Source organism: Mesoplodon densirostris, chromosome 2 (genome assembly GCF_025265405.1).
Source record: "Mesoplodon densirostris isolate mMesDen1 chromosome 2, mMesDen1 primary haplotype, whole genome shotgun sequence".
In the NCBI taxonomy this organism is placed as follows: Eukaryota; Metazoa; Chordata; class Mammalia; order Artiodactyla; family Ziphiidae; genus Mesoplodon; species Mesoplodon densirostris.
The window spans coordinates 156962327-157106505 of record NC_082662.1 but is presented as its reverse complement, the minus strand read 5'-3'; the positions used below and the strand labels follow the sequence as shown (position 1 = coordinate 157106505).

Here is a 144179-nt window from a genome sequence, read left to right as displayed (position 1 = left end):
TTGTTGTCTGGGGGACTTGAGAATCCATTTAGACAATTCCCATAAGAAAAAATGCAAATGACTCATAAACATATGAAATAAATGTCCTGCATTACTTGTAATCAAAGAAATGCAAATATAAAACAACAAGATAGCATTTTCACCTATCAAATTAACAGAGATTAAAAGGAATTCTAATACTCAACAGGGGTGGCGAGATGGCCCATCCCTCACTGCTGGAGTGTTAATTGGTACAACCTTTCTCCTGGGCTACTTTGCAATATGTGGCAAATTCCTAAAAATATGCATACTCCTGGGCCCAATAATTCTGCTTCTAGGATCTACTCTAAGAAAATAAGCAGCAATCCAAACAAAGATGGTACAAATCTTTCACTGGAATGTTATTTACAACAAGGAAAAGTACAAAAATAAAATCTTACATTGTTATAAATTATATGATATAATTATAAAATATATAATATATAAATATAAAAAATAGAGTACAACATTCCTTCACCAATTAATATTATTCAGGATATTTATATATTTTAAAGACTATTGGGACTCCGGGAGGGCTCATGCCAAGGAGCACTACCCAGAACCTCCGCTGCCAGTGTTCCTGTCCCTGCGGTGAGCCATAGCCACACCCCGCCTGCTCAGGAGACCCTCCAACACTAGCAGCCATGTAGCAGACAGGTCTTGGTGCTCCGGCCAGGTGCCAGGTCTGTGCCTCTGAGGTGGGAGAGCCGAGTTCAGGACACTGGTCCACCAGAGACCTCCCAGATCCATGTATTATCAAATGGCAAAAGCTCTCCCAGAGATCTCCATTCCAATGCTAAGACCCCACTCAATGACCAGCAAGCTACAGTGATGGACACCCTATGCCAAACAACTAGCAAGACAGGAACACAACCCCACTCATTAGCAGAAAAGCTGCCTATAATCATAAAAAGGTCACAGACACCTCAAAACACACCACTGGCTGCGGTCCTGCCCACCAAAAAGACAAGATCCAGCCTCATCCACCAGAACACAGGCACCAGTCCCCTCCAACAGAAAGCCTACACAACCCACTGAACCAAACTTACCCACTGGGGGCAGACACCAGAAACAATGGGAACTATGAACCTGCAGCCTGCGAAAAGGAGATCCCAAACACAGAAAGTTAAGCAAAATGAGAAGACAGAGAAACACACAGCAGAAGAAGGAGCAAGGTAAAAACCCACCAGACCAAACAAATGAAGAGGAAATAGGCAGTCTACCTGAAAAAGAATTCAGAGTAATGATAGTAAAGATGATCCAAAATCTTGGAAATAGAATGGAGAAAATACAAGAAACATTTAACAAGGACCTAGAAGAACTAAAGAGCACACAAACAATGATGAACAGCACAATAAATGAAATTAAAAATTCTCTAGAAGGAATCAATAGCATACTAACTGAGATAGAAAAACGGATAAGTGGACTGGAAGATAAAATGGTGGAAATAACTACTACAGGGCAAAATAAAGAAAAAAGAATGAAATGAATTGAGGACAGTCTCAGAGACCTCTGGGACAACATTAAATGCACCAACATTGGAATTACAGGGGTCTCAGAAGAAGAAGAGAAAAAGAAAGGGACTGAGAAAATATTTGAAGAGATTATAGTTGAAAACTTCCTTAATATGGGAAAAGAAAGAGTCAATCAAGTCCAGGAAGCGCAGAGAGCCACATACAGGATAAATCCAAGGAGAAACACACCAAGACACATATTAAAAAAACTATCAAAAGTTAAATACAAAGAAAAAATATTAAAAGCAGCAAGGGAAAAACAACAAATAACATACAAGGGAATCCCCATAAGTTTAACAGCTGATCTTTCAGCAAAAACTCTGCAAGCCAGAAAGGAGTGGCAGGACATATTTAAAGTGATGAAAGGGAAAAATCTACAACAAAGATTACTCTACCCAGCAAGGATCTCATTCATATTCGACAGAGAAATTAAAACCTTAACAGACAAGCAAAAGATAAGAGAATTCAGCACCACCAAACCAGCTCTACAACAAATACTAAAGGAACTTCTCTAAGTGGGAAACACAAAAGAAGAAAGGACCTACAAAAACAAATCCAAAACAATTAAGAAAATGGTCATAGGAACACACACATTGATAACTACCTTGAATGTAAATGGATTAAATGATCCAGCCAAAAGACATAGAATGGCTGAATGGATACAAAAACAAGACATGTATATATGCTGACTACAAGAGACCCACATCAGACCTAGGGACACATACAGACTAAAAGTGATATTCCAGGAAAATGGAAATCAAAAGAAAGCTGGAAGAGCAATTCTCATATCAGAAAAAAATTAACTTTAAAATAGAGACAAGAGACAAAGAAGGACATTACATAATGATCAAGAGATAAATCCAAGAAGAAGATATAACAGTTGTAAATATATATGTACACAACATAGGAGCACATCAATACATAAGGCAAATGCTAACAGCTATAAAAGAGGAAATAAACAGTAACACAATAATAGTGGGGGACTTTAACACCTCACTTACACCAGTGGAGAGATCATCCAAACAGAAAATTAATAAGGAAACACAAGCTTTAAATGACACAATAGACAGATAGATTTAATTGATATTTATAAGACATTCCACTCAAAAACAGCTGATTGCACTTTCTTCTCAAGTGCAGCTGGAACATTCTCCAGGACAGATCATATCTTGGGTCACAAATCAAGCCTTGGTAAATTTAAAAAAACTGAAATCATATCAAGCATCTTTTCTGACCACAACGCTATGAGATTAGAAATACATTACAGGAAAAAATGTAAAAAAACACAAACACATGGAGGCTAAACAATATACTACTAAATAACCAAGCTATCATGGAAGAAATCAAAGAGGAAATTTAAAAATACCTAGACACAAATGACAATGAAAACACGATGATCCAAAAACTATGGGATGCAGCAAAACAGTTCTAAAAGAGAAGTTTATAGCAATACAAGCCTACCTCTAGAAACAAGAAAAATCTCAAATAAACTATCTAACCTTACACCTAAAGGAACTAGAGAAAGAACAAACAAAACCTAAAGTTAGTAGAAGGAAAGAAATCATAAAGATCAGAGCAGAAATGAATGAAATAGAAACAAAGAAAACAATAGCAAAGATCAATAAAACTAAAAGCTGGTTCTTTGAGAAGATAAACAAAATAGATAAACCATTAGCCAGACTCATCAATAAAAAGAGGGAGAGGACTAAAATCAATAAAATTAGAAATGAAAATGGACAAGTAACAACAGACACTGCAGAAATACAAGCATCATAAGAGACTACAACAAGCAACTCTATGCCAATAAAATGGACAACCATGAAGAAATGGACAAATTCTTGGAAAGGTACAATCTTCCAAGACTGAACCAGGAAGACTTAGAAAATATAAACAGACCTGTCACAAGTAATGAAATTAAAACCATAACTAAAAATCTTCCAACAAACAAAAGCCCAGGATCAGATGGCTTCACAGGTAAAATGTAGCAAACATTTAGAGAAGAGCTAACACTCATTCTTCTCAAACTCGTCCAAAAAACTGCAGAGGAAGGAACACTCCCAAACTCATCTATGAGGCTGCCATCCCCCTGATACCAAAACCAGACAAACATACTAAAAAAAGAGAAAATTACAGACCAATATCACTGATGAGTATAGATGCAAAAATCCTCAACAAAATACTATCAAGCAGAATCCAACAATACATTAAAAGGATCATACACTATGATCAAGTGGGATTTATCCCAGGGATGCAAGGATTCTTCAATATACTCAAATCAATCAATGTGATACACCATATTAACAAATTGAAGAATAAAAACCATATGATCATCTCAATAGATGCCGAAAAAGCTTTTGACAAATTTCAACACCCATTTATGATAAAATCTTTACAAAAAGTGGGCATAGAGGGAACCTACCTCAACATAATAAAGGCCATATACAACAAACCCACAGCAAACATCATTCTCAATGGTGGAAAACTGAAAGCATATTCTCTAAGATCAGGAACAAGACAAGGATATCCCCTCTCACCACTATTATTCAACATAGTTTTGGAAGTCCTAGCCCCAGCAATCAGAGAAGAAAAAGAAATAAAAGGAATACAAATTAGAAAAGAAGTAAAACTGTCACTGTTTGCAGATGACATGATACTACACATAGAGAATCCTCAAGATGCCACCAGAAAACCACTAGAGCTAATCAATGAACCTGGTAAAGTTGCAGGATACAAAATTAAAGCAAAGAACTCTCTTGCATTCCTATACAATAATGATGAGAAATCTGAAGGAGAAATTAAGGAAACACTCCCATTTACCACTGCAACAAAAAGAATAAAATACCTAGGTATAAACCTACCTAGGGAGAAAAAAGACCTGTATGCAGAAAACTATAAGACACTGATGAAAGAAATTAAAGATGATACAAACAGATGGAGATATATACCATGTTCTTGGATTAGAAGAATCAATACTGTGAAAATGACTATACTACCAAAGGCAATCTACATATTCAATGCAATCCCAATCAAATTACCAATGGCATTTTTTACAGAGCTAGAACAAAAAAATCTTAAAATTTGTATGGAGACACAAAAGACCCTGAATAACCAAAGCAGTCCTGAGGGAAAAAAACGGAGCTAGAGGAAACAAACTTCCTGACTTCAGACTACACTACAAAGTAATCAAGACAGACTTCTGGGGAAGATGGCGGAAGAGTAAGACACGGAGATCACCTTCCTCCCCACAGATACACCAGAAATATAGCTACACGTGGAACAACTCCTACAGAACACCTACTGAACACTGGCAGAAGACCTCAGACCTCCCAAAAGGCAAGAAACTCCCCCACGTACCTGGGAAGGGCAAAGCGGAGAGATTCCCGCACAGAGGATTGGTGCCGACCAGCCCGAGAGGTTTGTCTGCTCCCCCGCCGGGGCGGGCGGCGCTGGAAGCTGAGGCTCGGGCTTTGGTCAGAGCGCAGGGAGAGGACTGGGGCTGGTGGCGAGAACTCAGCCTGAAGGGGGCTAATGCGCCACAGCTAGGCGGGAGGGAGTCCGGGAAAATTCTGGAGCTGCCGAAGAGGCAAGAGACTATTTCTTCCCTCTTGGTTTCCTGGTGCGCGAGGAGAGGGGATTAAGAGCGCTGCTTAAAGGAGCCCCACAGACGGGCGCGAGCTGCGACTGAAAGCGCGGAGCCCAGAGACGGGCGTGGGACGCTGGGGCTGCTGCTGCCGCCGCCAAGAGGCCTGTGTGTGAGCGCAGGTCACTGTCCACACCGCCCTTCCGGGAGCCTGTACAGCCCGTCACTACCGGGGTCCCGGCGTCCAGAGATGGCTTCCCTGGGAGAATGCACGGCGCGCCTCGGGCTGGTGCAACGTCACGCCGGCCTCTGCCGCTGCAGGCTCGCCCCACACTCCGTGCCCCTCCCTCGCCCCCGGCCTGAGTGAGCCAGAGTCCCCGAAGCGGCTGCTCCTTTAACCCTGTCCTGTCTGAGCGAAGAACAGACGCCCTCCGGCGACCTACACGCAGAGGCGGGGCCAAATCCAAAGCTGAGACCCGGGAGCTGTGGGAAAAAAGAAGAGACAGGGCAATCTCTCCGTGCAGCCTCAGAAGCAGCAGATTAACGCTTCACAATCAACTTGATGTACCCTGCATCTGTGGAATACATGAACAGACAACAAATCATCCCAAATTGAGGAGCCAGGAGTCAGTGCTGTGCCTCTGAGGTGGGAGAGCCAACTTCAGGACACTGGTCCACAAGAGACCTCCCAGCTCCACATAATATCAAACAGCGAAAATCTTCCAGAGATCTCCATCTCAACACCAGCACCCAGCTTCACTCAACGACCAGCAAGCTACAGTGCTGGACACCCTATGCCAAACAACTAGCAAGACAGGAACACAACCCCACCCATTAGCAGAGAGGCTGCCTAAAATCATAAAAATTCCACAGACACCCCAAAACACACCACCAGACGTGGACCTGCCCACCAGAAAGACAAGATCCAGCCTCATCCACCAGAACACAGGCACTAGTCCCCTCCACCAGGAAGCCTACACAACCCACTAAACCAACCTTAGCCACTAGGGACAGACACCAAAAATAACGGGAACTACGAACCTGCAGCCTGCAAAAAGGAGACCCCAAACACAGTAACATAAGCAAAATGAGAAGACAGAAAAACACACAGCAGGAGAAGGAGCAAGATAAAAACCCACCAGACCTAACAAATGAAGAGGTAATAGGCAGTCTACCTGAAAAAGAATTCAGAATAATGATAGTAAAGATGATCCAAGATTCTATTTCCATGATCCAAAATCTTGGAAACAGAATAGACAAAATGCAAGAAGCAGTTAACAAGGACCTAGAAGAACTAAAGATGAATCAAGCATCGATTAAAAACACAATAAATGAAATGAAAAATACTCTACATGGGATCAATAGCAGAATAACTGAGGCAGAAGAACGGATAAGTGAGGTGGAAGATAAAATAGTGGAAATAACTGATGCAGAGCAAAATAAAGAAAAAAGAATGAAAAGAACAGAGGACAGTCTCAGAGACCTCTGAGACAACATTAAATGCACCAACATTCGAATTATAAGGGTTCCAGAAGAAGAAGAGAAAAAGAAAGGGACTGAGAAAATATTTGAAGAGATTATAGTTGAAAACTTCCCTAATATGAGAAAGGAAATAGTTAATCAAGTCCAGGAGGTACAGAGAGTCCCATACAGAATAAATCCAAGGAGAAATATGCCAAGACACATATTAATCAAACTGTCAAAAATTAAACACAAAGAAATCATATTAAAAGCAGCAAGGGAAAAACAACAAATAACACACAAGGGAATCCCCATCAGGATAACAGCTGATCTCTCAGCAGAAACTCTACAAGCCAGAAGGGAGTGGCAGGACATAATTAAAATGATGAAGGAGAAAAACCTGCAACCAAGATTACTCTACCCAGCAAGGATCTCATTCAGATTTGATGGAGAAATTAAAATGTTTACAGACAAGCAAAAGCTGAGAGAGTTCAGCACCACTAAACCAGCTTTACAACAAATGCTAAAGGAACTTCTCTAGGCAAGAAACACAACAGAAGGAAAAGACCTACAATAACGAACCCAAAACAATTAAGAAAATGGGAATAGGAACATACATATCGATAATTACCTTCAATGTAAATGGACTAAATGCTCCCACCAAAAGACACAGAGTGGCTGAATGGATACAAAAACAAGACCCACATATATGCTGTCTACAAGAGACCCACTTCAGACCTAGAGACACATACAGACTGAAAGTAAGGGGATGGAAAAAGATATTCCATGCAAATGGAAACTAAAAGAAAGCTGGAGGAGCAATTCTCATATCAGACAAAATAGACTTTAAAATAAAGACTATTAGAAGAGACAAAGAAGGACACTACATAATGATCAAGGGATCGATCCAAGAAGAAGATATAACAATTGTAAATATTTATGCACCCAACATAGGAGCACCTCAATACATAAGGCAAATACTAACAGCCATAAAAGGAGAAATTGACAGTAACACAATCATAGTAGGGGACTTTAACACCCCACTTTCACCAATGGACAGATCATCCAAAATGAAAATAAATAAGGAAACACAAGCTTTAAATGATACATTACACAAGATGGACTTAATTGATATTTATAGGACATTCCATCCAAAAACAACAGAATACACATTTTTCTCAAGTGCTCATGGAACATTCTCCAGGATAGATCATATCTTGGGTCACAAATCAAGCCTTGGTAAATTGAAGAAAATTGAAATTGTATCAAGTATCTTTTCTGACCACAATGCTATGAGACTAGATATCAATTACAGGAAAAGAGCTGTAAAAAATACAAACACATGGAGGCTAAACAATACACTACTTAATAACGAAGTGATCACTGAAGAAATCAAAAAGGAAATTAAAAAATACCTAGAAACAAATGACAATGGAGACACGACGACCCAAAACCTATGGGATGCAGCAAAAGCAGTTCTAAGAGGGAAGTTTATAGCAATACAATCCTACCTTAAGAAACAGGAAACATCTCGAATAAACAACCTAACCTTGCACCTAAAGCAATTAGAGAAAGAAGAACAAAAACATCCCAAAGTTAGCAGAAGGAAAGAAATCATAAAAATCAGATTGGAAATAAATGAAAAAGAAATGAAGGAAACGATAGCAAAGATCAATAAAACTAAAAGCTGGTTCTTTGAGAAGATAAACAAAATTGATAAACCATTAGCCAGACTCATCAAGAAAAAAAGGGAGAAGACTCAAATCAATAGAATTAGAAATGAAAAAGGAGAAGTAACAACTGACACTGCAGAAATACAAAGGATCATGAGAGATTATTACAAGCAACTCTATGCCAATAAAATGGACAACTTGGAAGAAATGGACAAATTCTTAGAAATGCACAACCTGCCAAGACTGAATCAGGAAGAAATAGAAAATATGAACAGACCAATCACAAGCACTGAAATTGAAACTGTGATTAAAAATATTCCAACAAACAAAAGCCCAGGACCAGATGGCTTCACAGGGGAATTCTATCAAGCATTTAGAGAAGAGCTAACACCTATCCTTCTCAAACTCTTCCAAAATATAGCAGAGGGAGGAACACTCCCAAACTCATTCTACAAGGCCACCATCACCTTGATACTGAAACCAGACAAGGATGTCACAAAGAAAGAAAACTACAGGCCAATATCACTGATGAACATAGATGCAAAAATCCTCAACAAAATACTAGCAAACAGAATCCAACAGCACATTAAAAGGATCATACACCATGATCAAGTGGGGTTTATTCCAGGAATGCAAGGATTCTTCAATATATGCAAATCAATCAATGTGATACACCATATTAACAAATTGAAGGAGAAAAACCATATGATCATCTCAATAGATGCAGAGAAAGCTTTCGACAAAATTCAACACCCATTTATGATAAAAACCCTGCAGAAAGTAGGCACAGAGGGAACTTTCCTCAACATAATAAAGGCCATATATGACAAACCCACAGCCAGCATCGTCCTCAATGGTGAAAAACTGAAACCATTTCCACTAAGATCAGGAACAAGACAAGGTTGCCCACTCTCACCACCCTCTTATTCAACATAGTTTTGGAAGTTTTAGCCACAGCAATCAGCGAAGAAAAGGAAATAAAAGGAATCCAAATCGGAAAAGAAGAAGTAAAGCTGTCACTGTTTGCAGATGACAAGATACTATACATAGAGAATCCTAAAGATGCTACCAGAAAACTACTAGAGCTAATCAATGAATTTGGTAAAGTTTCAGGATACAAAATTAATGCACAGAAATCTCTGGCATTCCTATATACTAATGATGAAAAATCTGAAAGTGAAATCAAGGAAACACTCCCATTTACCATTGCAACAAAAAGAATAAAATATCTAGGAATAAACCTACCTAAGGAGACAAAAGACCTGTATGCAGAAAATTATAAGACACTGATGAAAGAAATTAAAGATGATACAAATAGATGGAGAGATGTACCATGTTCTTGGATTGGAAGAATCAACATTGTGGAAATGACTCTACTACCCAAAGCAATCTACAGATTCAATGCAATCCCTATCAAACTACCACTGGCATTTTTCACAGAACTAGAACAAAAAATTTCACAATTTGTATGGAAACACAAAAAACCCCGAATAGCCAAAGCAATCTTGAGAACGAAAAATGGATCTGGAGGAATCAGGCTCCCTGACTTCAGGCTATACTACAAAGCTACAGTAATCAAGACAGTGTGGTACTGGCATAAAAACAGAAAGATAGATCAATGGAACAGGATAGAAAGCCCAGAGATAAACCCACGCACATATGGTCACCTTATCTTTGATAAAGGAGGCAGGAATGTACAGTGGAGAAAGGACAGTCTCTTCAATAAGTGGTGCTGGGAAAACTGGATAGGGACATGTAAAAGTATGAGATTAGATCACTCCCTAACACCATACACAAAAATAAGCTCAAAATGGATTAAAGACCTAAATGTAAGGACAGACACTATCAAACTCCTAGAGGAAAACATAGGCAGAACACTCTATGACATAAATCACAGCAAGATCCTTTTTGACCCACCTCCTAGAGAAATGGAAATAAAGACAAAAATAAACACATGGGACCTAATGAAACTTCAAAGCTTTTGCACAGCAAAGGAAACCATAAACAAGACCAAAAGACAACCCTCAGAATGGGAGAAAATATTTGCAAATGAAGCAACTGACAAAGGATTAATCTCCAAAATTTATAAGCAGCTCATGCAGCTCAATAACAAAAAAACAAACAACCCAATCCAAAAATGGGCAGAAGACCTAAATAGACATTTCTCCACAGAAGATATACAGACTGCCAACAAACACATGAAAGAATGCTCCACTTCTTTACTCATTAGGGAAATGCAAATCAAAACTACAATGAGATATCATCTCACACCAGTCAGAATGGCCATCATCAAAAAATCTAGAAACAATAAATGCTGGAGAGCGTGTGGAAAAAAGGGAACACTCTTGCACTGCTGGTGGGAATGTGAGTTGGTACAGCCACTATGGAGAATGGTATGGAGGTTCCTTAAAAAACTACAAACAGAACTACCATATGACCCAGCAATCCCACTACTGGGCATATACCCTGAGAAAACCATAATTCAAAAAGAGTCATGTACCAAAATGTTCATAGCGGCCCTATTTACAATAGCCCAGAGATGGAAACAACCTAAGTGTCCATCATCGGATGAATGGATAAACAAGATGTGGCACATATATAAAATGGAATATTACTCAGCCATAAAAAGAAACGAAATTGAGCTATTTATAATGAGGTGGATGGACCTAGAGTCTGTCATACAGAGTGAAGTAAGTCAGAAAGAGAAAGACAAATACTGTATGCTGACACATATATATGGAATTTAAGGGAAAAAAATGTCATGAAGAACATAGGGGTAAGACAGGAATAAAGACACAGATCTACTAGAGAATGGACTTGAGGATATGGGGAGGGGGAAGGGTAAGCTGTGACAAAGCGAAAGAGCGGCATGGACATATATACACTACCAAATGTAAGGTAGATAGCTAGTGGGAAGCAGCCGCATAGCACAGGGAGATCAGCTCGGTGCTTTGTGACCGCCTGGAGGGGTGGGATAGGGAGGGTGGGAGGGAGACGCAAAAGGGAGGGGATATGGGAACATATGTATATGTATAACTGATTAAATTTGTTAATTAAAAAAATTTAAAAATAAATAAATAAAAATAAAAATTATGCTAAAAAATTAAAAAAAGGAAATAAAATGGATATTTTGGAACTAGAAAATTAAAAAAAAGTAATCAAGACAATATGGTACTAGGACAAAAACAGAAATATAGATCAATGGAACAGGAACAAAAGCCCAGAGATAAACCCACACACCTATGGTCAACTAATCTATGACAAAGGAGGCAAGGATATACAATGGAGAAAAGACAGTCTCTTCAATAAGTGGTGCTGCAGGGAGATCAGCTCAGTGCTTTGTGACTGACTGGAGGGGTGGAATAGGGAGGGTGGGAGGGAGGAAGACGCAAGAGGGAAGGGATATGGGAACAGATGTATATGTATAACTGATTCACTTTGTTATAAAGCAGAAACTAAAAAAAAAAAAAAAGTGGGCAAACTGGACAGCTACATGTAAAATAATGAAACTAGAACACTCCCTAACACCATACACAAAATAAACTCAAAATGGATTAGAGACCTAAATGTAAGACCAGACACCATAAAACTCTTAGAGGAAAACATAGGAAGAACACTCTTTGACATAAATCACAGCAAGATCTTTTTTGATCCACCTCCTAGAGAAATGGAAATAAAAACAAAAATAAACAAATGGGACCTAATGAAACTTAAAAGCTTTTGCAAATCAAAGGAATCTACAAACAAGACGAAAAGACCACCCTCAGAATGGGAGAAAATATTTGCAAATGAATCAACGGACAAAGGATTAATCTCCAAAACATATAAACAGCTCATACAGCTCAATATTAAAGAAACAAAAAAACGGGCTTCCCTGGTGGCGCAGTGGTTGAGAGTCTGCCTGCCAATGCAGTGGACACAGGTTCAGGCCCTGGTCTGGGAGGATCCCACATGCCACGGAGCGACTAGGCCTGTGAGCCACAACTACTGAGCCTGCGCATCTGGAGCCTGTGCTCCGCAACGAGAGAGGCCGCAATAGTGAGAGGCCCACGCACCATGATGAAGAGCGGCCCCCACTTGCCACAACTGGAGAAAGCCCTCGAACAGAAACGAAGACCCAACACAGCCATAAAAAAAAAAAAAAAAAAAAACCCAGTCAGAAAATGGGCACAAGACCTAAATAGACATTTCTCCAATGTCTATTTGGAGACATACAGATGGCCAAGAAACACATGAAAAGCTGCTCAACATCGCTAATTACCAGAGAAATTCAAATCAAAACAGCAATTAGGTATCACCTCACACCAGTTAGAATGGGCATCATCAGAACATCTACAAACAACAAATGCTGGAGAGGGTGTGGAGAAATGGGAACCCTCTTGCACTGTTGGTGGGAATGTAAATCGATACAGCCACTGTGGAGAACAGTATGGAGGTTCCTTAAAAAACTAAAAATAGAATTACCGTATGACCCAGCAATCCCACTACTGGGCATATACCCTGAAAAAAACATAATTCAAAAAGACACATGCACCCCAATGTTCATTGCAGCACAATTTACAATAGCCAGGTCATGGAAGCAACCTAAATGCCCATTGACAGATGAATGGATAAAGAAGATGTGGTACATACATACAATGGAATGTTACTCAGCCATAAAAAGGAACAAAATTGTGTCATTTGTAGAGATGTGGAGGGACCTAGAGACTGTCACACAGAGTGATATAAGTCAGAAAGAGAAAAACTAATATCTTATATTAATGCATATATGTGGAAACTAGAAAAATGGTACAGATGAACCGGTTTGCAGGGCAGAAATAAAGACACAGATGTAGAGAAAAAGTGTATGGACACCAAGGGGGGAAAGTGGTGGTGGGGGGTGGGGTGGTGGTGGTATGATGAATTGGGAGATTGGGATTGACATGTATACACTAATATGTATAAAACGGATAACTAATAAGAACCTGCTATATAAAAAATAAATAAAATTAAATTTAAAAATTAAAAAAAAAAAAAAAGCTTACATATCCTCTTGGGACTCATCCCTACATTGCCTCTGTCAGGAAGAAAAACTAAGAGCCTCCATCATCTGGAGCATCACTGGGCACCATGACAAGGGAAAGGATATGTAGCAACTTATACACTAGCTCTTACTGACTCTTATCCAGAGGTAATGCACATCATTTCCACTTACATTTCATTGGCTGAAGTCAGTCACATGACCAGTCCTCTATAACACAGATCAGGATATTCAATCCTACAGGTGCCTAGAGGGAAGAAAACCAGAAATATCTGTGAACAGAACCAATATTTACTACCCCCCAAAATCTTCATTTTTTTTCTTAAGAATTAATTATATGTCAAACTGTGCTTCATTAGTAGTCAAGATACGACATCATGCATCATTTGCATAACCCTAAACAACTTGGTTCTGCTTCTCAATTCAGTTTTTAGAACCTAAGCTATTTGGGACATGTCACCACTGCAGGCAAGAGGTTATTTAAAAAGGTAAAAGGCTATCGACATACCATCACTACACTAAAGAAGCATCCCTTCTTTCCAGTGTCCATGGAGTAGCCAGAGGAATGCCGGCATTTCTCAGCCACCGTTCTGAACATAGAACAATCAAAATAAGCAATACTGGAATGTCTCCCACTTTCTATCAGTGTTGGAAAATAGGGCCCAGGCATATATCCAAGGTCCTTAACTTAACCCCTAGGAACGTTTTTCTAGTATGTATAATCTGCTCTCTTTTACAATCTGTATTATGCATACAAAAGATTAGAACACACCAATCTCAAAATATAACTATTAATGTTAAAAAGAAAGTAGCACCATGCTCCCCTGCACATTCAAACAGTTCTTCACACTCACTCTATTAAGTACCATTTTTAAAATGTTTTTGTATTAACGAAAAACTAGTATGACTTTATGAATGACAATAATGGAAGGCAGCATTGTCTGAACATTAAATCAATTCCCATTTTTCATTGTAAAATAAAATATAACTTGAACCATGTTAAAAGTAAAAGTTAATTAAATGAAGTGCTGGTTTGTAGCTTGCATTGATAGACGTCTCCTAAGGGATACAGGTAATTATAGAAAATCCTATCCAAGCCAAAACCCTCAGGATTATCATAGAATCTTTTCATCACCTACTATGTCTCATAGGTCTTCAAATCTTATGGATTCTAAACGTCCTAAATACCCATTTCATCTGATTCTCTCTCTCCATTCCCAATTGCTACATTCAGGGCTTTATCATCTTTCACCTAGGCTATTTCAATCACCTATTCACTTGTCTTCTTCCTTCAGACTCCCCCCCACCCAAAACCACCTTCCACACTGCCACAAAAATATACTATCCTGTTACTTCTCTTAAAACCCGTCAGTGGCCTCCCACCACCTGGGAGATAAAGTCCAAATTCCTTAGCAGAACATGGAAAGTTCCTCCCCTTAGGGCCCTAGGCTATCTCCCAAGGCTAACGTGGCCTTCTCAAAAATGTATTCAATAGAATAGCAATTCCACAGGTACAGGGAAGAAGTGTGCTCCACAGTCAAATAAATTGGGAAAAGAGAGGTTCAACCTCTTTCTTTCCTTCAGGGACTGTCAGAGTTGAGAACTCAAGTGTGACTCTAAATGAATCTCATAGCTCAAGTACTTGGTTCTCTTTTCTTGACCTACAGTTGTACTCTGGGTGACCTCACTTAGTTTCCTAGCTTTAAACACTGTGGACATGTTGACATCTCCTCAGTTTGCATCTCCAGCCCACACCTCCCCCCTGAGCACCAGACCGCCTGCTCACAATCTCCAGTGAGATAGCTAAGAGATATCTGAATTTTAATATTCCCTCAACCTCCTCCCTTGGGCTTCCCCAGCCCAGTTCATGGCAAATTCATTCTTCAAGTTACTCAGGACAAAAATCTTAATGCTGTTCATGATTCCTGTATTTCTCCCACATCCCATATTCAGTCCATCAGCAAATTCAAATCAGCTCTACATCCAAAATATATTCAGAATTTGACCACTTCTCATAACGCCAACCCACCACCATGATCCAGGCCACCATCATCCCTCACCTGAATTATTTACAGGGCCACCTAACTGGTGTCCCTGCTCCTGTCCTTCCCCGATGGTGTCTATTCTCAACCCAACACCTAGGTTGAGTGCTACATTTACTTTAACAGGTCACAGCACCCCTTTCCTCAAAACCCTGCCATGGACTTCCTCTTGTGAGAGCACCAGAATCACAATTAACTGCTGAACAATCATCGACAGGAAGACACTGGAAGTCACTAAAAAAGGTACCCCACATCCAAAGACAAAGGAGAAGCCACAAAGAGATGGTAGGAGGGGTGCAATCACAATAAAAGCAAATCCCATAACTGCTGGGGGGTGACTCACAAACTGGAGAATACTTATACCACAGAAGTCCACGCACTGGAGTGAAGGTTCTGAACCCCATGTCAGGCTTCCACCCTGGGGGTCCAGCAATGGGAGGAGGAATTTCTAGAGAATCAGATTTTGAAAGCTAGCGGGATTTGATTGCAGGACTTCGACAGGACTGGGGGAAACAGACTTCACTCTTGGAGGGCACACACAAAGTAGTGTGAGCATTAGGACCCAGGAGAAGGAGCAGTGGCCCCATGGGAGACTGAACTAGACTTACCTGCTAGTGTTGAAGGGGCTCCTGCAGAGGTGGGGGGTGGCTGTGGCTCACTGTGGGGACAAGGACACTGGCAGCAGAAGTTCTGGGAAGTACCCTCTGACATGAGCCCTCCAAGAGTCCACCATTAACCCCACCAAAGAGCTTGTAGCCTCCAGTGCTGGGCCACTTCAGGCCAAACAACCAACAGGGAGGAAACTCAACCCCACCAATCAGCAGACAAGCAAATTAAAGTTTTACTGAGTTCAGCCCACTAGAGCAACACCCAGTTCTGCCCACCGCCAGTCCCTCCCATCAGGAAGCTTGCACAAGCCTCTTAGCCTCACCACCAGAGGGCAGCCAGCAGAAACAAGAAGAACCAGAATCCTGCAGCCTATGGAAGGAAAAGCACATTAACAGAAATATAGACAAAATGAAAAGGCAGAGGACTATGTACCAGGTGAAGGAACAAGATAAAACCCCAGAAAAACAACTAAATGAAGTGGAAATAGGCAACCTTCCAGAAAAAGAATTCAGAATAAAAATAGAGAAGATGCTCCATGACCTCAGAAAAAGAATGGAGGCAAAGATTGAGAAGATGCAAGAAATCTTTAACAAAGACCTAGAAAATTAAAGAAAAAACACCTAGAAGAATTAAATAACAAAAAAACAGAGATGAACAATACAATGACGGAAATGAAAAATACACTAGAAGGAATCAATAGCAGAATAACTGAGGCAGAAGAACGGATAAGTGACCTGGAAGAGTGAATGGTGGAACTCACTGCCATGGAACAGAATAAAGAAAAGAGAATGAAAAGGAATGAACACAGCCTAAGAGACCTCTGGGACAACAGTAAATGCACCAACATTTGGAGTATACAGGTCCCAGAAGGAGAGGAGAGAGAGAAAGGGCCCGAGAAAATATTTGAAGGGATTATAGTCGAAAACTTCCCTAACATGGGAAATGAAATAGTCACCCAAGTCCAGGAAGCACAGAGTCCCAGGCAGGGTAAACCCAAGGAGAAACACAGCTAGACACATAGTAATCAAATTGACAAAAATTAAAGACAAAGAAAAATTATTAAAAGCAATAAGAGGAAAATGACAAATAACATACAAAGGAGCTCCCATGAGGTTAACAGCTGATTTCTCAGCAGAAATTCTACAAGCCAGAAGGGAGTGGCATGATATATTTAAAGTGATGAAAGGGAAGAACCTACAACGAAGATTACTCTACCTGGCAAGGATATTCAGATTTCACAGATAAATTAAAAACTTTACAGACAAGCAAAAGCTAAGAGAATTCAGCACCACCAAACCAGCTGTACAACAAATGCTAAAGGAACTTCTCTAAGTGGGAGACACAAAAGAAGAAAAAGACCTACAAAACAAACCCATAACAATTAAGAAACTGGTAATAGGAACATACATATTGATAATTACCTTAAACATGAATGGATTAAATACTCCAACCAAAAGACACAGGCTCGCTGAATGGATACAAAAACAAGACCCATATATATGCTGTCTACAAGAGACCCACTTCAGACCTAGGGACACATACAGACTGAAAGTGAAGGGATGGAAAAAGATATTCCAGGCAAATGGAAATCAAAAGAAAGTTGCAGTTGCAATACTCATATCAGATAACATAGACTTTAAAATAAAGAATGTTACAAGAGACAAGGAAGGACACTACATAATGATCAAGGGATCAATCCAAAAAGAAAATATAACAATTATAAATATATATGCACCCAACATAGGATCACCTCAATACATAAGGCAAATGCTAAGATCTATAAAAGAGGAAATTGACAGTAACACAATAATAGTGGGGGACTTTAACACCTCACTTACACCAGTGGACAGATCATCCAGACAGAAAATTAATAAAGAAACACAAGCTTTAAATGACACAATAGACAGATTTAATTGATATTTATAGGACATTCCATCTAAAAACAGATTATACTTTCTTCTCAAGTGCACACGGAACATTCTCCAGGGTAGATCACATCTTCAGTCACAAATCAAGCCTTGGTAAATTTAAGAAAATTGAAATCATATCAAGCATCTTTTCCGACCATAGTGCTATGAGATTAGAAATACATTACAGGGGGAAAAAATGTAAAAAACACAAACACATGGAGGCTAAACAATATATAACTAAATAACCAAGATATCATGGAAGAAATCAAAGAGGAAATCAAAAAATACCTAGGGACAAATGACAATGAAAACACAACAATCCAATACCTATGGGATGCAGCAAAAGCAATTCTAAGAGGGAAGTTTATAGCGATAGAATCCTACCTCAAGAAATAAGAAAAATCTCAAATAAAAAATCTAACCTTACACCTAAAGGAACTAGAGAAAGAAGAACAAACAAAACCCAAAGTTAGTAGAAGGAAAGAAATCATAAAAATCAGAGCAGAAATAAATGAAATAGAAACAAAGAAAATAAGAGCAAAGATCAATAAAACAAAAGACTGGTTCTTTAAGAAGACAAAGAAAATTGATAAACATTTAGCCAGACTCATCAAGAAAAAGAGGGAAAGGACTCAAATCAATAAAATTAGAAATGAAAAAGGAGAATTTAAAACAGACACCACAGAAATACAAAGCATCATAAGAGACTACTACAAGCAACTCTATGCCAATAAAATGGACAACCTGGAAGAAATGGACAAATTCTTAGAATGGTATAACCTTCCAAGACTGAACCAGGAAGAAATAGAAAATATGAACAGACAAATCACAAGTAATGAAATTGAAACTGGGATTAAAATTCCTCCAACAGGGCTTCCCTGGTGGCGCAGTGGTTGAGGGTCCGCCTGCCGATGCAGGGGACACGGGTTCGTGCCCCGATCCCGGAAGATCCCACATGCCGCGGAGCGGCTGGGCCCGCGAGCCATGGCCGCGGAGCCTGTGTGTCCGGAGACTGTGCTCTGCAACGGGAGAGGCCACAGCAGTGAGAGGCCCACGTACAGCAAAAAAAAAAAAAAAAAAAAAAAAAAAAATTCCTCCAACAAACAAAAGCCCAGGACCAGATGGCTTCACATGTGAATTCTATCAGACATTTAGAGAAGAGCTAACACCCATCCTTCTCAAACTCTTCCAAAAAATTGCAAAGGAAGGAACACTCCAAACTCATTCTATGAGGCCACCTTCACCCTGATACCAAAACCAGAAAAACATACTATAAAAAGAGAAAATTACAGACCAATATCACTGATGAACATAGATGCAAAAATCCTCAACAAAATACTAGTAAACAGAATCCAACAACATAGTAAAAGGATCATACACCATGATCAAGTGGGATTTATCTCAGGGATGCAAGTATTCTTCAATATATGCAAATTTATCAATGTGATACACCATATTAAAAAACTGAAAAATAAAAACCATATGATCAGGCTTCCCTGGTGGCGCAGCGGTTGAGAGTCTGCCTGCCGATGCAGGGGACACGGGTTTGTGCCCCGGTCTGGGAAGATCCCGCATGCCGCGGAGCGATTGGGCCCGTGAGCCAAAATTGCTGAGCCTGCGCGTCTGGAGCCTGTGCTCCGCAACAAGAGAGGCCGCGATAGTGAGAGGACCGCGCACTGCGATGAAGAGTGGCCCCCGCTTGCCACAACTAGAGAAAGCCCTCGCACAGAAACGAAGACCCAACACAGCCAAAAATAAATAAATAAAGACATCATATAAAAAAAATGATGATAAAAAAAAAAAACCATATGATCATCTCAACAGATGCGGAAAAAGCTTTTGACAAATTTCAACACCCATTTATGATAAAAACTCTCCAGAAAGTGGGCATAGAGGGAACCTACCTCAACTTAATAAAGGCCTTATATGACAAACCCACAGCGAACTTCATTCTCAATGGTGAAAAACTGAAAGCGTTTCCTCTAAGATCAGAAACAAGACAAGGATGTCCACTTTGGCCACTATTATTCAACATAGTTTTGGAAGTCCTAGCCACGGCAGTCAGAGAAGAAAGAGAAATAAAAGGAATACAAATTGGAAAAGAAGAAATAAAACTGTCACTGTTTGCAGATGACATACTATACATAGAGAATCCTAACGATGCCACCAGAAAACTACTAGAGGTAATCAATGAATTTGGTAAAGTTGCAGGGTACAAAATTAATGCACAGAAATCTCTTGCATTCTTATACATTAACAGCAAAAGATCAGAAAGAGAAATTAAGGAAACAATCCCATTCACCATTGCAACAACAAGAATAAAATACCTAGGAATAAATTTACTTAGGGAGGTAAAAGACCTGTATTCAGAAAACTATAAGACATTGATGAAAGAAATCAAAGATGACACAAACGGATGGAGAGATATACCATGTTCTTGGATTGGAAGAATCAATACTGTGAAAATGACCCTACTACCTAAAGCAATCTACAGATTCAATGCAATCCCGATCAAATTACCAGTGGCATTTTTACAGAACTAGAACAAAAAATCTTAAAATTTGTAGAGACACAAAAGACCCTGAATAGCCAAAGCAATCTTGAGGGAAAAAACGGAGATGGAGGATTCAGACTTCCTGACTTCCGAGTATACTACAAAGCTACAGTAATCAAGACAATATGGTACTGGCACAAAAACAGAAATATAGATCAATGGAACAGGATAGAAAGCCCAGATAAAACCCATGCACCTATGGTCAACTAATCTATGACAAAGGAGGCAAGAATATACAATGGAGAAAAGACATTCTCTTTAATAAATTGTGCTGGGGAAACTGGACAGCTACATGTAAAAGAATGAAATTAGAATACTCCCTAACACCATATACAAAAATAAACTCAAAATGGATTAGAGACCTAAATTTAAGACTGGACACTATAAAACTCTTAGAGGAAAACATAGGAAGAGCACTCTTTGACATAAATCACAGCAAGATCTTTTTTGACCCACCTCCTAGAGAAATGGAAATAAAAACAAAAATAAACAAATGGGACCTAATGAAACTTAAAAGCTTTTGCACAGCAAAGGAAACTATAAACAAGATGAAAAGACAACACTCGGAATGGGAGAAAATATTTGCAGACGATCAATGGACAAAGGATTAATCTCCAAAATATATAAACAGCTCATGCAGCTCAATATTAAAAAAACAAACAACCCAATCAGAAAATGGGCACAAGACCTAAATAGACATCTTTCCAAAGAAGACATACAGATGGACAAGAGGCACATGAAAAGCTGCTCAACATCACTAATTATTAGAGAAATGCAAATCAAAACTACAATGAGATATCACCCCACACCAGTTAGAATGGGCATCATCAAAAATCTACAAACAACAAATGCTGGAAAGGGTGTGGAGAAATGGGAACCCTCTTGCACTGCTGGTGGGAATGTAAATTGATACAGCCATTATGGAGAACAGTATGGAGGTTCCTTAAAAAACTAAAAATAGAACTACCATACGACCCAGCAATCCCACTACTGGCCATATACTCAGACAAAACCATAATTCAAAAACACACATGCACCCCAATGTTCACTGTAGCACTGTTTACAATAGCCAGGTCATGGAAGCAACCTACATGCCCATTGAGAGACAAATGGATAAAGAAGAAGTGGTACATATATACAGTGGAATATTACTCAGGCATAAAAAGGAACGAAATTGGGTCATTTATAGAGACGTGGATGGACCTAGATACTGTCATACAAAGTGAAGTAAGTCAGAAAGAGAAAAACAAATATCATATAGTAATGCATATATGTAGAATCTAGAAAAATGGTACAGACGAACCAGTTTGCAAGGCAGAAATAGAGACACAGATGTAGAGAACAAACGTATGTACATCAAGGGGGGAAAGCAGGGGATTAGGGGGGTAGTGGTGGTGGTATAAATTGGGAGATTGGGATTGACGTATATACAGTAATATGTATAAAATAGATAACTAATAAGAACCTGCTGTATAAAAAAATAAAATTCAAAAAAAAAAAGGAAAACAAAAACCCTGCCATGGCTTCCCATTTTACTTAGAATGAAGCCAGAATCCTTGCAACATCCCAAGCCCTAATGATTGTTCCTCCATGACTTCTCTACCTACATCTCTCACCTTCCCCCCCCACCCCCGCTTTCTGTGCTGCTGGTACAGATGGGTCCCTAGTGCCCACTTTTCATACTCAGCCAGCTGGGCCATCACATATGCATATACAGGCTCACATAGTATTGCTATGTGTGGCACATCAGCCGTCCTGTCTGTTAATGGACATGGTCTTTCTGGACAGTCCATCAGTGTGTTGCTTCTGGTCATACTGCCACCTTACTATGCTGTAGCTGAAGTCACCCACCATAGTTCTAGTAATGCTCAGAGTATGAATAGGAGAGGAAGATGCCAATGAGGTTCTGGCTGCAGCCCTTCCTGTACAGCCCTTCCGGACACCTCCAACCCTGACCATGTTCTAATTACACCACCTTCCACAATCATGCATACCACACGTACGAAACACCATTGTTAAGTCAGGCATTGAGCTTGACTTATAAATACTTTTTTTTTTTTTTTTGGCTGCGTTGGGTTCGTTGCTGCACGCGGGCTCTCTCTAGTTGCGGCAAATGGGGGCTACTTTTTGCTGCGGTTCGCAGGCTTCTCATTGCGGTGGCTTCTTTTGTTGCGGAGCACGGGCTCTAGGCACGCAGGCCTCAGTAGTTGTGGCACGTGGGCTCAGCAGCTGTGGCTCGCAGGGTCTAGAGCGCAGGCTCAGTAGTTGTGGCGCACAGGCTTAGTTGCTCTGCGGCATGTGGGATCTTCCCAGACCAGGGCTCGAACCCATGTCCCCTACATTGATAGGTGGATTCCCAACCGGTCTAGCACTAAGTCCTAATCCTCTTTGGCCACACCACTACCCACATAGCACTTAAAATTCCTTGGATTTGTAGAGCTTCACAGAGTCAGCTTTCCATTCTACTTACTCGTGTATAAGTCTGTCTTCCTCACAAAGTCAGAAGCTTCCTGAAATCAGGAACCATGTTTTAGGCTTCTGTGCATCTATCAGGTACCTTGCATGATGTCTGGCAAACAGTGAATGTTCCATAAACATTTGCTGAATTGAAAGTAATTGGGCAAAGGCGGTCAATCAGAGGTGATGGCTGTTGACAACTGACTTCTCTAAAACTGTTCAATGCACATATAACCCTCACACCTGAGCTGGACTGGGTTCCAAAATGGAGTGCTGAATCCAAAGGAAATTAGGATTCCCAGACTTCCAATAGAGGGCAGCACATTTATTGCATCAAGACATAATCTGATGCCTAATCACTGGTCTATGATTACAGAAAATGTGCCCCAGCCCAGTAGACAGAAGGAAAACTGCAAAGAAAGCATTTATGGGTCTAAACAATTTTTCTTAGTTCCTCATCTGGGTCCTGAGGCCTGTGATTTGGCTCCAATTTTTATTTGTGGTTGTTTGTTTCAGATAATAAAACTGTTCCTTTAAAATAATGGAGACTATATTGAACCTAAAAATAAATATCAAAAGACCAAAGTCCCTGAGTGGGAGCGATTATTGCAAAAGGACCAGCCAAGCTCAAAACAGCTGTGAAGGGATCCAGGCCCAGGCAAGAGGAGCCAGCCTCCTGGCCGATCTGGAATCAATGTGACAAACTGAAAGAGACAAAATTTTAAAATACAGAAAACAAACACACATGCAGCAACAGTAAATATACTATGCTATGAACATTACTCTTATTTGATCATTATTGATCACTACCTCTCTGCAGTATTGTTAGGACACTTCACAAAATGGATAGAAAATGAGCATTTGACATGCGGGGGGAAAAGAGCAGAAGGAAGAGCTAATTGTGAACTTCCAAGAGAAATAACACTAGGGTACAATTTTGCTGTTAGTGTATAATAAGTCCCAGTAAGTAAGCAAATAAGAAGTAAGCCAAGGTGATGTGGTTTGATTTCAATACTGTGTTTGTTTGTTCCCTGATGCATTTAGAGAAAAAAGTGGTAAAATCATTCAGTAAATTCCAAACAATCGTTACCATAAGTCCGTGGCAATTTCAGAACTGCCTTCCTCCACAAGATCCGGGCCTAGACAATTCACAAACACAACCTGTATTTATTTTTCAGAAACCTCTGTGTAAAGACAACTCTCTTAGAAAGTACAACATCCAGATACATACATTTTCCCCTTCTTGAATGGATATTTCAACATTTATGTTGTTCAAGGGATGTGTTCCAACCAGTAATTATTTGACCAATTATTTTTAAGTGTATAATAGATTCTCATTATTTACATATTCAATAAACATTTATTGAGCACCTATTACCAAACACTCTACCAAATGATACCAGTAAAAGCATTAGTTTCTGTCCTCGAAAAGCTCAGAGTCTGGTGGAAGAGTTATAAGGAGAGAACCTTGGAAAATTAAACAAGGTAAGTCCTATGACTCATTAACACAGAGGACTGGCACTGAACCCAGCCTGGTGGGCAAGGGCTGGGATCAGAAAGGCTTTCTGGAGAAAACTGAAGATGGGGAGTAAAGGAGATATCCCTCAGCGAGGTGGATATGCTAGGACTGATGGAGAAGATAAAAGACTTGTTGTCACCTGCTTATCAATAGCAAAAACTGAAACTAATATTTGTCAAGAGCTTCCTATATGCCAGGCATTGAACTAGTATTGTGAATATTAGATCTTGTGGAGGAGACATTTTTAATACATATGAAGCAATAGGATATCAACATAGGGTTGTGGTAAGAAGAAGAATGGCCCCCAAAGATGTCCATGTTCTTATCCCTGGAACTTGTGAATGTGTTAAACTGGCACAAAATGGTTACATAGCAAAAGGGGCCTACTTAAGTTTACTGAACATAAAATAGGGCTGTGGATTATCCTGGATTATCTGGGTGGGCCCAACATAATCACTTGGGCTCTGAAAAGGGAAACAGAGAGGCAGAAGAGGAGGCTAGAATGATCTGATGTAAGAAGGACTCCACTGGCCATTACTGGCTTTGAAGATGGAGGAAGGGGGCCACAAGCCAAGCAATGTGGGCAGCCTCTGGAAGCTGAGAACAACACCCCAGCCACCAACCAGCAAGGATATAGGGACCTCAGTCCTACAACCACATGGAATTCAATTCTGCCAACAGTCTGAACGAGCCTAGAAGCCTGCCAACACACCTTCTTTTCAGTCAGGCAGGCTGAGAAACCAGCCAAGCCCACTGGACTTCTGACCTACAGATCACTGAGATAACAAATTTGTATTGTTCTAAGTCCCTAAATCTGTGACAATTTGTTATGACAGCAATAGAAAACTGATAGAATGGCATTATCTAAGTGACAAAGTAAAACCAATGGGAAAATTATTGCTACTGCACCTACTAAATGCCAAGAGCTTCTCAAATATCATCCCCTTTAGCCCTCATAAATATGCAACATTGATATTATTCTTCCCATTTCACAGATGACAAAACGGAAGCACAGAGATAACTGAAGTCACAGCTAATAAACAGTAGAACTGGGGTTTGAGCCCAAGTCTGTCAGATATCAATGCTCCTGTTCTTTCCACTCTGCCAGGCTGCTTCCAGGATATTACTCTTTTTTTTAAGCCCAGGTAATTACTCTTTACATGTGTATATGCTGGGTCAGAAGCACCTCTCTGTGCATTATCTTAACTGAACCCGGCATCAGTCTGTGAAGCAGGCAGGGTACAAATTATTTACCCCTTTTTCCAAATGAGGACACCCAATCTCAAAATAAATTGTGAGCTACATATGTCCCAGGGTAAGAACAAAGGGCTTTCAACTCCAGTGCCCGCCTCCCCCCAACCCCCGCTCCCCGCTCCACCTCCTCAGGGGTGCAGAATCCATGCATTACTCCCCTTCACATGAACTCAGCCCAGTCAAGTTTGCCTCGAATTTGTAGCCTGTTCCCACAAAGGAGTGGGAGAGGGCTGCTCTTAGGAGAGAAAATGCTGATGGGCCCTGGGTGGGAAATCAATACTTTAAGTGAAATTGAAACCTGTAGCTACACTGTGAGAGCTTTAGTAGGGTTCTTTGCTCCACTTAGGATGATAATTATCAATAAACGCTGTAATAAGATTTCAGTGCAGGGAGTCATATCTTCAGTGTCCTCCACAGCTGTGCTGGGGACTAGCGATGATGCTTTAAGTGTCTCATTTTTACTCAATTATCTAAGATATGAGTTCCTTGAGTCATTTTGTGCCCGGCACTTAAAAAAAAAAAAAAAAAGTCTTATTTTTGAGAAAGCCCCAAAGAAATCTGCTTTATCTGTAGCAGATTCCATTCACCCAAAGGTCTTTCTGGAATGCCTCTGTAGTCCAGGCAGGGTGCTAGGCAGCAGCAACATTGGTCCCTGCCCTCATGGGGCTTACATTCTATTAGCAAGACAAACAGTGAGCAAATGAGTAAGAGAACTATATTTGAAAGATACAGCAAAGGTAATCAGTAGAACATGAGATGGATGGGAGGTGCCTGTTTTAAGGGCACATGGAACAGAGGTTCTGACCATGGGGGAGAAAAGCCTGGAGCAATAGGGCTTCTGCATGCTTGACTCAGAGAGCTTCCTTACATGTTAATCTCTGTGAGCTATGCTCTGTGAGGGGCAGGGTCTAAAACAATAGAGAGATCCCCAATATTAGAGCCCAGTGCTGCATGGAGGTGGGGGATAGAAGGTATAAGTGATTCAGTTCCTACAAAATATACCTGATCTGCTTCTCACCCCTTACCGTGTGAAGCTGGGCTGTTTACTTAACCTCTCTGGGCCTCAGTTTCTTCATAAGATTGTATCAATGCATATAAATCATTTGAGTCCATAGTAAGTGCTCAAGAAATACAAACAGGGCCTTGTAACATAGCTATCACTTGATAAATATTAGCTGTCTTAAGGGTGTGTCTGTCCTGAAAAGTGAAGTGAAGAAAAGAGAACTATTCCCCCACTCACTGGGTCCACAGTAAACATATACATACACCTCTTAGTATCATTATTGCCCCCATAAAATGGTGCCTACTTTATGGGCAAAATTGTGTCCTTGAAAACCAATATGTTGAAGTCTTAAACTCCGCCCCCTCAATATCTCAGAATTTGACCTTATTTGGAAATAGAGTCATTGCAGATGTAATTAGTTAAGATGAGGTCACACTGGAGCAGGGTGGGTCCCAAATCCAACATGACTGATGTCTTTATAAAAAGAGGAAATTCGGACACAGCCATAGACATGCGTAAAGGGAAGACAATGTGAAGACACTGGGAGAAGATGATCTTCAGCAAGCCTAGGAAAGGGGTCTGGAACAGACTCTTCCTCACAACCCTCAGAAAGAATCAATCCTGCCAGTACCTTGATCTGAATCCTGCCAGCACCTTGATCTCAAAGTTTCAGCTTCCAGAACTGTGAGACGATAAATTTCTATTGTTAAGCCACCCAGTTTGTGGTACTTGGTTACAGCAGCCCTGGCAAACGAATACATATTCCTTAAGGGTAAGATGTATATAGTGTCTAACTCTGAGTGCCCAGAATCCAGCAGAGGGCCTGGCACATACTAGGTGCTCAATAAACATGTATTAAGTGAATGAATAAATGAATAAATATCTAGTATTGTGGCTCATATTCCCAACAAGACATGCCAGAAGAGAGATGTTTAAGGCCTATAACCAGATGACTGCTAGGGTGAAGATGTGGCTGACAGCGGGGGGATCAGCCAAATATGGGATTGGCTGTCTCTAAGCAAGACACTAACAAGTGCTTGACACTATGGTGAAAAGGAAGTCCCTGGAGGTGCCAGTGGGCAGGGGACCCAGCTGTTCTCAGAAAGCCTGTGGGGCCACATGCCCAGATCTGTGAGGTGTGTGCCTGGGAGCAGGCCCCCTCCTCACACTGGGCTAGGGGCAGGCCTCAGTCCCTCGTGAGGGAAGCTGGCAAGAACAGGCAGCAGCCACATCAATGAAAGAGTCCAAGGAGCCGAGAGGGTGTGCAAAGAGAGTCTCAGACGGGGGAAGTTCTAGAAACCTGTGCCCACAATCTCAGGGGCCAAGGAGGATGTGGGTACGCACCTGGGAAATGTGAGAATTCAGGAGGCGCTCAATTCTGAGCCCACTCAATTGGGGGAGGATGAAGGTAAGCCTGTCCCGAGAAGCTTGGAGATGAGGGCTAGGCTGGCGTGGGAGCCAAGACCCTAACTGGAGGGGAGGATGAGAAGGAGCTGCAATGCAGGGCAGGTGGAGCAGCGAGCGTCAAGGTGATGGTCTATAGAGCAAAGAAGATGGGAGAGAAAAGGAGTTTCCTAAGTGAACTATTCTAATTGACTGCTGACTCTACGCTGTTCAGATCCACCAGGTAATCGCTCAGTCTTCCTCTGTGTTTCATCTGTGGAGCTGTAGCTGGAGCAGTTCCTTGGTGGGGGGGTGGGGAGGCGGGTTTAAGAACTGATTAGGGGAAATCACTCCTTGCAGGCCTTAGGTTATTCTTGCTAAAAATCATGCCAGGAAAAACCATAATTAAAATAGGAACATGGTGAATAACAAGCACCCCTTTCCTTGAACGTGAAATAAATTTTAACAGTTATCTTAGCTAAAGAACCCAACACATTCGACCTTCCAATAAGGGTAAGCAGTTTTCTATCAGAGTGAAATAGAAACTATAAATCAAACGTATCATATCTGAAGTCCAAGCCGGCTCTAGTGAGTAAAATGCCACTCTCCAACAGTCTTATGTTTTTTTTCTACCAGCTGGCTACCACATTCCTTGACTCTGGAACTATATGGATACTGTTTCTTCATCTTAAATCGGTGAAACTACTTTCAAGAGCTATAGTCTTGACTACTTGTGACATACTATCCAAGATAAAGAAGCTGGTCAGTAATAAATGCGCCTTCGTGCGAGAGTCTATCAAGTGGGTACAGCTGAGATGGAATCGTTGGGGGCGGGTTGCAGAGAGATTCTGGAGAAGGCAGCAGGATGCAGACAGCAATGTGAGCACAAACACATTTTGGAGAAGGGTTGATGTTGATAATCTAATTCTCCTGATTCAAGTACAGTGAAAATTTTCCATCTCTGAGCCTACATTTTGCCTGGTCTCCCCAAACTCAGCAGGGGACCCAACAACATCCTTTGCTGAGGGAAAGCTTAGATCTCAAAGGAGACACACTGCCTCTAAAAACCAGCTATCTTTTCTGGGACGCTGTTTGCTAACTAAAGGGGCTCTCAGAGCTATTTGGCTGACTGACAGCCTGGTCCTGTTGAAAATACAAGTGGGTGGGGCTGTATTTTCGCCCTCAGCGGTTTCATTCAGGGCGAGATGCATATGCTCCCATGGTCACAGACACACCCCACGAGCTCTCCAGAGGCCCCCAGAACGCTCCAGTGACGCTTTGATCATCTGAAAGTCCTGGGGTGCCATGCAGCCAGCATTGCTGTGGGAGCCGGGTCTCCAGAGAACTCTGCAGCCCTCGCAACAGGCCATGGAGCCTTCCGCTGGCCCAGCCCAGCACCTTCAGTGAGACCAGGTCTAGGGCTGCCCTTCCCCACCCTCACATCCTCCCTTTGGTATCTAGCCTCAGGCTGTGGGAAATCTCAAAATTACAGCAGTTGAAAGTTCAGTGCCTGTTCCTATTCTTACAGCTTACCTCCTTTCTGCAGCCATCCTTCCAGTGCCCTCGCTGCCCCTGGGCTGGGATATCTTCAAGTTCAGAGAGGTCTCCTGGAAAATGACCCTCGAAACGTAAAGGTGACTGACGGGCTTCCCTGGTGGCGCAGTGGTTGAGAGTCCACCTGCCAATGCAGGAGACACGGGTTCGTGCCCCGGTCTGGGAGGATCCCACATGCCGCAGAGCGGCTGGGCCCGTGAGCCATGGCCGCTGAGCCTGCGCGTCCGGAGCCTGTGCTCCGCAACGGGAGAGGCCACAACAGCGAGAGGCCCGCGTACCGCAAAAAAAAAAAAGGGTGACTGACACTTCCACACTCCTTCAGGCAAGACTTGTGGTTCACCTCTGGCCAACTACATGCCAAGATTTTGAGCAGATACCACCAGCCCTCCTATCTACAGACACCTTTGTCCGGTGCTTCTCACCCCTGAATCCTATAAAAATCAGCTGGGGAGGATTTGAAAAGATAATTGCCAGCGCCCAGGCTCCGCCCCCAGGGATTCTGATTTGATTGGTCTGGGCTAAGGCCCAGCCTGGCAGGCACATGTTTCAAAATCTCCCCAGGTGATTCTAAGGTACAGCCAGGGTCCGCTAGCAGATCACCCTCCAAGTCCTCTGGGGCGTCGCAAGGATGGGTGACTGCTCCGAGGGAATGCCTGACAAAGGTGATCTCACTTATCACTTTATTTTCTGAATAACTTCTCAGAGAGTAAACTTAAATTTGGAATCTGAAGGTCATAGAAGTCCTCAATGTATGAACTAGACAATAAACCATCTATTTATTCAGATTGAACAAATATTTTTTGGATGCCTACTATGCACCGGACGGGTGCACTGCTGGGAGCTAAAACAGGAGCACTTGCATCAGTTTCTCCGTTTACCTGGTTCTCCCTTCTAACCCTTCATACTTGGAAACCTAGTTTCCTGTTTTGAATTCATTCTCCCTCTCTCATTCTCTCCCTCTCAACCTTTATACATAACATATACATAGACTCATTTACTTATAAATCTTACTGTTCATGCTCATCAATAAATAGCTAACCTCCAACATATTCCTAAGGTTCATGTAATTGGAATATGAGGAAACACCCCCATCGAGGATGAACACACCTCATGCACTCTCCTTTTGTGACTTTCCTCTCCTGATCAAGGTTCTATTATATTAGCCTAAGGATCTACCTAATGGTAAATATTCAGGAAGCCCAAATAAAAGACCTTTTCTACTCTCTCTGCTCTACCCTTTTTTTTACCAAGTTGTCAGGAAAAACGCAATCATGAAATTCCCCACCAGATTTCATAATTCTTACATGTGCCTGGAACCTTGAGGGAAAGGGAGGAAAATTGTGCTGCTGTTAACACTCATACCAGAGCCAAGAAGACGAAAGATCTAGGACCACAGGCGAGAGTGGCCCTCGTGCATCATTAGTCACTCCGCCTCTGTGCCTCCTGCCTGCTCTCACCACTCTCCCCGACTTCAGTTATGTCTACATCTGCCTTCCCCACTAGCCTGTAGCTGAGCCACGAGCTGTGACTAGTTCATTCCTGTCCTCCCATTCCCCAATGGAGACTATATATAATAATAGTTCACCCGTATTGAGCACTTACTATGTGCCAGGCCCAGTCCTAGATGCCTCCTACATATTATATCATTTATCCTCCAACCTTATGTGTTTAGTACTTTTACTATCCCGTTATACAGAGGAAAAACTGGAGTGGAGAGTTTAAGCACCTTGCTCACGTGTACACAGGACCCAGGAAGCAGATGCTGAGTCATAGCCAGGCCATCCAGCTGCTGATCCTCTTCTCTTGGCCACTGCTATACAATGCTGGGACTTAGACAAATCAACACGGTTGTTTCCAAGGTCTTTAGTCAGTAGAGGCATCCGTAGTACTTAATAGATATGTGACCTTGAGAAAATTACTAAGCCTCTCTAAGCCTCAATTTCCTCCTACATAATGAGAATAAAAGCAACACAAAGCTCATGGTGTTCGTGTGAGGATGAAATTAGATAACATAGGTAAGGTGCTTAGCACAGTGCCAGGCATTTAGTAAATACTTTAAAAGCTAGACGCGGGCCTCCCTGGTGGCGCAAGTGGTTAAGAGTCCGCCTGCCGATGCAGGGGATACGGGTTCGTGCCCCGGTCTGGGAGGATCCCATATGCCGCGGAGCGGCTGGGCCCGTGAGCCATGGCCGCTGGGCCTGCGCATCCGGAGCCTGTGCTCCGCAACGGGAGAGGCCACAACAGTGAGAGGCCCACATACCGCAAAAAGAAAAAAAAAAAAAAAAAAAAAAAAGCTAGACGCTGCTGCTGCTTGTTATTTGGTACCTGGGTCTGTGTCATTAGAAACATCTCGGGTTACTTCCCAATCTGAGTGGTATTGCCTCTCCCTATAAGCACAGTGGGCAGTAGTCACTAATTTTTTTAACTTTATTTAGATAGTATTCACATCCATTCACCCATTTAAAGTGTACAATTCGATGGTTTTTAGTATATTCACAGAGTTGTACAACCATCATCACAATCAATTTTAAAGCCAGTTTAGAATTTAGAAGCAAGCAGAATCAATTCCAGGGGTTTTTTTCATCACCCAAAAATGAAACTCTGGGACCATTATCAGTCACTCTCCATTTCCCCCAAGCTCTCTCCCCACAGCCCCTGGCAACCACTAATCTATTTTCTTTACATTCGGGACATTTTGTATAAACAGAATTATGCAATATGTGTTCCTTTGTGACTAACTTATTTTATTTAACATAATGTTTTCAAGGTTCCTCCAGGCTCAGCATGTATCAATACTTCATTTCTCTTTACGGCCAAATAGATTCCATTATATGGATGGACCACATTTTATTTATCCATTCATTAGTTGATGGATATTTGGGTTGTTTCTACTTTTAGGCTATTATGAATAATGCTGCTATGAACATTGTTATACAAGTTTTTGTGTGGACATAACGTTTTCACTTCTCTTAGGTGCATACTTAAGAATGGAATTGCTGAGTCATATGGTAACTTTATGTTTAACCTTTTGAGGAACTACCAGACTGTTTTCTAAAGTAAATAGCCACTAATCTTGCACTTGCTTCTAGGTGACCTGAAATAAGTCACTTAACCTCACTAAGCTTGAATTTCCTTATCTGTAAAATGAGGATATTACAGTATCTCCCGGAGGAGATATTGTAAGTACGGGGCCATCATTGCTTGATACCCAGTAGGTGCTTAGCAAAGGGCAGGTACTCTGTTGTCCTTGGCAAATGGTTCCCTGCCTGTTCCTCCCTCTCCAGTTTGGATTCAAAATGTAAAGCTTGTGCCATGGAAGGTTTGAAGGCAGCCTAATGAAGGTGTTAGGTAGAGAAAATCAGAATACAAAGTCATACCACCTCTCTGGATCATGTCCCAGGTCTCTAAAACAAAGAACAAATAAACAGACAACTAACTCTCAATTCAAGTGTGTGTATGTTCTCTTTGCTTCTACAAACTGGACTTTTGCCCAGAAACCACAATAAGCAAAGAAAAAATCAATAATCCAAGTTTTATATGCTAATGTAATTTGGTGAAAAATGTACTACAGTGAGCTCGGTTAGAACAACATTCACTAGATTGCTAGAGTTTCTTACAGGCCACATCTCCAGAAGGACCTACGAAAACAAGACTCAGCAAAACCGTTGTCCACGTGGGTCTGAGTGAAGTGGAGAAGTTTGACTCCTCGGTCCCATCATTGCTGAAGGCTTGATTAGCATTTCTGTTTCCGGCAGAGAAGACTGACAGTCCATCCGTCCCAAATAACAATAATATAGCTCTGCAAGAAGAAACTTCCGCTCTTAGGGGAGTTATTGTTATTCAGGGTAAAAAATAGCCTTTGGGCAGATTCACTCCACTGAAGAAGTTGGTTTCAGAGTTACTTTGCAAAACCTGGGGAGAGAAAAAAGAAAAAGGAAACCAGAAAAAGCTGTGCATGCAATATTTCACATTGTGGGTAGATTTGCTTTGAGGACAATAGGCAGGCTGTTTGGAGAGACCTTTCCCAGCATATGAGAAAGTAGAAGGATTTCTATCTTTAGCTGCAAAGATAGTAAGAGGACAGACTTGAAGACTGAACACAAGCGAGGCTGCCACATTGTTGCCGGGTCCTGGTGGTGGTGAGGGTCACACACAGGATGAAGTCACCATCCCAGGTTTTCTTCCACTGGCTCTGGCTTCTGGCTCCCTCTGCAGTAATACTAATTATGGGGTAAGAAAAACTAATCTTTTCTTTTTCTAAAGATATTAATCAAACCTATCAAAGAAGACTAAAAAAAGAAGGAAAGACAAATTTTCAACTAGGGATTGCAATGAAAGGTTTAGGAGAAAAAATTATACAGGATTTGCTTACTATTATCCATGGGAAGACTAAGAGGAAACATGATAACTGAGTAAAAGCCACTTGGGATGTTCCTTATGCAGCTTATACACCGAAAAAACCATGTAAACTGAGTATCATAGCCTACTTCTAAGCACATCCTTGTCACTGAGTAAAAATATATGCCAGATAAATACACTGACAGCTCTCAAATGTAATATTACTTGTTTTGAGGCTGAATTTTATATGAAGCAGGTGTGGCACAGAGCCCTTCAGTTACTAAAATGACCTCATATAGGAGTCCTGAGAGGCCTGGAGCCCAGCAAACACCACCACAGGTGGGTAGGGGGAAGGAGATGGCTTGTCTGATTTTGGAGCCAGAGAGTAAGTACCGTGGGCTTACTGCATGAAACTGGGGTATGGTGGAGGGAGGGGGATGAAGTTTTTCCTAAAATATTGCAGCTATGGATCAAAAGAAAATAATGCAAAATTTAGTCTCTAAATGTAAAATGCTCTCTGTAGCCTCCAGGGCTTTGTTTAGGTTGTTTCCTCTGCCCTACCCCAGGCTAGCCTACTACTCATCCTGTGGTCCTTACACAGAGGCCACTTCCTGCAACCTGCGTTCCCCAGCTCCCAAGGCTAAGTTATGTGACCCCGTGTACTTGTGCAGCTCCCTATAATCACCTCCTCATAGAAACTGCCTGTTTACTTCTCCATCACCCCAGCTATACTGTAAGCTCTTAGAAGAAACAGGAACTCCACATCTTGTTCACAGGGTATACTCAGGGCCAATACAACGTGTGGCACGTAAAAGGGCTCAATAATTTCACTGAAGTCTCTAGCTGAGTGGAAGTAAGAGAGCACCTGAACCCAGGAGTGAGGCAAACAGCCCAGCAGCCAAGGTAAATCAAGTTGAGTACTGGGGGAGAGAGGGGCCCCAGAGGGATAGTCCTGGAGAAAAACATTCAAGGACAAGATTTTTTCCCCTTGCCAATTAGTGCCCATTGGATCTTCCTTTTCAGAATCTGTGGCTTCTTCTTACTGTGTCTTAGAGCAAAGAAGCATCTTGACTGTTACATTTAAAACCTCAAAAGCCCTTTGCAATTGTATTGTTATTAAATGTGGAGCATAGGTCCTGAATACAGATTAGTAGAACAAAGGTAGATGGACCTGAGTTCAAATCCTGACTTTGCTACCAACTAGCAAAGAGGTAAATCACATAATCTCTCTCTGCTTCAGGTTTCTTATCTGCAAAATAGTGATAATAGCTATGTTGCAGACTTGTGATGATTAGATTAAGTAATGAAAGGCATGTATTTGGCACTGTATTGAGTGATATTTGCTAGTGATGGATGTGTGTGACAATGTGTTTCAGCAACATTTAAAGGTATGATTCCCAAATGTTTACTAAATTTGTCCATGTTATGTCAAGCACTGTAAAGATACACAAGCTATATTTCCTACCTTCAGGAAGGTCACAGTGTTCTGAATTCAACAGACCCAGGACTGGCTGCAGCACAGAGAGGTTAAGGCTCTCTGTGCCCAAGGCTCCCATGTGGCAGAAGTGGGACAAAAATACAGGTCTAGTAATACCCAGCTCTTGCCAATAGCTCACATTCCATGAAGAGGGGGAAAAGCACATTTCTTTACTGCTGTGCCACCCCACATGCAAGATAAGTAAATGAAAAAATAATACTATAGTCATCAGATGGTGCTTAAGTCCGTTCAGGCTGCCATAACAAAATATCACAGACTGGGCAGCTTGTAAACAACGGAAATTTATTTCTCACAGCTCTGAAAGCTGGGCAGTCCAAGATCAAGTTGCCAACAGATTCAGTATCTGGTGAGGGCCCACTTTCTGGTTCATAGACGGCTGTCTTTTGGCTGTGTCCCCATGTGGCAGAGAGATGAGGGATCACTCTGGGATCCCTTGTAAAGAAGCATTAGTCCCATTGATGAGGGCTCCACCTTCATGACCTAATCACGCCCCTAAGGCCCCACCTCCAAATACCATCACCTTGGGGGTTAGGATTTCAACCTATGGATATTGAGGAGACAAAAATATTCAAATCAGCTGATGGTAAATAGGGTGCTTCCTAGCAAGCATGCATTGAGCATTTTTACCAAAAAGAGCTAAAAAATAAGTTCAAGAATTGTATTTAACTGTGTTGCTCCATGGGTCACTCAGAGCTGAAAGTCTGGACCAATGAAGGCCAAGGAGATATTTTTCAGCAGTAGAAGGAAATGCAGATAGGCTTCCTTTTTTTTTTTTCCTTTATCGCAATGACTCTTCTTGGGAAAAAAAAAAAAAAAAAACTACCTGTTGCAAAAACTCTTCCACACTCTGACAGGGAAAAAATTATGTGTGAAAGGGACAAAATTACTTATTAACATTCCCTCCCTATTCAACCTGCCACCCACTCAAATGACTGATCCTGATAACCACAGGGTCTTCTGTTGAATGGTTAGAGCTGGGGTGCTCAGATATGGGTTTGGGGGGAATAAAGTACTCTGCATAAGAAAGGAAGAACTATTGAGAGGGGTCTTGAGGAAAGTTCCCAGCCCACGATCCTCTTAATAAATACAGAGTATCTACTTCTTCTTAGGCATTGGCTCGATGGTGCCCCTTCCCTGTAGGTCACAATATTCTAGGCGTCATTGCTGTGTTTTGTTTTCTAAATGAGGAAGCATGCTCGGGGGGTGAAACCACCACCTGTAAAGGTAATGGGAGAAATTAGTTTTTAGGGTGACAGAAGGCTTAGCACAAAGCTCAGCAGAAATGGGAAAGGAGACGGATATGTTTTGATGAAGAATGGGGAGAATGCAGTGAAGTCAGGAAGGCCAGGCATCTGGGCAGCTGTATAAGGGCAGGAAGATGAGTTGAGAAAGGGTCCAGAAGAGGAAGAAGGGAGTTTTCTGGAGAGATAATAGGGCAGGCAGGTCTGGGCCTTCATCAGAATTTTACCAGAGGCAAAATGTGGGTGAGAAAGAGCCTGACCAGAATCGGAGGACATGAGCTTTCATCCTAGCTCAATTCCATGCTTGCTGTTGGACCTTAGTTGGAAAAGTCACCAAACCTCCTAGAGTTCTGTCATTTTCTCACCTGCAAAATGGGTAATATTTGCTTCATAGCAATGATGAGTTAATATCACTGAAAGTGGCTCGAACACCATGCAGGGACCTTGCGAGCATGGCCTGGCATGAAGCTTCCCAGTTTTCTCTCAACCACCATCTCCACTTTATCTGAGGCCCCACTCTCTTCAGGGGACATGATCTATATCTCAGGCTTTGTTTGCTCATGGTCCCATTATTTCATCTCTGTATTTAGAATCCTTTCAGAATTTGTACTTGAACACATTTATTGCCTTTCCTAGATAAGAGAGATGCTGGGTAGAGAGGAGACCTGGCACTCACACTGCAGAACTAATTGTCAAATAACCCTTGTTCTAGCCCTGGTTTTGTTAGTCATGGTCTCCTTTTGATTGAGTTTCCTTATCCTTAAATGAGAGGGTTGGAACTGATAATCTTTAAGGTCCCTTCAGGCTCCAAAGTTCAATGGTCCCTTGGAAGACCCCTCCTGAGGCAGTCCTGCCAGCCCAGTGTTCCAGTACTTCCTATTGCCCAATTAGCAGCATTTATCCAACTTTTTTTGTTAGGTATGTGCTTCTATTCCAGGTATTCTGAGCCAATTCTGCAAGTCAGACTTCTTGGAAGACTCAAATGCTTTAACCATCTTCAAACAAATGACATCAAACATGCCATTTTCCCTTCATCCACCAACTTTGTAGTTTTATCCATAAAAAAAAAAGGTACTGCATCCATCTGGCATGATTTGCCTTGAATAAAAGCCCATCTGCTTATTATTTCTAATTTCATTGTCCTCTAGAATGTTTACAGAAGTTTCTTTCAATATTTATTGTGCTGTGTTTCTAATTACTGATCCGGACCATCCACTCAGACTTGGTGGGGTACCATGCTAGGATGTAGGTGTCTTTGTCCGTTTCATCTCCACAATTCTTTACTCTGGAGGTATAATGTGGCCCTCGGCCATCATTACACCACCCTGGTGTAATGCTGCAGAGGCGGATTCTGACAATCAGCCCCTGGGGCTTGCAAAGCCTCCTCTGATGAATTTTTGCCTGCCTCGACACCATTATTGTCATAGGAAGGATGGAGATAATTACCTGGTTTATTATCCTGAGGCTGGCTTCATCCAGCCATGATCACTAGAAGCAGAAGCCTTACCTCTGTCTTCAGGAGTCCTGAAGAGATGGGTAAAAGATTCATATTTCCCAAATTACAATGGCTCTGAAAGGCAAGGATGGTCTCTGCAATGGAAGCATTTCCAACCAGAGCCTTTTCAAAATACTCTTAAAACTCCAAAATGCTAAAACTGTTTAAAATGAATCTTTTTCTCCCAAATGAGCTCCCATTTCTGATTTCCCCAGTTCTGTTAGGATGCTTTACTATTCTCATCTCATGGCACTACCACTCCCCACAATCAAGCAAGTGCTGTTACTCCTTCTTCGCAGCATCATAATGCCTCTCCCATCTGTCCCTGACTTCCCATTCCCACTCCATTGTCTAATTTCGGCCCCATATCCCACCGTCTCCATTCCTACAGGACCTCCTGTCTCTCAGTCTCTCCCCCACCCAATGCACCATGAACCTGACTCCAGAATAATCCACATAAAATATTGATTTCATCACTCTCCAACTCAACAATATGCTATGAGTGCCCTTTGCCTTCAGTATTCCATGCAGTCGAGCCTCACAGCCCCCAGCCAGTTGGCTGTGCATCCCACTGTTGCCCCACGAATCTAGCCTCACAGGGAGTGCTGGGCTCTGCACGCTCAGCTTTTGCTCATACACCGACTTCCCAGGCACGTGAAAAAGTCAAAAAAGGACAAAGACAAAAACTGAGGTGAATTCTGACTGTAGACACCTAGGGATTAAAAAAGAATTTGACAGTGCTTTTTATGGGGCATGTCATGATCCTCCCAGTTCTGATACTGACCCAGATCCAGGGAAAATATTCCAACTGCATAGACAGGCCACAGCTCTCCTTCCATGATCCAGGAGGAAGTTCTGGAATGAAAGAGAGTGGGGGGGGGGGGGGCGGGGGGGGAGAGAAAGAAAGAAGGAAGGAAGGAAAGAAAGAGAGAAAGAAAAGAAGGAAGGAAGGAAGGAAGGAAGAGGAAAAGAAAAGAATAGAAAAAGAGAATGAAAGAAAAGAATGCAGTCATTATTTAAGAAAGGCAGTGAGTATGGGTCAAAAAGATGGGCTTTGGAATCAAGTAGAACTGGATTCAAATCTCAGCTCAGAGACTAATGCTGCAACTTGGGTACATTATTTAACCTTCCTCAGACTGTTTTATCCACCTTGCAGGGTTGGTTTGAGAATTAGAGTCAATGTATGTAGATTCCCAGCCCAGATCTTGGTACTTAGCCCCCCAATTATGGATGAATTACTCCACTACCATCTCCAGCCCCAGCAGGTTCCACTGCAAGGGTGCTCACAGGGTAGGTTCACTCTACCAGCCCCCTGCAGACTTCTAACCAGGACTAGAGGGTGCAGTGGGAGGCTATCATCTGGCCAGTGATTACAGCTCTTCCTCCACAGATCACAGCTCTGCATATGCTCCCGTTGAGACTTCCCCACAGGCTGCAGCTCAGCTGCCCTGGTCCCCAAAAGCCCACCAGGTGGGGCTCCCTGCATCTCCTCAAAGATCAATACCCCCTTGTCATTCCTAGCAACCATCTGCAGACCTGGTCTTTCAGAAGTGAGCAGCACTGGCTCTGGCCCATGACAGCACATGAAAGGCAGGATAAAATAGTTGAGACAGGTTAGCCTGGACCTGGGCTCCTGAGTCGTGCTGCCTAAGATTGCTCCTGCCCTTGACATTTCTTAGCTGATTGATCTTGAACATATCACTTCAATTCTGTGAGCCTTGGTTTCCTCATCTTTAAAATGAAGACAATGAGAGTACCTGCTTCCTGGGCTTGTTGTGAAGATTAAATGAGTTAATGCACATAAAACACTTAGAATATTGCCTGGCACACAGTGGGTGATCGATTAAATATTAGCTGTTAGAAATAATAAAGTCCTCCATCATCAAGGTCTCAAGTGCCTTACAGTCAGGCTGAATGAGAAGGCTCCCTGTTCGCCCTGGGGCTTCTTCCAAACATCCTGCTTGTTGTCATGACCACCATGTGCCCACGTGTGGTACACACATACACACACACACAGAGCCCTCAGCAGTACCTACCCCCAAGGCAAGAGAATATTGATTCCCTGGAGCCTTCAGTAACAAGCACTGCTCTCCACCCTCTTCTGACAAAGCTAAGTCAGCCCTCAGCAGTATCCTAGATCTGTTTCACTCAGCGGCCTGCCTTTAATTCTACCAGGTTAGCAGGGGAGAGGTCAGAGGTCAAATGGAATCATCTGGTCTAATCCTTTGTTGAGAGATCATAAAAATTGGTGTCTTTTGGCCTGAAATGTCTGAATGGTCAGTATCACCTCAACTTACCAGATATTTCTCAACTTCACACTTTTCTTTGGCCTTACTCAGAAAGTTTACAAATTTGAATTCAACCTTTCAGAAAACATTTACTGAACATCAATTTTATGCCACACTGTGCTGGGGGCTGCAGATGTAGGGATGAATCAGAGACAGACTTTAGGTTCCAGGCTCCAGTCAAGAGAGGAAGACAGGCAGCTGGACAGATCACTTCAATGCAGTGTGATATGTGCTAAGAGAGAGAAACGCACAGGCAGCTTACAGAGAACGCAGAAGAGGCATGCAACACAGACAGGTATATCAGGAAAGGCTGCCAGGAAAGGGTGACTCCAGAGATGCCTTTTTTTTTTTTTTTTTTTGCCACACCACGCAGCATGTGAGATCAATCCCAACCAGGGATTGAACCCAAGCCCCCTGCAGTGGAAGCATGGAGTCTTAACCACTGGACCACCAGGGAAGTCCCCAAAGATGTATCATGAAGGATGAGTGGTCATTAACAAAAGAACAGCATTTTTTAAAAAAGCATATAGGCATGAAAAAGTGCAGTATGATTTTTGTAACTATGGTCATTTAGCAGCACTAGAGGGCACAGGGTGAGGAGGAGGAGTAGGAAATGAGACAGGGAAGATGAGCAGGTACTAGACCATGAAAGGACTAAAGTCTTTTACATACTATCCTGGAACAAAAGAGGAAATATTGAAAGGTTCTGGCAGGGCAGTAACATGGTAAAAGTTGAATTTGGGTAGAAGTGAGAGGGTTTTCCCCAGGGTGGGGTGGGGGTGGGTAGGGGGAAGGAAGTGTCTAGAAGCAGAGACCATTTAGTGATTATTTGTAATAAGCCAAGTGAGAGATGGTAAGAATCTGAACTAAGGACCTGTCAGTAGGATTGAAAGGAGTTTCAATTTCATTTCTGAACTATTTATGAGGTTAGGTCATCAGGATATGGGACTGGTTAGGAAGAAAAGGGAGAGGAGACAGAAATGAATGAGTCCCAGATTTCTATCATAAATGAAATGTCAAGTTTCGATTTATGAGTTAGAAATCCTAAGAGTATTTGGATTCATACAACACTTTTTCTGTGCAATATTACAGATATCTTAATGCTAAATAGAAGTTTAATCATACCAACTAGATTGCAAAGAAAACACTTAATTTCTGATCCTGAAGCCTCAAATGGACAATTTTTTCAGGTAGCAGTAGATCTTGTATCTAATTGAAGCATCTACTATTGAGGTTCAGTCCCCTGGAAATGACAGCCCGTACAAAGAAGAAGACCAGATGGAAGAGGTAGGGAAACATACAGAAGCAAAGACGCAGGTACAGGACAAATGTCTGTGGTTCTGATAGAAGGACTGTGATCAGAACAACACTGGAGAGGTGATCTTAAGTTAGGAAACTGCAAAGGGAAAGATAACTCCTGAGGATGCAACCTGAGGATGCTATTGTTAACAAATACCAACATCAGAGCAACAAGAATAAGCCTTGGTGTCAACCCCACTGGAAGCCCTTCATTAAAATCTTCAGCCACTAAAGACTTCAACATTAATTCATTTCCCATCTTGATCATTCTGGATCATTCAAGTTTCTTTTGTTGGGCTCTATTAACTAGAACTGGAAAAGTCCACATAAGAAAATGGAAGATGGGGGTTGGAATTGAGTTTTGAAGGGAAGGCAAATGTCAAGCCTGGGAATGTGGTCTACATTTATAAGCCATAGGGAGTCATTGAAGGCTTCAGAGAAGAGCCATGATGCAAGGAAAGCAAAATTTTTTTTAACATCTTTATTGGAGTATAATTGTTTTACAGTGTTGTGTTAGTTTCGGCTGTATAACAAAGTGAATCAGCTATATGCATATGTATATCCCCATATCCCCTCCCTCTTGTGTCTCCCTTCCAGCCTCCTTAAAGCACCGAGCTGATCTCCCTGTGCTATGCAGCTGCTTCCCACTAGCTATCTATTTTACATTTGGTAGTGTATATATGTCAGTGCTACTCTCTTACTTCATCCCAGCTTACCCTTCCCCTTCCCTGTGTCCTCAAGTCCATTCTCTACATCTGTGTCTTTATTCCTGTTTTAACCCTAGGTTCATCAGAACCTTTTTTTTTTAGATTCCATGTATATGTGTTAGCATATGGTTTTTGTTTTTCTCTTTCTAACTCACATGAATGGATAAAGAAGATGTGGCACATATATACAATGGAATATTACTCAGCCATAAAAAGAAATGAAATTGAGTTATTTGTAGTGAGGTGGATGGACCTAGAGTCTGTCATACAGAGTGAAAGCAAATTTTTAAGGATAGTCTGGGGGAGTTCCCTGGTGGCCTAGTGGTTACGATTTCGGGCTTTCACTGCCATGGCCCTGGGTTCAATCCCTGGTCAGGAATTTGAGATTCCCACAAGCCGCACGGCATGGCCCCAAAAAAAGAAAAAGAAAAAGAAAGAATAGCCTGGAAGCCCTGTGCAAAATTGATTAACTTGACTGAAATCCACTCAAATACTAAAATATTGCTACCATTCTTATTAAATCTTTCCATTTCTTCATTAATTCCATCTTCAAACTCTGCTCCCTCTAAACCCCCTGGCAATATCATTTCCTAAGGGTTCCTAGCTCTCTGTCTCTGTGATGTTCAACCAGAGGAGATGCCAAATATCCTCAAAGAAGTCCTGTACAACAAAGACTTGTCCTGTTCAAAATGCCTGCAGTGCCCCAGATGAGAAGCATGGTCCCTGATTTCTTTTGCTGCTCCTACTTTTGTCTTCTGTAAATTTTCTTCTTCCGTGTGTCACCAGGCATCCCGCCAGTCACCTGAATAGCTGGTTAAATGGTCACTCAACTGTCATCGAACTCCTTCTCTCTTTCAGGAGCAACTGGAGGCAAGCCAACGTCCATATTGACCTAGTTCCACTGCACTTAAGATTTCCACAGTGCTTTGCAATGGTTTCTACTAGCTAATTGTCATGTCAACACATGCTTTGAGCTAGTTTTGTTATTAGTGACTTGTAAGTGGAGAGACTCCAATACAGACGTGGAAACCTGTTCACGTCTCTTCCATTTAATTCAGAGTCAGATTGTGGGAAGCTATTTTCAAAGTCACAATAATTCTTTCAAACCTTTAGAAAATTCACGTAGTAGGGTGTCATTTGTGAAGAAATCTTAATATAAACATCCCTTGCTTTTGGAATTTAAATACTCTGGTGGCCTAGTTATGAAAAGTGAATCTCCCTCTCCACTGGTTTTTATTATATTATTGAAAATATATTCCTTTTTTAAAAATCTCTTTAAAGAGCTGAATGCTTTATTGCCATCTCTTTGGACCTCTCTTTTGGTGTCTCTTACATTTTACCTCGTATTTTTGGCCCTCTTTGGGGGACTGCTATATCTTCCTAATAAACTGAAAGTGTTTTGAGGGCAAACTGTCTTATTCTTTGTACTCCTCCAGCCACTAAGACAGTGCTTGGCCTATGGTAATGACTTAGTAAATATTTGCTGATGAATTGGTGCTCATGTTGATGGTTGTACCTATTGGGAATTTACTCTTTGAAAAAAATCTTCACGAAGCATTACTGTATTTTTCAGTAGTCTGCCCCATGTTGTCCCTGCTGCAATTTAAAAAAATTAAAAGTTTCATTTCACCACACCCATCTCTAAGTCATGGATATTTTTCTCATGACTAAGTAGTCCCTGACTCCCCACCTGTCTTCCAACCAGAAATTTACTATGCTAAATACAGCTTATAACTTATCCAGTGGAAGTGTAGTGGATAGATTGTCACAATAGTCACACTGGACAATACTAGTGACAATTTTCCACTCATCACTATGTCCATGACCTTTGCAATGTAACTTTGCCTCTACTCCTATCAAGATGTGCGGTCTATTTTCCCATCCCCTTGAATCAGAAATAGAAAAAGAAATTTCTTAAGTTGATAAAGGAGGAAAAAGATCTACTAAAAGACCCACAGGAGGGACTTCCCTGGTGGTGCAGTGGTTGGGAGTCCGTCTGCCAATGCAGGGGACATGGGTTCGAGCCCTGGTCCAGGAAGACCCCACATGCCTCGGAGCAGTTAAGCCCAGGCGCCACACCTACTGAGCCTGCACTCTAGAGCCTGTGAGCCACAACTACTGAGCCCACACATCACAACTACTGAAGCCCAAGCCCGCAGGCCTAGAGCCCATGCTCTGCAACAAGAGAAGCCACCGCAATGAGACTCCCGCGTACCACAACGAAGAGTAACCTCCACCCACTGCAACTAGAGAAAGCACGCACGCAGCAACAAAGACCCAACACAGCCAAAAGTAAATAAATAAATTAAATAAATAAATAAATAAAAGACCCCCCCCCAGGAAACGTCACATGTAGTCAGTGCATTTTAAATGCATCCCCTTTTGTGCTAAATAAATAAATAAATAAATAAATAAATGCATCCCCTTTTACACCAGAATAAGACAAAGATGCTCACTATTACTGCAACTGCTTTATATAGCCCTCAATGTCTTGGCCAATGCAATAAGACATGAAGATTGCAAGGGAAGAGCAAAACTGTCATGGTTTGAAAATAACAAAGAATACACAAGAATTTTACAGAGAAAATCTTAAAGCCCACTAAATCATATAAGTTCTGATTAATGGAGAAAAACCCAATGCTCAAGGATGAGATTAATTAACACTGTAAAGATGTAACTCTCCCCCCAAATTAATTTATAAATTTAATGATATTACCCAAAAAAATTTCAGTAGGATTTTTTAACATCTCATCATACTTTCTAAAATGAGGATGGAAGAATAAATGTCCATGAATAAAAGACAATTTAAAAAAATAAGGAACAGAAGCAGTTACTGCATTAGTTTCCTAGGACTGCAGCAACAAAACAGCACAAACTGGATGGCTTAAAACAACAGAAATATATTCTCTCTCCGTTTTGTAAGCTGGAAATCCAAAATCAATGTGTTGTCAGAGCCACATTCTCTCTGGGAACTCTAAGGTAGAATATGTTCCTTGCCTCTTCTCGCTTCTGTTGGTTTCTGGCGGTCCTTGGCTTTCTTGACCTATAGCTGTATCAGTGCAATCTGTCTTTGCCTTTACATCAACCTTCTTTTCTGTATGTCTGTGTCTTTCCTTCTTCTGTCTCTTGCCATTAGATTTAGGACCTAGCCAGGTAATCAGGTTAATTTCATTTCAAATACCTTAATTTAATGACCTATGTAATGACTTTTTTCCCAAATAAAGTGACATTCACAGGTTCTAGGGATTTGGATGTGGACAAATCTTTGTGTAGGCCACCATTCAACCCACAACACTTACCCTACCAGATACGAATGCATACTATAATGCCATAGTATAACTCTATTATGTATTGGCACAATAACAGACTAATAGACCAATGGAACAAAATAGAGCCCAGAAAGAGTTCCCAGTTGGAAATTGGATATATGGCCAGCTGACATAATAAATCAGTGGGGGAAGGATCAGTTCAAGAAAGAGAGTTTAAAAAAAAAATAAGGAGAAAATTTTAATTTAGACCCTACGTCACACCTTATATAAAGGTAAAATCTGGATAGATTAAAAACCTAAAGATTAAAGATGAATATTATATTGGTATATGTGTGTATGTGTGTGTGTATGTGTGAAGAAAGTATAAAAGAATATCTTTGTGGCCTTTGGGATAGGAGACAAGACCTCAAAAGCACAAGCCATATGGTGAAAATTTGGCAATTTTGATCACATTAAAATTAAGGATTTATTCTTCCTTATAGAATTCTAAATAGTATATGTAGATACTCCCTTGTCCAGAAGGTGAAGTTTGATTCTTCTCCCTTGTGGGCTGAACCTAGTGGCTCATTTCCAAGAATAGAATATGGAGAGGAAAATAATTTAACATGACAGTGGAGAAAAGTGACTGATATCACCTTAACCAAGTATTCAAGATTAAATTAACATCACCAGTGATAAGTCATGTTGATATTATGTATCCCTTGATTTGATGTGATAGGAAACATATTTTACCTCTGTGGTCTTCTTACAAAAAATGTATAAAGTGCAGTCTAATCGTAAGAAAACAGCAGTCAAACCCAAATAGAGAGACATTCTACAAAATACTTGACCAGTACTCTTCAATACTGAGAAGGTCATGAAAAATAAGACTAAGAAACTAGCACGGATCAAAAGAGACTAAGGACATGGCAACTAAATGCAATGCAGGATCCTGGAACAGTAAAAGGACCTCAGTGGGAAAAAATGGTGAAATCTGAATAAACCTGTGATTTAGTTAATATTAAGCCAATGTTAATTTTTTTGGTTTTGACAAATGTGCCAAATTATGTAAGATGTTAACATTGGGGAGAAGGTGATATGGGAACAGTCTGTAGTATCTTAACAACATTTCTGTAATCTCAAATTCTTCCAAAATAAAATATTTGTCATATAAAAAATAATTTCTCTTCAACAAAAGGTATCAGAAGAAAACTACATCAACTAAAACTGACAAAAATTAATGTCTAAAATATACATGGAATTCCAACAAATTAATGAGAAAGACAAGAAACCCAATAGTAAAATGGACAAGGGCATGACTAGACAATTCCCAGAAAGGGAAATCCACATGACTAATAAATATATGAAGAGATGTTCTACACCATTAATACCCAGAAATAGGCTAATTTACATGGATGAGAATGTGGGGATATAGGAAGTCTAGTTCACTCCTACAGAAAAGGAAAATGGAACAGTCATCTGGAGAGTAAGTTGGCAGTAATATGTGAGATGAAATGTACAATTACCCTATAACCTATAATCTGACTCTAGGGCTATCATCCCAGGAACACTCACCCAGGACCATACAGGAGCACAGAAAAAGATGGTCTTCATAGCATTGTATGTGGCAGCAAAGCATTGAGCCAACAGTGGCATCTGTAACTGGGACTGTAAGCAAACCATGGTGGACATACACTCTGGAAGGTAATGCAGTGGAAGAATTAACCACATGCACATTCACCAACATGGATAAGTCCTGAAAAATTATGCTGAGTGGAAACAGTAAAAAAGAAAAAAAAAAGACGTATACCGAAATACCATTATATAAATTTAAATGTCATACATTTCAGTAACATATCCTAAATACATGAGTACACATGTTGCATGTTTACTAGATATGAAGGAGATAACAGCCATAGAGATGGGCATGAAGGCAGAAAATACTAAAATAAACTTAATGTGAGCCACAATGAACAGGTAGATGCCATGAGCATCTTAGGATGATGATTTCAACTCTTTGCACCTGAGGTCGAATCTAAATCAAAAAGGGCAGAGGGTAGCTCTGGATGAGGGCTTGAGGAGATCATCTTTGAGCTAAGAGTATGAATTTTAGTGTGGATAGATGTGGGAACATCTATATTGTCTTCTCAGCAGCCCTTTTTCTTTACTTATTGATTACAAAATAAATTATTTCTGAATGTCCAGATAAGTCATCCACAGATGAGAAAAGCATTGCCATACTCGGTTTCATTACAATAAGACAATAAGATATACCGACAGTACAGCCTGACACTCATGAGTAATTCTTTACAATATCTTTATGAATCCCCCCAATTCACAAAGAACCACGATATCACATCATTTTCCTCATAATATGTATATACAATGAGTGAAAAACATTTTTTCTTTGAGTGGCGGAGGGCAGAGTGTTAGACCAGCAATGTAATCCACGGCTATGCCCCAGCATCCCAGCCAGCTAGTGCAATTCTAATTCATGTTTCAATAAGAATACAAATTATAATATATTTAGAACCTGGAGGGTCATTTGCAAATAATGGAAAATGCAAATTCTAAATCAATGGAAGTCCAGGGAGTACTATACCATGATGACTACTCCAGAGCCCTGGAAGAGTTACTGCAGCTTTTTTAAGCATTTAATATAATCTCTGAAACAACAGAGGCCATGAGCAAACCCTGCTCATTGTGACTGACAATTTGACCTGTGGCTCAGACCACTGCAGCATGGACTCTCAGCAAATCACAGAAGACTGAAATCTAAAAGAAGCCATAGATTTCAAAGCTTTTAATGATTCAAATTTTCAATCAGCAGATTTTTTTTCCCAGTTCATTACCCACAGATTCTGTGGATCAACAGAATATGTGTGCAGCCCACCTCCTCCTTAATTCCTCTAGTAATACAATCCTGTCCATCACTTTACCCAGTCCTGGAAAATAAAGCCAAAATATACATGTTCATTTTACCTTCATTTACTTTGGCAAGATTCCAAAAGCATGTGAAACAAAGTAAAAAATCCCAGCGTCTCAGAAAGCTTCTAAACTGAAGCCGATCAAGCCGATGATTCCTTAACACAACTGAACTGATGGGAAATTGAACATGAGCTGGCAGCTCAGGCTGTGATGAACGAGAGATGCATGTGAATGAAGAATGGGAAGAGGAGAGCATCTTCAGCCTCGAGTCAGGACTGTGTCCATCTCACAGCGTCATTCCACCTCGGGGGTCTGGAGATGAAAATAACTTGGCTTTGAAACACACAGCCTATTCAGGGAAGTAGCCGACAATTACCAGTATGGAGGGGGATCTGGGAATAGGTTCCTACTGTGTAAAATTGCGTGTTATTGAATTGATTGAGTTGTCATTCAGCAAAGGTGATTTTAGAAATGAAGTTAGCAGGGAAATAAATAAAGCAGAAATTCAGGTAAAATTCATTCAAGTCTTGCCATCGGTATCTGTGAAACTAAAGGATTGCAGCTTGTGAAGGTAATGTTATTAAACAAAGATGCTGAAGGTCATTCCTTGTCACCCTTTTCTATAAATTACCCCAGTGTGGCTCATTGGCTGTCACTCAGCAGAGCCACTGGCTCCCAGACTCACCTGGAGCCAGGGCCAGCCAGGCCTTATTGATATTAAGAAATTCCCATGCTGTCTTAAAGCTCTCCTAGAACCCATTTCACATGTTCTGACCCCAACCATGACCCAGCCTCACCTCCAGCCTCCTCAGTGCCCATATTAAGCCATCAGTTCTCGTGGTTGACAGTGGATGCTCAGAGATTTAGAAAAAAAAGACCCAGCTTTAAGGCATCTGGTGAGCTAGTCAACAGTAGCACTTACATAGTCTCTAAAGGTACATGTCAAACTCACATTTCATTAGGGTTACCTTGAGAGCCGAGGGGAATTGACTCTGGATTGTGTCTTCCTGTCTGTTGTAGGTGCTCTATTAAAATGTCTTCAATGAATGAAGGAATAATGAACAGCTGGCAATTCCTGCAATAGAGAAAAAACCCCAACAATCAGCATCCAATTCTGGCAGGCCTGTGCAGAGGAATAAAACCCCAGCTGAACCATATGATCCAGCAATCCCACTCCTGGGTATATGTCCGGAGAAAACCATAAATCAAAAAGATACATGCACCCCAGTGTGCACTGCAGCACTATTTACAATAGCCAGGACATGGAAGCAACCTAAATGTCCATTAACGAAGGAATGAATAAAGAAGATGTGGTACATATATATACAGTGGAATATTACTCAGCCATAAAATGAATGAAATAATGCCTTTTGCAGCAACATGGATGGACCTACAGATTGTCATACTGAGTGAAGTAAGTCAGACAGAGAAAGACAAATACCATATGATATCACTTAAAGGTAGAATCTAAAAAAAAAATGGTACAAATGAACTTATTTACAAAACAGAAGTAGAGTTACAGATGTAGAAAACAAACTTATGGTTACCAGTGGGGAAAGAGGGGGGGATAAATTGGGAGATTGGGGTTGACATATACATGCTACTATATATAAAATAGATAACTAATAAGGACCTACCATTTAGCATAGGGAACCCTACTCAATACTCTGTAATGACCTATATGGGAAAAGAATCTTAAAAAGTGTGGGTATATATATAACTGATTCACTTTGCTGTACACCTGAAACTAACACAACATTATCAATCAACTATACTCCAATAAAAATTTTTTAAAAAGGAAAAGAAACCAGCTGAGGGTAGAAGCAAAAGGGACAGAGAATAGCCCCCTGGGACAGAGAACCAGCAAGGAAGTAGCAAGTTCCCAGAACTTCAGCCAAGGAGGCTGGGGATCAGAACAGGGCTCCAATCCCAGCAGGGAACACAAGTGTGGAATGGGATCAACTCGGCAAAGCTTAAAGGAAGTGTGTGCACACTCACCAGTCAGCTTGGGCAGGAACATTCTTGGAGCAGTCAGGGGCCACTGCAGAGAAGGAGATCTCTGGGCCTACCCCAGCTGAGCAGGGCCCAGGAAGACTGCTGACCCAACTCTCTCATCCACATCTCCACCTTTCAAAACTGGCTCTCAGGATGGTATGAATTTAGGTCAAGAACTTCCTCTATAGGGTGTTTAATGAAAGAGCCTGCTCTTGTTGAAAGTGCACTAAGGAGGCATCCTCAGAGGCACCAGATGCCAGTCCAGGCTCTGCCATGACCCACATGTGCCCTTGGACAAGTCACTGAACTTCTCCAAGTCATAGGTCCTTCCTCATAACTGATGGAAATGATTCATCTTACTGGAGTGTTGGAGGACAAAGAAGATTCTACGTGTAGAAGTGCTTGGTAAAGAACATAGCACTATAAATGTTGGCTATTTGTGCATTCCATGATATTTTATGTTGAATCCAATGTTGAACTTGTCAAATTGAATTTTCTTTAATTATAGAAATAAAGCTTTGATTTCAAGAAATTTTAAGCATCAAGCAGGCAAAATGCATTTTGGAGGGAGCCTGAGAGGCTGTCCCCAGGCCCCTGAAATCACATTGCAATTGGTACCTACCCAATGCATCTCCACTTAATGCAGGCTCTGCTTGAAGCTGTGATCAGCAGCCCCATATGAAGTACATTTAAGTGTCTGCCAGAGGGCAAGTAAATAAAACCTTCACCGAGGTAAACAGTTGTTCAGTTTTACAGCCTGTTTGCACGTAACTTTTATGGTCCATTATGATATATGGCTTCTGTGTGTTTCAAAGTACTGGAACATCATTCCATGTGGCATCCTCTAAGTGACTGGCTAATAAACGATTATTTACTCTCTAGTTTTCACGGCCCATGGAAGCCTTTAAACTGGAATGCTGTCCCTAACTACCCATTAGTGATCGTGGTAATTCTTCCTAACAGGATGTGAGCCAGTCATCCTGACAGCCTTAGTGGTGCAGGGAGGAAGGTTGGGTGAGCTAAGGAGGAGCCCACACTCAACCCAGAGGGTTCCACTTGGTTGTCTAAATGAAAGGTCGTGCCTGCCATTGGTTGTCGCATTGTGACTAAACATGGCATGCGTGCACTCTTAACACATGGTGCATGTCACAAACATGAAAAGATTCCAGGAAAGAACTTGGGTGCTGTAAACAGCACCTGTTACTGAGTCAAGTGACTGAACCTGCACCTTCTGTTGGTTTCACATCCAAGTGACTGTTCAGTTGCTTCACATGATCTGAAGGCATAGACAAGTGAGTCAAGTATGTTTGTTCCACTTCCTGGTGACACCTGTGAATGCTTCTGGGATAGAAGGCAGGTCACTTCTCTACCCTGGGAGAAGAAGCAGCCTACAGCTTGAAAACAAAAAGGATCTGAATTTTGCCTGAAAGATTGCTGGTTGGAATTTACAAAGTATTTTTAATAACAGTATAAATAAGAGTTTGAAAATGTTACCATGGTTGTTATAATAACAGTAGTTACCAAGTAAGGAGTAGTGTTTATTGCTCATCAGAAACTCTCCTGAGCGTTTTACACATACCAGTCATGTAATACTCACAGTAAGCCAGTCAGACAGGGTTTATCACTTCCATTTCACAGATGAGAATACTAAGGCTGGTGGAAACCCTTGTGCTCTTCATACTTTCCATATTTCCCCAGTTTAAAAAGAAACTATTTTAACTGTACAATCAGGAAGATATTTTTTCATTAGTTTTCTAGGCTAGACCTCAAAAATCAATGTTAGCTATACACAGCTGTTTTATGAGAACATGAGTCTGAGCAGGGGTCCAAGTGAAAGATGCTAGAGAAGAAGATAGAAAATGAGGAGCTAGGGGTAGAGGAAGAATTCAAAGCCAGAGGAGAAAAGGGGCACGCCAATGGAAACAGAAGAGAAGAGGTCTTCATGGAAGAGGATGATGGTATATAAAGACGAAGGGGGAGGACATTCCAAGCAAAGGGGGCGGTTTGAGCACAAACACAGAGGAGAAAGCCTAAGGGTGGAGAACGTGGAAAGGAGCAGTGGCAGGAGGTTGCAGCTGGAGGGTGAGAGGCTTTGAGTATCAAATTAAGAACTTTGGACTCTGTTCCATCTCTGGAACCAGTGCCAGTTTTTACCTCATGTGGATTTTGTAACATAAAAAGGTAATGAATATTAAAACTGCTATCTGTCAACTGGAAAAAGAAAGAAGCAATTGTTGACACCTACAAGATCAAAATTTTTAATAAAGCATGAAATTACTTAAGTGTCATATTTATAATAAGCATCATCTTCTCTTTTGAAGTAATGAAAAAGACGATTTTCACATTTTCAAAATACTAATGATAATTCAACACATTAAATGACTACAAACACTCACATGTATGTGATCACGGGCCAGTTCTTCTGGTGTGTTTATTTTTTATCTTTTACACCATCCTCAGCACCCTGACACTGTCTCAGGCACTCAGTCAACATCGGGTACTGGAGTTTCTGGGCAGAACTCTAGCCTCAGAAGGTCACTGGAATATTAAGCAGGGAAACTGAGGCAGAAGCCCAATTATGAACTAACTCAGTGGTATTTAGAGACTGCTGCCTGGAGCCTTCTCAGGTGTTCAGGGCTCAATACGCCAGAAGAAAAAAACTGAATACCAGACATCCCTCCCAGCACAGCAGAAATACACACTCACTGAGCAGCCTGGGTGCCAGGCACTCGAGAACTCAGTCTCACAGCAGTTCCTTCACAGTCAGGAGTAACCCAGGGACCAGTGCAGCAGAGCTTGGAGGTGGAGGGCATACGTGAGTCCTCAGTCCAGAGGCTGGTGAGGGTAGAGGGGAGGCCACAGAGGCAGGGGTCTGGGCAGAGACCCTCCTAGACAAGATGCACAGGGTCTTCACCAGCTCTCTGAAACTGTGCAATGTGGCAGCCTCCTCTCCACACCTGTCCTTGGGAGACAAGACAGGACGTTTGTTTTAGTTTGTATTTGTTTTGGCCATTGAGCCAGGGACACATGTGGTCACGTTCCAGCCCAGGAGGGGCCTGACTTAACTCTTGGACTTCATCTCCGTACTTGCTGCCACCATCTTGGACAATTTTCTGTTCCTCAAAAGCACCACCTTCTCTCCGCTTTGGATATTTTGGAGTCCTCTCCTTCCGACAGGCACATTCTTCTCTCCTTGTTCTCCTCTCCCCCTTCACCTGGCTTACTCAGTTCAGCATTCACCTATTGGCTTTGTTACCGAGTCCAAGATCATACTGCTCACTGCACGACAAGTCAATATATCAAGAGACGAGCTATTGAGGCAAGGAATAGTGACTTCATTTGGAAAGCCAGCAGATCAAGAAGATGGTGGGCTAGTTTCCCAAAGAACCATCTTCCCCAAGTTAGAATTCAGGCTCCTTTTATAGCAAAAGGGGAGGGGGTGAGGTTGGTTGTTGTAAACTTCTTAGTGTCAGAATCCTTTGTTCCTACAGCTGTCCACGTAGGTCAGGTCAGGATGCCCCTGTAAACCTCTGAAAAGACAAATGTTATTCTCTGTTCTGCAACTTTTTTTCCCTATATGAATTGGAAAGTGTTATACCTTTAAAGGTCAGAACCTTGAGAATGGGCTATCCTGTATATTTCAGGCTACAGGCAACAGTTCTTAACATGTAGCAAGCAATAGAATACAAAGGTTAAAGTAAAAGAAACATCCAATATGGTGTCAGATTTGTTCTTCCCTCTTACAGCTTAAACAGTACTACCCAAGGAAAGCCCTCTCTCCCAGATCAGATGAATACCTTCATACTCCCATAGCACCTGTTGCCCCCTTTTTATAATTCTTATCACACTTGTAATTATTTGTTTGTTGTTTCCCACACCTCTAGACCATGAACTTTATAAAGCAAGGCTTGAATCTGTCTTGTTTCCCACTGTGTCATTAGCATCGAGAACAGGACCAGGCACACAACAGATGCTCAGTAAATATTTGTTAAATGAGTGAGCAAGAGTCACATCTCTATGGAAGATCAAATTTCTGGAAATTTGCATTAGTCCATTGTGAGTTCCTAGAGGCTGGGACCAGGCCTGATTCGTCTTGCAGCTGTGGTACCTTGCATTGCTGCTGAAACGCTGCAGGGACTGAACTTTAAAAAGAGGACAGGGGACAGGAGAGAATGAGATGGGATTTCCTCACACCAGGCCATTCTCCGCTCTCCAACCCCGGAAGACCAGCTTGAACTTCACCTATTCCAGGAGATCTTTCCTCTCACCCAGCCCCACATCAGTTTCCTCTTCTCAACCCCTACAGGCCTTCATGGCTGTGCCATTCCTTTGGCACTTGTTACCCCATCTTTTTTTTTTTTTTTTTTTTTTTTTGCGGCATGCGGGCCTCTCACTGTTGTGGCCTCCCCCGTCGCGGAGCACAGGCTCCAGACGCGCAGGCTCCGGACGCGCAGGCTCAGCGGCCATGGCTCACGGGCCCAGCTGCTCCGCGGCATATGGGATCCTCCCAGACCGGGGCACGAACCCGTATCCCCTGCATCGGCAGGCGGACTCTCAACCACTTGCGCCACCAGGGAGGCCCTACCCCATCTTTTTATGTCTCTCTCATGAGTTCCTTAAAGAGAGAAGCTGTCTTCTCTTTCCTTTAATCTCTTTGCTTCTAAATAATTCCTTGCACAGGATCAGTGCTCTCTATAGGTTCATTGAGGGCTGATGAGAACCTGAATTTGTTTCCAAAAGGATTTTTATAAACTCCTTCCCTGGCAGACTTTGAAAAATAGGGTAGATTTTCAGGTGTGTGGGAAAGCTGAATGAAAGCCTTTCTGGAAACAGAAAAGTAAACTACGTGAGTCTCTCTTCTAACCTTCGATTCTATGAAAATAAGTGTCATGTTGACACTGTAAAAATGAGAAAATGCTCTTTTTGTCTTCCTTCATTTTAGACAAATCCTGACTGTGTCAGATACGCTCTGGTTTCAGAGGGCTCTGGAAGAATGGGAAGCATTCTTCACTCTGACTTCAAGTAACACTGCAGGCCCTTGTACTACTAAAGACAGAATGAGCAGTTTGCTCAGGAAAGCTGAGGATGGATTCCCAGCATTAGCCCAGAAAGAATCAGCAGCACCACAGAGGTGACCTTGTCACATCACAGATGAGGCCTGGCTTCAAGAATGTCCTATCCCCACACTTACTGGCACATTGCCCTGGCCCACAGATAATGCAAGAAATCTTGCTTTGCCTTTGCACCAGGATCCCTCTTGCAGGAGCTCTGTTAACCCTCTCTGCACCTTACCTCAAAGGCAGAGACAGGAAAGGCTGCCTCAGAGAGACCCCTGGGTGTGTCACTAATCCATGCACCTCCTTCTGTGTCACATTTAATTACTCACTCAATACAGAGTTACCTGTACTGCAATTCCAGACAAATGAGATGCCGCAAAGCCTTCAAATTGGGGATTACAAAGTACGGCATGTTGCACCAAGGTCCGTTTGGATTGTTCTAAAGCTCTGATTACTACACGATCACCTTCTTTTTAACCTGAAACCCCTTATTTCTCATTTTTCAAAAGGGAAAAACGATAGCGTATTTTGGAAGAGGCAAAAGGTGTTGCTTGGTTGTTTGCTTTAACTACATGAAAGCCTTAGTGATCAATATCTAAATCCTCAGAGCTGCATTGAAGATACCTCTCTCTCTGTAATCTTCCCAATGGGGTATGGTGACTTTTGCCTTGAGGGAATAAGAAATTACAACCTCTTGATGACATTTTGCAGGGAAATAATGCAAGAGGCTGGATAGATGTTGTTTTGAATGTATCTGCATTCTTACCTACTTTAATGATCAGAGAGACCCTGTGCAACCCTTTTATCCCAATTCCTTATCATGTTGGTCTCACAAAGGCAGCAGAACTTTGCATCTCACCATATTTGCTGTGTCCAGGAAATTGGGGTCACAGAGAGCTTCCTGAACTCTGACTATACACTCCCTATGCCTGCGCTGTAGCTGCTAGCCACACGTGGCAATCGAGCGGTTGAAACATGGCTGGCCTGAATTGAGATGTATTGCAAGTGTAAAATACACACCAGACTTTACTTAGAAATTTAAAAAATGTAAAATATCAATTAATGATTTTTTTATATTTGCTTACATATTGAAATGAAATGTTCGGGATATACTGAGTTAACTCAGGATTTTTCAACCTCAGTACCATAGACATTTGGGGCTACATAGTTTTTTGTTGTGGGAAGCTGCCCCCTGTGCACTGTAGGATGTTTAGCTGCATCTCTGGCTTCCACTCATTAAATACCACTAGCACACTCCCAGTTATAACAACCAAAAATTGCCTAATGACATTGCCAAGTAACATTGTTAGACATTGTCAAATGCCCCCAGGTGCAAAATCTCCCCTGGTTGAGAACCATTGGGATGAATAAAATATATTATTAAAATTAATAACACTGTTTCCTTTTACTTTTTTTAAACGTGGTTACTAGAGAACTTAAAACTACACGTGTGGCTTGCACTGTATTTCTGCTGGACAGCGCTGCCCTAGACTGAGCATCCTGAGATCAAGGGTCTGCCTTTTCATTGTTGCATCACCAGTGCTGAGAACAGGGACCCTTGGGCCTGGCAAGGAGCAGAAGAGAAGGGGCAGGACCACAGCAGGTCATGTTTGCAGGTAAGGTTGGTAGGTACCAGCCCATTGAAGACGTTTGGGAGACTAATAGGAAGGAAATGGGACAAACACCAAAAGGTCACAGATCAGGCCCACAGGTGCTAGAAGAACACAGTTGCAACAGTCCTAGAGTCTGAGGAAAAGAGAGTTCTTAGTAATTATTGTGAAATCACTGGCTGCCCCCGATGGCATACAAACCACTGGATAAAGGCCACTTCAGGAACCCAGGTTGCCTTTTAACTGAGAATAGCTTTACTGGTGTCAAAACAGTAGCAAATAAATATCATCTGGGGACACAATGTCTCAATCAGCACACAAGCTCCCAAGTCCCTTTGACATTTGCTTATTTTCTACTTCCAGTTCCAATCCCCTTAGCCTGCCTTTCCTCAGCTGTTCTTTACAATCCTGGGCTCACCTTCCCACACATCAGATCACAAAATCCTCAACAGTTTGCTGTTCTTAAGGCACCCAGCATACCTTTCCACCCACCACATGCTCCTAACCTATTCTAATATGGTCACATCTCCCAGGTTGGGAACTCTTTACTCACACCCTGACTTGCTCACCACCTCCAGCCCTTCCTAAATTGGTCCTTCCTGAATCTTCTCCTGATAGTTAGACCTTGATGAAGGTTCATGGTTCATGGCTGAGTGCAATCTCTAATGCCAGGCATCTCCCATTGCCCCCAGTAAGGCTCGGGGATCCTGTCCCATAACCTACTCCCATGTCCCCATGACAGAAAAGAAATTTTAACATTATCACTTTATCCACTAAGTTAACTTTGTCGGAAAGTAACAGAGAACTCCATCTCAAAATGGCTTAACAAATAAAAGGTAGGCAACTCCACAGTTAATTTTGTGACCCAAGGACATCATTAGGGACCCAGGTGCCTCACATCGTTTTTGCTTAGTCATTCTCAGAGTGTCTACTTTGTCCTCAGCGTTGCTCCCTTCATAGTACCAGAATACCTGCAGCAGTCCCAGGGGCTCTACCCAGAGACATTGTCAGAGGTAGAAAAGGAGCCACCTCTTCCCTGTGTCTCTATTGAAGAGTGAGAAACCCTTTCCCATAAACCCCCAGCACTTGTCACATCTCATTGGGCAGAGCTGCTTCACGTATCTGTATCTAGCCAGTAACTGGCAAGGAGGATGGGACCACCAGGATTGGCTCAGACAGTGGCTGTCAAAGCATCTTCAGACCAAAGTATCAGCATCACCTGATACATATTCTCTGACACCACCCAGACCAACTAAATTCAGGCGGGAGCCCAGCATCTGGAGTTTTAACAAGCTGTCCAGGTGATTCTGATGCATATGAAAGTTTAGGAACCATTGGCTTAGACCAATCTAGGCCTGCCTCTGGGTTAAAGCCCTTGAAACATGTGGTCATGATAACGGTAGATACGTAACAAAATCAGGGTTCTTTTATTGGGTTGGCCAGCACAAACTTTTTGGCCAGCCCAATACAAAGGAGAAAGGAGTGACATAAGAATAGATGTTGAATAGACAGCCAACATTATCTGTTATCATCACCATGTCAGCTTTCTTTCCTTTTTGACTGGAAAAGTAGCCTTCCTATATTGTACGCTTTTATTGCACATGCCCGGCAATCACTTTACAATAGTTCAAAGAATGTTTTTGGATATTCTTTTAAAAAGTTTAACTAACTCTATTTCTATGCAATAGCCAACAAAAACAACAACCCTTTAGCAATGCAGTCTTTAAAACTATTTCCCATAAAAGGTTTCATATTATCCTCAGGATAATTTTATAAAGTAGAAAGAGCAGTTGTTATTTTCATTTTCATTTTACGGAAGGGAAAACTGAAGCTCAGAAAGGGCAGAATCACACAGCTAGCAAATTTTCGAGCCAGGACTCACTCTGTAGATCTTCAGGCTTCAACTCTTTCACTCCTTCTGTGATGATACCAGGCTGCCTCCTGGGTAAACATTGCTGGGCAGAGGCTGCTGTGATCAACACATCCTATGTCAGAACTCTGTGGGGGATTGGCCTCCTGCAATGAAGTATATTAGGAAGAAAGCTATGACTATTTCCATGACTTTCACCTGCATGGCCTGCTCTGAGGTGAGACATTGGCATGCCAACTACAGGAAAATCTGACAGCTAGATGAACTGGCAGAGATTTCTCCACCACTGTTAATTGTACAGCAGAGAGATTTCTGCATGCTGCTGCCCGAGAAAATGAGCATTTTCATTAACACCAAAGATTTAATGATTGACCTAAAGTTCAGCAAAATAGATGCTACCTTGATCACATTGAAATTACCTAAGAAGATATTTTTCTCTAGAAAATCCAAAAGATTTTTATTTTATTTTTGTGAGCTAGAAATATGGATGATTTTTTAATCCCAAATTTTAAAAATGCACACACAATACACATTAAAATAAATTTCAACAGTACTTTTCAACTATGGGACCCAGGCTTTAGTGTTCTTTTTTTTTTTTTTTTTTAATTTTTTTTTTTTTTCCTTTTTGCGGTATGCGGGCCTCTCACTGTTGTGGCCTCTCCCGTTGCGGAGCACAGGCTCCGGATGCGCAGGCCCAGCGGCCATGGCTCACGGGCCCAGCCGCTCCGCGGCATATGGGATCCTCCCAGATCGGGGCACGAACCCGTATCCCCTGCATCGGCAGGCGGACTCTCAACCACTGCGCCACCAGGGAGGCCCGGCTTTAGTGTTCTTGAACAGCCATCAAACCAGAGGCTCAAACCCTAAAGATCACATGGGATTCCTGGGGCAGCAGAACCCAAGAAAGAGGGCCGTTACGTTCCTCAACCCCAGTCTCCTTGTAATCTATCCAATCTCCAGCTCAGCAGGAATTCCCTTCAGATCCTGGGAGCACTAGTTACTAGAACAGCATTGCCTGAGATGGGAAACCTATGAGCTCTACCACAGCCTGAGTCAACCCTATGAGATCCTGAACAGGCATCTAGAGACCCAGGGAGCAGAAAGTGGCATATACTTGAAGATTCCCTGGAGAAAAGGACTTTTTCTGAAGAAACTATGTCAGCAGACTTTAATGGAAACCCTGATTGTAGAATAAGGGCAACATTATCCTTGCTCTAGGGTTCTCCAAAGGAATGGTCATCTCCAGATTCTCTACTCTTGGCCCTGCTGCTGATTTTTCTCCTGCCTTTTGTGGCCTCAGTGTACCCCAAATGATGATCGGTGAGCCCTGAAGTTCTACGAATTGGTGTTGGACCAGCTCTGGATTCTAGCATCATTCCAACTGGACTTGGCTTAGATCTAATGCACCTGCTCACCAAGATGCTGTCACCATGGAGAACTTTCTTTTCGATCAAAAGAAATCCCTGATGCAGCTCCACTGGGTCCTGATGCAGCTGCCAAGTCTTGTCCCTGACCAAAGTCAAGCACCTCCCTGCCAAAACCCAGGTGGAAGGGAGCACATTCCCCACTTCAGTGCTGCAGGAGCACTGCAGTTCAAAGCCCCAGGAAGTACTCCGCCTAAGCTGGGTTCATGAATGCTTTATTTTTGTTCTACTGAGCAGCTACCCCCATGCCAAGCAAACCAGAACAAGGTTTCTAAGCCGTGGTGATGGATGTTTGCAGGAAACCCATGGGAGTTATTAATATTCATGTTCCCATCACACTTTTGCAAGTAATGGAAGCTTGTTTTCTGTAACACATCATTACGTGAGGAAGACAAGTGACCGCCTAGGGTTTTGATATACAAAGTGTGGTCACCCACGACTCAGAAGGGACTACAGGGAGAACAGACAAGGTGAGAGGGGTGACAGTGTTAAACTCTCCTTTTGGAGACTCCCAAAATAACCTTTTAGTGAGGGCAGACCTTCCTGGACCCCGCCCAGAGTGAGCAGTGGTGGAATCTGGGCCGGTCACAGTCTCTCCCCTCCTGCAGAGGACAGCGAGACCCAATGTGGAGTGTCTGAAGTCACAGCTTTGAGAGCACAGAGTGGGGAACTGGGACGTCCGGGCTGAGCCTCCCTGCTTTAGAGCACGGGAGGGAACTGCAGACTCCGGAGCATAAGAACAGGGAGTCATGAGGGTCAGAAGGAGAGCATTTGCTGAGAGAGGGGAGACCCTCTCTCAGGGGAGACCAGGTCTAGAGCAGCAAGGATTGAAGTGAGGGAGGTAGAAGTGTCCAGCAACTATAAGAACTGGTCAATGGAGATAGGGGCAGGAGAGTGATTATTATCCATAAGCCTCTCAGAGCTGCCCACCTGGCCCTCTCCATTCTAAGCAAGTGACCAGTTACAATGTAAGCTGTTTTCACACACCCCATTCACACCTCAGAATGTGTGGCTTCTTTGTACCTCTGTTTCCTCATCTGCAAATTGGGCATAAGAGTCATACCTACCTCATTTTTTGTAAGAATTAGAAGAGTTCATAATGCATAAACATGCTTAGAACAGCACCTGGCCTGTAGTATGTTCCATTAAATGCAAGCCATCATCAGTATCACCATTAATATTATTTTTTGGGTCCATTTCCCTCAACAGACTGAGTTCTCTAGAAGCAGAAACCGTGTCTCATTACATTTGCTACCCCAAAGCCTAGCACTGTGCCAGGCACAATTTAAATACCTAGTGAACGAATGAATCAATCAATGAGTGGTACATTCCCTGATCCTGCCATTGTAGGAAAGGTCTCACTCCACCCTTAGGCTACACAGTCATTTCTTCCTAATAGCATCACGTCATTGATTCATTCAACAAATATTTATTGATCACCTGCTCTGGGCCAGGTACTGTTCTGGGTGCTGAGAATACAGCAGGGAAACATAAAGGGCAAGACGCCCAGGCCTCGTAGAGCTCACCTTTTGTGGGGGGAAGGAGGAGACAAAGAAGAAAGAAGCAAAATGTGTTCTGTTTGATGACTATCTTTGCTACAAAGTTCAACGACAAGAATGCCAGGGAGCAGGCGTGCTCCGTGTAACTACAGTGCTGAGGGAGACTTGCTGGAGAAGGGGGTCCTGCAGGAAGCCGAGGAGGTTGGGGCACTGGCCAGGAGGATGGAGGGGAAGAACCTTCCAGTTAGAGGAAACCAAAGGTGCAAAGATCGGTTAATGTCTACTGTGCTCTGACCAGCGACACCTCAGTGACAGCTGTTACAGCCTTCCTAAAACGGAGAGGGTTTCCTTTGGCACCTGAGCAGACAAGGTCAGCTTCAAGGCACAATCAAGTAGCAGCAGCCCTTTGTTAACTAATGTGTGTTTGTAGAGTGAAACTGGATCTCTCAGTCTGATCAGGAAGGGACACTCTTGACAATTCCAGATCTGTTTCTATCTACATGTCAGAAACTGTTTCGTTCTGAATATACCAGTTAAATGAGATATGAGATATAAAATGCCTAGTTCTATACCTGGCACACTGCAATTGCTTTAAACTGTTATTCCAGGTTTAAATGGTTATTCCTGTTATTCCAGTCTTACTCCCTCAACCTCCCCAATTCCACCCTCCCAAAATGCCACAAAGGAGGAAAAATACTGGAGGCAGTTGTTGCTCTATTGTTACTCGGGAAGCATGGATGGGGCAGGGGAGGAAAAGGATAACTATTAATGGGTTTTTTTCTGCACCAGACTGTGAGCTGCTTGAGAGTAGCAATCTCCAGCTTTGTAACTGTGCACAATGCCCAGCAGACAACCTGCCACATAGTAGGTATTCATAACTGCTTGATGAAAAAATAAGTTGAAATACAGTGCAGCCCCAGGAGGTGGGCCCTGGGACTGTGATATGCCCATTTCCATGAGTCCTGCCTGCTTCTCAGCCAGCCTGAGCTGGCAACACCTACAGAGTGAGGCTGGACCAAGACCTAAAAGCTCGGGAGCTTTACTCTCTTGCTGTCCCACATGTACACTCCCTCCAATGCCACCTGGTATTTGGGGTGGTGAGTGAGTAGCAGCCCACAAAGGGAGTTTGGGTGATTTTGCTGCATTTAGCTTTGTTGGCATTTAGATAAATCCTTCCTTTCTGTAGTTTTAAACTTCAGCTTGGTGTTCTCAGAGAAGATATAAATTATTAAACAAGGGAAAGCAACTCTGGCTTCAGATCAGATGGCAATTAGCATCACCTAGCACTAGAAAAAAGTCTGTTCATGTGGTCCATGTGTCAGCCTAAGGAGCTCACATCTTGGCAATGATGCTCAAGTTCTGGCTGATATTAATCTCAGATGTGCCTGGGACCCAGATGGACTAACTGAAGTGACTCGGACATTCGCCCCTACTACAAGAAAAAAGGAAATTAAAAGGAGAAGAAAAAAGGAAAAGAAAATGTAAATCTTGGTAAAAGAATAGAGGGAATTTACGTGAACTGCTCATTTTCTATGAACCATGTATGGTACATATATGATCTCACTTTAATTTTTACATCATGAGGCAGGTGCTACTACCTCTGTTTTGCAGATGATTAAATTGAGGTTCAGAGAAGTTGAGTAACTCACCCAAAGGCACACAGCAGGTGGAGGAGCAGGGAGTGGAACCTGGATCTGCCTCGCACTAAGCTGCCTCCTCTCAGAAGAGGGCATAGGACCCCACAGGCAGCCACAAAGTACATCCCAAAGGGCTCATGGGCCATGAGCAACAATGTTCTGGGTAGAATTTAAGTGTGGACCACCCCCTTTGAACACATACCCTCGGGGGAGGGATGAATCTTCACACATTTCAGTGACATCAGAATTATTTCCTCCCTGTAAGAAGAAACAATGTTTCTTTATAACAAACTGAGCAAAAGTCATGAGGTCCTAAGCACTGTTTCTCAACTTTTTCTTCAGTATGGTTCCCCACTTTTGCATACGTTGTGTCCCCCCCCCCAGTTAGAGTATAATGTACGTTATATGTGTAGATAGATAGAAATGTATTATATATTTTATATTCCCCTTCAACGCTAGAACTGGGTCTTGCCCCAACAGACACTTAGTAAATATTTGTTGAATGAATATTCGTGTGTAAAATCTATCACAGGAAATAAAAGATTACAACTGATCCAACTAAATAGGGTTCAGAAAAGAGAGGCTTTTGAGCATTGATTTTTTTTCTGATTTCAAAGGTAGATAGCTAGTGGGAAGCAGCCGCAGAGCACAGGGAGATCAGCTCGGTGCTTTGTGACCGCCTGGAGGGGTGGGATGGGGAGGGTGGGAGGGAGGGAGATGGAAGAGGGAAGGGATGTGGGAACAGATGTATATGTATGGCTGATTCACTTTGTTATAAAGCAGAAACTAATAAAAAAATTTAAAAAAAAGTAAATTCTCCTCTTGAAATTCAGAAAGTGACAGGAGTTATTGACACTGGAGTATGGGGAGAGGGGAGGTTTAATTAATCAGGCAGCAAAACGAAAGTCTTTATTTACCTAAGAGTCCCTGTGCCCCTGCCAGACACCTCTTACCATCAAGAGTTTTCACTGCTCAAGGATGATCCTCATAGAAATGGGGGGAAATGTAGTTTAAAAAGGTAAATAAAAAAGTTAAAGGGATACCATCAGAAAGCCATGTAGGATTCCCAGGTCACAGTTCTAACTGGTCAGACAAATATTAATAGGAGGGAGAAAAGAGCAGAAGGATGTACTGAAAAGATCCTCAAGCTACCAAGACAAAAATGAAATTCTGAACAATGAAAGCCAGGAAAGTTGAGAAGAAAATATTGCTTCAGGGATTCCTAGTAAGACCCTTTTTACCCATATGGAGAGACCACACACACACACACACACACACACACACACACAGAGCCAATGAGAATATTCCCGGGCCTTGGTAACCTTCCAACAACCACTGTTGCCAATTACTGTCCCTTTGGTCCCGGACCACCTGTTTGGTGTGACAAGCTAGAGATTCCAGCTGAGCATCCCAGGACCATTGAAGTTCACGTTAGCAGGTGATTTCTGAGTCTGAGGGAAGAGCCAGCTCAAACATTTCACTTGGGATCATGCCAAAAAGCAGCTACCTAAATATCAGCCCCATAACCAGCTCCAATATGGTTGTCCCTCTGGATAAGAAGAGTCATGTTTGCTGCCAGGATATGGGTTGCATATTCAGGTAAAATATTCAGGTAAAAGAGACTGACAGCGTGATAAAAATCTAAATCTTTCTTCCTCAGAAATTTTAAACCATTTTAGAACAAAGACCTAGAGACATCCTCTGACATATGACTCTCTGACATTCTATAGCTAACCCACACTTATAAAATAGCTAGAACATACCCAACATTCACTATGTGCCCAGCACTGTTATAAATATTTACAAGTATTAACTCATTTAGTTAATTTGAAAAAATTCTGAGGTGAGAAATATCATTACTCCCATTTTATGGATGAGGAAACTGAGGCCCTGGAAGGTTAACTTGTCCAAGATCACACAGCTCCAGAGCCCTCACTCTTACCCACTACACTATGCTATGTCTTATACCAGGATTGCAGGAAAACCTTAGATTTCTATCACACTTGCTGTCATTGACACAGAGAAACCCCTAAGTCTTTCCATTGGGAATACATGTGCATTCCTGAGGATTTATCCAATTTGGCAAATCCAATGAAAACTTATTCAGCACCTGCTAGGTGAAAATCAGGGCCAGATTCAGGGGCAGGCTCCATCTCATGGTGGAATCAGGCTCTCCTCATTGCAGCTCATTGCCAAGGAGGAGGTGCACTGGTGTGGGACACTGCTTAGAGCACTACTGGACCATGATGCAGCGTAGGAGGTTCTGTGCAATAAGCAACAGGTCAAATGCTCTTGCATCCCTGCCCTGCTCTCTCCCCTCCTATCTAGTCCCTCAATTTCCAGACTATGTCCCTATATTTGGTTAGTGTGATAAGTTAAGCCTTCAACTTCCTACCACCCCCATCTCCCAATGCCTCAGGGGTTAACTTAGACCAGCTCTGCTCTAGGCTGTATTTCCCTGGACCATCTCCCTGTTAGATTCAATTGTCCTTGCCCTCTTGCCTTCCCACACAGTGGTCAAGGCTTGGGTGTGAGAAAGGGACAAAGAAAGCCAGCTTTTAGTCTAATCCTTGAGCTCTTCAGGAGGCAAAGAAGAAACTGTGACTCCCACGTGGTGAAGCGAACTCCCTGGGCTATGGGTTCCACGTGCGGGTTTTGGCCAACAACGTGTAGTCATCAATAGTGCACTCTTGTCTGGCCATGTCTTCATGCATTTCTACCTCAAAACCAGTAGTGGTAAACTGACAGACTGAGGATTCTGATTTTCAGGATCACACCCCTGTCTGTCTCCATCTTGGAGACATCTTCGAGATATAAGGACCAATGAACCATGGTCCTTCCCTACTCTCAAGGAACTCACAATCTAGTAGGGATATAGACAAACACAAGTAGTCAGATATAAGGTAGATGGAGAATGCACCATCTGTCTACCTGGGAGCACAGAGGAGGGCATGATGGATTTCAACTAAAGCAATCAGAAGAGGCTCACAGGCCTGGAAGGATGAACAGGATTTTGGTGGCAAGGGAGGGATGCATATTCCAGGTGGAGGGAACAACACATGTAGAGACAATGAAGCATGAAAGGGCAAGGGGTTTTGAAAAATATCAGTGATTGAAACCTTGGGTGTAGGAGCTGAATGAGGGATGAGGCTAAAACCAACCCATAGAAAATCCTAGATGTCGTATTAAAGGGCTTCTCCTTTGTCCTTTAACAAGTAAGCAGGCTTTATAGGTTTTGAGTATTTATTTTCTGAAGACTTTCCCTACCTCTCCTTTGAACTATAGACTAGCAAATCCAGCTGCATAGCTTGACACATCTCCACTTGTAATTCTCAAATCCTAATATGTCCATACCACACTCTCCATCTTCTTCTCACATCTCTCTCTTCCTGCAGTTTTTCCCCATTTTCCTGCTGCTAAAACCAAAAACCTAGGAGTCAACTTTTACTCCTGTCTTTCTCTCACACCCCACAGCCAATTCATCAGCAAATTCTAACAGCTCAACCTTGAAAATATATCCAGAAATCCACAACTTCCCACCACCTTGATCCAACCACCATGACCTATTGTCTAGATTATTGCAAGAGCCTCCTGTCTCCACCCAGAAGCCAGAGTGGTCCTGGAAAAATGCAAGTCAGATCATGTCAGTCATTCCTCTGCTCAAAATCCAACTGTAGTTTCCCTCTCACTTAGAATACAGGCCAAAGTCCTGACCTTGGCCCATAATCCTATATGACCTTGCCCACCACCCTCCAACTCCCCCCCCACTGCACCCTTCAGCGAGCTCTTCTCCTACTGCCCCCTCCCCCTGCATCCCCTGCAGCATGCTGACCTCATGGCTGTTACGGTTCCCTTGGCCTGGATTTTTTTTTTTCTCAGAGATGTCAAATAATTTTTTAATTGCATGATTTTGAGGAAGGTAGGGTAAGAAACTGGTTGCCTGATTTTTCAGTGGGTGCACAGGATATTTTTTTATTAGTTTCTGCTTTATAACAAAGTGAATCAGTTATACATATACATCTGTTCCCACATCCCTTGGCTCTTGCGTCTCCCTCCCTCCCAACCTCCCTATCCCACCCCTCCAGGCGGTCACAAAGCACCGAGCTGATCTCCCTGTGCTCTGCGGCTGCTTCCCACTATCTATCTACCTTACGTTTGGTAGTGTATATATGTCCATGCCTCTCTCTCGCTTTGTCACAGCTTACCCTTCCCCCTCCCCATATCCTCAAGTCCATTCTCAGTAGGTCTGTGTCTTTATTCCTGTTTTACCCCTAGGTTCTTCATGACATTTTTTTTTCTTAAATTCCATATATATGTGTTAGCATACAGTATTTGTCTTTCTCTTTCTGACTTACTTCACTCTGTATGACAGACCCTTGGCCTGGATTTTGAGATGGGGAGAGTATCTTGGATTATCCAGGCGGGTCCAATGTAATCAAAAGGCTCCTTATAAGAGGGAGGAAGAGGGAGATTTGATAGAGAAGAGAAGGCCATGTGATGATGGAAGCAGAGATTGCAGTGATGTGGCAACAAGCCAAGGAATGTGGGCAGCCACTAGAACTGAAAGAGGCAAGGAACAGAGTCTCCCCCGGATCCAGAAGGAACCAGCCCTGCTAACACCTTCATTTTAGCCCCTTAAGACTCTTTTCAGACTTGTGGCCTCCAGAACTGCAAGGTAATAAATTTGTGTTGCTTTAAGCCACTAAGATTGTGGTAATTTGTTACGGAAGCAATAGGAGACATACCACTGGGGATCCACTGATGCCTGTCACAAGTGGAAAGGACACTGAACAAGGATTTTTGGATCTCCAAGAATCCTTTCACTCTTGAAATTCTAAAAAACTGTAGGGACTTTAAAAAATCATTGCAGTCTCTCCTGCTTCTGGGTCCTTCCATGGCAAGATGTTCAAGACTGAGGCCAGCTCTGTCTACTCAGCTTGGCCTCTTTTGTAGCAGGAGCTTTTAGGAAACACTATTTCCAGACCTGACATATGGAAATCATCTTATTTTTTAAGAGCATTAGCTTTCCTATCTTTTTCTTTCTTTCTATTTTTCCTTGATGGGAGGAGGAGAAGGAGAAGCCTTCATGCCCTGAAGTAGAAATAGTTACCTTCAGGACTTCAAGACCGCATTCCCACTGCTTATGCCATTCTGATCAAAGTCAGTCATGAATTAAGAACAAACTGTAGCCTTCTATTCACTGTTTCTTTAAATAATCTTTCTGCCTCTCCTCTTCAAGGAAAAAAAACTTGAAAACCAAAGACCAGTATTAACCATAATGATAATGTTTCCCGTTTATATTCTCAAAGAGCTTTAGCATCATTAGGCAGTTAATGCATATGACACTTCACTCCATGAGGCAGGTCAGTGCTGTTACTCCCTCTTAGTGACAGGGATCCAGGTGCTGTAAGAGTCAGTGCTCACTCGTACACTGGTCATCCATCAGTCACAGAGCCAGGGCTGGAAACCAGGTCGACAGAATCTCTGATCTCCCCGACATATATAGAACCGTGAGTGGCCAACAGCCTCCAAAAAAGATTGTGTTGACAAAAGAAAAATTTATCAATTAATAACAGGATTCAAATAGAGTGTTCCCATTCTTTAGGGGAGATGAGACTTGTGAATAATAAACAGAGCACAGAAGACAATGTAAACACCAAGGGCTATGCTGTGTGGCATAGACAATAAGAGCTGCGGGGATTCGGAGAAAGAAGACGTGATTGTGCAGATGTGTCTATGCAGAGTCTTTTTTTTCCACACCAACTAGAATTCTCACAGCTCAGAGAGGGGCTCTGTATTTACACAGTCGGAGCATATATATGTTCCACCTAAAGACAAAGCAGCAACTATGTCTGCAGCAGAAGAAAATGTATTAGACATCAATGCATTGGCTTCTGTGCTCCTGTTACAGGGACTGACCTGGATTTAGGAAATCTCCTATAGCCTAGTCATGGCATTACTGCAAGACTCATGTGGCCCAGCCTGGATCCCTGCTCTGAAGAGACAAGACAGAGAGGTGCCTGTAGGGCTTGAGGCATCTTATAATTTGCTGAAATGAGCTAATTCTTTTAAGCAGCCCAGTGTCTCACTTAAAACCAATAGGGTGATTTCAGTGAATTTTTTTCAAAAGACAGAGATGAGTTAAACCATGGCTCCAGATTTTGGGATTTCACAGACTAATTAAACTTCCCCTCCCCAACCTCCCAAAATGTGGAGGACTTAGGATCTTTTCGTTTTGCCAAGTAAAGGCTAGCATCCACTATTACCATCATTTTATAAAAGAAAGGATGTTTTAATGCCAAATAAAGTAGAAAGGCCTAATCTAAGAATTCTAGCAGAGAATTCATGTAGATCCATGAACACTCACTACATTTTTAATTTTCTCATCTCATTGCAAACCGGTGAAAACTTTGCATTGTTCTGGCCCCAGCTGCAGACCTGTGTTTGGAAATCTCCAGGTTAAATGCTCTGTAAGTTCTCTGATGGCTCTTAATTCAGAGATCTCATTTGCCATTTTACCATTTGTATGCAAATTCAAGGAAAACCATGCCTCATACCTATTTTGTTCCTTGAAGCCACAATGACAGGTAGACTGTACCTGCAGAGGTTCGTCTCTGAGGAAACAAGCACTTTCATCCATCCACCTACCCACTCATTCATTCATTCATTAAATATTTATGGAGTACCTACTAAACGCCAGGGACTGTTTTAGAAAATGGAGAAGGAAAGAAGAATTTTCAAGCCCTATTGACACATAAATCATGAAACAATATTCACCGCAGCATTATTTACAATAGCCAAGACATGAAAGCAACCTAAGTATCCATTAATAGATGAATGGATAAAGAAGATGTGATATAGATATAGATATGTAATGGAATATTACTCACCACAGAAAAGAATGAAGTCTTGCCATTTGCAGCAACCCGGATGGACCTAGAGGGCATTTTGCTAAGTGAGATAAGTCACACAGAGAAAGACAAATATTGATACCATCTGATTTCACTTTATGTGGAAACTAAAAAAGAAAACCAAGCAAAACAGAAACATACTCACAGATACAGAGAACAAACCAGTGATTGCCAGGGGGAGGGGGAGGGGGGATGAGTGAAAATAGGTGAAGGAGATTAAGAGTACAGACTTCCAGTTATGAAATAAATAACTGGGATGTAATGTACAGCATAGGGAATATAGTCAATAATATTGGAATAACTTTGTATGGTGACAGGTGGTAACTAGACTTATCATGGTGATCATTTTATAATGTATAAAGATATTGAATCACTATTTTACACCTGAAACTAATATAATAAGACCATTATACTTTGATTAAAATTTAAAAAATGAAACAAGAAGACAAAGTTGCAAAATGCAGCAAGACCTGCAAATAATAGTGCCAGGGCCAGTGCAGGTATGATCAGATGATGAGGTTGAGGGCACAGGGAAGGAGAGGTCACGTGCACATAGTTCATCCACCAAAATTTCCATCTTCCGTGGTACACACCCTGGTAATGATGCTGACAGCAAGCATATCTTCACATAAGGCAGACAATGATACATCCCACTGTTCTAATTCTGGAATTGCTATGCCACCTCATTAATATGTGAAAATGTGTTAAAAAGCTGCCGATAAACAGCTGCACAGAGGCAGAAATAGTGGCTCCCATCACGTTTGCAAGCTTTATCGGCTCTCGAACATGGCAAGAGAAAGGAAGCTTCGCCTGCATGTATAAACTGGGTAATTTGCTGTAATACTCCACTTTATTGGTAGACATTTTGCCATATCATGTCTCCCCAACCACAGCGTAAGGACACTTCTGATTTACACAGCTCTGTAAACTGCCTCCTCCTTAGAAAGAACGGTCATGTCGGCTGGCATCGTTGTTTTAACATGCTGATTTATCAATAAAACGGAAGATTGACTCGCTCTCATGCACTGCACAATTTCTAATAACTGCATTCCTATTCAGTCAGAGAGCATTTGATTAAGGAATTAGATACAAGTTATACATAAATCAGTGCAAGCCTTGAGTTGGCTGAAGCATTGGAAAGTGCATTTCTCAGGCAAGGGGAGTAAAATTTTATCCCAATCCAAGACCAGATCAGGAGTAAGAAAAGAGGCTTGTCTGAAATGCGACAGAGCAGATTTTCATCTCTCCCAGGCACCGCTCCCCAAGGCCAGGGGCAAGAGCCCCCATTTACCTTACCTTGGGGATGGCTCTGCTCCATACTTCTCTAGCGACACTTCCAGCTGGAGGAAAGGTCCCCAGTGATGCTCATTTCCAATGACCTCCTATCTCCCCGATCCTCTCCCCTTTCCAGTGACAGATTGATGGCCTCCTCAGGTGCCTCCTGAATGCACCCCGTGACAGGAGACAGCAACACTGAGCTCGCTGAATTGATTCCCATTATGTCCCTATTTAGACCCAGACCTTGGAGGTGATTCCCATCCCTGACCTCCCCTCAGCCGCCCCACCCCACAGAGGAATTACGGCCTGTTGGGGGACCTTCTATTCTGGATAAATATTAAACTGTTTTCTGCTTGGTACCAGGTGGCAGCTGCTCCTTCCCTTCTGGGTTGGGGATTATGTATTTGTGTAATTTTTATATTGTGTTTGTTTTCTTGGCAGATGGCTTCCTTCTTGTTATTGGGGTGGCATGGTGGGGAGAGGAAAGGTGACTCTAGGGGGATGTTCTGCTTGATGAAAGGCAGGTAATAAAAAGGTGGCTTTTTGTAAAACCCACAGAGAGCAAAACTATATAATTTAACTAAACGTGAACAGCCTCAGATCCTGCAATTATCCAAGCAATCTCCATCCAAGCAGCGCTTGGAGCAGGGTAACATAGAGATGGGCTTTTCTTTCTAGAAGCATTGAGATTATTCTCCTGACACACGTTTCCTTTTGCCTGGCTCCCCGGATCCTGTCCCCACCCCACCCCTCCTCGTGGAAGAATGCAAAAACAAGCTCTGGGTCAGGGTGTCCCACATCTAGAAAATGTGTTTCCTGGCAGTGCCAAGAGTAGGGGGTCTTAGAATTGCAAATGCAGCATTAAGTTAAAGCCCTTGGTATAAAATTTACCTAATTAAGACACTACCAGGGCAAAGCATTCCAATAGCAATTACACAGGTTGTAAAGGGGTGAAGTACCTTCTAAAACCAAGAAATGCTTCTGCCAGAAATAAGCACCCCTGAGGGTCAAATGAGGAGCTGTCAGTGGAGAATATCACTTGCCTTGACCTCAAGCGGGCACCTCCCTTCCATCAGCTGCCACGAAGGCTGCCTGCTGGGGGTCTCTGCAAGGAGCCTGGGCTCCCTCTCCCGGAGATTGCTATCACCTCTCCCATGGACAGTTTCCCAAAAGCTGCAATGATTCTCATTTGCACCTCTTGCCTCCCTTACTAAGCCATTCATTCATTCATGGATTTTTTTTAATGTATTCTATATACCAAGACCTGTCTCAAATTCTAAAGATGCAGAGATGGATCAAACCATAGGATGACCCCACATGGCAATCTCTAGGCCAGAAATAATTTGTGGATATTTTCTTGCAAACAGTTTTCAAGTTCTCATGGTGGGAAATTATTCATTCAGGTCTGTTTTGAATACTGAGCCCTTATTAGGCATAAGACACTGTACAAGGTGCTGGAAATATAAAGATGAGTAAGTTGTATCACCCCTGTCCCTGAGAAGTCACAAGTCTAGTGGAAAAAATAGACATATGCATAAATACTTAAGATAATGAGTAATCCTCAGTTACAGAGGAACAGAGAATCAGAGGAGCAGAGATTCACCTTAGCTGAGATGGCAGTGTCAAACTGGAAATAAGTTTCAGTGGTCTTGCTTGGGTTTGCAGAACAGATTCAACTGCTTTAAACTAAGAGAACAGAAGGTAAGGGTCTAAGTTCTGGGGCCAGACTGCTTGGGTTCAAATCCCAGCTCCCCTAATTACTGTGTGATCTTGGGAAAGTTACTTAAACTCTCTGTGCCTTCATTTTCTCATCTGTGAAGTGAGGCTAATAAAGCTACCTGTTTGAGTTATTTTAAGGATTAAAGAAGACAACATATGTGAAGCACCAAGCACGATGCTTTCCTGGCTCCATCATTAGCTGTGCAATGCTATGCAAGTTATTTGAACTCTGTGCTTAATTTCTTCAAAATACCTACTTCATTGTATGTTAAGAGAGTTTAATGACTAAACACATGTAAACTCTGGTAACAATGCCTAGCACAAAATCTTAGTTATTATTATTGATGTTTTTATTACTACAGACACACTCTCAACATAATAGTAAAAAAGCTTTACATTTTAAATTATGCTCTCATATTCAAAGGAAAAGACCATCAGCCTGGAAACCAAAACTTTAATTAAGGGGATTTAGGAAAATTGACTAACCTGTCCGGTCTATGGTCTTTTCATCCATAAATTTACCTCCTCCAGAAACTTCCAATCACCTCCTTCCCTGGTAGGCAGCATCAGGGGCCTCTGGAGCACATCACTAGCTCCTGGACCAACAGCTATCTTGGAATACACTTGGTCTCTCATCTCATCTGTGAGCTCTTTGAGAGCTAGTCCTTATTTTCACCTATCTATCATGACAGGTCCTAATTCATTTGTTGAATAAGCAAATCCAAGTTTTTAGCTGAGAAGTTTGGGGACACAGAGAAATTCAATTAACTTACTTAAAGTGACCAGTTTAGCTCGTGGGAGATGTGAGCCTAGAAGTGGGAGTCTTTCTCGCTCTCACTACAGTGCCTTCCCTGAGACTGCAAAGACAGCCTCTACAAAGTGAGAGATACATTTGGGGTGACTGTTTTCTTTGCAAATCATCTTTTTAATTTTAGGGGCTTAACATCAATTACCTTCAAATTGCAAGCCACTCCAAGGCATTTTAAAACTAATTTGATTTAGCAAATGTCAATGTACCTGCAGCTTGTCGTTCGAATACCTGTCGCACAAAGCAAGTGCAACTGGATCCCGACTTGAGATGTTAGCTGAGGTGCATTATCGGGATGACTAACACCATCTGTGAGGTCGGGGGTTAGTTTGTTGTTGTCTGCAAGGAGAAGAAACTGAAAATTTACATAAAGAAGTCATGAGTGTAAGGCTCTGATTTGTACTCAATTCATTGGTAATTCATCCAAATACTCAGAGAAGTAGAAATAAAATCTAATAGCCCCAAACTCAAATTATTTCTCCTCCAGGACAAAGAGGTCTCCTCGTGATCTCAAATCATGACTGTAGAACACAAGGACAGTGAAAAAGAAACAGTCAGTGATCATCCATTACATTGGCTCTTAGAACTCAGAGACAAGTTTTAAAAGTCCAGGCCTTTGATTTCTAAGAACCGAGACTGATGGAACATAACAACCTGGCTAAAATTTTCTAGCCGAAAGTTCAGATTTACTGACCTACTATCTGTCATACCCTATTCTGGTAAATGGGACTCCATGGATAGCAACACACTATCAGCCACAATACCAGCTTAATGGAGAGGCTGTCTTCCAGATAAAAAGTAACTGGAAAGAAGAGGAAATAAGGTCTAGAAAAGGGAAAAGCTGAAAAGAGACCCACTGAGAACAGATCCTCATGGGATGGCATCCATGTATGTGCAAACCCACATAATTCACACACACTCCTCACCTTGGACCCTTCCCTCAGAGAGTTTCACTGCAATAGTCAAACTTTTTCTGCCTCAGGACCTTGGACAAGGCAGGAAGAAGCAAGCAGGGATTCAGTGATGGCAGCTTGGAACATGTAAATCAGATCATCCTCCTTTACAATGCCATTGCTCCATAGATTTTTCATCACAATGCTCCATAACCCTTGACATCACAATGCTCCATGACGCTTGTCATCACAATGCACCATGCCTTGTCATCACAATGCTCCATGTCTTTGTCATCACAATGTTCCAGGCCACTTCTCATCACAATGCTCCATGCTTTTGTCATCACAATGCTCCATGACCCATGTCATCACAATGCTCCATGTCCATGGCATCACAATGCTCCATAACCCATGTCATCACAATGTTCAGGACTCCTGTCATCACAAGGCTACATGCCCTTCTCATCAAAATGCTCCATGCGCTTGTCATCACAATGCTCCATGACCCATGTCATCACAATGCGCCATGCGCTTGTCATCACAATGCTCCACAACCTTGTCATCACAATGCTCCATAAACCTTGTCATCACGATGCTCCATGCACTTCTCATCAAAATGCTCTCACCACTGATATCACAATGTTCCATCACTAGTCATCACAATACTCCCTCACCCGTCATCACAACGTTCCATGACCCCTGTCATCACAATGCTACATGCCCTTTTCATCACAATGCTCCATGACCCCTGACATCACAATGTTCCATAACCCCTGTCATCAAAATATTCCATGACCCTTTTCATCAAATTGCTCCATGACTCTGTTATCACAATGCTCCCTGCCCTTCTCATCACAATGCACCACGCCCTTGTCATCAAAATGCTCCATGACCTTTGTCATCACAAAGCTCCATGACCCTTGGCATCACAATGCTCCATGCCATTGGCATCACAATGCTCCATGAACCCTCTCATCACATTGCTCCATGCCCTTGTCATCACAAAGCTCCATGACGCTTGTCATCACAATGCTCGATGCCCTTCTCATCACAATGCTCCATGCCCTTGTCATTACAATCCTCCATGACCCATGTATCACAGTGTTCCGTGCCCTTGTCATCACAATGCTCCATGCCCACTCTCATCACAATAATCCAAGAAAGTTTTCAGACCAATGCTCCATGCCCTTGTCATCACAATGCTCCATTACCCCTGTCAAAAAAATGCTCCATGACCCCTGCCATCAGAATGTTCCACAGCCTTGTCATCACAAGGCTCCATGACCCTTGTCATCACAATGCTCCAAGACCCCTGTAATCACAATGCTCCATGCCCTTGTCATCACAAAGTTCCATGACGCATGTCATCACAATGCTCCATGGCCTTCTCATCACAATGCTCCATGCCCTTGTCATCACAATGCTCCAAGACACCTCTAATCACAATGCTCCATGCCCCTTTTCATCTCAATGCTCCATGAACCCTGTCATCACAATGCACCATGCCCATCATCATAATGCTTCATGCTATTGTCATCACAATGAAATCAAAATGCTCCATGACCTCTGTCATCACAATGCTCCAAACCCTTGTGACCACAATGTTCCATAACACTTGTCATCACAACGCCCCATGACGCTCGCCATCACAATTATCCGTGGTCTTCTCATCACAATGCTCCATGAACTTTGTCATCACAATGCTCAATACACTTGTCATCACAATGCTCCCTGACACTTGTCGTCAGTATGCTCCTTGAACCCTGTCATGACAAGGCTCCATGCCTTTTTCATCACAATGATCCATGCCCTTTTCATCACAATGCTCCAAGACCCCTGTAATCACAATGCTCCATGCCCTTGTCATCACAAAGCTCCATGACGCATGTCATCACAATGCTCCATGGCCTTCTCATCACAATGCTCCATGCCCTTGTCATCACAATGCTCCAAGACCCCTGTAATCACAATGCTCCATGCCCCTTTTCATCAGAATGCTCCATGAGACTTGTCATCACAAGGCTCCATGGTCTTCTCATCACAATGCTCCAGGACCTTGTCATCACAATGCTCCATTCCCTTGTCATCACAATGCTCCATGACCCCTGTCATCACAATACTCCATGAACATTTTCAGCCCAATGCTCCATGACCTTCTCATCACAATGCTCCATGACCCCTGTCATCACAATGCTCCATGACCACTGTCACCACAACGCTCCATGACCCCTGACAACACAATGATCCAGGACTCTTGTCATCAAAATGCTCCATGACCCTTGTCATCACAATGATCCAGGCCCTTGTCATCCCAATGCTCCATGATCCCTGTAATCACAATGCTCCGTGACGCTTGTCATCACAGTGCTCCATGACCCTTGTCATCACAATGCTCCATGCCTTTGTCAGCAAAATGCTACATGACCTTGTCATCACAATGCTCCATGTGCTTGTCATCACAATACTCCATTACCATTGTCATCACAATCCTCCATGAACCTTGGGATCACATTGCTTCATGCCCTTGTCATCACAATGCTCCATGCTCCTTGAAATCAAAATGATCCATGACCTCTGTCATCACAATGCTCCAAACCCTTGTGATCACAATGTTCCATAACACTTGTCATCACAACGCCCCATGATGCCTGTCATCACAATACTCCATGCCCTTGTCATCACAATGCTCCATGACCTTTGTCATCACAATGCTCAATACACTTGTCATCACAATGCTCCCTGACACTTGTCGTCAGAATGCTCCTTGAACCCTGTCATGAAAAGGTTCCATGCCTTTTTCATCACAATGCTCCATGACCCCTGTCATCACAATGCTCCATGACCACTGTCACCACAACGCTCCATGACCCCTGACAACACAATGCTCCATGACCACTGTCATCACAACGCTCCATGACCCCTGACAACACAATGATCCGGGACTCTTGTCATCAAAATGCTCCATGACCCCTGTCATCACAATACTCCATGAACATTTTCAGCCCAATGCTCCATGACCTTCTCATCACAATGCTCCATGACCCCTGTCATCACAATGCTCCATGACCACTGTCATCACAATGCTCCATGACCCCTGACAACACAATGATCCGGGACTCTTGTCATCAAAATGCTCCATGACCCTTGTCATCACAATGATCCAGGCCCTTGTCATCCCAATGCTCCATGATCCCTGTAATCACAATGCTCCGTGACGCTTGTCATCACAGTGCTCCATGACCCTTGTCATCACAATGCTCCATGCCTTTGTCAGCAAAATGCTACATGACCTTGTCATCACAATGCTCCATGTGCTTGTCATCACAATACTCCATTACCATTGTCATCACAATCCTCCATGAACCTTGGGATCACATTGCTTCATGCCCTTGTCATCACAATGCTCCATGCTCCTTGAAATCAAAATGATCCATGACCTCTGTCATCACAATGCTCCAAACCCTTGTGATCACAATGTTCCATAACACTTGTCATCACAACACCCCATGATGCCTGTCATCACAATACTCCATGCCCTTGTCATCACAATGCTCTATGACCTTTGTCATCACAATGCTCAATACACTTGTCATCACAATGCTCCCTGACACTTGTCATCAGAATGCTCCTTGAACCCTGTCATGAAAAGGTTCCATGCCTTTTTCATCACAATGATCCATGCCCTTTTCATCACAATGCTCTATGCCATTGTCATCACAATACTCCACAAGCTTGTCATCAGAATGCTCCATGACCCTTGTCATCACAATGCTAAATGACCCCTGTGATCACAATGCTCCATGTCCCTTGTCATTACAGTGCTCCATGACACTCGTCATCACAATTATCCATGGTCTTCTCATCACAATGCTCCATGGTCTTGCCATCACAATGCTCCATGCCCTGGTCATCACAATGCTCCATGTCCCTTGTCATCACAATGCTCCACATCCTTGTCATCACAATGCTCCATGACACTTCTCATCACAATGTTACATGCTCTTGTCATCACAATTCTCCGTGCACTTGTCATCGCAATGCTCCATGACCCCTGTCATAGCAAGTTCCATGTCCCTTGTCATTACAGTGCTCCATGACACTCGTCATCACAATTATCCATGGTCTTCTCATCACAATGCTCCATGGTCTTGCCATCACAATGCTCCATGCCCTGGTCATCACAATGCTCCATGACCCTTGTCATCACAATGCTCCATGTGCTTGTCATCACAATGCTCCATGACCCGTGTCATCACAATGCTCCATGCTGTTGTCTTCACAATGCTCAATTACCCGTCATCACAGTGCTCCATGCACTTGTCATCACAATGCTCCCTCACCCCTGTCACCACAATGCTACATGCCCTTATCATCACAATGTTCCTTGCCCTTGTCATCACAATGCTCCATGACCCTTGTCATCACAATGCTCCATGCCCCCTCTCATCACAATACTCCATGATCCTCTTCAGCCCAATGTTCTATGCCCTTGTCATCACAATGCTCCATGACCCCTGTAATCACAAGGCTACATGCCCCTGTCATCACAATGCTCCAAGCCCTTGTCATCACAATGCTCCATGACCCTTGGCATCACAATGCTCCATGACCCCTGTCATCACAATGCTCCATGACCCTTGTCATCACAACGCTCCATGACCCTTGTCATCACAATCCTCCATGACCCCTGGCATCTCAATGCTCCATGCCATTGGCATCACAATGCTCCATGACCCCTGTCATCACAATGCTCCATGACCCCTGTCATCACAATGCTCCATGCCCTTGTCATCACAATGTTCCATGCCCCGTCATCACAATGCTCCATGACCCTTGTTATCACAATGCTCCACGACCCTTGTTCCTTCAGGCTTCATGAGCACCCTCCACAGCTTAATGCCACTTTAAACTTTGGCTCAAATGTTTAAATTTGCTTTCCTACCCACTAGCGACAAACTTCACCTTGATTGTAACTAGCAGTAGGTGGTATAATTTGAACATATTACATATTAGCCCCCAAATTATATAAATATATGACATCCCTACATTATGAAGGATATCAAGGTAACTAAGTTCTTTGAATATATTTTTAAGTACAACAGTTCTCACATTAGGCAGTAATTTCTGTGTTCATGTGTCTGTCTCCCTCACTAGACTTTGAGTGTTTTAAGTGTGAAGACCACCTTGTTGAGAAAGTAGTGCAATGCCTGACACATCATTCAATTAATATCTGATGAATTAGTGAACAAATAAATGTACATATGTCCAACGACAATGTAGCTAAAAGCCGAGATTCTGAGGCCAGACTACCTGGATTCTAATCCCAGCTCCATCCTTATGAGCTGTGTGACTTTGGACATATTGTTTAATCTATCTCTTGAATTTTCAGATTCCTCATCTATAAAACGTTGCAATATGACTATATACTTCATAGAATGTATATCACAGCACCTGACACAAAGTAAGTGTTATCAAATGCAAGTCCATGTGCCTGATGCACAGTGAGGCCAAACAATACCAAAACGTCAGAGTTTGGAGCAGACAAAGGTTTATTGCAGGGCCATGCAAGGAGACAGGTGCCTCATGCCTTAAAAACCCAGAACTCCCCAAAAGCTTTCAGCAAGCCCTTTATAGGAAAGGTGAGGGAGTGGCATGATTAGTTGTTGCAGACTTCTTGGTGTCAGAGTCTTTGTTCTTGAGGTTAGGTCATGGTCAGGTCACGATGTTCCTGTAAACCTCCACCAAAATAAACATTATTCTTTGTTCTGACAAGAAAGGACAAGGTCCCAAAGGCTCAACTCTCGCCCTCCGAGGTTCAGGCCTGGCTATGAGGAGGGGTCCCTGCACAGGCTGGTTACCCTCCCGGGGAGCATTCATCCAGCACCCAGTCTGGGTCCTCCCGCCAGTGCCCAGCCCCGGCTGAGGAGGCAGATCTCAGCTGGTGGCACCCTGAGGGCCAGACCCTGCTCAGCCATCATCACTGAGCAAGCCAGGCTCCCAGGACCCAGCTGGCCCTCAGGCTTTTCTTTTTTTTTTCTTTAGTATTTATGTATTTATTTAGGCTGCGCTGGGTCTTAGTTGCGGCACGCAGGATCCTCGTTGCGGCATGCGGACTCAGCTGTGGCATGCATGCGGGATCTAGTTCCCTGACCAGGGATCGAACCCAGGGCCCCTGCACTGGGAGAACAGAGTCTTACCCACTGGACCACCAGGGAAGTCCCTCAGACTACCTTTTTTTTTTTTTTTTTTTGCCGTACGCGAGCCTCTCCCTGTTGTGGCCTCTCCCGTTGCGGAGCACAGGCTCCGGACGCACAGGTTCAGCGGCCATGGCTCACGGACCCAGCCGCTCCACGGTACGTGGGATCTTCCCGGACCGGGGCACGAACCCGTGTCCCCTCCATCGGCAGGCGGACTCTCAACCACTGTGCCACCAGGGAAGCCCAGACTTTTCATTTAAACTGGAAAGAATCATTTGTTTAGGATCAATAGGAATACGTGTAGCAAATACCAATCAGGTTAATTCCCAGCTCACAACTGCCTCTCTTTGGGAATAGCGCCAACCACAGAGGTGGACCCGAAGTAATAATGTGCAATGTCCTTGCAACTTAGCCCTGACCTCTGGCCACCTCCTACGGGTAGACAACTGATCTAAGCTGGACCAATTTTTGAAACTTGAACAGAGAGACTGAAGCTGGTTCAAGCTGTTACCTTAGTGGCGGTGTCCATATATTCCAGTTGCTGAAGCCTCCACGGACTGCGACCTAAGGAGATGCCACCACCAGGTCGCAGAGGTTGGGGTGTGGGAGAGGTTCGCTGCTGCTTCCAGGCCTGGGCCTGGCCAGTGGGCGGCCGTGGAGAGGGCTCTAGAGCTCTGCGGGACACAGCCCTCAGCCTGTCCCCGCCCGGGCCCCCCAGCTCACCCGCCACGCCCGAAGCCAGAGGCCCTGGAGCGCCCGAGGGAGAAGGACGCGATCCGCCTCTCACCGAACCCTCTGCTTGGAGGACCGCTGCGAGGCTGACTGCCGGCCGCGCTCAGGGTCTCGCGATAACTGTCTGGCTCTAACAGCTGCGCGCTCGCAAGGCCCCTATCACATAAGTACTCAATAAATATGTTTCTATTGTTACTGCAATTCACAGTGTCTGGCCACCATAGCTACCAAAAGATTCCAACCATTTAGCTGGTTTAATCCCCAACTTTAGTCAAGAAAACCCCATTTTGTAAGCCTTCATTTTACAAGCTGAGACATGATTTAACGGGCTTACAGAACGTGGAAGAGTTCCAGGCACAGGTGGTGGGGAGCAGCTGTTTTCCATCTCTGCTGAGGACCAGCTGAGAGTCTCAAAGAGCCACATGAGTGATTTGGGTGGAAAGTACTAGGAATAGCTTCCTAATAATGTGTAAGAGTGTGAAACCCTAGCCTGAAACCTCAGGGGAATCCATGGAATCCTTCTCTCTTGAGATTCTTTAAAAATGGGATACTTAATCGGCTCTAAGTTGGATAAAGACCAGGAAAGCATCTCACATTAAAATAACAATAGTTTGCATGGGTCAAGTCTGAGTTGCACTGCTGTTGACCTAGTTCCTGCAAAGTACCATTACCTGGAGATACATATAAAAAGGAAGAGAGTATGGGAAGCAGATTCCTCTACTTAGTGAGATCGCAATGAAAACAGTTTAATATGCTCTAAATCCTCATTCAAAATAACTTTAAATCTCATTAAGAGACCATTTCTGAAGGATCTGAATGAATGGTGCCTGGTATAAGTACTTCCTGAGAGCAGGCAGTGTTGAAGGCCGTGTTTGAGGCAAACCCAGGTAAGTACCTAATACCGTATTACATGCAGACCATGCCATATGCAATTTCCAGCTTAAGATGACAAAAACAAGAGGGGAAAAGGCACTTCCATGCCACTCTCTTGGTGGGGGAAGTGTCAGAGAAACCCCTGTGAGTGGAGAGACACAAATTACACACCTATTATTCTTTTCACGTGCAAGAGTGCTTTGCATATTTCCTGTGGGAAGAAAATATTCTGATTTTAGTGAAGAGGTGGATGCAGTCTCCTGCCCTTCTTGGTTGCTCAGAAGAAGAAACCAAAGAGAAAGGAGATTTCTAGGGTAAAGAAAAAAGGTAGCAGAGACTTTGCTCCTGAGCAACCTGAAGCTTGAGTTAGGGCTGAAAGAGGAGTATGCATAGGTGACTGAGGAAGCAAGGCTTGTTTGCAGTTTTATAGTCATATAAGGGGATTAGACAGAAGGCAGGAATGGTGATATGTGATAAAGACGCTTAAATGGAATTTAACGGTTTATTCCCTTCCAAATTACTGAACATTAGGTTTAAATGTTTCCATATAAATATTAAATTATATGTATATAGCAGGATCGCAAATTTGCACATTACCACTCAGTTTTTTAAGAAAAATGTAGCTTCTTTATTTCCTATAACTATTCTTCCTCCAAGCTCATACCCCATTGAGGAGTAGGGGCAAAAACAAACTTGCCAATTAACAATATCTCAGTTTCTTCCCTTTTAAACGGCATCTTTGGGTAATTCCCTTTTTAAAAGAGAGAAAATTCTGTTTATCTCCTCTCCCTAAAATGGCCTATGGTGATGGGAAAAAAGACCTATGGCTGACACGGTCAGCCTTACACCTTGCAGGTAGCTGGTCTGGCCCGGCGCTGACCTGGCATCTGCAGGGAAGAACTGGTCCCTTGTGGCCTTTTGGGACACTGTGCAATCATTGCCTGTAAGAGTCCACATACACCAGACTGCAGGGAGCTGGAGGCTCTGCCTCAGACCATGGTCAAACCCAAGGCCAAGATGCTATGGCTCCCAAGCCAAAGCCAGCTTCTCCTTGGCCTGCAGAGGCTTGCAGCCTCTCGGGAGCTATAGATGAGGAAAGGCCTCAGTGTTCTCAGGCTCCCGGTTCCCAGCAGCATATTTCTAGCACAACCTGTTCTACTCCCCAAGCTTCCACCTTGTAAAGGAGGAACAAAGTATTTTCTTCTTACAGCTGCATTTGCTTTGTTTCACCACAACTGGTTTTAACCCCTAAAGCTCTAAAACAGTCATGACCTTTAGCAAACTCACCACCATCACGACCACTAAAAAAAGCTGATAAACAACCAAGAACTCTGAGAGACCCCAGTTCATCATACCCTTACTAGGCCCAACTGAGGGCTCTTTCCTGACGAATGAACGACAGGACTTGTTTTAACCGACCATGCTCCATGTTAATGGATGCATTCTGACTTTGCCAGAGTACAAGCTTCCAATCATGAATTAGCATAAGTACCATGGTCTCCTCCCTTTCTAGTGCATAAAACCCTCTGATTTTCCCCTCATAAAATGTGTCCACTGCTGCACATATTACTTCCTGTGCCTGGGAAGTAACTAATCTCAGTACCTGCTTTGTTGACACTGTAGTCGCTCATTTACCATGAATAATCCCAACGGGAGGCAGAAGTGAGGACACAGGCATCTGATGTCTTTACCTTCCTCTTTGGTCCTCACTCTCCTCCTCTAAAGTGCTTCTTTTTATGGGGTAGGACTTCCCCTATGTCATTGTTCCTGGGGGCACTAAGCCACATGACCTAACATTGGTGGCAGGTGGGATTCAGGGAGAGAAACTGGCTTAGTCATAAGAACACCTATTGAGAAGTAATTTTAAATTATTCTTCCCATTATACACCTGTATCAAGAAAGAAAAATCTCATACAGATGGCCAACAGACACATGAAAAGATGCTCAACATCGCTAATTATTAGAGAAATGCAAATCAAAACTACAATGAGGTACCACCTCACACTGGTCAGAATGCTCATCATTAAAATGTCTACAAATAACAAATGCTGGAGAGGGTGTGGAGAAAAAGGAACCCTCCTACACTGTTGGTGAGAATGTAAATTGGTACAGCCACTATGGAAAACAGCATGGAGGTTCCTCAAAAAACTAAAACTAGAGTTGCCATGTGATCCCTGCAATCCTACCCCTGGGCATATATCCAGAGAAAACCATAATTTGAAAAGAGAAATGAACCCCAATATTCAGAGCAGCACTATTTACAAGAGTCAAGACATAGAAGCAACCTAAATGTCCATCAACAGATGAACGGATAAAGAAGATGTGGTACATATATACAATGGAATACTACTCAGCCATAAAAAAGAATGAAATAATGCCATTTGCAGCAACATGGATGGACCTAGAGGTTATCACACTATGTGAAACAATTCAGAAAGAGAAAGACAAATACCATATATCACGGATATGTGGAATCTAAAATATGACGCAAATGAACTTATTTACGAAACAGAAACAGACTCACAGACACAGAAAACAGACTTGTGGTTGCCAAGGGGGAGGGGGAATGGGGGAGGAATGGGTTGGGAATTTGGGATTAGCAGATGCAAACTATTATACACAGAATGGATCAACAACAAGATCCTACTGTATAGCACAGGGAACTATATTCAATATCCTGTGATAAACCATAATGGAAGAGAATATTAAAAAAGAATGTATATATGTATAACTGAATCACTTTGCTGTACAGTAGGAATTAATCAACTATACTTCAAAAATATAATTTAAAAAAAGAATGAAAAATCCACAGTTTAATATCATAGGCAACAAGATAAGGCAATTTTACTTATTAGATTATATACTAATAATTTTTTTAAAACATACACATAAAATGCTTAGCATGTACTAGGTACTTTTTTAAGAGCTTGACTCCTTTCATTCTTGCACTGTCCCTATATGGTAAGTACTATTGTAATTATCATCCTCATTTTATAGATGAGGGAACTGAAGCACAGGACAGTTAGATAACCCTGTCCAAGACTACAAGATGAACTGTGGATGAGCCAGGATTCAAGTCTAAACAATTTGGTGCCTATGAAACTCACAAACTGCTGACATGGTACCGCCACTGGGTGTCAGCATACCAAACTGAAGGGGCTGCAGTCTTTTTTAGGGAAAAAGGGAACAGCACTTACTGAGGGCCTTCTAGATGCAAAACACTGGTGCACACATTTCCCAATTTAATCTGAGAGATGAATAAACTTTTTAGAGAACAGAATATGCAATATTTAGTTAACAGAGTAACCAATTTGCATCAGAGGAGCTTTTGTCCATATTTTTTTAACTGAAAAAATAGCGGTAGACTTAGAAGTTAAGAGGATCATTCCCTAGATTCTCCATTAACAAAGGGCTTTTACCAGCTGTTCACACCTATCACACAATGAAACCATTATTAGAAAGACTTCAGGGAAGAGACCACTCAATGTGCTCTCTCCCTCTGCAAAAACCAGCAGGAGACAAGCATCTGCTATAAAATTATCTGGTTTAATCGCTATCAACATCAGAACCATATTACATTAAAGTACAAAACCTGTAATGTACAATTACACATACAAAAAATGTTCTTTGTGAGGAACAATTTTCAGCAAATCTGACAAACAGCAAGAGTTACTCCTATTGGGGGTTTGAAAGGAGAAATGGAAATTTCCAAGATGTCCCCCTCCTCCCTCTGGCTCCTCTGACCCTCCGAACATCAATTTGCAAAGGCCCAAGGGAGGAAGGGAGGTATTAACAAACTCAGGCACTCATTCCTCCTCTCTTATGGAAGGAGTGAATTTTTAGGGAACATTTTCCATCCTTTATTACACTGATGTTCCATCCATCTGCATCATTAGGTTCAGTAGTTACCATGACAATATGATGCCTACAGCAATCTAACTTGATAGCCAGATGCCAGAATGTGGAAAAATAGGACCAGCTAAGAAAGTGAGAGAAATATAATTAATCTGAACCACATAAAAAATGTGCACAAAACTAAAACCAAGAGGGAAACTGCCAAAATGTCACCCAAGAGGGAATGATGACGGGAAACAATGATAAGTTTCCGAGATTCAAAACTTCTTTGCTAACTAGAGCCATGAATTGGTCTGTAACTAAGGCTGAGGAAGAAGTCAATGTTAGTCTCGAATATTGCTCTGAGTGGCTCTCCCCCAGTAATTTCCTGCTGCTGAGCCTAGTGGTGTCATCACTGATTCCAGCAGTGGGATTCTTAGGCCCTGAATTTCCTGAGGATCTCAAGCCACATTCTAAGTGCTGCTGCCAGAGCATTCTGCTCACCTCCAGTCTGCTGTTATGCCCAGCTTTTCCATCTGATGAAGTCATTTGCACCATCATTCTGAAGCTAATCTTAAGAGACTGAACTGAGCTATGTCCTGGGAGACCCTGTCCCCTTGCGTTCTCTATGCCCCATGGAGGCAACAGGCTAGCACAACCCTCTTGGGGGCCCTGATGTGGCAGAGGGGCTGGGAGATTAAGAAACGAGAACAACATAAAAGTTGTGCTTCAGGGAGACCAGCCTGGGATGGGTGGTCCTTCTCATCACAGCTGGGTTGGATAGCGGCGCTGAGCTAGGCGATTTGGCCGGTTCAGGCTGGTAGCCATGGAGAGCTGGAAAAGAACAAGCATGGCACTAGATTATAGCCCCAAGCATGACTCCAACCAGGGCTGACTGGCTGGATTGAGCTTGGGCATCCTGAGGGTCTAGAAGCCCTTCTGCTGTATTTGGCTTCCCATGGTGGTGTTCTCATTATTCACTTTCACCCAACACCTTCACCTCTTAAATAAGGAGAAAGAAATTCAATTTTATATAGAAGGGAGGCCAGTAATGCATCAGAACAAGCAGTCTGCCCCACATCATGCAGAAGCAGGGACTTTAGCTTCAATCAAACTTTGCAAAGATCCCCTCGCCCCCAGGACACAGCCCTGGTGCAACCACACCATTGACACCAACACCAAGTGTCTCTCCTGAGTCTCAAGACTTACGAAAGGTCAAGTGCAATATTAATAACAGTGACATTGACTGAGCATTTTCTGAGTGCCAGTCCCTTCACAGACATGCTCCGGTTTAATCCTCACAACTGCCTGCTGAGGTAGCTACTACTAACCCTATTTTACAGATGCAGAAACTGAGACTTAGAGAGGTTAGTCGTTGCTCAAGAACTCAGGCACAGTAATTTGTTATAAGTAAGTTATAAACCTGGGTCTCCTTAATCCAGAACCCATGCTCCTAACCCCTCTCTCTCAGGGCCTCCTTACCTGGGGGACCTGGGATGGGTTGTAGAGAGGGACAGCCCCTTTCAAGGGGGGTGGGGGAAGCAGAACACCAGGGTTGAAGGAGAGCCCGGAGGAAACACCCTGTGATGGAAAATAATGGAAAATCCTCTTAGTCACCACTCCCCAGATTCCAGAACATCAAGGGCTTCCCTGAGCATCAACTTTGGTCAAGAGATGCAGATATGATACAGCTCAGGGAATACTGAGCAAACAAACGTGGTTCAAGTGGGCACAGCCAACCCCTGGGTCAAGGGTGACATTGCAGAGCCTTGGGTGCTGCTGCATGAGAAGAAAAGGTCATAATAAATGTATTAATAGCATCATAAAAAGTAACCTCATATTCTTCGAAAGACCTAGAATACTACAAGAGTGCTGTAACCAGGCCACAAGAAATAAACATGTTTTCCTAGCAATTGGCATGAAATCCATACTGGTGTGGACAATTCATCAAGAGTTTATCACAGCCCTTGCCAAGGATACTGGTGAACTCTGGCTCCTACTGGGACAGGGAAAAAGGTCGTTCTCTTTTTTTTGTTTGTTTTTTTTTTTGGCCATGCCACATGGCATGCGGGATCTTAGTTCCCCAACCAGGGATTGAACCCACCACCCCTGCAGTGGAAGCACACAGTCTTAACCACTGGACCGCCAGGGAAGTCCCAAGGCCGTTCTCTAGACATCACCTAAGGAAGCAGTTATGGGTTAACTCCTGTTCCCCCCAAACTTCATATGTTGAAGTCCTAACCCCAGCACCTCAGAATGTATTTGGAGACAGTGTCTTTAAAGAGGTGATTAAGGGGGCTTCCCTGGTGGTGCAGTGGTTGAGAGTCCGCCTGCCGATGCAGGGGACACGGGTTCATGCCCCGGTCCGGGAAGATCCCACATGCCACGGAGCGGCTGGGCCCGTGAGCCATGGCCGCTGAGCCTGCGCGTCCGGAGCCTGTGCTCCGCAACGGGAGAGGCCACAACAGTGAGAGGCCCGCATACCGGAAAAAAAAAAAAAAATTTAAAGAGCTGATTAAGGTAACATGAAGCCATTAGAGTGGCCCTAACCCATCATGATCGGTGTTCTTATAAGAAAAGAAAATTTGGACATAGACACACACTGAGGTAAGACCATGTAAAGACTCAGGGAGAAGATGGCCAGCTACAAGCCAAGGAGAGAAGCTGCGGGAGAAACCCACACTGCCGGCACCTTCATCTCAGATCTCCAGCCTCCAGAACTGGGAGGAAGGAAGTTTCTGGTGTTTAAATGGCACAGTCTCTGATACCTCGTTCTGGCAGCCCTAGCAAACTAATACAGACGCTTTCTCCATATCCTCCACGAGTCAGGCCCTCACAGGGCGGCACCTGCAGCCCACGTGAAAGTTCAGTCCACACAGAGGCGGCTGGTGGGCTGCTCACCTGAGGTCCTGACATGCCTCCACTCCCCGTGCCCTCGGCTGTCCCCGCCCCGGACGCTGATCCTTGGGCTTCACTGCCACCTAGGAAGAAATGAGTCGGGGGTGTTCCCGCTGCTCGGGACAGAGGAGTCCCCACTCCCAGAAGGCACCCCCCACGCCCCCGGGGAGCACAGAGAGGACCACAGACAGCCCAGAGGACATGAGGTTGGCGGTACCTGTGTCCCTGGAGAAGGCGCCGGCATCCGGCAGAGACTGGGGAGCTGGGGGCGGCGTCGGCGAGAGGCCCGGGCTGGGCCGGGGTGGATCAGATGCTCGCGGGGCTTCCTGCTTAGTGCAGAAAGGAAGGTGTCCCTGACGGTAGCTAAACCGGTGCTGCCTGCTTGTACTCCTGCAGGGCCCACATGGCGGCCAGATGCTGGCCTTCTCTCCCCCAAGTTCCATTTTCTTTATGCCGGTCCTCTGCTCAATGATCCAAGTTAACTCCTGTCCCTCAAAAGTTAAATTTCTTCATCCTGACTTCTAAGGCCTTTCATCATCTGCCTTTCCCCTCACTGGACCAATTTGTTTCCCACAATCTTCCATCGCTAAACCTGTTTCACCCGGCCCAGGGTAGAGATGCCAGCTCCAGACCCTCCTAGGGCCCCTGGAAGGGGGAGCTTCCGGCCCTCCCTGCCCAGGTTACCTCGGAGTCAGGACCGTCAGATGCATCCTCGTCTCCAGAGGGGGGCGCGTCGCCGGCGGGCTTCGGGCGAAACCAGCTGAGCCAGCCAAACCCCAAGCCCTGGAGGGAGGAGGGCGAGTTCTGTGGCCTGCAGGGTTGCTTCTCCCTCTGCATCTGAGATTAGCCAGCCCCGCCCCCACCTGTGATGCCGGTGAGACCGGAGGGGCGGGGGCACCACCGAAGCCCAGATTCCCAGCTCTGCTCCGCCATCTGGGAAGAGAAGAATCCCTCCACCTTTGTTTTCTCCTTCGCGTCTCCCAGCTTTCCTCTCTGGGCGGTGTCTTCGGAAGACTTTTTCTTCTCTGCCTCGTCGGAGGACTCCCCCTCATCCTCCCTGACTGATACAGCGGAACTCTCAGACATATTTCGTGCTCTGGGAATCGGTGGCACCTGGGATTAAGGAAAACAGAAGTAGCATTTTTATAGCACTTGACAGGTTGCAAAGGCACATTTACACGTACTCCCTCACCTGACCGACTCAGTAAAGCAGTGGGGAGAGCCCGTGCTCCGCAACAAGAGAAGCCACCGCTCGAAGCAACCAGAGAAAGCCCGAGCGCAGCAACGAAGACCCAACGCAGCCAAACATAAATAAATTTATTTAAAAAAGGAAAGGTTAAGCAACCTAAGGTCACAAAACTAGTAAACGGCAGAGCAAGGATGTAAACTTAAGCAGTCTGACTCTCCTTCTAGGAATTTCTCCTATTTGAATAAATTTGAGGAATAGACAAGGGCTTATATACTAGAATGTCCATCATTGTGTTTTACATGAGGGGAAGAGAAGGGAGGAGTAGCGAGAAAGAGTGGGAAAGAGAAGAGACACACTTGAAGTGTTTAACAACGGGGGAAAGATGAATTAAAATCTGAGCTCCTCCCAGGGCCTACCAGGCCCTCCATGACCCAGTCTCTCTCTGCCTCTCTGGTCTTGCTTCTTAGCCCTCTCCCCTGTTGCTCCCCACTTTCTAGATACAGTGATTCCATGCTCTTCCTCGATTGCACCAAGTCAGTCCCATTGTAGGCCCTTTGCTCTCCCTGTTCCCTCTGCCTGGAACACTTGTTCCCTGAATACTCACGTGGCTTCCGTCCACCCTCCATGCTGACCTCAGAGATGCCTTCCCTTCCACTCCATGTAAAGTAACATCCCTCATGCACACAGTGGTTTATTTGCAGTCACCTCCATGGAACAGAAGCCCCATGAGGGCAGGCTTTGTCTGCTTCCCTGTGTACCCCCAGCCCCTGTAACAGTGCCAGGTATGTTGTAGGAACTCAGTATTTGTGAATGAATAAATGCATGAGTGATGGTATGTCCATACAATGGATTTTATCACACCAGTATTAAAAATCCTATTTAGGAATGACATGGAAAATCTCAATTTTATAGTATTAAATAAATAGAAAATAAAGTTTCACCTACATATGTTCTTAACCATTTAAAAACGCATGTGTGTATGTATACACATTTATATACACACATATATACATAGACGGGTCTCACCCACTTTTTGAAAGTTTGCATTATGCCACTTTGCTTTTACCAAAGACCTACATTAGTACCTGTTTTCCCTAAACAAAAAAAAGTCCACAGAGGAGTTTCACTTTTACAAAAAAAGTCAAAAAGTGAAAAAAGCATTCAGCGTTTGTTTTGTAGGAGCTGTTATAGAGGCAGAGTGTACCCTAAGCAGTGAGAGTGGCCTGCCAATCTCCTTCCCAGAAACTACGCTCAGCATCTCCGCATCAAGACATCATAGCTTTGAACTGTGTCTGTGAGCACCTGTGCCTCCTTTCGGTTTATCTTGTGCACTGTTAGCAAGACGTGTACTGAGGTGACTGCTTCTTCCCTTCATGTCATGTAGACCTATGAAAGGTTTCATGGAAAGGCTCTACATTCAGATAGCAGGAGAAACCTGTACATGGAAAAAATTTTAGAAGGAAATAATGAAAATATTTGACTATGGGCTTCTGAGTGATGTCTGTTTGACTCTTTATATGACAGTTTTTCTTCATTTTTCAAGTTTTCTATAACAATAACGTACTAATTTTTCAGTTAGAAAAATAAAAAAAGTAAAGCATAAAAGTGTTTTAAGGGCTTCCCTGGTGGCGCAGTGGTTGAGAGTCCGCCTGCCGATGCAGGGGACACGGGTTCGTGCCCCAGTCCGGGAAGATCCCACATGCCACGGAGCAGCTGGACCCATGAGCCATGGCCACTGAGCCTGCGTGTCCGGAGCCTGTGCTCTGCAACGGGAGAGGCCACAGCAGTGAGAGGCCCGCGTACCAAAAAAAAAAAATAAGTGTTTTAAGCCTTGCAGCCCGGTTACGACTTGAGAAAGTTCGCCTCCAGCCAGGCAGGTTTGGGACCAGCAATGCCTGCTGTTGGAGGGAAGGGATTCATTCATTCAATAGCTAGCTGGATGATTACTTAGACATGGTTCTCTCCAAGACCTGATGGCACACCTGGGCAGAAGAGATACAACTGTGGTAGGTCCTTCTTGGAAATAAAGCAAGGTAAAAATTAAAAGAAAGAAATATCAAGAGTCTTCCATGGTGGGGCAGCGCACAGCAAGTGTTCGGTGCAACAGTAAGAAGTGGGGGGGGGCTTCCCTGGTGGTGCAGTGGTTGAGAGTCCGCCTGCCGATGCAGGGGACACGGGTTCATGCCCCGGTCCGGGAAGATCCCACATGCCGCGGAGCGGCTGGGCCTGTGAGCCATGGCCGCTGAGCCTGCGCGTCCGGAGCCTGTGCTCCGCAACGGGAGAGGCCGCAACAGTGAGAGGCCCGCATACCGCAGAAAAAAAAAAAAAAGAAGAAGAAGAGGGCATCAGAGGGAGCAGATGTGTGAGTCCAGAGCTACACCCAGCCCTGCCGGCCCTGCCTCCATGGATTCAGGTTAGCAGGACTGAACATGAACCAGAACAAGCCTCCTCTCCACCTCTCAGGATCTGGTGTAGAAAGAAACAAGGTGAAACATGGAAGAGAGGGCTGGTGCAAGGCACAGGAAGGCATCTGTGAGTGGCAGAGAAACCGTGGCAACTGAAGGAAACCCGCAGCTCGGAGTGGGCACTGCATCCGCTAGGCTCTGTCCTCTCACCTGCGGTTTGGAAACAACCTTCTGCCCATCAGGATGCTGGAAGGTTTCTGGAGACACTGTGTTCTCCCCTACGGCACAAAACACAACAGAAATCGTGATGTGAAGTGGGGCCTTTCCCATCTATCCTGACGAAGGGTCATGGGGACACAGTTGGCTCTCCTAATTGCAAAGCAGCTGGAGCTCTGAGCCCACAGCCCCAAGTGCATCACAGTAAATGCAAAGTCCATTTGCACAAGCCTCTGAATTCCAGCCACCCCAGGACAGGCTGCTCACCCGACCTTCACCCCGAACCAAGGTCATTCCTCAGGAACCCCGGAAATCAGGGCCGCATCAAGCTGGATCTCAGGGATCCTCCCTGACCTTCCCCTCCATGTGAGTCTCCCATCTTGGACAGGACCTTGTCTTAGCAGCTCTAAGATCTGATCCTTCTGCGTGGTTTCCTGCACTTCCCTGGCATCACTCAGCGATGCTCACCCATACTCGGCCCCTGTTGTCCAAGGCCTGATGGGAGAAGACAGAAGCATGAGCCTCTGCCCGCGGTCCCTGACACTGACGACTTCAGAAAGAGGACTTGGCCTAAACTACCGCTCCAGGCACAGGTGGCGTTTCCTTGCCTTCTCCAGCCGAGATCCTAGAAACTACAGAATCCAAGGGGAAGGCAAGAGTGGCTGCGGTTGGCTGTGCTACGCTTGTCCCAGTAGAGACGGGGGCTGGAATGGGAGAGAGCCGTCTCCCTCAGAAGAACGTGAAGTACCAGGCCCTCAGTCATGTGCACACCTACCACTCAGGGCTTTACCAGCTCCCACCCCACACCCTGCACTGGTCCCTGCACCTCCCTCTTCTGCTTGCTCCCCTAGACACCTCGTCACCCAAGGTTCGCTGCCTCGCTGGCAGGTCTTACCAGGGGGCGGGTGCATCTGCTGGGCTTCCTCCCAGGCCCTTCCTCCAGGCGTCCCTGTCACCGCCACGCTGCCACCAGTCCCCGGCAGATGGGTCTCAGGAACTGAGTAAAGAGGCACCGGGACCCCCGTCTGCCCAGAACCTCCTCCTGCTGGGTAGGAGCTGGGCTGGAGGGGAAAGAGCTGCTGTGGGCTGGGATGGGCCGGGCCCATCGGCTCCAGTGTTGGCCACAGGGCTGAGCAGTCTCCAAGGGCTTCTGAGTTGCCTTGACGTCCAGAAAGATCCTGGTAGAAAGTGTCGTCTAAGGACATAGGGCAAAGAGGAGGAAGTGAGACCTGTAATGTGGCACTTGTGTGGACTAATCACACCAGGAACAATCCTGCTCTTTGGAAAGCAGCGACAAGGACAGGCCGCTTGGTGTGGCTGCCATCGATGTGATGACAAGTACAACACAGCAGTAACTGTAACACCTCTCACCGCTTATGACTCAGAGTTTACAAAACCATTTCCCTCACTACTTTGTATGATCTCTGAGCCTTAAACCAGTGGGTTGGGAGGGCAGAAATCACCATCTCATTTAACTCCACAATTTTTTGCATTTGGATAAACTTTCTCTTTTAAGGATCTCCTAAGGGACTTGGGTCCTTGAAACTTAGAATGTTGCCGGTTAAAACCCAAATCAGACTACAGAAATGATGGCTTTGCTTTTAAAGAAGCAGAACCCTTGGCCCAGGAAGGGACCTTGGTTGGTATTCATTCTGGCTCTGCCGTGTTGCTGAAGAGACAGACCAAGGTGTGGACGGGGACAATGGCTGCCCCAAGGTTATGGAACTGGTGTGGTCATCTGACCCACCCGCTCCATTGGGTGACAGGAGACACAGCTGCTTCCCAGAGGAAGTGGCCACTCAGAAACACCCAGCCTGCTCTCTTGCAGCCCTTCACCCTCACAGATCCTGGGACGCAGCAGCAAAGCTGGGAAACAGAAACCAAGGCCTGACCTTCCTTGCCACCCCCTTGCTTATCCCTGAAGGAAGTGAAAAAGGCTGGGAAACAGCCGGAAGTAAAAAGATGAGGCCCCGTCCTGACCCCACCAGGGAGCGCTGTCTGGGGAAAGGGCACAGAATTAACTGGGATAACAACATCTGCCCAACCCAATACTCAGAGGCATCCTGAAGGGAAAGGAGGGATCTGTTGAAAACACTTTGAAACCTATTTCACACGCGTGGCAATTGATGCTCAAACACCGTAGGCGCTTCCTATGTCCCCACCGCTAACGTGAAATACAGATAACCCACCGCCTCTGGCCTCAAGGAATGTATTCAGCTAGGGAGAGAATACTGACACAAGTGAAGCAATTAGATAACAACACAACAACACAAGATTAAAGCCTGAATGTGAAGCGAAAACCCTAATAATGCAGAGACAGAAGTGTCAGGGATGGGGGCTTCCCTGGAGGCGCAGTGGTTGAGAATCTGCCTGCCGATGCAGGGGATACGGGTTCGAGCCCTGGTCTGGGAAGATCCCACGTGCTGCAGAGCAACTAAGCCCGTGCGCCACAACTCCTGAGCCCACGTGCCACAACTACTGAAGCCCGCGCGCAGCAACAAAGACCCAACGCAGTCAAAAATAAATCAATTAATTAATTTTAAAAAGGAAAAAAAAAAGTGTCAGGGATGCCTGTGGTCAGTGGAGCTGTGTGGAGAGGGGGGAGCCAGACCACTGGGTCAGATGGACACAGGCAAGGAAGGCACTCCAGGAAGGGGGAGAGTCATTTCGGTTGCGTTATCTCGTATGATCAGATCCTGAGAGTCAGCTATTACACATTCAGTTCATTGGTTTGGGTACCTGTTGTTTTTCTGGCTCCCAAAATATCCGAGTGAGCAGAGCAAGGATCCCCCATGTCTCCTGCTACCTTTTGCTACGAAGATAAAGTAAACACCTCTTAAGCAACACAAAGAAAAACAAAAACAGTGAACCATGGTTTAAAATTAAGTCAAAAAAGAAACGTCAGGAGCGATAAGGTAAGGGAGTCGCAGGTGAATGCAGGGGCTGGAGGGGGAGGGGAGGGGCAGCCTCAGCCCTTCCTACCTCCCAGCTCTGCCCAGAGCAGGCAGGGACCAGGGCAGCATCCTCTCCCAGAGGAAAGGGCAAGAGGAGGGAACGAAGCCGTGGGCCCCAGAGCCCACAGCACATGTAGGAAGCAAGGGCCGTGTGTGCCTAAAAAAACCCCCCTGCCCTTTCTCAGCGACAGAGGCAGAAACAACATGGAGGAGGCCCTGTTCCAATGACTGTATAACAGTTACTACCAGCCGCTTCTGCAATTGTCAGAACAAAAAAAGGAAAGGCCCGGAAGTCTTTTAAGCAATTGCCCTACATTACATGAAAGTGACAAGGGACACAGGGAGCCATTGTTCCTCACAGAGAGATGGAAGCTTTGATGGTCAGAAAATGTATTTTCTGGGACCACAGAGAAGGGTGGCTGGGTGCTTTGGAAGAGGCTCCCACTGTCTCACACCAAACACAGGAAAGTGTTTCCACCCGGGCGCAAGGCAGCTGCGGGGAAGCTGAGTGCCACCCCTTCCCCAGTCAGGCTGTGCCTCGTGGGTGACAGGGGACCCCCAGAGCCCTCCATGGGGTCGGGGGCTTGCTGAGGTCAGTGCCTGCCTACTCTGGGTCTAGGGCAGCCAAGAGGCAAACAGAGGCCCACCCCGCTGACCTGCCCCCCACTTACCTGCAGCTCCTTGTGATGCCCCCGAAGGTGTACCAGCCAGTCCGGCTCCAGGTCCCTGTCTCCTCGGTGACGGTGGTGGTGTTCTAAAACCAGAGGATCTGACAGCTTCAGTCTCTCTGCAAGCTGTGCCAGGTTTCCAGACGGTAAGAGAGGGAAAAGGAGAGAGAGAAGTAAGTGAAATGGACAGACCACGGGGAGAGGCAGTAAGAAAAAAGAAGGGAGCCTTGACTGGTAAACCAGGCTACAAAGAATTGCCAAACAGCAAGTTCAGCAGATATCTTCCCCGAATTGCAACGTAAACACACAGTTAACCCATCTTGTTGCTAGACACTAAATAAACTATGAGGAGAAACTGTTACTCTGCTTTATGTCTCTGCAAAGCTGCCCTCAGGAGCAGCGCTTCTCAAGCTTCAGGCCTGGTAGGAACCACCTGGGACCTTTGCTAAAATGCTAGTTCTGATCCCAGAAATCTGTGGGACCTGAGATTCTGCATTTCTAACAAGCTCCCTACAAGGAGACGCCTGTGCTGCTGGTCAAGGGACTGCCTGTATCGTAAGGCTATTCCATCAGTAAGTTCCCTACTCGTCCATTCTGGGTCCTGAGCTGCCTACAACCGTCATCCTGTTGGCAGAAATTTGCCATCAAGGGGGCTCAGTACCACAGATTTTATTGATTACAGAATCCAACACTGGGCCTCATCTAAAACAAAGAAAAAATTGACGGTAGGCTGCCTTATTACTCTCAGCTAATGGATTTTTCTTCAATTAATTGGAACAACTATTTGCCTGATTGTTTTCTTCCTCAGGAACTAAAAGTTGATATGTTTGTGTTTTCTCTTTTTGAATGTATCTCACATGTGATAAAATATTCCATGCATTTAAAAGCATTTTAATAAGGATCATTTCCTGTTTTAACCACTAAAATATATTTTCTAAGCCCAGCTTTTATCATTAGAACAGTTCACCATAACAGGCAGTTTTACTGTACCAAAAAAGCAGATGCAAGAATGAATTTCCTGCATAGCACATGCCTGGTTTTCAGTCCCCCAATTTCACAGCGTCCCTTCCCGCCGCCATCCCCGCCCATAGCATCCTTCTTTGTGTGGTGTCAGGCCTCTGCTTATCACATCTGGACATGCATACGTGGTCAAAGACAGCCACGGGCTCCAATTTTACAGCATGTTCAAAGAAGACGAAATGGGGTGTCTGAGCCGCTTTACAATAGCTTTCTCTGAACACTGAAGATAACACACCTGCAGAGAACCCTCTGAGAAGCTCACCTTGATGAGTTCCACTAATAGCACAGGGTGACTGTTCTCTCCCTGGCTCAGGAGGGCTGTGCCAATGGCTTCGCAGTAATGCAAGGCCTGGGACACAAGGCCATAATCTGCCAGACGGGAAGCATAAAGGAGCTTATACACCTGTGAAGAGGAACAGGGCCAGTGATGAGCCCATCCAGGCAGGGACAGAAAGAGAGAAGTGGAGATAAGACTTCTTGGAAGTCAGCTGACTGCCAACTTCCTCTAACTCTGGATCCAAATATTAAAGAGGGCCTTGTGACATTTGGGGCATTCTATCTGTGTATGGGCACAATTCCAAATCCAGCCTGCAGTTCCGTCCTCATAGAGAAAGGGCTGGAAGGCACATCAGCTGAATCTCCCCAGGCTCTGGTCACCATGGAAATGCACTGGACTCTTCTTATCAGGCAGCCCACATCTCTGGGAAGCCTGGTGTATGTGGGGCACAGGACCAGGCACCAGGGGTATGGATAAAAGAAGAAAAAATGGCTGAGGTGCAAGGGACTTCAAGCCCAAGGGAGTGTACAGACAGAGACAGGTAAGGGCTCAGAGAAGCATGAGTGACAGAACTAAATGGAGCCTGAGGGCTGGAAATCAGACAGACCTAAGTTCAAATCCCAACTCCATGCTGGGTGTGGAACATTGAGCTAGTTACCCCACCTCCTCTCTGCGCCTTGGTTTCCTCACTATAATATGGGCATGATAATACGATCTACCCCTTGGCTGTTGTAAAGGTTCAGTGAGATAATCCATGTAAAGTCCTTAGAACAAATGGTACCCAAGAGACATGAGCCAATATCATGTAACTCCTTGGAACCTGTTTTGTAAAAGGGGGGTAATCATGCCCGGATTACCACAGGATTAGAAATCATACAGTCAAAGCATCATAACACAGTGCCAGGTGTGTAGAACTCATTCCCTAAAAACAGCTAATCTCACTGCTATCAGCCCAAAGACAGCTGAGAGGTGGGATGACTACATAACAGAAAGAAAGAGACTGAAGACCTGCATGGACCCAAAGGAGCTGGTCAGGCAGGGCTCTGCTGGAGAAGGTGGGTCTTTGGTAAAACTCTTAAAGAAGATACTAACTGGGTCATTGCCCTATAGGCAGTAATTCATTCATTTCCAAGCCTTTGTGTTTGGTGTTTGGTGTTTGGTGGTGGTGGTGTGCATGTATGTGTGTGTTGCTACCACCGAGTGCACTCTCAATACAGGCACGGAAGGAGCCATTATGGATTTAAGAAGCAACAGGGCATCCAGTAGAGAGGTTGAGAAGAGAGGTTAGAACCTGCGTGGACACCACCTGCACAGCTGCAGCCCTGGAGGGAAGAAAGAAGGATGGGAGCCAAGGACAGAGCAGGGAGGAATTTCCAGAGTTAAAAACAGAGTCATCCAGGATTTCCCAGGTGGCGCAGTGGTTGAGAGTCCACCTGCCGATGCAGGGGACACGGGTTCGTGCCCCGGTCCGGGAAGATCCCACATGCCGCGGAGCGGCTGGGTCCATGAGCCATGGCCGCTGAGCCTGTGCATCCGGAGCCTGTGCCCCGCAGCAGGAGAGGCCACAGCAGTGAGAGGCCCGCGTACCGCAAAATATAAATAAATAAATAAATAAAATTTTAAAAAGAGGTGATTAAGGGGGCTTCCCTGGTGGCACAGTGGCCCGGTCCGGGAGGATCCCACATGTCGCAGAGCGGCTAGGCCCGTGAGCCATGGCCGCTGAGCCTGCGCATCCAGAGGCTGTGCTTCACAACGGGAGAGGCCACAACAGTGAGAGGCCCGCATACGGCAAAAAACAAAACAAAACAGAGTCATCCAAAAGAGATGGGAATGGCAGGTCAGAGGAGAGGAGAAAGGGTAAAGAGCCCCCAGTCGGGCATTCTTGTTCCCACTCCCAGCAGGATGACCGTGGGGCTGAGGAGAAGTGGAGCCATTTGGAGACAGAAGAACAGAAGGAGCTACAGACGGGGGGGAGCCCCAGGGCTGCTGGCACGATTCGCATTGTCAGCAGTGAGGCCGGAGCCCCCAGCACAGAGGCTGCTGCAGTGTTTTGCTTTCCTATCTTAAAATGCAAACCTTTAGGGGACCTAGAAAGACATCCTAACCCTCCCCACATTCCAGCTAATGAGGAAAAGTCCAGTGGATGACTTAGTCCAGCCACTACATGCCAGATTGCAAGGCGGAAAACCCACATGGCCCACAGCCATGTGACGCAGGTAAGGTGGTGGCCTCGTGAGGGCTGAGTTACCTGGAAAGAAGGGATGAAGGATTTGGGGCGGCCCAGCATCTGACAGTACTCGAAGATTTCCGTCCTCTGGATAGCCTCAGTTGTTGCAAATTTCAAAAACTCTTGACTAAAACCAGGGAATAAGAATAAAAGAGATTGAGGCGGGGACAGATTTAAATCCTAGTAGATGGCCAAACACCAGCTGCATCCATTCATGGTAGAGTTTCTGTCCTGGGCTGATCCCTGGGGCAGCTCCAAGAGAGGAAAGAGAATCTGCACCTCCAAGGCTCTGGGGGAAGGCGGGGGGAGACACTGCGGGGAGGGGGAGATCGCTGCCATCTTTACTGGAGGGTCACGTAAGGCAAGCTGCTCTCACACCCAGCTCAGTGGGGCACTGGGTCCTCCCCGTAAGCACGCTGGGAGCCAGCCTTAGTGCCCTGAGAACCCAGAGCGGGCGTCTGTGAGAGGCCACCATAGCCTGAGTGGAAGAGCAGAAAAGAGGGAGTGATGTGATGTTCAGAAACATTGAAGAAAGAAGGCCCAGCAGAGAGAGGGTAGCACTACGGAGCCCCACATCAGAAGACGGTCCCTGTGCTGGAGGTTCATGCCAGTGAGGAAGCAGCCTGGGTGAACGTGATCTGAGGGGCCCTCAGAGTCCTCACGGGCCCCAAAACAGCTGCTGTGGGGTTTGAAATCATAATCACGGGGGCTATGCCTGGGGTCAGGACTGTTATCTCCAGAAACATCCTCATACAATATAAACATAGGAGGGAGACACATTAAACCGTTTCACTTACTGTCCCATTTGGCCCAGACGGGCCTCTTTGACAAGCCAGCTAGGTGCTATCAGAGACCGTGACCTTGACAGACAGGCTATGAGAGGATGCGTTTCTACAAAGAAAAGCCTGACAGTCTGGATTCCAAGTCCAACCTGACCCCACACTAGCTGTACCATCTTAGACAAGTTACTTAACCTCTCTGTGCCTTGGTTTCCCTCCTCTATAAAATGAAGATGAAAAGCGTACCTTCTTCACAGGGTAAATGTGTAATGATTAATGGAAATAGTGCAAATAAAACGGCTGGCACAATGTAAGAGCTTAGGAAATCTTAACTATTACAGGGAAAGAGAAAGAGAGATCTAGAATGTGGAGAGCAGCTAGAGAGCAAGCCGGTCTTTTTGTCCATTTATTCACTGTCTAGGGGCTTATTAAGGTCCTTCTGTGTGAAAAGCCTAATGCTACAGCCAGCAGGGAATAAGTGACAGGCGGGACTCTGAGTAGCTTGTGCACCAAGTCAGTGTAGGGTTTGGTGGCTAAACAAACGTCTTCCACTTTCGGGTTTTGCCCAAGGCGGGCTCTGAGAACGGGTCCAGAGCTGCCTGACGCAAAGGCTCAAGCCGCCGCGCTCCCGCTAAGCATTTTCTAAAGAGTCACTCTCTGATCACGGAGCCAGGGCGCCACCGAGTGGCCACAGGGGTACAATGCAACCCACAGGCACCAGTTCACAGCTTCCCCGGAGCAGGGCCTGGACCTGAGGCCCCCTGGCGGTGTGATGCGGCACCCACCCGGCAACTCCTCGGCCAGAGCCTACCTGTGCGGAAAACCATCCCAGAGGAGGGGACCAGCAGGGGCCGAAATTCACACAAGACAATGGAAAATGGAGCCATGAAACCCAGCAAGGGCTAAACCAATCCCCTGGAAGATGTCCTTCCCACTCCCTTTCCCCCAGAAGATCGCATACCTGTGGCTACTGCCCAGCAAGGCCAGGTGGTCTGTCTTCACGGTATAGGAGCCGAAGGGCACGTGAGCCATGAGGTAGCAGAAGTGAGCTGCTTCCACCAGCCCCTTCCCAGCTGCAGGAGGAGAACAAGCCCCGGTCATGGAACACGCCCACGTGAGGACCCACCCTCTGGGGGGATGGGAGAGGGCTGGAGAGGGGCTTTTCACACTACGATACGAGTCACAGACCCCCAAACCCCACTCCCTCTCCTACCGCATTTTTGGCCTCCGACATTATTTCACTTCTCTTCAGCCAGAATAAGGCACTATTTCACGTTCCCCCTAATGGATTTTCGAGGAGGACATGTCTAAGCATTTTAGTGCTTCGGAGAGGGAGAAATGGGTAGAAATGCCTACACCTGAGCAGAGAAGCTGGCCGTTGGGAGTAGCAATTCTTAACTAGGCTTCTTGGGGCACTAATGCCTCCCCTGCTGAAGTCAACCAATAGAAGACCTTTCCCAGTGATCATAAAAATTACATTCATTACCAAATTGTTCCCAGTTTTAAAATGTTCTCCCATACATTTTCCATTACCTCAACATTGAATTAATTGAATTAATTCAAATAGGTAAAGTAACTAGCACGGGGCCCGGCACCCAAGACGGTCCGGCAAAGATTAGTTCTCTTTCTTCCCAGGTGCTGAACAACCTGCCATTTGACTGGGCACAATCTTACACGTAGCTATTTTAAGTTTAGCAGAGCAGTATTTCACATAGTGCCACAAAGCGATGATTTCTAGACCTTCTGGCCCTTGACCAAATCTGAGAACCACTGATCTGGAATATTCAAGAGCCCCTAAGTGTTTATGAGGCCACATTCACAGACAGATGACAGAAATAAAGACTATACGATTACCCAGGGTAGTTCAGGCAAAAATAGAATTTCCTATCTGGTTGAGCTGGGTCACTGCGGGACTAACAGCAACAGTAGGCGAGATGCCCCCATGTGTTAACTCCATCTGCACGGGAATCTGACCCAGGCATAGGAATCACCTACTCAGGGGAGCCTCCTACAGTGGCAGACCCCAGAGTCTCAGGGGCCTGGCCTGCACTGGCTCGCAGCGGAAAACTGGGAAAGAGAAAGGCAAGAAGGACACCCCTCTCCCTGGAGTTTCTGTCCCCAAAACACTGAGGCTCCTGGGTCAAAGGAAAGCCTGAGGCATAGACTCAGGCCCAACACAGAACCTAAGAATCTAAGCACAGGGTGGTTAAAGCTGGCCTGGAAATAGAGGAGAGGAGGGGATGGAGCTGGTCTCTGCTTACCCAGGGTGTCCCCCATGGTGACAATCGTGCGCTGATACAGCTCCGGGTCCCCACCTTGATTCGACAGAATCACAGCCAAGTGTGGCCTCCAGTCTCCCCACTGCTCGTCCCCACAACACTGAAAAGCAGCAGAAAAATTGAAAATTGACTGAGTAATGTAGCCCTGACCAGAATATAGGTAAGTAAGGAAGGTTGTTGTCTATTTCCTGGTTTTCCAGGAACGACCATTATGCTGCCGGCAATGTGGCCACTCGTTGATTTTGCGTTCTCTTTTTAAAAAAGCAAAACTCTTAGAAGGATGAATAGGCAGGCAGGCAGACATGTATACATACATACATACACACACAGGGATGTTGGGAGATAGATAAATGGAATGACACTCTTGGTCACTAATTTTCAGATTTCCTCCTCGTGCCCCTAACCCCAATAGCTAGGGACAAAATCAGAAGAAAAAAAAAACTGATGTTTCAGTGGGAGACGGAGGATTGAATACCCCTGGTTCATGAGAAGAGTCCACATTAGCCAGTTAGAAGACAGGGGAACACTGGGCTCCTTGATATCTATTACCAAATGGCTAATGTTTTCTGGTTTTACAAAGCCAAAGCCCTCTCTCACACGTCACCTTCTTTAATCTTCACAACAACCCTGTGAACTCTAATTCCTATCGCCTCTTGAGGAGTGAGAAAACCAGACCAAGTGGCCCAGCCAGCGCTATGTCCCCTCCCTCTGGTGACCATGCAGAGGCAGCAGAGCTCCACGAGGGGGCGGTAGAGTATAATCAGAGAAATGGGAGCGGGCAGAAGCCCCTCACGAATGATGGGCCGCCCTTCTCCTGAATGAAGGGGAATTTCAGGACAGGGAGTATCAATAAAGAAACAACACAATGTCACAGAAATGACACGGGCCCTGGATCTACCTGGGGTCCTGCCTCTTGAGCAAGTTTCTTTATGTCTTTGAACTTTGTTTCTTCATCTCTTAAATGGAGATCATGATGTCTACCTGCCAGGATTTTTTTTTTTTTTTTACATCTTTATTGGAGTGTAATTGCTTTACAATGTTGTGTTACTTTCTGCTGTATAACAAAGTGAATCAACTATACGTATACATATATCCCCATATCCCTTCCCTCTTGCGTCTCCCTCCCACGCTCCCTATCCACACCTCTAGGTGGTCACAAAGCACTGAGCTGATCTCCCTGTGCTATGTGGCTGCTTCCCACTAGCCATCCATTTTACATTTGGTAGTGTATATATGTCCATGCCACTCTCTCACTTCATCCCGGGATAACTGTTGATAATAATATAGTTAGATGAAGTCCATAGCATAGTGCCTTACACTTGGTTTGCACCTTATAAATTACATGCATATAAATACACACACACACACACACACACACACACAGAAGCACAGCAAAGGAAAGAGGTGATTTGCAGACCAGTCTCTCCTCCACTTTGTTATACTGAATAGATAGAGCAGGAGATTGACAGTAATAGCTAAGATCTGGAGGTCAAAACAATTCACAGTTATTTGGTATTGTATTTGTAATTATCCCACAGAACGAAAGATGCTTTATCCAACTCCATTTTATAGTGACTCTGTTTATCTGGGCAATGCACGGTGAATGAGGACGATGATGACAATAAATCACAATAATAATAGCAGTTCTCACTGACTGCACCCTGACCCTGGGCCACAGCCTGTGCTAAGCATTTCTCCTAAGAACAATCACATGCATTAGGTACTATTATTATCCCCATTTTAACATGTGAGCCAGGCTCTTTCTTGCTGAAACTAAAGGGACTAGCAAAAGAAAAGCCCTGGCTAAAAGAACAAAAACTTAGAAGTAATTCTTCTGTCTCCTCCCCCAGGCGATTTGGAAAAAAAAAATCACTGTAAAGCAGGTCTACGGAGGGAGAAGAGAGAGAGATAACGCTTATTAACTAACTTCAGTGGACCAAGCATGTTGGTTGATATGTTCAGCTATTCTCTCCCCTTTAATTTTACAGTAGCTCTGTTAGGCATCAAAATGCCCACAAAGAAGAAAAGCTGAGGCTCTGAGGTTAAGTAGCAGGGCCCAGTTCCCACAACAGTGAGGAGCAGAGTCTGGGTTCAGCCTGTGACAGAGGCCCACGTCTGTGTTTTCCAGCTGCCATGCTTTTTCCACTATTTCTCTTATTATAAGTACCAAAGTCTAGCCTTTTACTGGATGCTACGATGCTAGGAAACTCTCAAACACTAGGGTCAAATACTGCAAATATCACCTCTGGCTCCTCGGTTTTCTCACCCAAGAGTAGGGAACATTTAGCAAACTCTACCAGTGCAATGAAACCCAATGGACTGTATGCTGATTACATCTTTTCCTGCATTTAGTGCTTTGTGACATGGTGCAATTTCATTGCAGAGCACAGGCCCTCAGCAGAATTGTGAGGTGCACCCCATGTTCCAGTATAGCCAGCTGGTTTGATGAGGGGGCATGAAAGTCATCATTTCTCTTTTCTGTTCTTGAAATTGTCAAGCAAAAGCGTGAAGTACATTTTCATTGAAACTAGGTGTCAGAAAAAATCCAAGCCTCTAAACACAAGAAAAGGTTTCCAAAAGTAATGGAGATTGAACAGAGGTGGGTTTAGGAGGCAGAGAGAGAGAACACCAGAGGGAGGGGATCCCACAGCCATCTCCACTGGCTGGGGAGAAGCAAAGATGCTTATAGAAAACACCAGGTCATGCGGAAATGCCAGCTGCCCTGGAATATGGCCCTGGCACCTCCCCAGATCAAACCTCCCATAAATAACTCATCTAGGGAAGACCTGAAGCCTATGAAGGAACAAGTACAGAATCGCTACAAATATACCACCAAGATCAAAGGAGGGGGGAAGGTAGAGAGAACATTCACCAGAAAAATGTTTCCACAAAACAAAGAATTGTCACCAAACATTTCATCATGAATTTAAGTAAAATAATGAAACAATTTGTTCTATGAAGCAAGGGTCTAAAGCTAAGTTACAGGAGCAGAGGAAAGAGATGGTGGAGAACAGGAGGAAGTAAATGTGACCTGCAGAGCTCAGGAGAGAAGTGGGAGAAAAATCAAAGAAATAAAGACAAAAATGGAAAAAGCACAGAAGCCAAGAGACACTGATGAAAACACAGTAAGGGACACACAGAAAAAAAGAAGAAAGAAAGAATTGAAACAAAAAAAATTTTTTTAATTAAAGAGAAAATTATATATATAATTCACATGTATATATGTATACAGTTCATATATATATATATGAACTATATATATTTTGTGTATAGAGGGTGTTCCTGAAAAGAAAACCAAAATAAGAGAACAAAATAAATACTGAAGGATATAATTCAAGAAATTTCTCTGGAACTGTAAGATATGGATGCACATATTAAAAGAGCATGCTGTATCCCCGAATAACTGACACAGACAGTCAACAACAAGGTATATCTCAGTAAAGTTATTGGACTTCAAGGATAGGGAAGGAATACCTTGGGACAAAAAGATCAATGCTCTTATAATGGGAAAACTATCAAGCTGGCCTCAGGGCTCTCCCGAGCCACGTCCCACACTGATGACATAGAATCTAACATGTCCAGCTTTGAAGGGTCACGTGCAGTGGTGGGGAAGAAAGAAAGCCTGGTTATGGGAAGCGTGGAGAGCAGGCTGGGGTTCTCTCGCTATTTGCCACACAGCGGGTAGCCGTGGATTGTGGAAACGGCACAGTCTTTGGAACCAGACAGACCTGGGCCCATCCTGACTCCACTACTCCTAGCTCTGTGATCTTGGTCATTTTACACCTTTGCGACTCAGTCGTCACGTCTGCAAAACAGGGATAATCATTCCTACCTCCGTGCGTTAAATGAAATAACATGCATCACAGCGCTTAGCACAGGGCCAGGCACATGGGAGGCGATTGACCAACAGTAATTACTTATTTTTCATCTCTAAAGCCATCACCTCGTTCCCGAGCAGTCCCTACCCCCTAAACCCTTAGGGTGCTGGGGTGTTGAGGGGGTCCTGTCACAGAGCATACCGTGGCTGCCTGTGGGACCCTCCCCGACATGAGCTGGAAGAGGGTCTGCAGTGGGTCGTTGAGCGCCAGCGTGCTGGTGAAGCTGCAGAGAGAGGAGACCGCCCGTCAGTGGGAATCCAGCCAAGAGAGCCTCTAACCCATTGCCTGTGAGGCACAAGGCCTCGTCTACTTGTATTTGATTGTAGCAGCTTCTTTTGGAACTTGAGTCTCTCCTTTCAGCTGTGCGTCTGCTCCATCCCGCTTTCAGATCTCCATCCCACCACACACGCCAACTAGATCTCATTACTGGGGAAGATCTTCTGCATTTTAGCACTGACTCCCTAACTCTCGAGTAACTATTTTGTAGGCCTCCGTCCATCACGGAGGTGAGCCACAACTACTTCAAAGACCCCTGAGAGTCCAACGGTGGGCACCTCCTCCCCAGGCACCCTCCACGCCCACTGCCCCACAGCAGCCCTCCTCCCCAAGCCCACAGCTCTCAGTGCTGTTTTTTGGGCTCATCGCTAGCCTGGGTCTCTAGTGCTTTTGCTCACAAGCACTACATAGTCATTTTCAGTAACCAAAGAGGCGTAGAGCAGGGACCAGAAATGATCATGCTGATGACAAACCATGGGATCTGCTTAACAAGGATATAATAAGCTCTATGGCTGATTTGAGATTTAAGCATACTCAGTAAGAGAGATTTCTCATGATTCACTGGGCCCCATCAAATATCAATGGCCCAAGGCAAAAATCTGTAGTCAAGATGTATGCTACAGTGTGGAGTTGTGGGACGTTCGTTTCCAAAACCCAAAGGAAACTTATCCCTCGGAACACCATCTTTTTTTTTTTTTTTTTTTTTGCGGTACGCGGGCCTCTCACTGTTGTGGCCTCTCCCGCCGCGGAGCACAGGCTCCGGACGTGCAGCCTCAGCAGCCATGGCTCACGGGCCCAGCCGCTCCACGGCATGTGGGATCTTCCTGGACCGGGGCACGAACCCGTGTCTCCTGGATCGGCAGGTGGACTCTCAACCACTGCGCCACCAGGGAAGCCCCACCATCTTTTTTTTTTAACAGCACCTTTCCTCCAGAGCTCAGAGTGCTTCTCCTAATAGAGGTTCAGTGTTCCTCACCATTCCAGTCTCTGAACATAATGAAGTACGTGGTGGTGTCACTAGTCCCTGGGAAAACCGAGGGTCGGAGTAATAAAGAGATTTCATGGAAGCCATGGTGAAGAATGGGCTCCCAGGTAGTGACAGACATTAGCCCCACAGACTGAACTTAAAGTGTGGGTGTCCATCTTCTCATCCAACTCTCTGCCCAATGGGATGTACGGGGGATTGAAATATAAGATAAGCAGAGAAGGTAGCTTCACGGCTTTAACCAACGTGAGAAGATAAATTTTGAGGTACCATCCTTTTCTCTGTCTAACCCAAGGCTGCTCCTTACAGGAGGGCTCCCACCCCAGCCCACCCCTGCTACACATCTGTCCCCGACAATCCATGGATGCTAACTGCAGCCTGAAGGGCTGACCCCTTACAGCACCCCATACACCTCCACCTCCATTTGGTTCTGAGTCTCTTTAGTTGTTTCACTGCCCTTGTTCTAAACTCCTGGCTAGGTACTCACACCTCCATTCCTATTCCGTCCTGGTTTGGGTATTATTTCCAGTCCCCCCAGCACCCGGGTCCTGGTGGCCCAGTGTGAACTGAAGGGAGCCTTCAGTCTTGACATCTCCCAGTAGATGAAGACTGCTGGATCTAATCCCCAGTCATATAAACCCCTTTCTACCACAGCTTGCAGTCCTGCTACCCTGTATCCCTCCCTACTTCCCAGCACCCACACCCGTGCTGCAGAACGAAGCAGTAAATTACTAACTCTCAGTCCTCAGGCTCTGTCAGTTTCCCTTAAGTGACCTACCCCCTCACTGATGGAACTCTCCAGAGCAGATCCTCCCAAAGAGAGAAGGCTACTGCAACGTAGAAACCTACTTAATTTTTGGAAACTTTAGTAAAATGTTTTATTCAACTTACCAGCTAGAAAGAATGTGTCTGTGTCTAGTTTATTAGGATCTGGAGAAGAGAAATGCTACGTCCAACTTAGAACTGGAAAGATGCTTGGAGGGTGGGGCCTTTCAGTGCATCTTGCATTTCTCCCCACCCTCACCTCCACCTTTGGAGGGGAGGCCACTCTGCTCCATGGGTCTTCTTGGCACGTCCCCAACTCACCCACTCATGACCCAGCTGTAGGTCCTTGTGTCCATCTTGCTGGCGAGGAACAAAGCATGACCCCACAAATGGTTCTTCATGGCCCACTCCAAGGCTTCCTGAAAACACAGACATCACCTTCAGCACCACCTTGCTCACCTGCCTCTAAGAGCGACAGCAAACGACTGTGCTTGGGGACTGCCCCCCCACACCCCCGAGCAGCAGAGGCCGGGCTTCCAGGAAGACTCTCAGAACCTCCCCTGCGAACATGAGAAAGGAACGGTGGAGAAATGGCTTTAACTGGCAGGTACTTCTCTCTAAGCTGCCCCTTTCTCCAGGCTTCACCTCATCAAACCCCTTATGTGATTGCATTAGCTCCTCCTCAGACATAGTTTCCAGTTAGCTCTATCTCTTTAGCCAAAGTCACACAATACTTTTATGAACCTAAGCACCAAAAAATGAGAGAAGCATCTCACCCCCAGCACTGGGTCTCAAAAGACGAGTTGCGAGATGGTGTTCATGGGGCATGGTAGAGGAACCATTTCTTTCTTTCTTTCTTTCTTTTAATTAGTTTTTATTGGAGTACGTTTGCTTTACCATGTTGTGTTAGACTCCACTGCACAACCAAATGAATAAGCCATACACATACAGATACCCCCTCTCCAGGAACCATTTCTTTATTAACAACTGTGGCAGAGACTGCTAGTTCCTCACTCAAATCCAAGTTCCCCTTCCTAGGCCAAGAGCCGGACTGCATGTCCCACCTCCCTGGCACTAAGGTGTGGCACTGAGGTGGGAAGGGAAGAGATGTGTGAAGCCTTCAGGTCTGGCCCATAGAACCCCTCCCCGTGCTCAACCCTCCACGGCCTCTTCCCCATCGGGCTGGAATGAAGATGACTCCCGGAAACTTTAGAGACTCTACAATGAAGATGGTGGAGCCTCCTACAGCTCAGTCCCTGGGTGAGTACATGGAGGAGGGCTGCCCCATCTTCTGTTCACCTGCCCAGTACTCTCGCATGAAAAGAAAGAGGCTGCTATTATGCTTGGTGGGGGGGCGGGGTTGTTGGTTTGTTTGTTTGTTTTTGGCTGCACCACACGGCATGCAGGATCTTAGTTCCCTGACCAGGGATCAAACCCATGCCCCCTGCTTTGGAAGCGTGGAGTCCTAACCACTGGACCACCAGGGAAATCCCGAGGCTGCTGTTATGTTTAAGCCAGTATACATAATAGTTAACCTACCCCCAGCTAATACCATAACTAACTGCTTACTATCAAGTGCTTGTTAACTATCAACTTCATACGTCAAATTAATGACACCATTAACTTGGTGACATGGGTTTGAAGCTGCAAATTTTAAAACATACACACACACATATTCACCTCTTCATTTAATTTTCAAAACTATTTAGTAAGAGCTTAGTTTATATGTGAGGGTGACCTGGTATTAATAATTTCCTTAGTGTCCCCCAAATAATGTGATTTTGGGGCAGGAGGTCACTAATGAGGTATTTCCACCTCCAAATGAAAATTTATTTGATTATCCCAACATCTCCCATGTTATCTTCTTTGAAGAGAGAATAAATTTAAACAATCACAGTTAAGAAATTCAACCTCATATCCAGTGGAAGTAAAAATGACATTAAGATTGCTTTTTGAAACGACGAGGTCTTACTATATAGCACAGGGGACTATATTCAATATTCTGTGATAAACCATAATGGAAAAGAATATTTAGAAAAAGAATGGATATATATGTATAATTGAATCACTTTGCTGTACAGCAGAAATTAATGTAACATTGTAAATCAACTATACTTAAATTTTTTAAAAAAGAAAAACAGGTGAAATCTTTTTTAAAAAATGCCCTTTTTGTATGTTAAACTATTTCATAATAGTATTTTTAAAAGGAGTTACTAATGATTGGTTGAGAATTACTAGTTTACTCAAAAATCTGCATCTCCGGGCTTCCCTGGTGGCGCAGTGGTTGAGAATCTGCCTGCCAATGCAGGAGACACGGGTTAGAGCCCTGGTCTGGGAAGATCCCACATGCCGCAAAGCAACTGGGCCCGTGAGCCACAATTACTGAGCCTGCAAGTCTGGAGCCTGTGCTCTGCAACAAGAGAGGCCGCGATAGTGAGAGGCCCGCGCACCGCGATGAACAGTGGCCCCCGCATGCCACAACTAGAGAAAGCCCTCACACAGAAACGAAGACCCAACACAGCCATAAATAAATAAATAAATAAATAAATAAATAAATAATCTGCATCTCCAAAAATATAATTTAAGAATGAGTGAAGAAATTGAGAACTTATATCAAGTATGTCAATCTCACACAATGCCAGAAATAAGACCCCAGTCAAGTGTTAAAGGTTTTAAAGATATTGTGGTGTCCAGCTCCTCACAGATCACCCTGAACTCCTATAGTGCTCCACCTACCCACCACTTACCTTTGGGTCAGTGTATGACAGGTGATGTGGTGGGTGATTACAAGCCCAAGCTCAGGCACCAGGCTGCCTAAATCTAAACCCTGGCTTTATTATTTACTAACTTTCCTCGTTGGTAATTACATAAAACAAGAATAGGACCTACTACGAAGATAAATGAGATAATGCATGTAAGGTGTTAAGTGAGTATCTGGCACATAGAAAGTATTTTTTCAAATATTCGCTTTATTGCTGTTGTTATGGTCATTATTTATCATTCTTAAGGAAAGAGATTATCACTGATTTATTTCTGTATCCCCCAACTGGGTTCAATGCCTTAGAAGTAGTGACTGCTTAATAAATGTTTATTGAATAAATGAATCACTGGTGAAATAGCAAGTCCCTACTATATAATGAATACACACACACACACACACACACACACACACACACACATATATATATACATACATATAGATGCTATAAGTTGATCCCATTAATTTTCACTGAGTATATCTTGCACTCATTTAAAAGATAACATCACATACAAATACATGCACACAATTAAAGATTTAAATGTAAAGGTGAAGTCACAAAAGTACTTCAACTTTATTTTCATAAATCAATTTTGAAGCAGGAAAAACCTTTCTAAATATGACCCCAAAAAATTGATTTTGGACAGAAAATCCTAAAAAAGTAAAGCGCTCCTACAAATCAATAAGTGGGGATCAAAAATCCAGCAGGGGGCTTCCCTGGTGGCACAGTGGTTGAGAGCCCGCCCGCCGATGTAGGGGACACAGGTTCGTGCCCCGGTCCGGGAAGATTCCACATGCCATGGAGCGGCTGGGCCCACGAGCCATGGCCGCTGAGCCTGCGCGTCCGGAGCCTGTGCTCCACAATGGGAGAGGCCACAATAGTGAGAGGCCCAGGAAAATGTGGAAAATCCATGACAAAAAACAATCATAGATTAAAGGATATTCAACTTCATTTATAATGAGAAATGCAAATAACTACTATACATTTTTTCACCTCTCAGATTGGCACAAATCCAAAAGTTTGGAAACACACTGGGCTGGTGACAGTGTGGGGAGACAGGCACTCTCATACATTGCTGGTAGAGTAATCGGTACAACCTCTAAAAGAGCAATTTGTCGATACCTATCAAAATTACAAACCATATACCCTTTGACCCAAAGCTTCCACTTCCACAAACTTGCCTTACATATATTCTCTCCACATGGCAAAATGACAGTGTTATTCATTGCAGCATTATTTGTAACAGCAGAAGACTAGAAATAATCTAAATGTGAATCTATAGAGGTTTAGTTGAATCAATTATAATTTATCTATAGAAACCAATGCAGCCGTAAGAAATAATGAGGAAGGTATTTATATACTATAAGGAACAGGAGTCAGCAAAACGTGGCCTGAAGACCAAATTCAGCCCACTGCCTGTTTTGGTACAGCCCACAAGCTAAGAATAGTTTTTACATTTTTAAATTATTGGAAAAAATCAAAAGAAGAATAATGTTTCATCACATGAAAGTGATATATATTTCAAATTTCTATGTCTATAAATGAAGTTTTATTGAAACACCCATTTATTTACAGATTGTCTGTGGCTGCTTTCAGGGGACAACAGCACAGGTGAATGGAGACCCCATGGCCTGCAAAGCCTAAAATATTTACTGTCTGTCCCTTTACAGAAAAAATGTGCCAACCCCAACATAGAGTGTTTCCTAAAGTATTTTGCTAAATGACAAAAGGAAGGTAAAGAAATGGTACATAGTATGCTATAAGGGAAAAAAGGAGAAAATAATTATATATGCAGAAAATCTCTCTGGATATTTCAATGAGAGAAATTGCATGGCTGGGAGGGGGTGGGGGACAGCATCATTTCTCCCATTATATCCCTTTCATCTTTTGATTTTTTTTAATTAGATTGATTCAAATTGATTTCAGTCATATATTCAAATATTTAAGACTTTTGTAAAATGTAAGTTCAACTTCAAAATTAAACAAGGCATAAAATAATAGGGAAACACATGAGGTGATGGATGTGTTAATTATCTAAATGGGAGGAATCCTTTCACAATGTATATGTATATCAAACCATCACACTGTACACTTTAAATATCTTACAATTTTATCAAATATACTTCAATTTAAAAATTTTAATAAATAAATTCTAATTTACATATCAAAAAATAAATAAGGCATCACTTCATCAGTGGAATTAAAGTATTCAGTATTGATAGGTATATTTTAGATATAACTGATGGGGATATCATTTGTAAACAAACTTTCTGGAAACTGATTTAGTGTATATGTGAAGAGCCTTTTAAACGTGCATAGCCTTGGGACTTCCCTGGTGGCACAGTGGTTAAGAACCCACCTGCCAATGCAGGGGACATGAGTTCGAGCCCTGGCCCGGGAAGATCCCACATGCCGCGGAGCAACTAAGCCCATGCGCCACAACTACTGAGCCCACGCTCTAGAGCCTGCGAGCCACAACTACTGAAGCCTGTATGCCTAGAGCCACAACTACTGAAGCCCATGCACCTAGAGCCCGTGCTCCACAACAAGAGAAGCCACCACAATGAGAAGCCCGCGCACTGCAACAAAAAGTAGCCCCCACTCGCCACAACTAGAGAAAGCCCGCACGCAGCAACAAAGACCCAACACAGCCAAAAGTAAATAAAATTTTTTTTAAAAAGGTACATAGCCTTTAGCTGAGTAGTTCTACTAGGAATGTATCTTAAAAAATAAGCCAAAGGTTTATACAACAAGATGTTCGAATGGTATAATTTGTAATGGGTGACAAATCTGTACATAGCCTATATATTCAACAACAGTGAATTGGTTAAATAAAATGTGATACATTCATATAATAGAATATAGTCCATTTTTTAAATGGTACGTTTTAATGCCATGAGAGTATTTCACCATATACTCTTAAGGGGAAAAGAAAGAAGTAATTGTATATGTAATTTAATTTGATTTTTAATATATACGCATTGAAAATACTAGAAGTAAATATATCAAAATGTTAACAGGCATTATCTTTTAGTGATAGGATTATGGGTGTTCTTCTTTTTCTTTGTACCTTTCTGAACTTAAGTGCTATAAAATGAGTATATGTCACTCATACAAATGGGAGGGGTGAGTGGTGGGGACGCTGGTTACTTTTTTTTTTTTTTTTTTGCTGTACGCGGGCCTCTCACTGCTGTGGCCTCTCCCGTTGCGGAGCACAGGCTCCGGACACACAGGCTCCGCGGCCACGGCTCGCGGGCCCAGCCGCTCCGCGGCATGCGGGATCCTCCGGGACCGGGGCACGAACCCGTGTCCCCCGCATCGGCAGGCGGACTCTCAACCACTGCGCCACCAGGGAAGCCCAACGCCGGTTACTTTTTGAAGCAGAAGCGGGCACAGCACTTGCCTTTTTCCTTCCGTAGTAGAGCAGCTTAGTGAATTTCTCCACGATCTGCGCAGGCGTCTCCACACTGGGGGGAACCTCCCCAGTGAGCAGGTTCCGAGTCCCCAAGCTCAGTACTGGCCAGTCCTCATCCGTCAGGTTGATGAGGTTGGCCACAGGCGGCTGCCGCTTGTACTTCTCCAGCTTCTTGCAGTCCTGCATCAGCAGCTCCGCGATGTCAGACCCCACCACGGACTGCAAGGGAAAGAGGGCCATCCTGGGAGAGAATCCTATTCATCCTCATACTGGCAGCCCAGGCTGAAGAAGGAAGGCACCAGAGCACCTGCCCTCTTCAGGAGGAGGCTGACACGCAAACACAAGACAGCCCCTTCTTAGATTGTTGTATTTCAAACTCCAGCTTCACTCTCATGCTTGTTTTCTGCCTGTCAGGAGCCACAAAGATGACCAAAAATATGCACACTCTCCTAGGTGTATCATCTGCTTAGCGCAGTAACCCAAGAACTGGGCGATAACCTCAGGCTAGTGGAGAAGGGCAGGGGAAAGGTTAGCATTAGCAAACTGGCATTGACACCTGAGCAGTTTTTCCCCTTGAGGCCATTTGTTGCTTCTTTAATGTTACCTTTTATAATCAATCATGCCACAAGCCGCATCTTCTCTCTCCCAGGAAGACTTCAATTCCAACCCAGCCTGCACCTGACCTGCCCACCCGCCAGCGCGGTGATACTGACCCCGTTCTGCCGACAAAGGAGAACCAACAGTTGCCACAGTAGAGCCGAGTCTCTGCTCCCCGGTGTCTCAGATTTGCGACTCTGCGCTGCTTTCTGCTGGCAAAACGTCATGATGTCCACCTTGTGTACATCTTCCCTATGGAGAGATTTCAGGGAGCAAAGAGTGAGGAACAGACTCCTCCCCCGGGTAGGACCACAGTCCCCTCCTACAGTGTGAGGGTGTTGCTGGGGCTGGAGATGGGATAGAAGCGTGACAACCCAGGACGGGGGTAGTGAGTCTATAGCTACAGAATAGTTGTTTCCTTATAGAACAGGAAGGGACCTCAAAGATTCTCTCGTCCACCCTCTCCATTTTACAGAGGAGGAAACTGAGGCTCAGAGACCTGAAATGACTGTTTGGTAGCAAGGAAGAGCACAGACTTTGGGCTCAGACAACCCTGCGTTTAAATCTAGCCAGCCACTTCTCAGCTTACACAAGTTTCTTATCTCCTCTGAGTCTCTGCTCTTTTCGCTAAAATAGGAACAGTTAAAAAGTCTACCTCCAACTCAGTATCTTGTAATAACCTATAATGGAAAAGAATCGGAAAAAGCATAGATATATGTACATATGTGTATATATCTATATGAATTACTTTGCTGTACACCTGAAACTAACACAACATTGTAAGTCAACTATATTTCAAACTAAAAATTTTGTTAAAGTATACCTCCGTACAAAAAGGAATTAGCCAATTGTGTAGTGTATATAAGTGCTCAATAAACAGGAATTATGGTTTGCTTGAGATCATTCAATGACATCAGTCGAACTGGGACCAGTACCCTACTGTCCAAATACCCAGCTCGGTGCTCTATCCCACATCTGTATACCTGTGTGTAAGAAATGGAGACAACACTCATTTTCACTTGAAGGAACTGTCAAAATACTATGGGGATTTTCTTGGAGGGGGAAGCTTCAGGATAAGAACACACTTACACAGTAGTGATGATAGTTTAAGGGCTTTGGTGTGCATTGTCTCACCTCTGACACCAGCCAGGACTCCTCTCTCCACGACAAAGAGCATCCTGAATATTTATCGGTAACATGACTAGCAATGTAAAAGCAGTTCTAGCTCAATCCTGCAGAGGGCAGACGTGCACACTGTCCAGTAACTCAAATGCTGGCCATGTTACTTATCTCTCCAGAAGAAATTTTTCCATATGATCCACTTGCCTATGATTTCCCAGGCTGTGTTCCACTCTTCTACCAATTTAAGTACTATTAAGTACACAGAACGCTAAAACCCCTTACCATGTAGGCTTTGTAAAATAGAACTGATTTCAGATTTTTAAACCTTTAAGTTAATTTTTCTTTATGCCTTTCAACACTCAAATTGCTTGTCAAAATGGTTCAGGCCACATTTGGCTCCAACTTGTAGCACGGAGATTCCACTCCAACAGGGAGAGACATTTTCTTTCAAGGAAGTCAAGAACAAATCCCCAAAATGCTGATCTGGGCAGGAAGATTTTATAGGTTTCAAAAGCCCTTATTTTGCAGCTCTCATGGTAATTTACCTAATCAGGGGTCCTGAGAAAGTCCTCATCTTTTCTTGTTCCTCAGAATCATTAAGAATAACCTGGAACAAAAAATCAAGTTTGGTCTTCAAGACTATGTCCCCCCCAGTGCCCCATTGCTCAGTCAAGTCCAGCATCAGAACCCAGAGCCGTGATCCTAGGATGTGGCTCAGTGCCTCATGGAGAAAGCAGAGGACAAAACTGAGCTCTCTAGTTGCTGAATATGACCCAATAGCATCTCAGGAAAAACAAAAGTCTAGCATTACTTCTCTCGCAGAAGAGCCCCAGCCATTCCTTCATACACATACACGCACATGCGTGCACACACACACACACACACACCAATCCATAGGGTGCCTGGCCCAGTCCCTTCCAAGAGCACCCTATTCCTGGAGATGCCCAGGGCTCAGGCAAAGGGAAGCAGGGAGCAGAGTGCTGACGTTCCGAGGACACAGAATCTTGTTTACCTCCATGCTGTGCAGTTCAACAAGGGCCGTCTGTCCATCACTGAGAGATCTGGGACCCACACACACCAGCTGACCTCCTGGCCCAAAACTCACCGGCACGTGAGGGATGTAGAACTTCATGGGTGTCTTGGCACCAGCTGAGATGTCCTCTGACCAACAGACACAGGTGGACGCTGTTAGCATTACTACCACTGCTTTGCTTTACTTTAGAAATACTCCACAGACACACTTCTTTCCAAATTCCACCTGGGACCAAGATAAGATTCTGGATGGGCTACATGACTAGAAGAAGCCCATGCTCCGAGTGAGATCTGAACCTCTGAGAATATGTCAGAATATAATGCAAGGAGTTGATGATTTGGTGCAAACGATATTGTACCAGGGCCAGACTCCCAGCAATGGTGACACACTGGGAACTCTGGCTTTCATAGCCCCAGTACTCAGGGCAAGTCTCCTACATCCAGACCTTTGTGACCTGCCTTCACTCTCCCAAACCGACTCCGGTCTGTACTTTCTTCACCTATTACCTAACAGTATTTCTGAGTACCTCCTCTCCCAGTCTGATGATGGCTAGGGGCAGTGTTCCCTTCCAAGAATCAGCTATGATGCAATCTCCAGTACCAGAGAAAAGGGGGGAAATGGAGCCAAAGTTGGCCACTCTGCTCAGGAGACCTACCTACACAAATGAGGCAGACAAATGGTCTGCTCTTGGAAATACAGGGCAAAGCTGACTTTCCAAGACGTGCCACCCAGCCCTCTTCTCAACAGACTCGGCCAACTCCTTTGATCACTTCAGTACCCACCAGCCTGAACTGGACTCCAACCCGCTGCAGCCATGGGGTTGTACAGATCAGAGGCATCTGTCATATACTGACTGAGCTCATAGCTGCTGGAGGTGAGACCAGACTCGTACTGCCGGAGAAGGTTGGACTCCTCGGTCAGTGATGGCTGGAAATTAAAAACAACAAAACACATGGGAAGAATCAGAAGCACTTTCAGAGAGACGGTCCTCCCAAGTGTTTCTTCAAAGCAACAAAATTCAAACTTTCAAATAAATATAATGAATGTGGATGTGCTGAAAGGAAAAGAAGGGATCATTCAACTGACAGGTGTTTGCTAAAGGATTCACTGTGGCCTAGTGGGAAGCATGCAGGTCCTGGGGTCAGGGAGGCTGAATTCAATCCCAGCTTTGTCAGTACCAGTGCTGTGAACTTGAACAAGTGACTTAGACTCGCTGAGCTCAGGACCTTTATCTGCAATGTAGATAATCATACCTACCCTATATACTTCAAGTACTTACTCTTGCATTCATTCACCAACTGTTTAATGAGCACTGACTATGCTCCAGGTGCTATGCTTTCCCTAGGGATACAGGTGTACAAGAAATTCACAGAAGTTACATCCTGAGGACTGTAAAACAATGGATGCAAACAATGGATACAAAAGCTCTTTGTCCACACTGTAAAGTGCTGTACGTGTGTATGGCTGCTGTTACTGTGTTATTGTTACTGTTAGTCATAACAGGTGCCCCGTCCTGTGAAGCATCAGGTGTACAGAAGAAACTGTCCCTGCAAATCATACAAATCTCATCAGGGATACAAAATTAATACAAGACTGTCAAAAATGAAGAGCTTGTCTCTGTAGTACGTTTGTAACTTTTCCATAAATCTAAAATTATTCCAAAATTTAAAGTTTACTGTAAAAAAAATTCAAGAGCTCCATTTTGTAACCCAGCTGGTACACACAGTAAGATTTTAGAAAAGAGAGATGGAAGAGTCAAGAAAAGTTCTGCTTTTCAGACCTGAATTAAAAGATTCTAGCAACTTCCCACTTCCTGGGTAAACCGAATTGCTAATTCACCGGGGTACCGGTGATAGCCTCTTCTCTTTCCTACCTTGGAGTGACTTGGGTGACATTTCCTAATCCAGTCAACTTGGCAAAAAAATGCAAAAGGGCCAGATCAGGGCCCCAGATCCAGAAGACTGAAACAGGGAGCAGGGAAAGGAAGAGGTGGGTAGAGGCTCTGCCAATTGGGGAAGAATGGGACCCCTCAGACTGCTGGCCGCTGGGGACCCCGCCCCCCGGGGCCCTGCTTTGCCCCTACTGACGAGGGCAGGTGTGATGCTCTGTCACAGACCACCAGCCCCATGTCACTTTAGGTTACCTTGTTTTTCTGGGCCCCAGTTAGCGGACTCTCCAGAAATAAGTCCCCAGGCCTCTCCTGTCCAGAGTTAGAAGCAGGGTTCCAACGCTTAGATCTGCGGCAAAATGACAGGAGCAGGTGAGAGGGGGTCCAGGGCAGGCCAGCAAGGCTGAGCTGCTCTCTGCTGGAGGCTGTTGTGCTGCAAAGTGTGGGCAGGTGTCGGGTTGGCCCGTGTGTTGCAGGGAAAAGCCTTGTCCTCCATTTCTCTGCCTCAGTCTATTAGACCAGAAAAACAGGAGCTCCTGGGGTTCATAGTACAGTTACTAGGAGTGGCCCCAAACCCTGCAGAGGAGGCTCGGTCTCTGTAGCCTGACGTCCTGGAATAAAGTCAGAGCAGCTGGGTTGGTGAGTTCCAGGCAGGGTTAAGGCACCAGGTCTAAGGGCACCAGACAGGTGCTTGAACAAAATGCTGTTCCTGCTCACCTTATCCCACAGGAGAGCCCATTCTCAGGGCACAGGACGGGGCAGAGGAGAAGCACCCCAGCCCCAGGCAGGACCCAATCAGGAGAACGTCTGCAAGGCCACATCTGTTCCGAGGCCAACATAGAATTAAGGCCCTCCTCTAAGATGGACCTCAAGTAATCTCACAGCTTTGGGGAACCACCTCTCAGAACTAAGAATCCTCCTCCTAGTGTCCATGTGAACAGCTGGTCCCAGCCAACCCAGGCTACTCTCACACCCCTGTGGCCAGAACAAAAGCAGACGGGCTTCTGAAGATGAGGGCCCAGCACCAGCTGAAATAAGGTTTGCCTAATATAGCCTGCGTTTGGCTGAATCATGTTGAACCGGCCTCTCCTTTCACACTTACTGGAACTGGGTCTCACTATTTGTTCCAAACGGACTCTTCTGGTTTTCATGTTGGTGTTCACTCAGGTACTTTTGATCTCGATAATCTTCATGCCAGTTATAAGGACTCCCTTGCCTTGGCACTGCACCCTCAGAAAAAAAAAAATAAAGACAGATCACTTCCTATTCCTAAAAGTTCAGAAAGACACTAGCAAGCCATGAAGCTGAGTTACTGGAGCACAGCAGGTATAAAAACATACAATCATCCCTCTGTATCCATGGCGGGGATTGGTTTCAGGACCTGGGGAAGTTCAAGTCCCTTCTATAAAATGGTGTAGTGTTTGCATATAGCCTATGCACATCCTCCATATACTTTATTTTTTTTCTCCATATACTTTAAATCATCTCTAGATGAATTATAATGCCTAATACAATGTAAATGCTATGTAGATAGTTGTAAATACAATGTAGGTGCTTATGCAAATAGTTGCCTACAAGCAGCAAATTCAAGTTTTGCTTCTTGGAATTTTCTTTTCTTCGAATATTTTCAATCATCAGTTGGAGGCAGACCCTCAGATTCGGAGGGCTGAGTGTATTTGCCAAATGGAGTAAAGTTGATAAGTAAAAGCCAACAGTGAAAGTCCATAAGATGCATCTCTCTGAACCAATTACCACAGCTCTATACAATGGTACAACAGTGGGGATCCTATGTGTGTGCACAGATGTTTGTGTTTTCAAGGTTGAAACAGGTTTCTCTTTGCTAGCAGGTCAGAAGATGCCTTTGGTACCTACCTAAAGCCTTACTATTGGTGTAAGGTTTAAATTCTTTTTTGTACGTATCTGCCTCCCTCAGGGTAAATGATGGTCAGACTCATTACAGCCCAGCCACACACTTGATGACTTCACTGTTAAGAACTGGCTTCGGGCTTCCCTGGTGGCGCAGTGGTTGAGAGTCCACCTGCCGATGCAGGGGACATGGGTTCGTGCCCCGGTCTGGGAAGATCCCACGTGCCACAGAGTGGCTGGACCCGTGAGCCATGGCCGCTGAGCCTGCGCGTCTGGAGCCTGTGGTCCGCAACGGGAGAGGCCACAACAGTGAGAGGCCCACGTACCGCAAAAAAAAAAAAAAAAAAGAACTGGCTTCACTGTTACTTGGTCAGAGACTATAATCTTAGAAGAAAAATATGGATGAAATACAAACTATCCACAATACTGGTAACGTAGTAACAGTTTCAGTGCCATCATCTTCACGTACAAAGAAAAATGACTCTTTTCTATCTCTCCTTCTCAAGACATTTAGCAGTAGTGTCATTGCTGTGGCCTCATCTGGCCAAGAAAGAAGCAGGTGAGGCTGGGGCTCTACCTCAGCCGAGCAGGAGGCCCAGAGCACAACCCCTCTGCCCTCTGCCCTATCCGACCAGCTGCACCATCCCAAAGGCTTCTTGGAGATTATTCCGTACCTCCTTCTTCCCGCAGCTGCGGGTGTCCATGGTAGTAATAACTTCCATAAGCATATTCTTCCCTTAGGGCTGAAGAGTGATAGCTTTGATAGAGGTCCTCAATGCCTGGCCTAAAGAATCACAAAGAAGAACAGTCATTCAAGGATGAGCATGGTAAAGAGAAAAACCAATGGAGGACTTGACAAACGAAACAACTTCAGAGGACAGAATTGTGACCCCCGTCTAGAATCTGCTCTAAAGCCATGGTTCATTCTGGATCCCATAACCAAAAAATCCAGAATCAGAGCAGGAGTAGGACCATTGTGTCAGAACAAGGCTGCAATTTTTATAGCAAAACCATAGCCAAGTGTCTCATTCTCCCTCCCCATGGTCCCTCTTACTCCTCCAATACACATACAACCAACAACACAAAATATTATCTGAGAAAACCCTGCTCTGACATCACCTTAGGAAACCCCTTCCCAAGAAGACTGTGTAAGTGCCCCAATACCACTGTAATTCCCATGCATATTATAGATGGCAATGAGATGAAAAAGTCAAGTTGGACCATCTTAAATCTGATTGCTTTTATTGCCTCTGTCCTTAACATACCTTCCTTTGAGAATTCAACAAAGGAACATCATGTTGTTAGTATCTTTATCAATTAATAATTCTTTACCATTTCATAGGGGCAGAATTCCTTACAATAATTGTCATAATTTCAACCCTAAATCTGGAGGCAGGAAAACATCACCCCACCTGAAAAAGTTAAAGTAGAAAATAGATGGCTTGCAACATTCCATAAAATATGAAGTCCAAGAGGAGGAACTCCAGATTCTCCTAGAATTACCTCACTGAGACCTCTTCATTCTGAATTTGAAGCCTACAAGCTTGTACCTGCTTTCTCTGATTTTTTTTTATGTTCCCATTCATTCACTCAATACATTTTTTTTTCTGTACCCATCACAATCTAGGTGATGCTCTAGGCACTAGGGCTCTTCTTGGTGCTGGTGGGTCAGTGCTAACCCTGGGTCAGAGTCTTCCAAAGAGGATAAGGAACTTTTTATAGAGATCCATAGGAAAAGCTTTTCCAGAGTCTACAAACATTGCCTTTTGTGATCCCAGAGTAAGAGGGTCTCAAGAGGGTCTCATCTGCTGTCGTGAATTTCATCATTCTTTCTACCCTCTCCCCCCATCACCCAATCACATTGTGATGGCTTCTTTAAGAAGCTCCCCTAGGGGATAAAGAAAGGAAAATATTATATTTTCAGTCACCAAAATCCCATTTGGGAGAGGAAAGGGTGTAGCTAAGTCAGTGTAGTGGGATGGAGAAGGAAAAAGAGGAGAAATACAAGGAAAAGGAACAAGGAAAAGAGCAATCTGTTTGTAAGCATTTAGGAGAGCTGGGTCAATTCCAGCTCTAAACCCATACCTTGAATACAACTGACTGGGATAACCACCTTTATCATAGTCAACCCTGGACACAGGCTGATGCCATTCCCCAGGCCTGGACGCATAGTGAGGCTGCTGGTGGTCTTCCCCAGGGTCCTGCTCTGACTGGGGGCTCCTGCCCATGTCTTGTTCTTGTTGGACCCTCTCTCCACTGTGCCAGGAGTGACGAATAGGCCGATAGTATCCATCTCTCTGAAGCCCTCGGTCTGGATCCCTTGAGGGTGCTGGGGGCCTCCCCGCTGGCTGAGGCGGCCACTGGGGAACCCAAGGCTCCATCCCTGACCTTCTGAATTTCTCTCGTGTTTTGAGTCAGTTGTGTAGTTATTTTATCGTCCTACAGACAAAACAGAAAGAAAAAAATTATCCTCATTTTAGGCCTATATCCAAACATGAAGGTTAGTTAGGTTTTGTGAAAGAAGCACCTATGGTCCTCAAAATCTTCTATCTAAAACAAACCACACAGGCACTGATACAGAGATATCTGAAAAAAATCTCAAGGAGGTATTTGAAATAAATAACAGGCTAGACAACTATACTGATGTTGCTATAAAAATTAAAACGTATATTTGGAGCAACAATAGATGTGGGAGGCATGGGAGAGAGAACAGTAATAGATGAAGCTCCAAAACACTATCAAAGTATCCCAATTAAATACATGTGTGCTGGACTCCCCTGGTGGCACAGTGGCTAAGAATCTGTCTGCCAAGGCAGGAGACATGTGTTCGATCCCTGGTCTGGGAAGATCCCACATGCCGTGGAGCAACTAAGCCCACCTGCCACAGCTACTGAGCCTGCGTGCTGCAACTACTGAAGCCCGTGCACCTAGAGACTGTACTCTGCAACAACAGAAGCCACCGTAATGAGAAGCCCACACACCACAACGAAGAGTAGCCCCTGCTTTCCACAACTGGAGAAAGCCCGCGCGCAGCAACAAAGACCCAACACAGCCAAAAATAAAATAAAAATAAAATAAAAATTTTAAAATACATGTGTGCTCACATATTCCACCAGTAAATGTTTATTCAACATTTACTATGGAGGCCCTATGCTGTCATAGAAATAGAGTGGGCCTTAGACAGAGCTAGACCACAGTTCAAATCCTAACTCCGCCACTTATTAGCTCGTTAAATTTTTCAAGCCTTAATTTCCTTACCCATAAAATGAGGACCATAATGAGCTGACAGGGTCACGGTCAGAGTCAGAGATCCTTACATAAAGTGCCGAACACTCTGGCTGGTATATAGTAATTGTTCAATAAATAACAGTTAGTGTTATCAGAGATAAAGATTTGGGTAGTGTGAGCAGCTGAAGACATTTCCTAAATAAAAAGGAGCTTAGGGCTTCCCTGGTGGTGCAGTGGTTGAGAGTCCACCTGCCGATGCAGGGGACATGGGTTCGTGCCCCGGTCTGGGAAGATCCCACATGCCGCGGAGCGGCTGGGCCCGTGAGCCATGGCCGCTGAGCCTGCGCGTCTGGAGCCTGTGCTCCGCAACGGGAGAGGCCACAACAGTGAGAGGCCCACTTACCGCAAAAAAAAAAAAAAAAAAAGGAGCTTAAAGTGACCTCAAGAGACATCTTTTCTGAATCCTTGAAGTCTTAGAAGAACTAGGCCCTATAATCTGGCCATTCCTTCCCCTGCTCCAGGGGAGGCGAAGAGACGCAAGTTTGGGATTGCTTCCCTGACAAACTAGAGAGCCGTGTCTCAGTAATCTTCCTGGCTGGAGATTTTAAAACCTGGAAGTCTCCCCAGCATCAAACTGATTTTCCCCACTTATGCTTCAAAATGGGAAATAGTTCCAGAGGACAAGATACCTTCCAAGCTTCTCTGCTTGTATCATAGAGCAGCACCTGCGTCCAGCTGCCCCCAAAGAAAAGGCACACCTCACACCTTACTGCTGCTCAGGAGTCTCTCGTGTCAGAATACACAGCTCAGTCACACCCCATGTTTCTTCTCCCTTGGGAACTATTTTACGTTGAAAAGTTCTGATCGGATCCAGTCCACTTGCTCCCACTCCTGAAACTCCCAGCCCAGTATAAAAATGAATATCAGAACAAAAGGTCAAAGGGTGTGTGTTGAAATCAAGACGTCACACTGCTCAAATGCTGCGGAGCCAGGGTCCACAGCTATGAGCCGAGATCTGTAAGCAGAACATACCAGAAGAACAAGGCACAGAAGTGCCTTCCACCTCAAGAGCAATCCAGCTCAGGAAAACTTGCACCTTCCTTCCCGTGTCAGCCCACTTTCTTGAAAAAGTCAGGTGCGATGAGAGCCTTTTCCAGCAAATCCCAGCAGAGGCCAAATGCCCCGGACACAGTGAAAGGCTAAATGGGTTTTTCCTGAAGGCCCACGGAACTTGACAGCATTTGGACACAAGGAATTTCAACAAGAAAGCTTCTTCCACCTTGTTCCCAGATATTTTCACTAGACAGCCCTCCTCCGACTGTAAAGGCGCAATAGCCAGTCCCTTTGCCAAAGTCAACTACAAGTGATTTTCGTTGCCAAGATATCAACTCCAGCAGTTAGATCTCAGGTTACAATTAAGGACCCCAAATGAAAAGCACCTAAGATTCTCCAAATGAAGGCATTACATCTACAGTAACAAGTCATACCCACACATCACGTAAATGACCTTCCCTGGTCCTACTAAGGTCAGTATTGCCTTTCCTAATTTGACAGCACAGCAAGTACAGCCAAGACAAAGCAAGCAAGGGCGCTAGCATTCCCACACACCTGCTCTGACGGCTCTCCACCACCTTCCCTCAGCGCAGCTCCAGGAGTGTCTGCTCTCCTCCTGGACACTGTCAAAGTCCAGGTGCCACATCTACCAAGACTTACCTGGCCCTCAGATCTACAGCCTGTCAGCTACCTTTGCCACAGCCTCCATGGAGCCGATTCACGAGGGCAAAGTACAGCGCAGCTCCCCCAGTCGGCCAGACCTGGCTTGGAGTATTTGCTCACAACCCTGTCAGAGGCTGCTGTTTCTGTTTGCCTGGTCGTGGGCTGAGCCAGGTTCACTCACACGTGACATGTGACAAAGCATCCAGACCCCCACAGCAAACAAGGAGCAGAGACCCGAGGGAGAGGAAGTGCAGAAAGCCCTGAGGCAGCCTGACCTGGGGAGAAGAGCGTCGCCTATGGGTTGTGAACTCCTGGCTCGGCCACGAGTGGCTCTATCGCTCAGCCTCTCGGCTTCTCCTCTAAAAGGGGAATAACAGTACTTAGCTTATGAGGGTCATCGTGAGGAGTACAGGCAGACCTCAGAGAAATTGCCAGTTCGGTTCCGGACCACTGGAACAAAGCGAGTCACACAAATGTGTTGGTTTCCCAGGGCGTATAACAGTTATGTCTACACTGTACTGTAGTCTATTAAAGTGTGCAATAGCATTATGTCTAAAAAACAATGTACCTTAATTTTAAAACATTTTGTTGCAAAAAAATGCCAAAACAATTACAATAATAACATCAAAGATCACTGATCACAGATCACCAAAACAAACGTAATAATAATGAAAAAGTTTTAAATATTGCAATAATTACCAAAATGTGACGCAGAGACACAAAGCAAGCACTACTGCAAAAACGGCACCAACAGACTTGTTTGACGCAGGGTTGACACAAACCTTCAGTCTGTAAAAAACACAGTAAAGTGAAGCGATATAAAACGAGGTATGCCTGTAAACGATGGCAAAGTGGCACACGATATATAATTATGCATGCTCTTTAAATAAGTATTATCTTTTCCTTTCAAAAGAGATGAGCTAATTCTACTGGTTGAGGCAGGCAGAGTACTCACTGGTGGGTAGTAAATGCCCAGTTTGGGTTTTTCTCATTCGTGTTTCTCTTCATTGGATTCTGGTTGTGCATCAATTGTGTTATCTAGATGGAAGGCAAATTTAAATTCCCAATATTGAACTGAAGGCACTGAGAAGTTTTCTATTACAAGAAAATAATTTCTTTGTTTGAAAAATACATTTCTTTAGGTAAGTACAGAGTAGCTCATGTCCACTTTTGAATTAATATTTTAAAAGTCAGCAAATCATCATGCTGTACACCTTAAACTTATATGTCAATTATATCTAAATAAAGCTGGGGGAAAATATAAATAAAACTCAGAATTTGCTCTAAAAAGGCTCAAAGCGTTTATTCTTTACTTCAACAAACACTGAGTCCTTATTATGATCAGGATTTGACACACATAGACATGAAGGACACAGCCCTTGGTTCCAAAAAGCTTCGAGCAAATTAACTTCTCATGTTGTTATTAGTCCAGGGAAGACCGTCACGGTTGGTCTCATGGTCAGATAGGGTAAGGTACCGAAGCTATAAGATTTTGTCATGGCCCTACAACTGACTCCTAGGACCTGACAACTGAGTGTAGAATTCTCTGACTCTGGGTCATGGTTTCTTACCCCACTGGTGAGGTTTGGCTCACTAGTGGCTGCACTGCCATTTTTAATCCTCCTAGGAAGAGGTACTGGAGAAGGACACACACACTGACAGCAGGAGTCAGAACATGGTTGATTATGACACAGACTCAGATATCAAATTATCTGTCCCAATATCTCACAATAACATTCAGAAAAATCTGATGTAACTCTTTTGGCTTATAACATGACGTTAGTCCTGCCCTATAACACCAGCTACATTACTAAAATGTTGACTTTGGAAGATACCTTACAGGTTATTTTAGCAACTTCACTTCGTTGGTAATAAAACTAAGATCCAGAGAGATGAAGTGATTTACCCAACATCACAAAGCTAACTAGAAGCTCAGTTAAGACTATATTGATGTACTAGACCTATCTTGCATCGGGCTTACAAGAGCTGATTATTAAATATTCAGGAATTGTGTGAGCCAGTAGTTAGACCATTGATCATTTGAAATCCACCACAGTGAGAGTATTTACACCACAGAAATTGGCAAGTGCTACAAAGCCAGGTTGTTGTTGTTTTTCAATAATCAGTTTATCGGCATAATGATTACAACTCCAAACTCCTAACTCCTATTCCAGTGTTCTTTCAACCACAGAATTGTCATTCTTTTACAAGCCTTCATTGCACGTCTCTGGTTTAAACATCTAGCTCAGTTATTCCAAATGCTCCTTTTGTGACATCCCAAAGCATCCCTAATTATCTCAAGTGTTATTATGAAACTCTTCAAACACTCACCAACCAAAATTAATTTTAATTAATTTTAATTATTTTATATAGACATATGGCATACCACAGTTATATGGGTCATGGAATGAAATAGATCGTGTGGGATCTCACCACTCCAAAAGGCTTGGGATTTATCAGTCCCTGCCTTCTCAGCCCCATATATCAACAGTTACTAAGTCTTTCAACCTGGCAACTCAAGTCTTCCTGATTCCTAACAAAATTCACTCAGTTTGAGAATACATTAGCAGCTCATCCCCAACAGGAGTTGGGCTAAAATTGGTCTTGTCACCTCAGGTCCTGGCTGCAGTGCCCTGGCATGATCCCACAGGCTCCCACATGCTGGAACAGTTATAGTCTTCCCATTATCTCTTCCCCAAGTGTCCTGTACTCTTGCCTGATTCCTGCTCTGCATTCCAACTATCCATTGGAATTGGAGCCCTGGCCAGTTGCTAATTGTTGTGAATTTCCTTTCCCAGTCCCTGCCACCCTTTCCAAATGTCAGACCACTAAGAGGATCTTGCTTCAGCCAGGAATGACTACCCTAGTTTGACATCTGTCTAACGAAAGCATCATCACTGCTAATCTCTTCCCACCAGAATAGTGCTGATAGATGTGAACACTCACCTAGATCTAGGTCAGGCTTGCCATGAATCCGTGAGCACTATGATTTAATGACTGTTGACTCTTGCAAGGGACAGCTCAGCAGCTGAGACATCCCCCAGGCTTGACCCCATTTCTTTACTAAAAGTAAAAATTTAGGAAACAAACTAAGAGGCCCTATGTCAACAGATGAACAGTAATTATTTGTCTGGGTAATGGGATTGCGGATGATTTTATTTTTCTCTTCTTGCTTGTCCATATTTTCTAACTTTTCTACAATAAACTTACATTATTTTAGAAGACAAAATCAACTAGCATTATTTTTGATTAATACTATATCCAAGGCAAGATTCCTAGGTCACAGGTTATATTTTTGTTAATTTTTATAAATTTCTTTCTAAAAATATTATAGCAATTTACAACCACACCAGCAATGCATGAGAAGACCTTTTTTTTTTTAAGTTTTTTTTTTAAACATCTTTATTGGAGTATAATTGTTTTACAATGTTGTGTTAGTTTCTGCTGTATAACAAAGTGAATCAGCTATATGTATCCATAAATCTCCATATCCCCTTCCTCTTCAGTCTCCCTCCCACCCTCCTTTTCCCACCCATCTAGGTGGTCACAAAGCACCGAGCTGATCTCCCTGTGCTATGCAGCTGCTTCCCACTAGCTATCTGTTTTACATTTGGTAGTGTATATATGTCAATGCTACTCTCTCACTTCATCCCAGCTTACCCTTCCCCCTCCCCATGTCCTCAAGTCTATTCTCTACGCGAGAAGAACTTTCTGAACATTCTTATCCACACTGGATATTCTTTTTAATATTTCCCAATTAAAGGATGAAAAATAGCAACAACAAAAAATACTATATCCAAATGTGGTGTTGTCATATCAGTAACTAATTATGCACTCATGTTGCTAAAATGGAGCAGTGACTCCCCAAAGCATCCAAGATTGGTCGATTGTGCTCAGTCTGCTCTTCTGGAAAGACGACTCTGGAAGTCATTTATTCACTAAGCAAATGTTTTTTGAACACCCATTATATGCCCAGCATTGTCACTTGCACTGGGGATACTGAGATAAATGGCATATAATCCTTGCCCTAGCTTTCAGTCTGGTGGAACAGCAGAAATTCAAATATGCAATCAATATGCAATGCAATCATTATTCTAATGGGTATAATCACTACTTTTTCAAATAGGAGGAAGCACGGGGGCATGTGCAAAACTAGAAACAGGGAGATGTGCTGTTCAAGGTTACAAACAGGCAAGACCAATGAATACCTCAACTAGAGCAACTGCAAAGAGGTTGGAAGAGAAGGAACAGATATATGAATATAAAGTAGAATCAACATGAATTGACACTCTGTTGAATGTAGAAAATGAAGGAGAAGGAAAAGTCAAGGACAATCTCAAGTTTTCAGGCTATAAAGACAGGACCACACTGCCCCTTTTTGGGATAATAATCTTGGAAGAGGAGGCCAGTTTGGTGGGAGAAGATGACAACTTCAGCTCTGAACATGCTAATTGTGAGAGGCCTGTGGACAGAGGTAAGTGTGGTCAGTGAGAAGTCAGTTGTAAGAGTGTAGAGCTTAAGAAAGGGGTCTAAGGAGAGAGACGTGGTGATTGAAGCCACAGGTATGGGTAGTATTGCCTAGGAAAAGCTTGAAGTTAGAAGAAGTCCTAGGAAGAAGTTCTGAGGAATGGCAACATTGAAGAGCTGGACACAGAAAGAGGAGCCTGTGAAAGATAACAGTGAAGTGCCAGAAGGTGGGCAGAAAGCCAGGAGAGGATGGTGTCCCAGAAGGCAGGGGAGGTGATGGCTTCAGAAATGGGAGTGTGGTCAACAATACTGACAATAGGAGAAATACTGAGAGAGGCAACAATGAAAGTGTTCTCCACACACTGGGTTAACCACCGAGGAGGTTTGATGATCATAACATGAACAATCTCAGTAGAACTATGGTCAAGGGAGTGAGGGAATTAGACACAGAAATCACTTATACAGCAAATGGAAAGTAAGGAAAAGGAGAAAGCAAGTAGAATTACTCTTTCAAGAAGGCTGGATGTGAAGAAAAGGGGATGACAGCCACAACTACTATGAGGCACTTGGGATTGAAGAATTGGTTTAGGGTGGACAAGATGAAAGAGAGTTATATGCTGATTCATACGGAGATTGGAGATACAGAAAGCAAATACAATTACTGAAGGAATACATCTCAAAAGAGGCTGATCACATTGGATCCAGAGCATAGGAGCAAAAGTTAAGCCTGGCTAAGAGGAAGGGCATCTCTTCCTCTGAAAAAGAGATAAAAGGGGGTGAAGATGGGCATGGATGGAGGCAAGTTTGTACAAAAAGGGACTGGATACTGAGACCTCTCTGTGGAGTAGACTGCTAGAGATCAGGGTGAGCATTTAGAGAGAGACCTGAGAAACGTGATGAATGTTTGGATTGGCCCCTGTGGAAACTGGGAGTGGGCTTTAACCAGGAACATGTCCTCAGAGGAACAAGTAGGCAGGAAGTGCAGCTGTTATTGGACCCTTAGACAGATCTGAAACTCCATGGGGACACTGAGTATCTGTGTTTGGTCCAGGCTATGACCACGGTGCCTAGCATGGTGCCCAGTGTGTGATAAGAGCGCAATAAAGATTTTATTTATAAATGAATGGACATCTGAAATTAAAGCAGCAACAGCCTTACTGCAGATCGTATCCAGTAGTTTTCACAGCCTGAGTATAGAAATAAACTCTAACAGGGAGTTCCTAGAGAAAGTAAAAGGGAATGTTGAGGCAGTGAGTTAAGAGGACTGACCAGAGAGTGGTTAAAGGTATGCCATGTGGGTCATAAATGAGACAGAAACACAAATTCTCCGCATACCTTGTTAAACTGAGGTCCCTAGAAATACTTAAGAGGCCCTCTCCAATAGGACAGTGAAAGAAAAACATTCAATCACAATTCAAAATAAAAAACCTTAAAGTGGGACTGACAGGATAATGCCTATACCCACCTTTCCAAAAATATCTGATACACTGAGATGCTTTTTAGTCAGCCAGCATCTCATAGCTCTGACTCCAGGAAGGAGACCTGGGGAAGGTTTAGTGCCGAGCAGCCTCTTGACTCCAGCAAAGCCAGACCCTGAAGCCAGCCTTGGAGATCCGGAGCTCATGGCCTTGGCCAGGGATTGGCCAGCAAGGCTTCAACCCCTTCCTTCCGGTGAGCTGGGTGGCAGGCGAGAGGCAGAACAGCATGTGCCTGTCAGCAGTTCCATTATCAGGAAGGACGAGTGCCAGGAAAACATGGTCTAAGGGCCAGAGACAATTAGCCTGGCACAGGCATCACAAGCTACTCATGCCAATCCTGGGACTGTTGCTCTCACCACAGTCCTAGAAGTGAAGGTTTGGCTACTTTATTGGTTTCCTAGAGGACCAAGGAACTCTGTATGTGAGCCCTGACAAAAGGGGTCCTTTAAATGCCACCCCTGTGGCTGCCTGCACACCTGCCCCCCCGATTCCGCCTCTGCTGCCAGGCGCTAGAGAAGGAGGGTACCACTCATGAAGACAAAGGCCTCCATTCTTCCTTATCAGCCCTGGGCTGGCAGAGGGGGCCTCACTTTCTCTGCTCTTTGCTCCTTCCATTTTATTGATGCCCCCTGAACCAGGATGAGTGGGGTGGCAGTTGGATGCTGCTGTGACTTTTAACCCCACATCAAGCTCCATCAGGCAAAGGTGACTCATGCACCTGCTAAACGAAATAAAAGGCTATAAATGCTGGGAGTGTCCTCCGAGCCCCCAAAGCCAATAGGAAGTAAGCAGAATAAGGCTACCTGAGTGTGAATCTCAGCCCCACTATCTGCTGGCTGCAAGAAGTTGAGCAAGTTATTCTGTATCTCCTTTTCTTCCTCTATAAAATGGGGATGACAATAATAGAACTTTTCTCAGAGAGTTACTGTTTAAGAGTAAAATTAGGTTAAAAAACTACAAACTACCTGACATATAGTAAATGCTCAACAAATGTTAACTGTTACCATTTCCCTGGAAATGCTATAAAGTGCTTAGGAAGCGTTCTGTACAAGTCATCAGTCAGGAATTAACTGATTATCCATTCCTGCTCTGAAATCCACAACTCCTCCTTCACATTTAACCCAGTGTCCCCACTGAACCATGAGATCAAGGGGAAATTGAGAAACGATGTCTCATAACTACATACGACAAAAAAGAATGGGTTAACGTAAAAACATCAGAATTAGAAACCACGAAAATGCAGTCCTATGCTTCTCACTCTGGACTACTTGTAGCCCCAGGGACAGTGCAGGATGCCACAGGATCAGCACTAATTTTATTTTATAAGCTATTTAAAATATTATTTTAATTTTTAACAAACACAAATATTGTACTATTGAATATTATGGAATAAAATTCAAATTTGTATTAATTTTTACAATGATGAGAAATTTCAAAAAATTTTTGTACTTGCAACAGGACAGGTACACACACCACACACACACACACACACACACACACACACACACATTCACATATACATCCCCTGCATCCCCAGGAATCACTCCCTGCCATTTGATGGAAATGTTTGAGAGACACATTCCGAACAAGAGCAGACATTCAGACATGTAACTGATGACCTGGAAAAAATCTCTGGAAGGAATCCATCCCTGCAGGTGAAGCAGTGTCTAAGCCAGGGAAACTCAGGCCAAGGCATACAGCTCTTTGATTTACAGATCTGTAGCACTCCAAGCTCTCCACTGCTGGATAAAAATCCTCTATTATATAAGGTTCTACAGGGTACCCAGGAGGCCAGTGACTCTCCCAGTTTACCTGGGACAGGAAGCGTTTGTTCTCCAGTTAAGGTACATTCTCAGACTCCTAATAGAAACACACCCCAATATTTTAGAGTCAAGATACTCTTCCTTGATGGTAACACACATGCATGGCTCAGACCCATTTAAACTCTTTGAATAGGGGAAAACGTCATGCCACTCAGCCTCCTTCTTCTCTCCAGGTTACATAGTCCCAATCCCGTTTATGTTTCCTTGTACAACTTCCTTTCCTCAATCATTTTGAAGAGTAGCAAAGGCCCAGGGGAAAGGAGATAGGAATTGAAGCCTGGATTTAATTTTAACACCGCCATTTCCCAGCCATGTGCCTTTGTAAAACCATCATTCAGTCTCTATGAGCCCCAGTCTCCTCCTCTTTAAAATGCAGTCTAAAAAGTACGTCACAGGGCTGTGATGTGGATGAAATGAAATGTTACATGGAAAAACACCAAAGTGCCTGTTAAATAGAGGTTTGCAATAAATCTCTTTGCCTCTTCCTCTTCTGGGTTCCTTACCTGCTGTTAAAGGGGTAACAATCTAAACTGTATGCAAAGCTCATGAGTGTGGTACAGTATAAGGGTTAAGAGCTCAGGTTTTGCAGTCCAAATTGGATGAGTCCCAGAGCCTCCCCTGACTAGCTGTGAGACTTCAAGCAGGTTACTTACCCTCTCAGGCTAAGTGTTCTTATTTGTTAAGTGATTGTATAATAATGGATATCTTCAGAAGGTTGTTGTGGTATAAATGAGACAAAGTACTGTGTGTGGCATGTAGGAGGTACGCAATGAATATTTGATTCTAGATGAATGCACGAGCTAGGAAAAGCATGTGGCACAGCGCCTGCACATAGTAAGTGTTCACCATGTGCTTGTCGCCAGTGTTGTTGTGTAAAAGAACATAGCAGGAGAGTTCCCTTCTGGGCTGTTCAGGGTACATGTTCTTATGTTCTTTTATCATAGCTGTTCATATTTAACTTTTATCTTAGCTATTCTTTATTACTGACTTAGAATCTAATCTTAGGTTACTGTTTTTTAATTTTTCTCCTGCCCTCTCTCTCATCATCATAATCCACTGCATTCATAGCTTGTCTTCCCCAGTGGTGGGCATCCTTGGCTCTTTATTTAATTACCCAGTGGTATCGACAGAGTTTGTCCATTTAGAGGGCAATGAAAGTGAGACCAGAAAGGGTAAGGGATTTCACTAAACTCATGCAGTGTCAGTATCAGTCATCAAGTGGAGGAAAATCAATTACAGGACTTCTAGTCAAAGCTTTGTTCAGAAAAACATACTGGTTAGTAATAGCCGTGTGATATATTTAATACAAAAATGCAGGGCTTCTCCGGTGGCGCAGTGGTTGGGAGTCCGCCTGCCAATGCGGGAGACACGGGTTTGTGCCCTGGTGCGGGAAGATCCCATATGCCGTGGAGCGGCTGGACCCGTGAGCCATGGTCGCTGAGCCTGTGCGTCCGGAGCCTGTGCTCCGCAACGGGAGAGGCCACAACAGTGAGAGGCCCGCGTACCGCAAAAAAAAAAAAAAAAAAAAAAAGTGAGACCAGAAAGGGTAAGGGATTTCACTAAACCACTAAACTCACGCAGTGTCAGTATCAGTCATCAAGTGGAGGAAAATCAATTACAGGACTTCTAGTCAAAGCTTTGTTCAGAAAAACATACTGATTAGTAATAGCCGTGTGATATATTTAATACAAAAATGCAATTATTTAAAAATCTATTCCATAATCTTCAAAGCTATTAGTCACTGTAAATAGGTTCATTCAATTTGACATATACATAGGAATATATATATTCATAAAAACAGAAACTCAAAGCTTAATTTCTGTATTTCCTCCTTGTCCCATTTGTCAGTCAGTAAAGGCGCATATCACTTTGCTGGTTCTACTCCTCTGCCCGATATTCCACGTACAGAAATAGCCCGTGTGTGCACAGCGTGAGTGCATACCCATATTTTAGTGACACTCACGTTCTTGTTCTCTCAGCCTGAAATAAGTGACTGCAGATATAGCCAAGATCCCCAGGAGTGCTGTTCTAATGCTGAATTTAGCACATCAGGGCAATTTCCATAGGAGCCACTTATGATGCCAAAAAACAAAGCTCAAACTTCAGTTTCTGGAGGACACTCAAGGGCTTGACAAGCTGATGGAGAAGTTTCTTTTCTAAGCATAAATGTCTGCAGTCATCACAAGTGAGATGGCCAAAGTCCATTATTTTCTGGGAGCAGCCCATAAATGAATATTATAGAGTCTCTACATGCTGAGTAAATACTTACTGCCTTTCCCAACATTGCTTCTGTGACATTTCTGTACAAGCTTCCTAAGAATACTTCCTTTTTCACTAAAGATGCTATACTTTCTATGCTCCATGACATCGTGACACTATGACTCCATGTCTTAGTGCTGGTCCAAACATCGTTCATTGGATGGATGAGGTCACTGAATGAATCTGACTGGGGTATATAGCCTTGTCCCTGGGAGAATTTTTTTAAATTATTTCCTTCATTCAATAAATAATATTTTGGACAAATATTAATATATTATTCATTGTAATAAGAATATTTTCTCCTGTATGAGCTGGCTCTCCACAGTCTCCCTAAAAAAGCTGCTAAGGGGACTTCCCTGGTGGTGCAGTGGTTAAGACTCCATGCTCCCAAAGCAGGGGGACCGGGTTTGATCCCTGGTCAGGGAACTAGATCCCACACGCATGTCACAACTAAGGAGCCGGCAAGCTGCAACTAAGGAGCCCTTCTGAAACAACTAAGACCCAGCACAAATAGAAATAAGTTAATTAATTAAATAAATATTTTTTTAAAAAAGAAAGAAATACGACAAGACTCACTCTTCTTTGAGGAAAAAAAAAAAAAGCTACCAAGCCCCAGGACTATGTAGAAGGAAACCAAAAGAATCCTGGTTCCTATTTAATAACCAAGAAATGGGTGAGAAACTGAGTACTTCACTCATCATGTATTTATTGAGTGCCTACTATGTGCCAAGCATTGTCTTAGGTGTTAAGTGCTGGCCACAGGAAGTGACCAAGGTGAGATTGTTCCTTACCCTCTTGGAGTTTACTGCAGACAAAGTAACAGGCAACACCAATGATCAGTGCTAAGAGGATGGCAGTAAGAAACAGATGAAACACACAGCAGAGGTGCCAAACCTAGTCAGAGAAGGCTTTCCAGCAAAGAAAGATGTCTCAAAGGAGACCTGAAGGATATGAGTTCATTAGCCTAGAAGGAGGGAAGGGAGAGCAAGAGAGAAGGTGATCCCAGCAAGAGGATGGATATGATAAGGGCTCAGAGGTGAAGGAGGGCCTGTGCACTCAGCACATCCTCAGTGGGTTTTATATTCAGTGTAGTTGGAGCCTAGAATGCAAAAAAAGTTACTATAGACTGGATATTTGTGTCCCCCCAAAATTTGTACATTGAAACCTAATCCCCAATCTGATGGTATTTGTGGAGACTTTGGGGGGTGATTAGGTCATGAGGGCAGAATCCTCATGAATGGGATTAGTGCCCTTATAAAAGAGACCCCAGAGAAATCCCGTGCCCCTCCTTGCATGTGAGGACACAGTGAGAAGATGGTCGTCTATGAACCAGGAAGCAGGCCCTCACCAGACACCCAGTCTGCCAGCACCTTGATCTTAGACTTGCCAGTCTCCAAAACGGTGAGAAACAAATTTCTGTTTGTTCTGGTACCAACCAGTCTATGGTACCACGTCATAGCAGCTTGAATGGATAAAGACAGAAGTGATGAGGGCTGAGACTGAAGAGACTGTCCTAGTTGCCTCCGCCAGCAAGTAGAGCAGAGTGTAGCCCCAGCTGTCCCCAGTACCCAGACTGTTTGCACACAGTGTGGCAAACGTGTTATATCTGCCTGCCCTGCATCCTATCCTCCAGCTTCTCGTAATAAATCATTCGTTTTCCTTTGATGAGCTTCCCTGCCCCCTCTCAGTTTATATAGCATGTATGCGACTGACCCCATCCCTTGTTCTATGAATGGATGCAAAATTCATACCTGACAGTAAGAGTCCTGCAGCTCCCTGGCCAAAGTGATTAATTTGGCAGTTAGCAGATGTCCAGGGACATGTCCAAGAAGCATGCTCCCAGAACGTATGCTTGAACTACTGGGAAAGAAGTGTGCTTCCCATTGGGTTGACTGAGGTGATAGAATATCAACCTGGAGCTGCAGGCAGCCATCTGTACCCCATTCATTCACCCAGTAATAGTTTCTTGAATAACTACTATGTGCCTCATGCTGTTGTAGACATTAGGGACACAGAAATAAAGGACATAATTCTGTTTTTTAGGTTTTCACCATCAACTGGAAAGGCAAATAAATTAATCACTTTAGTTAAAAGTGATCAATGTTACATAGATTGTTATATGATCACAGAAGGGCAGCCAACTCAAGCAAATCCTCCTATAGGGGGGAAAACGCTCATTAAACCTTGTTAGGGAATTAGGACTTAGTCAAGTGAACTGAGGCATGGGGGTGGTTCCAGAAGAGCAAGCAGTAAGTTCAAAGGCATGGAGGGGAGGCCCAGCGGGACAAGCTCTGATGACCCACCATATTCAATCAGTCTGGAAGATAATGCCCTTTCAGGGGAGCGGGAGAAAGGAGGCCAGATGGCCAAACTGGGACTGAATGGTGAAGGCCTTGGATTTTTGCTGAAGACTTCAAGGGGCTTGTAAAAGACCCAAAGCAGAAGTGACATCATCAAGTTGGAATTTTAGAAAACCAGACAAGTCACAATGTAGAGAACAGCTTGGGGAGTGCCAGACTGTGGGCAGGGTGAGCCTTAAGAGGCGGTCACCATCATCCTCCTTTTTAAAGTCAATGCAAACCAAACTAAAGCACTGGTGGAAGGGAAAAAGTGAGCAGGAGGTAGGTGTCAGATTCAAGAGAAAACAAGAAAGCAGAATAAATGGGATCTAGAGGTTCACTGTATTTACGCAGCTCTGGCCTTGTGATGGTAGATGGCGATGCCCCTGATCAAGATTGAAGTGCCTTTTACTGGAAGAAGCAGATTTTCTGAGGAAAGGTAAGTTCTGGTTGGACCATAGCAAGTTGAACTGCTATCCGCAGGACAATATACTTAAGGGTGTCTCAGGCAGTGAATATGAGTCAGGAGCTCCTGAAAAAAGTCTGCAGGGACACACATGTGGTGGATGGTGTTCATCTGTTTATACGTTGCTTCTTTCCTGAAGACATGTTATCAGCACACAAGTCATAATTAAAATCATAGATATGAATGAGATTGGCAAGGGATAGCACAGGCTTCAAAATTTTTAAAAACTAATAATAATTAAGGCTAAAATGCAGAGAATGAGAAGTTCATGAAGACTAAGAAGGCAGAGTCATAACAGCATCAAGGAGGCCCAGGGGTCAAGACAGAGGAAGAGTAAAGAGAACAAAAACAGCAAGAGATCAAGTTACATAAGAACTTGACAGTAGGGAGGGGACCATGAGTGGTTGTTCACTGGCTGGTTGGTTGGTTGGTATAAAATGGGAGACACTCGAACATGTTTTTACCTATGGTGGAAAGACAGTGTAGAGGAGAAACTAAAGAGAGACAGTGTAGAGGAGAAACTAAAGAGATGGGAGAATAAGAGAAATGAGTGATGGATGTGGTAGGCGGGGACTTCCCTGGTGGTCCAGTGGTTAAGACTCCATGCTTCCACTGCAAGGGGCACGAGTTTGATCCCTGGTCAGGGGAACTAAGATCCCACATGCCATGCCCTGTGGTGTGGCCAAAAAAAATAAACAAATTTAAAAAAAATTTTTTAATGCACACACACACGAAAAAGAGAGAAGGCCAAGGGGGATGGAGCTCATAGCCCAAGAGAAGAGATTACTCAGGGGTCAAAAAGTACACTTCTGCCATTGAGAAGGGAGGGAAGCAACAAGGAGTGTATGAATGTCCACGTGGATAATTTTGTGAGCTAGGCTAGGCAAGGCTGATAGAAAAAATATACATACTAATTATGCTAAAGAAATTGACTTTATCCTTCATTCTATTAAAACATGTTAATGAGACACCCACAATTTCCAAAGCTAAAATTGACTGAGCTGATTTTGCTGGGTTTTAGGAAGCTGAGGATGTATCACACAGTCCCCAGTGGTGGGTATTTTCTATTATTTTTCTTTTCTTTTCTTTTCTTTTTTTTGTATTTTCTATTCTACTGGAAACCACAGTCTGGCTTATTTTTGACTCAGTTTAATTTCTTTCAAGCTGTAGCCTGTGGGTCACACTTATTTTAAGAAATTTCATTTTCCTTAGTGTCAGGCTCTTGTGTCTTTGCTCCTCAAAAATCAGCAGCAGTTGGAAAAGTACCTGTTCCAATCCATAACCATTTGAAAATAGATATTTAAGGTGAGTCTGTGTGGAATTGCTACCTTTAAGACATCTTTCTCAGATACAATCTTTCCTCCTATTAATATCATATCATATGTGGGCCCATCCAAGAAGGATCCTTCAAGTTTCTGTTATAGAAAAATCACCATTTGATAGAGCCTGGTGGGTGACAAGTGAGATCTATTTCATAAATAAAACACCCGTTCTCAAATTGGTTGTGGAGCAAATTCAGTGCTATGTAACAAGCTGTTCAGCAAGGGGAAAACTCACACTAGATGAGGAATCAATTACTGATGGGGTTATCCTTCCCACCCATTCATTTTATAGCACATAAACTGAAGCCCAGAGTGCCATATGGTTAATGGGATCAATGCCAGGACCCGAATCCAGGTCTCCTGACTCCCCAGCCACTGTTCATCCCTCCTCTCATAACATCTGTTTTTCTTGCTGGGCAGCAAACTCCACTGGGCCAGGGACCCCTTCCATCTTGTTCACTTAGGTGTCCCCAGCATAGAGGTAACCATCAAAAATATCTGTTAGTAAGTTAACCACACTCAGGGTGGACCACTGTTGGTCTTTGTGAGCTTTTATGAAGAGCTGAGCATCAGAGTAAAAGGTCTCAACAGAAAGAAAAAAAAAAAAATCACCAACCCCTAAACACATGGTTTAGAAACTCTGAAAATACCAGACACTGAAGACATGATTTCCAGGGTGGGAGCCTTGGGAACAGCAGCTCAACCTAAGGATCCATGCCAGGGCTTCATTTGTCGTTGGGTTGGCAGGCACCATGCCCCTAGTCATCTATATACCTCGAAAACAGAAGTTTCCACCATTGCCTGTAAGTCAGCTTTAACCAGCTGGAATCCACCTTAAAATATTTAAGAGGCTCTCTCCTCTCCCCAAAACACTGTAACTGCTAGGCCTCCTTTCATCTTCCCATAACCAAACCTGCCTAAAATTTTTATATAAGTTGAAATCACATGTCCTTTTGCACATTAGCAATGCACTCTATCCCACAGGGGACAGCCCCTGCCAGAGTATGCAGGTACTTCAAGGAGTTAGGACTTGAAAGTGGCATTAGCCACAGTTGAAGTTTTTTGTTTTTTTTTTTTTTCAAGCAAAACCCATTGAGTTTCTTCCTTTTTCTGAAAACCATGTGCTGGCTTGAAACTTTCTACTCTGGTTAAGACAAAATGTTTCTCAAATGAATCTGGTAGAAGGGTCTCTAGTGGGAATTGTATTCCCTCTTAGCATTCTTCAGTTTGAGTTTAGTTTAGGTTAATTGGCTAATGGTGAAAATAAGTACTTACATCTTTTGCCCCTAAATCAGGAGTTGCTGCTGCTGCTTCGGCTATATCCCAACATGACAGCCTGCTGTTACTCACAACTGGCAGACTCTGTAAAGCGTGATGCCACGTCAGCTGCCCAGAACCTTTCTGCTTCAGCAACAGTTTCCCAACGGAATGATTTGTGTGTAGATCCTGAGGCTGGAAACATGATCTGACCACCATATTGAGAAGGTCTCAGTAAAAGAGCTCACTACCTCTTTTATTACAGAATTACAGAAAGAAGGCACATACCCCTTCATGCATCTAAATGAGAATTCCAAAAGGAACCTAAATATTATGTTGACTTTCTAAACAATCATGACAGCAAGTTGATAACTGACCAAAAAAAAATCAGGATTAGAAAGTGAAAAAGTAAAATTTAGAGCCTTGTAGTCAGCATTACAGATTTTAGTTCATTAAAAAATTATGAGCTTAAGCTGAAAAAAAAAATTATGAGCTTGGAGTGGCAGAAAACTGAAAGTGAATTCTCATGAACAGGAATATTTTTTAATAGATTATGAGACATTTATGTTGTGGAATATTCAGATATCTAATGACAAATAATGAATTAGAGCTATATCAGTTAACTTGAAGGGGTTTCTATGGAACATTAATGAGCCAAAAAAGGTATAATATTATTCTGTTTGGGGTTCCTATGACATATTATTGAATGAAAAAGTATAATATTGTCCCATATGCTATTATATATGCATAGATATATATGATTATATGTGGTTATATATGACTATGTATCTATATAGATAAAAGTATACAAAAGATATGTACCTGGAAGTTAATAATACTTCCTTTATTTGAGGGGGAGGATATACAAGGGCAATGACTAGGGATGGAAGTAACTTTTTTAAAGGCTTCACAATAAACACCATTCCTATAAAATTATCTGCTTGTGAATGGCGTGTATGCTTAAAGAGAAGTATGTGTAAGTTTACAAAAGTGTTAATTAGATACCTTATGGTGGTGGGCTTCCACATGATTTTTATTTTATTTTCTGTAATTTTATGTGTGTTTCAATCTTTTTCAAAGAAAAAGTTTTATGTATATAATCAGAACAAACAATAAAGCTGTTTCTATTATGTAAAAAGTATTGACAAGTGGTAACTTGCCTGAGCTCTTACGCTTCTGAGGCCCTCTGCTGAATCTTAAACAGATTTGGGTTTTTTCCTTTGTGTTCCAAATACACTCCAGAATTCTGAAGATGCTCTTGTGCTTTTCTGGAACAGACAAGCCATGCCAAAGCAAAATGTAAAACACTCTTCTAGCCCAGACCTCACACGGCTCTCCTCTCCTTTGAGATAGATAGCAGAGGTGGGTCACATCTTCACACCTTCCCGTGATGTGTGG

The 144179-nt window shown here is 43.8% G+C and overlaps 1 protein-coding gene across 1 annotated transcript; it reads right to left on the bottom strand.

Moving 5' to 3' along the window:
• Positions 1-86642: 86642 nt before the first annotated feature.
• On the bottom strand, positions 86643-142867 carry SEC16B (SEC16 homolog B, endoplasmic reticulum export factor). Its single transcript, XM_060091212.1, has 28 exons — positions 142800-142867; positions 128326-128408; positions 128070-128159; positions 124512-124865; positions 123101-123210; positions 121663-121783; positions 120816-120909; positions 119455-119599; positions 118652-118800; positions 118185-118246; positions 116634-116769; positions 115909-116139; positions 110068-110165; positions 107862-107943; positions 103825-103942; positions 102525-102636; positions 100806-100911; positions 98543-98683; positions 97264-97386; positions 96378-96450; positions 94534-94833; positions 93633-93700; positions 90786-90941; positions 90513-90611; positions 90046-90157; positions 89832-89911; positions 88413-88511; positions 86643-87764 (listed from the first exon to the last, which is right to left on the bottom strand). Exons 4-28 carry the CDS (start codon positions 124805-124807, stop codon positions 87696-87698), a joined length of 3180 nt encoding a protein of 1059 aa, XP_059947195.1. The 5' UTR covers positions 124808-124865; positions 128070-128159; positions 128326-128408; positions 142800-142867; the 3' UTR covers positions 86643-87695.
• Between the last annotated feature and the right edge of the window lie 1312 nt (positions 142868-144179).

Excerpts from the sequence above, each read along its gene's own strand:
- SEC16B (XM_060091212.1), bottom strand. The coding sequence starts at position 124,807 with ATGGAGCCTTGGGTTCCCCAGTGGCCGCCTCAGCCAGCGGGGAGGCCC. Across the intron at positions 97,387-98,542 it reads TATTAGTGGAACTCATCAAG|CTTGCAGAGAGACTGAAGCT; the intron begins GTGAGCTTCTCA and ends AACCTGGCACAG. Across the intron at positions 89,912-90,045 it reads CGCCTTCTCCAGGGACACAG|GTGGCAGTGAAGCCCAAGGA; the intron begins GTACCGCCAACC and ends ATTTCTTCCTAG.